The 116,475-nt window shown below is 46.9% G+C and overlaps 2 protein-coding genes and 1 non-coding gene across 8 annotated transcripts; 1 reads left to right on the top strand and 2 right to left on the bottom strand.

The window, feature by feature from the left end:
* Nucleotides 1-50,546: 50,546 nt before the first annotated feature.
* On the bottom strand, nucleotides 50,547-68,047 carry Il10rb (interleukin 10 receptor subunit beta). Of its 2 annotated transcripts, none has more exons than XM_052741163.1 (7): nucleotides 67,848-68,047; nucleotides 66,498-66,621; nucleotides 63,021-63,178; nucleotides 60,277-60,443; nucleotides 57,910-58,057; nucleotides 54,400-54,557; nucleotides 50,547-51,485 (listed from the first exon to the last, which is right to left on the bottom strand). In XM_052741163.1, the coding sequence occupies exons 1-7, from the start codon at nucleotides 67,903-67,905 to the stop codon at nucleotides 51,240-51,242; spliced, it is 1,059 nt and encodes a 352-aa protein (XP_052597123.1). In that variant the 5' UTR covers nucleotides 67,906-68,047; the 3' UTR covers nucleotides 50,547-51,239. The 2 variants fall into 2 exon arrangements, with proteins under 2 accessions (XP_052597123.1, XP_052597124.1); XM_052741164.1 differs by lacking the exon at nucleotides 67,848-68,047 and adding an exon at nucleotides 67,602-67,776.
* On the top strand, nucleotides 58,277-58,410 carry LOC128112346 (small nucleolar RNA SNORA70). Its single transcript, XR_008218964.1, has one exon. It is a non-coding gene; the product is annotated as a small nucleolar RNA SNORA70 (small nucleolar RNA).
* A 667-nt stretch (nucleotides 68,048-68,714) lies between the features above and the next one.
* Nucleotides 68,715-107,760, bottom strand: Ifnar2 (interferon alpha and beta receptor subunit 2). 5 transcript variants are annotated; one of them, XM_052741161.1, is made up of 10 exons: nucleotides 89,769-89,829; nucleotides 89,419-89,494; nucleotides 89,148-89,287; nucleotides 88,639-88,680; nucleotides 87,708-87,831; nucleotides 85,461-85,630; nucleotides 82,028-82,194; nucleotides 79,729-79,906; nucleotides 73,282-73,406; nucleotides 68,715-70,965 (listed from the first exon to the last, which is right to left on the bottom strand). In XM_052741161.1, the coding sequence occupies exons 5-10, from the start codon at nucleotides 87,710-87,712 to the stop codon at nucleotides 70,243-70,245; spliced, it is 1,368 nt and encodes a 455-aa protein (XP_052597121.1). In that variant the 5' UTR covers nucleotides 87,713-87,831; nucleotides 88,639-88,680; nucleotides 89,148-89,287; nucleotides 89,419-89,494; nucleotides 89,769-89,829; the 3' UTR covers nucleotides 68,715-70,242. The 5 variants fall into 5 exon arrangements, with proteins under 5 accessions (XP_052597121.1, XP_052597119.1, XP_052597118.1 ...); XM_052741159.1 differs by lacking the exons at nucleotides 89,148-89,287; nucleotides 89,419-89,494 and adding an exon at nucleotides 107,636-107,760 and having other exon boundaries at nucleotides 89,769-89,860; XM_052741158.1 differs by lacking the exons at nucleotides 89,148-89,287; nucleotides 89,419-89,494 and adding an exon at nucleotides 102,997-103,302 and having other exon boundaries at nucleotides 89,769-89,860.
* Nucleotides 107,761-116,475: the final 8,715 nt, after the last annotated feature.

The following is a 116,475-nucleotide window of genomic DNA, read 5'->3' as shown; positions in this document are numbered from 1 at the left end:
AAGAGAAACAGCTTAAAATAAGAGCTAAGACTAGGCCGAGCATTCATAACTAGTATTAAGTCTCTGTGTCTTGATGTGGGAGCTGATTGGTGGCCAAAAAGAAAAGGCCTGGTATACATTCATTTTTTTTTTCAATTTTTGGTAAATTTTGAGATTTTATTTTTCTTTGGGGCTGAATAATATTTTATTTTTTATATGTAACCGGATTTACAGTATCCATTCATCTGCTGATGGACAACTAGGTTGGATCCATTTCTGTTCCATAGTGAATAAAGCAGCAGTAAACGCAAAGGTGGAGATAATCTCTGATAGGGTGTGGTGTGAATGCACATGAGTGAAGTAGCTGGATCGTATGGTAGTTCTATTTTTGAGGAACCTCCACAATGCTTTCCCCAATGACTATTAATTTCCATCCCCATCAGCAGTAAGAGTTTCTTTTTCTCTGCATCCTCTCCAACATCCTTGTCTCAGTCCTGATCTTTGAAGAAATGCTCTTACTTGTCTCCATTTAATATTGCTATAGGTTATATATCCTATCCTATTGTGGTATGCTCCATATGTTTCTAACAGTTCCAAGACATTTATCATGAAAGCGTGTTCAAGTTTGTCAAATGCATTTTTGGCATCAATTGAGTGGGTTGTGTGGTTTCCGTCTTCAAGTTTGTTTATATGAGGTATTACATTTATTGACTTACACAGGTTGGGCCAAGTTTGCCTTTCTGGGATGAAGCCCACTGGAATATAATGTATGTTCTGCTTAAGGCGTTCCTGAATTTGGTTTACAAGTATTTTGCCAAGAATTTTTGCATCTATATTCATCCAAAAAAATTTTTTTGGCCTGTAGTTTTCTTTCTTTGTTGTATCTTTACCTGGTTTTTGTAGTCAGACTTTCTTTGGACCACCAGCTTCCAAATAATGACACAGAGACTTCTTATTAAGTATGAAAGGTTGGCCTTAGTTTAGGCTTGCTCCCAACTAGCTCTTACAATGTAAATTAACCCATTTATATTAATCTATGCTCTGCCATGCTGCTCATTACCTCTCCTGGGTACTGTGGGTCACACTTCCTCCACATCTCACTGTTGAATCTCTGCCTCTCTGATTCATTCCCAGAGTTCCTAGCTCTGCCCGGAAGTCCTGCGTATCCTCTCCTGCCTAGCTGTTCAGCTCTCTATTAAACCAATCACAAGGTGTCTTGGCAGACACATCTTCAGTATACAAAAAGATTATCCCACAACAGGTTTTGTTGTTAGATTAATACTGACTTCCTGGAATGACTTTGAAAGTGTTCCTTCACTTTGTATTTTGTGGAACAAGCTAAGAAGAATTAATCACTGAGATCTTTCTTGGACTTTGATAGAATCGCATAGTGATCAGTCTGATCCTGGGCTTTTCTTTGAATGGAGACTTTTTTTTTCTAATTTTAAGTTTTGGAGACTGGGTTTCTCTGTGTAGCCTTGGCTGTTCTGGAACTTGCTCTGTAGACCAGGCTGGCCTCGAACTCACAAAGATCCTCCTGCTTCTGCCTCTTGATTGCTGAAATATGCATGTGCCGGAGGCTGAGAGGAAGCTTTTGATTGCAGCTTCTATCTCATTGTTTGTGATGTGCCTAAGTTATTTGTATCTTTGTCTAAGTTATTTATATCTTCTGGATGTAATTTTGGTAGATAATATACATTTATAAATCTATTTCTATGTCTTCCAGAACTTAAGAGTAGAAGTTTATAGAGCATTCTCTACTAAGGTTCTGTAATTTGTCGGATTCTGTTCTAATGGCAATCTTTTGATCTCTGATTTTAATTTGTTTCTTCTCCTTTTATCAGATTGGTGAAAGGTTTGTCAATCTTTCTAAAAACAAAAACAAAGAAACTTAGAGGCTTTTTGATACATATTGTTTTTTTCCTAATTTCTTTCCTAACATGGGATAAATTCATCATGATATCCAAGATTCTCTGTCTTCTAAGAATCAGTTCTGCCCCCTAGAGTTGCTGCAACAGACCTTGAGAGCTTGGTACAATAGATGCCATGTTGGATGCACCATTCTGACCTTAGAACCCAGCACGTAGGCCCCAACACCTACCAAAAAAACAGGAGCAAACACTTAGTCCACTGAAGACCTAGTCTGTAGATCCAGGGTCTGGGGAAGTGTCGAGGACAGTTTTAAGAGCCATGCCACAGTGCCTGCCTGAGTTAAGTTTCTGTTGTCCAGTACTGAGACACTAACCAGAAACTTTTGACATGCCTGGACAAGTCCTGAGTTATTAGAAAATAACTTCACATTTCCTTATCTTTCTGCTACAGTGACCATTAGTAACAATGTTTTGTGGTTAGGTTGCTTGGTTGGGTTGCTTGGCAACTCAACAGTCCCTTGATCTTTTCCCAAAGAAAGTTTCCTGGTCTGCTTCTATAAAACCCACCTGAGAAAAATAAAAATTTGCGGCTTGATCAGAATACTGTCTTGCTGTCAATTCTTTGTGTCTCTTGTCCCTTTCATTCGCCATTCCCCCTTCTAGGGTCTCTGCTGAAGACCCCGCTGACTGAGACAGGGAAGTCCCTGCAGTGGTTTGATTTAGAATGGCAGACATAGATTTGCATGCTTGGTCACCAGAAAGTGGCACTATTTGAAAGGATTAGGACATGTAGCCTTGCTAGAGGAGGTGTGTTACTGGGGGTGGGATTTTAGGTTTCAAAAGACCAAGCCAGGCTCAGTGTCTCTCTTCCTGTTCCCTGTGGATCTGGATATAGAACTCTCAGCTACTTATCCAGCTCCATGTCTGTTGTATGCTGCCAGGCTCCCCACCATAATGAACTAAACCTCTGAAACTGTAAGTCAGCCCTAATTAAATGCTTTCTCTTATAAGAGTTGCTGTGGTCATGGTGACTCTTCACAGCAACAGAACACTAAGACAGTCCCTAAATATACTAGCTTTGCTTTTTGGCTTCTGTAATTGTGCTTCTCACTAACTGTTCCGGCTAACTGAAGGTGTGTCAACCAGGATGAGTTTTTGTGCATAAAAAGCAAAGATCAGTGAGGCTCAGGGCTGCATGATGTGGGCAAGTTTCTCATGTAGCCACTGGCCAGCAATATAGACTTTTTTAAACTTGGCTTTAAGACTTTCCATGTAAGCCAGGCGGTAGTGGTGCATGCCTTTAATCCCAGCACTTGGGAGGCAGAGGCAGGTGGATCTCTGTGGCCAGCCTGATGTACAGAGGGAGTTCCAGGATAGCCAAGGCTACTCAGAGAAACCCTGTCTTGCAAAACAAAACAAAACAAAAAGCGTGCATGTATTCTCTGGTGGAATTCCTTTGCAACACTGCTACCCGAGGACGTGTGACCATATCTGGAAACACTTTTGGTTGTTGCCACTATGAGGGAGTGCTACTGTCACTTGAGAGAGCCAAATGATGTTAAGAATCCTGTGAGGCAAGGACAGCTTTCTCACAAGGAATTACCTGGACTGAATGTCACTAGTGCAGAGAAACCCTTGCTGAGGTGACAACTTGGGAATCATGTGAATAAGGGTTCTAATTTAGCAACCGTGTCCCCAGGAATTGTTCCAGTTTCATTCTGTTGCTGAGATAAAATGCTCTAGGAGGAAAGAATTTATTTGACTGCTTCCAGGTCACAGGCCACCGTTAAGGGAAGCCATGCAGGAACTTGAAGCAGAAACCATGGAAGAATGCTGCTTGCTGGCTTGCTCTCAGGCTATACTAAGCTAGCTTTTGTATACAGCTCAGAGCCACCTGTCTAGGAAATGGCACCATCTACAGAGGACTTTGCCCTCTGACATCAATTCATGATAAAGACAGTCTGCCAGCGATGCTGCCTTACTTTTGTGAAATGGAACAAACGGGTCACCCTAATTCTATGGAGAAGTGCTCTTTTCGTTTTCTGTTCTTACATGAAACTTTATTTTGATATAAATATTTGTGTTCAGTAAAGAGAAATCACATTCAGTCCCTGTAATATGTTGACACCTAGGCAATTTTAACCAGTTCTCCATCTCTTTTAATTGAGAGAAAAAGAATGAATGAGCTAATGTATATATAGAAGTTTCAAATACATTTTCTATTCACCAATATAGTTAGCTTAAGAATTTATTTCCTTTGGGATCATGTCTTATGAATATTTTCGTGATTACCTTGATTCTTTCATGATACATATGAGCCAAGTTACTAGTTGGACTAATTCATACATTTAGTCAATTTTTAACAGAGTTTTCACTTCAATTTTATGAGTGGTTACATTAGCAGTTCAAGGAAACAGAAACAAATGATCCATGAGACAAAAGCAGATATGGCCGGCCTGGTTCAAGACAACTGTGTGACTTCTGGGAAATGGGCCTGCATCTCTGACTTTAACTTCCTTATTAAAGATTGGAATTGATCTGATGATGATGGCCTTCTGACCCTCTATGAATAGACTGCCTATCCTAGGACAGATCTCAGCACTGTGTGACCCATTCTGACCCTCTATGAGTAGACTGCATATCCTTGGATCAACCTCAGCATTGTGTGGTGTGAGTGTCCTCTGACCTCTTCCAAACCACTTACTCCTCCTGTTTCCTTAATTCTATTACACCATGGAAACAAAACTGTGATATGTCAACATAAACAAATTCCAGGGAAACTGACCCACTGGAAAAGCTTATGTGTCGATATTATTAGTCTTTAAAAGGGAGCATCCCTGTGGAATGGTGACCGCTGTATGTAATCCACGCACTGGGGAGGCTGACACAGGATGAAACCTTGAGGCCCTTGTGGGCTACAATGAGTTGGAGATCACTTTAGCTACATAGTGAGGTCTTATACCAACGGAAATGTGGACTGGTCAAGGCAGGGTTGCTCAGTGACCAGTGCTGGCCTAGCAGGTGTGATATCTTGAGTTCAGTGTCACAAATGACTGACTGCATGATTATAAATTAGCCCCGCTCTCCTTTCAACTCATCATCATTTGTTATCCCTGTCTCCTTTCATGTCCTTGGAGATGTGGTCATCTGCCATTAGACGGCTACGGCACTCAAGGGAGCTTCTTACAGTGGGAGCTAGTTTTACATTTTCTTTAAAAGTTCTTTATCATACACAATAATTACAGCAGAATGCAATTTGAAACATGGCTATTTAACGGATACAAGACTCATTCACAAGCTTGGTCTCACGAAGTAACGTCACGTCCTTTATCGTTTCTGCCCACTGAGGCATTTGAACATTCAGGAGAGTACGTGACAGAAAAGGCTTTCAATATGTGTGAAACAAAGAGTGAATATCACACATTATTTAGATCATAGTCTTTCTGTTTGGTTTCTTTTGAGACAGTGTCTCTGTCTGTATTCCAGAGAGGCTTAGAACACACTACATTGCACAGGACCCTGTACATGGCTATCATTCTACCTCAGCCTCCTGAGTGCTGGGATTATAGGTGTGGGCCACTCTGCCCAGCAAATGTTCATTTTAGATAGCAGTAACACTGATGCTTAGACAGAGTATGTTCTAGATGCACTGAGACTTTTTCATTCATCCCCAGCCCTTCGTCTGTGTCAGAGAAATATCACAAGCCACACATCTGCATGCTCTAACACGACTCACTCTTCAACAATCACTGCGTCAGTTTCCCAAGGGCTTTCATTTTTATTTTTGAAAAGATTTATTTTAGTTTTACTTACATAAAACACCTGTGTGTCTGTGTGGGGGTATGTACACATGACTGTAGGCCATTTTCCTGGACAGTCGGCATGCTCTTAACCTCAGAGCCATCTCTCCTGCACTGTATAAACAATCACTCAGAACAATCTTTAAACTCCTCCTCATCCTCATCAGCGTACCCTGTTCAAACTTGTTGCCCAGCTCATTTAAAACTGTTTCCTTTCCCTCTTTACTGTCTTGATTTGGATGATAATCTACTCACTGTCACACCTGTCACCTCCATTAACAAAAGGGACCGCAGACACACACAGCAGCAGAGGACAGACTCAAGGCAGATTTGCTCAGTCTACACAACACTGCACCGATGCTGTTAGTCACGCACATTTCTGCAAGGGGACTGCTTACAGAACAACAGGGTAAGGGCAATGCACACATGATGCTCCTGCCAGACAGAGGGCACAAGATGATCGTGAACTGAGTCTGGGGTAAGCATGGTGTTTGTGTGAGACTCTGGCTGTCTGCTCTTTGTTACGGGGTAACTTTGAAACATCCCCACTATACCTAAACCAGCTGGTGGATGAAAGAATTCCACCCTAAGGCAAAGAACAAATATATCAACACTCAAAACGGAATGTACAGGAAACTCACTGTGTCCACAGATGGTTAGGAAGCTGTAAGGTCACTCTCTGTTTCAGGGACATGTGGAAACAGTGCACAGTGGCCGACGAAGCACTGGGGTCCTGACCTGGAAAGTCCTGACACCTTCCTCCACTCCATCCTACACAGGGACAAAGGGGTGCAGACGGGGTCCCAACACCTAGCAGGAGATGGAGGGCTGCACCTCCTGAGCTGGACCCTCCTGTAAGCCTGCCTTCTGAGGCTCTCTGCCGATCCTCTTGGCAAACGGGAAGCAGAAAGTCAGTGCTGAGATAGAGGCACCGGCAAAAGCATTCAGTCTATGGAAATGTAGAGTCCAAAACACCGATGAGTATGAACTGTGTCTAAAATGAAAATATGGTGTAGAGTGGAAATATAGGAAAACTTACTACAGAAGGCTTAGGGCCTAGGCTAGACCTTTCTGTGTTCTTCCACATGCTCAAGGCTTTGGCTCAGATGCCGTTATACTTTTCAGGAATATGGAACATACAGGCAGAGAAGTTTTGGGAATGGTTGTCCTCTTTTTTATGACAATTATTTTGTGTGCATGTGTGTACAGATACGTCAAGGTGCATGTGTGGAGGTCAAAGGTCAATTTGCAGGAGTTGGTTCTTTCCTTCCTTGGGTCCTGGGGACCTGTGCAGGGCTGTTAGGTCTGGTGGCAAGTGCTCTGACCTGCCGAGGCGTCTCACCGGCCCTCAGCTCTCTCCTCCGTCTCTTACTGAGATGAAGTTACAAATATTATATGAAGCAGACATAAAGTTTGCCAGAATGGAAACACCAAATGCTTCCTACACATAGTAAGAAATTATGATGGTGAAATTATAAAAATTACTCCTGTCTTTCCATAGGCTAACTAGTCACCTAATTAGTCTGCTGAAAACGTCACATTGCCCACTGACTCTCTGCTGCTCCACTTTAGGGTACAGCTGTCATCTATGATGTAGACGTCTACATCCTCAGGAGGTTCCAGATCTTCTCCACCTACAAAGCCAACAAGCAACAAAATGATTATTTATATGATGTACAGATATTTTATAAATTGTTATTATAGATGACAGGACTCAATATATCTAAATACAGCAATGTCTATAGAAGTCCCATCTGATGTGTGGGGCTGTTATCCAATTCCCCAGTGTATGCCTGGAACAAGATAGAACCCCGTTCTATCCAAACATTTTTGCTACATAAATATGTACACGGTTATAATAAATTTTGATGTGCTGGTATAATAAGATATAATCCAAATGGTACAGTCTTCAACTTTAAACATGAGGTGTGTGGATCTTTATAATTACTGTATCTTGCTATATTGAACTTTTATCAATATATAATGCCTTATCTCTTATAGCCTTACTTGTGTGAATTAGAAACTCCCAAAAAAAAGTATATGACAATAGACCACTCTAAGAAGGACCAGAGTTAGACAGTGTCTTCCTCCAAAAGGAGTTAACGCACAGGCCTGTGTGCAGCCTCATGCACCAGGAGGCTTGGGATAAGGGCTGTTCCAGAACCTTCAGAAACAAGCGTCACTCCTGACCTAACACTTGCAGGACAAGTAGTTACAAGAGCAGACCTCTGAGGTAGACAATCTTCTAAGAACGAAGTAAGGTATCATTTCATTCTGGTGGCTAGAGCCCCTCACTCCCTAACTTGTCTATATAATGTCCTCCCCCCTTCCCACCCTCATATTTACTGAATGTTCTAGAACTTGTTTGCTCTGTGGGTACAGAAAAAAAAAAGACCATGTAACCCTTGAATATGTACTTCTGGGTTTTGGTCACTCATATTTGTTTTAGAATAAAGTATTTCATTTCCCTTCAAAGCAAAGTCACTCTTTTGGGTCAATGATTCAAAGTCCTTTAGTCTGAGACTGATAGATCTTCCCTTGAAGACGCATGCCTTTGGCACACTCCAGAGAGTTCTAAAACCGTTTAAATAGCAGTACAAGTATGTCTAGAGGGAGACACTGACGCACGCTGCCTGCTCCAGTCATATTTCTAGAAGCCTTAAAAAGACATGTTTTAATAACGTGTCTTTGGACAAAATCCCAGCACTGAGAAAGAGAGGGGACAGAAAACCCCACCCCTAACCAAGAAGCTTTCTGCAATTGATACCAGCTAGGAGAGAGAAACAAAAAAATCAGGTTTTTTTTCTAATGGCATCACTGGGTATATTAAGCACACTTCAGGGCAGGCCCCACAAAAAGGACTCTATGATTTTGTGTTTTGGTACTTTTTGTCTTATTATTATTATTATTTTTAGTTTGTTTGGTTTTCCTTTTTTTTTTTAGACACACATGGTGGAGAAAACAAAAAAGAGAAATGGAGTTGGATGGCGAGGGAAGCTCTGGGGGAGGGTTAAGAATATGATCATAATATAGTATATGAAAAAATGTAAATAAAAATTTAAAAAACCAACCAAAACAACAATCACAACAACAAAACACCTAAAACTTGTTCTTTCCTGGGCACAGTGGTGCATGATTGTAATCTTAGCATTTGGGAGGTTGAGTCAGAAGGACAGTAGCTAGAGGCCAGCTTGGGTCTTCAAAAAATAAAAAACAAAATCACAGTAGAACATGCCAACAACAGCCTGCTTCTGTGTGCAGTGAACATCTCAAGCCAGACTGCACATCTTCCTAACCAGCCTCCTATTTCTTTTCTTTCTCCGAGTGCTCAGTATGTTTGATTGAGAAGAATTTTTTAAATATTACAAGTTTCTGTTTATTAATTTGCTGACACACAGAGAGGTGTATATATGTGCATACATACATATACACATCCATATAACATACACGTGCAGACATACAAACTCCCTGTGGTGCTGATGCTTGATCCCAGGGTCTTCCATGGTGTAGACAAGAACTCTGCCACTGAGCTACATCTCCAGTCCTGACAATAATTATTTTTATGTGCATTGGTATGAAGGTGTTAGATCCCCTGGAACTGGAGTTACAGACAGTCTTGAGCTGCCATGTGGGAGCTGGGAACTGAACCCGAGGCCTCTGGAAGAGCAGCCAGTACTCTTAACCACTGAGCCATCTCTCCAGCCCCCTGACAATAATTTTTAAATATCAACTTTTGACTTTATTTCTGATTCTAGCTTTTAAAAGGTATGGTTTAAGATAATCACATCTAAGAGACTATCATATCTTAGAGATAATCATGTTTTACTGACAATCATGTCTCATAGACTATCATGTCTGACAATTATGTCTCATAGACTATCATGTCTCATAGACTATCATGTCTGACAATCATGTCTGGCAGACTATCATGTCTCACATTTATGATATACTGTCCATAATATTCTAATTATTCTAACTCCAGTGATTGTGAGCCTGAGTCAGGAAATGAAAATCTGATGATGTACAGCTGGGGACAGCCTCAGGGATACACACCTTTCTATTGCTAAAAAAAAAAAAAAAAAAGGGTGTCCAAAGTTAGAGGTGTTTTGGCACTTGGGTGACCAACAAATAACTGAAGAGTGAACGGGGCTTTGGTAATGAGTTAATAGGGTGTTAGTTTTCACAAATTTTGCTGTGTCTGTAATAGGAACCTCTTTTAATAATACTTTCTCTCCCTTCTTAGCATGTAGTACTTATAAAAGGGGACTTTTTTATACTGTTGGTTGCTTTCAACTGTTGCAGGATATTCTCTCACACTGTGTGAAGATGTGTCACTGTGATTGGTTTAATAAAAAGCTGAACAGCCAATTGTTAGGGCAGCAGAGGTTAGGTGGGACTTCCAGGCAGAGAGAGGAACTCGGGGTTGAATCTAGGTGTGGGGAGACGCCAGTGAGACATGGAGCAAGTTGGACGTACAGAATGGTAAAAAGCCATAGATGAATAGAAACAGGTTAAGTTGTAAGAGCTAGTTGGGAACAAGCCTAAGCTAAAAGCCAAGCTTTCATAACTAATAAATCTCCGAGTCTCGGTGTCATTTGTGGCCTAGTAGTTTGAAGAAAGTCTGACTACATTTGGCGCTATCTTGATGGTTAGTGGGACATTTGATGTCTAATATAAATGAAAAGACACACATCCATACAATTATGCACTAAAATGTCCTCCTATATGTTGGATAATTTTCTTGGTCTATGGTCTTAGACCCTAATTTGGTTAAAATATGACTATCCTTTTGCAGTTTGAATTATAGACCATCATTAAAACTTCAAATATAGATCAGCATTTCATTTAGTTTGGAACATTACTATCTCTTTGAGGGAAACAAAAGCATTAATCGAAAGATAACTGTTGAGTAGGCCCTTACCCTATATCACTGGATAATCATGGATTTTCACGTTAAATGTTTCCTTTAAGAAAATGTCTCCAACTAGGTGTAGTAGCACATGATGGCAATGTCAGCACGCAGGGGGCATAGAAGGAGATGGCAAGTTCAAGGCCATCTGGGCTACCAAATGGGACCTTGTCTTATACACCAACACAAGCAGTTTGGGGAAATGGCTCAGTTGATAAAGTGCTTGCTGCAGAAGGGTGAGGAGTTAGTGAGCTCCAGGTTCAGTTAGGGAACTGAACTCTATTTCAAAACAAGGAAAGTGGAGAGCAATCGAGGAAGACACCTGACAGTGACCGCTGGCCTCCGAATGCGTGTGCAAAACACACACACACACACACACACACACACACACACACACACACACACACACACACACACGCTTCTGTACTTGGGCACAAAACCAAAACAATATTCCAGCCTAGCCATACAACAAGAAGGCTCTCAACTCAGGATTGCTAAAGGTACGGATTTTCTGCTGCACCAGAAACTGGGTGTGTAGTGTTGGTGAGCTATTTAATTTACTTCAATATCTCAGTTTCCTCCTTTGTAAAATGGTGACAGTAGTTGTACGGAGTGCTAAAAGTTAAATTAGTTTACACTTTTAACGGTTGGCGTAATTTTTACTGGTTGAGAGTAAATTAGTTTATATACTTAATAATCGAGAGGCTAACAAACGCACGTAACAAGCCACTTCCTCATCTTTAACGTAGCTCAAAGTCTTATTTTGTTTTGAGTCAAGCTCTCATTACCCAGGGCGGGGTCTGGTGCTCCTGAGCCCGCTGCCCCAGCAAGCTGAATGTTGGGTGTCACTACATTTGAGAAAATGCACTAAGATTCATTTTTATTTTTAATTATGTGTGTCTGTGCAAGTATGTGCAGAGGCCAGATGATCAGAGCTCCCTGGAGCTGGAGTTAAGTAAGAGGGGCTCCAGAACAGTGGTTCTCAACCAGTGGGTCGAGACTCCTTTGGGGGGTCTCATGTCAGATATTTACATGACGATTCACAACAGTAGCAAAATTACAGTGATGAAGTAGCAACGAAATAATTTTATAGTCGGGGGTCACCACAACATGAGGGACTGTAGTAAAGGGTGGCAGCATTAGAAGATTGAGAACCACTGCTCTAGAGTTGGCTACCAGTCATGGGAGCTGGGACTCCAACACCACTCCTCTACAAGAGCCAGTAGCTCTTTTAACTAGTTAGCCATCTCTCCTGAAAATGAATTTCTTAATGTACATCCTGCTCGAATGTCAGTTTTACATGAAAATAGGGAGGAATTCCCTTTTATATTTAAGTACACACAAACATAAAGTTTTCCAAGAACAAAGGCTTCAAAACTGTCACCACGGGCTGTATCAGGGCACTTGCCCGAGTTTCCAGTGCTGGGTGCTATCTGCAGGTGAGACTTGGGGTATCCGTACCTCCCAGGTGTACCGATTTCTAAGAGGAATCGGAACTTACTAGCAACCCCACAGACCTCCAGGAGACCTGGCTGGCATGCTGGGCTGTGTTCTTCGGGTTCCTTACACCACTATGAGAAGATCGCTGTCTATCACCCTTAGAGTAGTCGCCGTTCTCCTGAGTAACAAACTAGCCGGGTGGTTTCCTGGCTCGCTTGTTATTGTTTTGTTAGCCTGCTCGGACGTGGGCGCGTTAAGGCGACTCTCCTCTCCCTCCTCAGCGAGGCCGGGACAAAGTGCGCTAGGCTGGGGAAGCGCGTTTCTGCGGCTGCGAGCGGCACCCAAGGCGCCCCCGGCCACCAGGACCAGGGCGGCCGGGCTCAGGAGAGCGAGCTTCCTCGCGGGATGTCAGCCTACTTGTAAAGTTCTCTGTCACTTCAAGTGGCGCGCCAAAAAATAGCCGTGGTGCAGGGCCGGCATCCCAGAACACCGCCCCTCCGCCCCGCCCCTTTCCTCCGCCCCGCCCCTTTCCTCCGCCCCGCCCTTCCGTCTCACTAGGCTCCCTCCATGAAAGCTCCTCCCCTTCCGTTCCAACTTGTCCCTCTCCTCCGCCCCGCCCCGCCCCGCCCCTCCGCCAACGCTCCGCCCCCTACGCGGAGTAGGCAGGCGCGGCTGAATTGGACAGTCGCAGCCTTGCTCTCTTAAGTTCCGGCCCTGGCCTGGTTACCGCCCACCCCACTTCCGGAAAGCCTGCCTTTAACCGTCCTATAGGGCAGGGGAACCCAAATGCGCTGATGTGCGCTTGCGTAGAGTTCCCCCTTGGACTTTTTGTTTGTTTGTTTATGCATAGAGCTTTTCTTGTGCTGAGGCTGCGAGCTATTAGCCCAGGAGTTGCTGACTTCGGTTTGGAACCTGTGTGGGGACTCCCGGGAGCGGGGACCCTCGGGTGCTGGGACCAGTGTGCGGAGAGGTGATGGGTGGAGCACGCGTTCTCCGGGCGCCGGCCTCTCAGATTATGGATCCCTGACACGTATCAGTAAACAGTTTGAGCCCGCCTTTCAGACGGTTATTTACCTACATAGCTTAAGACCACGCTATGAAAATATACAAAATGAAATTTAAAGAAGACGTTGTCAGCTGCTGGGCTGTAGGTCATTGGTACAATACTTGACAAGCACGCATGAGGTCCTACGCTCAACACCATGTAGCGGCAAAAATAAAATAATTGAACCAGGCATAGTGGCACATTCTTGTAATCGCAGCACTTGGTTAGCAGAGGGCCCCTAATATATTGGGACTACCAGAGAATCTTTTTTAAAAAAAAATGTAAAGTGGTTGTACCTATTTCCTTTTTAAGGTATTTGGTATAATCTGTCTACCTTGAAATCATGTATTTTAAGGGAACAATAATTTTAGTAACTGATTGTAAGGACTTGCTCTTAAGCACTTTAGATTTCATTTAATGAGTCAACAATCTTGGGGGTTTCATTCGTTTATTTCATGATTCGACAATCTGGGGTTTGAGTGTCATTATCTTGTTTTAACAACGGTTGTCATAGTGTGGGGCATTTATCCACCAACTCCACAGTTCCCCAGAGTTTTCTTGAGTGTGAGCAGCAGGAAATATTAGATAGAAGGATTTATTGTGGAGAATATTGTGGGGATAAATAGATAGAAAATAAAGGACAGCCCCGAGAGGGCCTGGAACCTTTGACTGTCTCTGCCCCAGGGTTTTTATAGAGACGCCAAGGGGTGGAGCAAATGACCTCCTCCCCCAGCACAGCCAAGTGCAGACCATCTCAGACACCTGCACTGAGGCCCGTGGTCCTAATCATCCTCTATGTGGACCTGCTGGGTAAAGCCACGAGGAACCCGAAAGCAGGCTCCCACATCATAGCTAGAAAAAAATTAACCCTAAGAAGATCCGTGGATCCAAAAGGAAGAAAATTTTTGGTAGTGGCTACTAAATCATATTCATTGAAGAACCTTCCCAGTGACACATACTTAAGGTTGTCTTTAAAATTTCCACTTCTCACTGTCCAAGAGTTCTTACAAACTAGTTGGAACAAATGACTCTTTGACAGGGGTTGCCTAAGACCATGGGAAAACAGATATTTACATTATGATTAATAACTAGCAAAATTACAGTTATGAAGTAGCAGCGAAAATAATGTTATGGTTGGCATCACCACCACAACCTGAGGAGCCGTATTAAAGTGTTGCAGCATCAGGGAGGTTGGGAACCACTGAGTTGGGATAATGAATGTAGCAAGAATCTTAAAAGGTCTTATTAATAAAAACAAACCAGGGGCCAGGTATTTGGGGTGAACGCTGGAAGATCAGAGAAGCAGAACAAGCCACAGACACCTCACCTCACCTCGCCAGTTCCTCAGCTGATCCTGTTTCCTCAGACTGGAAGCTTCTGAGTCCTCATCTGAATGGGTCTCAGCTGAACTGCTGCTCAAAAGCCTAAAAGCTTAACCAGCTCTAGTTCCTCATCCTCACGCCTTAAATACCTTTCTGCTTTCTGCCATCACTTCCTGGGATTAAAGGCGTGTGTCACCATGCCTGTCTGTTTCCATTGTGGCCTTGAACTCAGAGGATCTCTGCCTCTGGAATGCTAGGATTAAAGGTGTGAGTGCCACCATTTTCTGGCCTCTATGTCCTGTCTAGTGGCTGTTCTGTTCTTTGACCCCAGATAAATTTAGTAGGGTACTCGATATTTTGGGGAACACGGTATCACCACAAATGAACACAGAGAGCAACAGCTGGACAGTGTGCAGAAAGTGAGAGACTTTGGAATGTGCAGTCCTGAAAGGAATGTCTTCACCACGCCCCTCCCCTCAAGGCTCAAGAGTCTATACCAAAGAGGCGGCTGAGAGATTGCAGGAGTCAGAGGTGACGGATGACTCCAAGGCACAGTGTCTTCCAGATACTGATAGACTACGAACTCAGAAACTGTGGCACCAAGTCCAAGGCCCGCACATGGTCAAGCCACATGGGGTCCTAATACAGCATGAAGTGGACAATGAATAAAACAGAAATAAAAAGAGCACAGGACTGCTCCTAAGAGGTTGAGGTTTTTGTTATAGATAATGAGGGAGAACAGAGACAGAGGTAGAGGAGCATCCAGAGCAGACATAACCAGCAAACTGAACCAGCCATGTGAGGGGAGAGGAAGGGAGGGGAACGTGGAGCATTGGCCAAGAGGCAAGAGGCCAAAAGGCCAAAAAAAAAAAAAATAAATAAATAAAAAAAGGGGGGCCAGTGCAGCCAAAATGGCCGGGTTATATAAGAAAGAGCAACTGGTAGCTTAGTTCCAGGGCTGGAGAAATTTAGCACAGGGGAATGGGGTATGCCAGCCAGGAGGACCCAGTAACAGGTAGGGACTGAGGGATGCTGGGAAAACCTGGTGCTAGGCATTTCAACAGTTGTCTTGGGTTCAAGACTTAAAGGACAATAACCCCTTACCAAGAAGCCATCTGCACTTGATACCTGTTGACAAAGGAAAAATTATTTTTTTGCAATGGAGTTTTACTGGGTTTCTCTTGTATAACAGCCCTGGCTGTCCTGGAACTTACTTTGTAGACCAGGGCTGGCCTCGAACTCACAGAGATCCTCCTATCTCTGCCTCCCAAGCACTGGGATTAAAGGTGTGCACCACTACCGCCCAGCCTCATTGGGTGTATTAACCACACTTCAAAGTAGGCCTTGTGCCCAGAAGTAGTAGTTGACCAACACAAAACAAACTCAATGTAGATTTTTAAAAATTTTTTATTTTATTTTTTTTTTCATGTCAAATGCCTTTTATTAAAGGAGGGAGGAGGTCTTAAATACAGGCTTACAGCACAATGGGAGAACCCTGGAAGGCAGAAGTTTGCTACCGATGTTTTACAATCTAAACTGTTAATGCCCGACATGCATGATACACAGACAAGGAACTTCCCTTAAGCATTCAGGAGGGTGGAACCTGGGAGCGAATTAGCACAGGGAGTATATCAAGGTCAAGGTCAGCAAGCAAGGCAACAGTTACCCAAAACAGGGGCCAGGACCCTACAGGTCCCCCCTTTTACTAAAAAATGAGCTTCTGACTTAGGTTGCATGGGATGTCAGCAGGTCACCTTACCCATCATGGAGACACCTGCCCAGGCCACACAGGTGCTCTGTCTTAGGTTGGTGAGCGCCCCCCTAGTTATTACCCATCTCTGAATACTCATTATCGCTTGAGTTTTGTTTTAGGGTGTAGTTCAGTTACATGGAAATGGCTTAGCCATTTCAAGGCTCACTTTCATTGGGTGGAATTAGAGAAGTGCTCAATGGAAGGCAAACTGCCCCACTCTTGGGGTAACTCCTCTTCAGCACCATACCTGATGATCAGTGAGTTCTGAGTTCTCTACTCAGGCTTAGCCCTGAATGGGCTCCGGGGATGGATCCCTCATTCCTTGATTTGTATGTAGCTAATGTAGTATGAGTTAGTTTTGAAGGCCTTTTCCAGCTCTCCAGCACTTTCTCTTAGTGTATAACTCATTTCTCTCTAGAGCTGGGCCCTGGGTAACCTGTCTAACCCTCCTGGACTCCTAACTCTAGCTCTCAACTCTCCCTCAACACCAATCCAACCTTGCGCTTTCCTTCTTCCCTTGGGTTGTTGCTATGACAGAATGCCACAGCCGACGAAACAAAGGAATTTAGTTTTTAAAAATTGATCTAGTCCAAGATCGAGGCAATGGATTACCCAGTTCCCTGTGAGGCTCTTCTTCCTGGCTTTTAGATGGCTATCCTCTTGCTAATACTCACAGGGTGGAGGGAATACCCTCTCGGAGTCTCTGCTTCCAAGGGTATCACCTTGACCACCTCATTTAACCTCACTTTCCACCATCCCTGTTTTCAAGTGCAGTCACGTTTGGAATTAGGGTTCAGTATACGAATTTGAGAGGGATTCATTTCAGTCAACAGCATTATTCCCCCATGTTTTGTACGGTCCTGGGAATGATACGTGACAGTCATACTTGTAGTTTTGAATGAATGAGTTTGTTAAGAAAGCCAAAATAAAAGAATGGATAGTAAGAGTAAGGGAGGAAGATAGGTAGGTAGGTAGGTAGATAGGTAGGTAAATGTGTATGTATGTGTGTGAGTAGGTAGATACATACGCGCATAAATACATACACAGATAAATAGCAAAACATCATCTTCTCAGCATTGAAAAACATATGCTAGAAATCAATTTGGGAAGTCCCTTGAAGGCTGGAGTTCTAGATAGAGTCCAGGTAGATGAGAGTGTCCTCATGGGTAAGGCTTCCAATTAAAAGAACCAATAGCAACAGGTAGAGATAACATCATCCAATCAGGTGCCCACAACATCCAGCAGAAACTGGGGAGTTGAGGCAGTCATCTGAAATTCTCATGTGAGCTTTTTCTGTGGATGAGCATCCCATGGCTGAACTTCTGGCTTCTCTTTCCACCATAGGTATTTTTATATTGCAGGATAAACAATAGTAACTGCAACTGGAAATGGTTCACCTTCTAGCTGCTCTCAAGGGCACAGTGTTTTCACTCATGGGCTGTTTGTTGTTTCTTCCTCCCTGTCACAAAGCTGGGGGTACCATTCCATCTCCAGGCAAGGGCTTTGGGAGACACTTTGAGCTAAACATGCTTGGATAAAAGGAGAGGCATTTGCTGAGAATCAGCCTTCTCAGGGAGCTGCACATGGCAGTTCCAACGTAATGTACATTCCACCTCCCGAAGTCTACTGCGACACTAACAGGCAGGGCTCGATGAGAGCCGAGCATACAGTAGAGGTGGCAACTCATTTGAAGGGCTTAGACCTGCCCCCACTACCTGTGGATGATTAGTGGGGTACAGAAAGCACACATGAGCAATGCATGAGCAATATTTAGCAAAGTGTAACACTGAAGGGATATGCCTGGCAGTGATGGCCCATAGCTTTAATCCCAGCACTCAGGAGACAGGGGCAGGTGGATCTCTGAGTTCAAAGCCAGCCTGGTCTACAGTGTGAGTTCCAAGACAGCCAAGGCTACACGGTGAAACCCTCGAAAAACCAAACAAACAAAAAACTGAAGGAATATGGTTTTGACCTTGGGTTGGAAGAAGATGACCTGTTTTCATCTGTGTAGGTCAAATGCACTGTTGTCTTTTCATTAGTTCAAAAGGTGCTTCAGATGACGATGGGTATCATAACCAGTGTCGTCTTCGGTAGAACAAGTCATTTCTGCATTGAGAAAACAATGGACCCACCATAGTGTAGGCTCTTTGTGCATCTGCTGAGACCATGGAATTGGGGACCTGAGTCATGGAGGGTGTGCAGGGTCATGTGTACACACTTGTTTTTTACGCTGTTTTAATTACATCTGCAGAATGTCTTTGCTGTTGCTGGAATAAACCAAAACAAACTGTGCTGAGCAGGGCCTGAGTCTGCATTTGCCAATCTGAGGTTCTGGACTGGACAGTTATCCGCCTTTGAATACACCAGTGTGACTGGAGAGCTGTCCGTGATCCATTTGATACCCATTATGTGTGTGTGCATCTGGCTGTAGTTTATTTTTTATTTATTTATTTATTTAATTAATTTTTATTTTTATTTTATGTGCTTTGGTGTTTTGTCTGTATGTATGTCTGTGTGAGGGTGTCAGATCTTGGAGTTTCAGACAGGTGTTAGCTGCCATGTGGAAGAACAGTCAGTGCTCTTAACCACTGAGCCCCCTGGCTGTAGTTCATAATACCCTTTGTTAGGTGCGGGCCAAAAGTTCTTGTAAGCAGTGACCAGTGAATGGAGGGCGGGAAACGCTCTGGCTCCTTCCATTGGCCAGCACGATTGCGCAGTCTTCTCGATGTTCTCCACAGGGTTATGAGTTTCCAGGTTCAAGAGCAGGCTCACTGGAGGAACTCCCTAAGTCATTCCCTCTCTGCTCTGTTGTGGTCCCTTCTCCTGGGGAAACCCAGCACTCAGTCCTCAGGAGGTTTTCTGGAAGGGTGTGTGTGTCATATTAAGAGAAATGGTGTGTGGACCACAAGTGATGGCCTCACCGCTGCTTCCTCACAAAAAGCTCCTCTTTGCCCCTTTGAAGGTCCAAGAAAGGGAATCTGGTGAGAAGACACACACTTCCTCTTCTGCCTTTTCTCTAAGGCACTTTATCCTGTTCAGAATCTGGGTAGCACCAGAGACTTATGATGTGGCAGGTCTGTCTCTAAGACCTCAGACCCCAAACCTGTGAGAGCAGGTGGAACACACACACGTTCCAATTGACATAACTGCTTCTGCCAGTGGTTTCACATCTGCTTATCTCTACCACAACAAGACATTTTTATAGCCACAGTGTCAGGACATATGTCTGTGCTCAGTGACTTCTGCATTCACCAAGGCAGTGATTCTCCAAATTTAACGTGCCCCAGAATCATCCATACCTGTTAAAACACAGACTAAAACACAGACCCAGGGTCTTTAAGCCAGTAGGTCTGAGATGGAGCCAAACAGAGCATTTCTTATACATTTCTGATGGTACTGACTTCCTGGGACCAAGGAACACACTGTGAGAAATGTTAGTTTAAGGAATTCTGATCTTTTTATCACTAGCTTAAACAATTATAGCGTGTATGTGTTTGTGTGTGTGTGTGTGTGTGTGTGTGTGTGTGTGTGTGTGTGTGTGTGTGTGTGCAGGTGTATGTATGCATTCATATGGGTGCATAAGTGTGTGTGGATGTGTGTTTGGAGACCAGAAGATAACCTCAAGAGCCATTTTGCAGGAGGCAATGTCTGCTATAGGCAGAGTTTTTTATCGAGACTGCCAGCCAACTCTGTCCCATCAGCTGGCTCCCAAATAACCACATAGAGACTTAATATTAATTATAAATGCTCAACCGATAGCTCAGGCCTGTTACTAGCCAACTCTTACATTTTAAATTAATCCATATTTCTTATCTACCCTTTGCCATGTGGCAGTACCTTTTTTCATCATGGCATATTTATCTCTTGCTTTCTCTGCATCTCTCTTGACCCTCTGACACTGCCCTTCTCTGCCCCCAAAATCCTGCCTAGCTTTTGGCCAATCAGCTTTTTATTAACAATGAGAGCAACACATTTTCACATGTACAGAAGGATTATTCCACAGCAGTCTGCCTTATTTTTGAGACAGGGTCTCTCATTGGCCTAGGGCTTGTAAGGTAGGGTAGGTGGCCATCCAGTAAGCCAGAGAACTCTGCCTGTCTCCTCTTGCCAGAGCTGAGGTTTCAAACAAGTGCTGCCTCACCTGACCTTTTATTTATTTTCACATGAATTCTGGAGATGGAGCTGAGATCCTCATGCTCGTACAGCAAGCCCTTCACAGACTGAGCCATCTCCTTAGCCCACCCAACTGTAACTCTTCAAGTCACTCTTCCTTTCTTATATTCTTCCCATGTGACACATACCAGTTTTGCTTGTCGTTACATTGTAACTTGTAGACTGTCAAACTTTCTCATTAGTGGGGCCTGGAGTTCAGTTCCCAGTACCCACATGGTAGCTCACAACCATCTGTAACTCCAGTTCCAGGGAATCCAGTGTCCTCTTCTGACCTCCATGCACCATGCACACACATGGTACACATATACACATTAGGCAAACAACTTATACACAATATATATATATATATATATGTATATGTATATATGTGTATATAATTCTTATTAGTGCCGGTAGGAGATTTAGAATTTTCTTCCTAATTAGGTAACCTAACCAATGGCTGTCACATGCACAACTTTTTTTTTTTCTTTTTTCGTTTTTTGAGACAGAGTTTCTCTGTGTAGCTCTGGCTGACATGAGCAACTTCTTTACCTAGTCATAAAATAATTAGCTTTCTTCATTGTAAGCAGAAACAGCCATCCCATTCTTCTCAGAATAAAAACACTTGATGTATCCAAGTATATGGCAAATACAGCGCAGTTCTATCAAAAACTACAAGGCATAGACTCTCATAGGAATGCTTTAGCACTGTTCTTATGGCTGGGATGTGGTTTGTGCTCCCAAAGTTCATGTGTTGGAGGCTTTAGCCTCAGTGTGATATGGGACCTTTAAGAGGTGGGGCCTATTGAGAGGTCCCTGCATCACTAAAGGCGCTGTCCTCAAAAGAGATTAGTTTGTCAGTGTTCTGTGTTCTGTGGGACAACCAAAGAAGGAGGGTCACTCCAAGATGAAGTTAGGCCTGTAGCAGCAGGGAGGTCCAACCTCAATGGACTGAACCCCGGAAACCTTGCAAAGGTGTATTTATTGTTATACAAGATCCTCAACCAACCTTTGATCTACACATTCTATGAAGGAAATCGTCACACCTGCAGCTTCGGTCCTTACTGTGTGCTGTTTGCAGTATCCAGTAATGCAAGACACTCCAGGTAAGCCAGGGTAGTCTTGTGACCAAAGTCATGTAAAGGATGTAACACTCCTTCAGAAAAACAACCCTATAATACATTGTAGAAAACAATCACTGTTCTTCACAAGGATTTCTTCGAGGTCTAAGTACCTCCAACAAACAACTATTAATGTTACCCTGGATACAGAGAAGAACAACTATTTCATTCTAATGTTTACCCTAGATACAATGACTCTATTAGATTCTGCCACAGTAGTTCTCATGGGACCCTGAGTGGCTCTCCCCGGCATGAGGACCTGAGTTTGAATCAGAACCCACATAGAAAGCTAAGCATAGCTGTGTATGGTTATAACCCCAGCACTGGGGAGTGGATATAGACAGATCCCATGAGCTCACTGGCCCAGTCAGCTTCTTGGTCAGTTAAAGACCGTGACTCAAGACAGTAAGACGAAAGAGGAGGACACTCGATGTCTTAGTTGGGGTTTCTATTGCTGCAATGAAACACTGTGACCAAAAGCAAGTTGGGGAATATGGTGGTTTGAAAGAAAATAGCCCCTAAGGGGCGTGGCATAATTAGGAGGTGTGGCCTTGTTAGAGTAGGTGTGGTTTGTTGGAGGAAGTGTGTCACTGTGGAGGCGGGCTTTAAGGTCTTATATGCTCAAGATACCATCCAGTGTTGGAGACCACTTCCTGTTGCCTACAAGATATAGGACTCTCAGCTCCTTCTCCAGCACCATGTCTGCCTGCATGCTGCCATGCTCCCCACCATGATGACAATGGACTGAACCTCTGAACTGTAAGCCACCACCTCAATTAAATGTTTTCCTTTATAAGAGTTGCCATGGTCCCGGTGTCTCTTCACAGCAATAGAACTAACTAAGACAGGGAGGAAAGGGTTTATTCAACTTACATTTCCACATTGCTGTTCATCACCGATCAAAGTCAAGACAGGAACTCAAGCAGCGAAGGAACCTGGAGGCAGGAGCTGATGCAGAGGCCATGGAGGGGTGCTACTTACGACTTTCTCCTCATGGCTTTTCTCACCCTGTCCAGGGATGGCACCCCTCCACACACAATAGGCTGGGCCCTCCTCCGTCAATCACTAATTGAGAAAATGCCTTGCAGCTGGGTCTTATGGAGACATTTTCTCAATTGAGGCTCCTTTCTCACTGATGATTCTAGCTTAGGTCAAGTTGACACACAAAACTAGCCAGTACATCTCATGTCCTGTTCTGGCCTCCTCCTGTAGTTGCCTGGGTGCACACACCCACACAGTCATATGAAAGCAACACATACACATGTACACACATGCACACACATACGTATACCTGCAAACCCACACCCACACTCATATGAAAGCAACATGCACATACATACAGTCATATGAAAGCCACACACACACACACACACACACACACACACAGAGTCATATGAAAGCAAGACACACACACACACACACACACACACACACACACACAGAGTCATATGAAAGCAAGACACACACACACACACACACACACACACACACACACACACACACACACAGAGTCAATATGAAAGCAATGCACACACACCAAATTCGAGTATATGGCTCTCAGGGCAAGGTATACTAGCAGTGTGTAATTTACATTACGCTGGTAAATTGTCAAGTGCTATTTGAGTTCACTGAGAAGGTGGCTTAGGTAGTGAGCTGCCCCTCCCCCCATTTCAGACCGGAGTATGTTGGTCTCCATGTGTCCTTCAAGACCCCTTGTGTGGAGGGGGGCAGCTAACCTTCCCACCCCTCCTTGATGGTGAGCAAAGAGAAGGGCTAGAACAGCTAGACGGTAAACCATTTCCAATAGAGGTCACTATTGTTTGTCCTGTAACACAAAATGTCTGCAGTGAGAGAGACCAGGAGTTCAGCCTCGGAGAGAAAGCTCCCCTGAGAACTCCAGTTGGCTGCCTCAATACCCTCAGCCAGTTTGTGCTGGATGTTGCGGGTGCTTGATTTGGTAGCCATTGGTGGCTAGCTGTTCTCACCTGAGGAGACACCTTGCTCTGCCTGGGGTGCTGGCTGCTTTAATGGGGCTTCTTCAGGCGGCTTCTGAAGGATGTCTTGTAAGCCCCAGCATGATGACATTACCTTCCTGCTGGGTTTTTTGGTTTTTTGTTTGTTTTATTTTTTGAGACATGGTTTCTCTGTGTAGCCCTGGCTGTCCTGGGACTCACTCTGTAGACTACGCTGGCCTTGAACTCAGAGATGGCCTGCCTCTGCCTCCTGAGTGCTGGGATTAAAGGTGTGCGCCACCGCCGCCCAGCATGCCAGGTGTTTTGAACATTGGATTTGATGATGCTTTGCTTTCTCTTGCTTTCTATTCATTTATTTTTAATTTTATTTATTTTTTTTCCCTTGGGACAGCATCTCACTGTGTAGCCCTGGCTGGCCTGGAATTCTCTGTGTAGATCAGGCTGGCCTTGAACTCACAGAGAGTCACCTGCCTCTGCCTCCTGAGTGCTGGAATTAAGGGCACGTGCCAGCACACCTGGCTCTTGTTATTCATTCTTTCACTTTGTCTTGTTGTCTACTTAATAATCTCAGATGTTCAAAACCATGGATGGCTATCAGATTCTTCTCTGGACTGTACAGAACAGGGTAGGTCTCAACCTTGGTTTTGAATGGACTCAGCTGTGTCAGTGGCCTGGGCTGACTCTATTTGTAACTGTGGTAGTGTGGTATGGTTTTCTGGGGGTTGGGCCACCGTGTGCCTGGCAGTTGGACCAGCACAGGTGCCTGTGGGTACCATCAGCTCCTGGCTGTACTGCAGGCTCCGTGGTGGGTGGGGCCGTTATCTGCCTTGCTGTTGGGCTGGGCTTGGGTGTGCCTGGGTGCTGTGGACTGCATGGCTGAGCAGTGGGCTCATGAAGGGTACTGAGCTGCCACCTGGCTGACAGTTGGACTTGGTAAAGGAGTGGCAAGGCTGGCCATTCAGCAAGCTCTCCAAAGAGGAGGGAAGGTTGCCCGTTTTGCAGGCTGTTCGGTCTATTTGAGTGTGGTGGGCATTGTGGTCGGGCCAGATGTGTGATGGTTTCACTGGGTAGGGGGCAGTGACTTCCGGCTAGCTGTTGGGCTGGCCGCAGATACACATGGACATGTCGGGACGCTGTGTGTCAGCGTCACCGCTGTGCGCATCTGCTGAAGGTTAGGAGGACATACTGGCAGAGTCTGGGGTCGCCTTCTTCCTACTGGACTTGAGCTCTGAGCAGCTGACACTGAGGACCTCCGGTCACCTGTATGAACATGGTAGAATAACTGTGGGGTCTCCAGAAAAGAAAACCACTGTGCGATACCAGCCCCCAAGGCAGGACAAATTCTAGCAATGAGTCTGGTTTCAGGATGGCACTGAGCCATAGTGGCTTAGATCCCGGTAGGTAAACGTGGGCTTCAACTCCGAGGCGGGTCAACTGGGGACTCTGGGCAGCTCTTCCAAGTGTGAGGCCTGTGAGGACTTCAGGGGCTCTTTGTAGTTCTCTGAAGTGATAACGGAGACCATTCGGGGATGGCAATGTCTTCAGCCTTCCTTTTTCTTGGAAGAAATTTGTCTTGGTGCTGAGTGATCCGGCAGGAAACGGCACAGTCGAGGCAAGGTGAACTGGCCCCTCTGTGGCGCTGCCCTCGGTTGGGTTTTTGTGTCTTGTGGGGATCCCGCCACCCCCCTGTAACTCTCCAGCTGAGATCCTTTATCTGTGGAGCCGGAATGTCGCTGTTTATGGAATGTTACACTCCCTTCTTGTGCTGGGAAAGATGAATGACTATTCAGACATCTTGATAACCCCACTCCCTTCAATTCCCCCACTGTGTCACGGAAGAGGAAGCTTTATTTCACTTTGCCCCTTGGACTCCTGCCTGGAGTAGGAGGCTCATTCCCTCCGCAGAGCCTTTCTGGGGATCCCAGGCTCTCACAGCTGGCCCCTCCTCAGTTTTCAGGCCTCTCTACTCCAGGGCTGATTTTCAGAACCTGCATGTGTGCTGACGTCTCTCGTCTGTTGCTCTCCCTGTATCACTGCATGTGTGGTTTACATTTTTAACATCACTGTGATGTGAGCTGGGTATTTTTCAATAGGGCCCGAAGTCTCTTGATATGTTAAAGCATTTCCTCAAGACAGCCACCTGGAAGATGAGTCAACTTGAATTTGATTTGAGTGGGAAAAACAGATGAGGAAAAAATAAAAAGGGGAAATTAAGGGAAAATGGGCAGAAAAAGGGCCTGCTTGGCCCAGGATGCTGGCAGAGTCAAGAAACCGGCCCATCTGGCAGGATCAAAACCATGGGGAAGGCTTGGTTTGCACAGAGGCTTTCTGGGCGATGATTCAGACCCGAGTCAGAGAGCCGCGGACCGCGCACAGCGCGGACACCTAGGACCCTTCAGCCTGATCTCAGGGGCTCTGTCTCTCGTCCCTGAAACTGAACGATACTCACACCATCAACCATGTCACAACCTGCTTTAAAAACAAATTGTTTCTGACGAGGCTGCACATTGTGCTGGGCGAGCTGAATGCACAAGCCCGGCTCTGCCTCTTGGTGACTCTCACCTCAGCCCCTCTTTGAGCCTGTTTGTAAATCGCATCCTTTGAACAAGGTAACTTCAAAAGCCACAGCTGTGGTTGAGGTGCTTGGGACTCTTTCTCACACTCCTTCTCCCCCTCCCTCCCTCCTCTCTCTCCCTCCCCAGCCACGCCTAGATCTACACATTTTCACTTGCTTTTCTCTCTCTTAGTAACTCAGCTTTTCTTCCTATGTGTCCTAAAATTCATTTCTGTGGCAAAAGTTAAGATCACAGCCACACTTTAGATGAAGTCCCTATGGCCACATATGCCTGCTTGCCCTGGCTGCTGGCATGGCCTTTATGTCACATGGGGCTTTACACCACAAGAGATCACTTATTTCCAGAGTGTTTTGTAGTCCAGGTTGGTGTTCAAACTTGTCAGGTAGCTGAGACTGGCTTTGAACCCCTGATCCTTCCGCCTCTGCATCTCAAATGCTGGGGATTACAGACATATGCTTCCTTGCCTGCCTCCCCCGCCACCCCCCCCCCCCCCCCCCGCCCCATTTCTTTAAGCATGGCCTAAAGAAACATAAACTAGTCATGAAACAACCGGCTCTTACAGCATGATAGTTAAAGGAGGGAGACGGAGCATCCTGTGGTGGCCCTGAGCCTTAAACAACCACCTGAAGTCAGGTTTGCGCTAGACCAGGGCGAGCTGTTAAGCCGGATTCACACTGATGCTAGAGAGGAGAGCCGTCCACGTGTCCAAGGTTGAGCCCCTCTTCCAGCCCTCCTTCATGGAGGTATTTTGAGAACTGGGAGCCAAGAGGAAACTCTTGACGTGCTGTTTTTGCTTCTGGCTTCCTCTTCAAAGAGACTATTTCAGACAGAACAGTCATGGAGAGTATACCATGCTGGTGGTGAACTCAAAGCCGCCGCGGCATGAGAGAAGGTGGCTGGTGGAAAAAGCCGCCCCTGCCTGGGCCAGAAGACCTGGTAAGACCTGAGAAGGGCGGGCTGCAGACCCCTCAAGAGTCAGGAGGGCCAGAAGAGGGCGCTCTGTCTCATCACCACATCTAACTTGACTCTTGAGGTCTCAGCTGTATTAACCACAACCCAGAGAATAATTTTAAATTAGAGGTGCTGGTGGGAGAGGGAGGTTTGGGTTGAAAAAGCTGCAGAGGACTTTATCAAGCATTTCATAGTTGGAGGATTCTAACATGCCACTCTTTGGATATTTTTTTCTCTGCCTTTTTAAGGAAAATCAGCTCCTCTGTCTGTCTGTCTGTCTCTCTCAGATCTCACACTTAGATACACTCCCAAGTGCTGGGGTAACAGGCGTGACTCACCACACTCAACTGTAGAAGTGTCTAGCTCTTGAATCTGCTGAGTTCAAACCGTGGCAGTCCTCTTCCTGCCCTCTCTCCTCTCCTGTTTCCCCGAGGAAGTCTGGACACAGATACGCCGAGTTTGGATCTGCTACATTTCTCAAAGACCCACATGTCAAAGGCCTGGTTCTAGCTTGCCACTTTCGGGAGTGGTGGGGTGTAGTGACAGGCTTTGAGTCACAGTGAGTTGTTTTCAAAATCGATCAAGTCTCTACATATTCACCTCCCACTCACCCCAGACATGAGGTGAACGTCTTGGTCCACTGTCCGTTTCCACCATGATGCTCTGCTTGCAATGGACCCAAAAGCATTGTGACTAATTGATCATGGGCTGGAGGAACTGAACTCTTCAGAACTGTAAGCCAAAATAAGCCAGCTTTCTCTTTCATGTTAACTGTCCCTGGCACTTGTACAGTCCCTGAAAACTATTTTTTAATCCCCATCTCCCACTGCTCTGCAGGTAAAGATGCAGACCCAGGCAGGGGACTCTTGACAGCCAAAGGCCTGTTAGCCGAGGTGGCTCACTAAAGAAATGGTAAGAGCTTGGCTTGGGCAGGATTATCAGTTTCTCAGGTCTTGACAAGAAATGTTCCTCTACTTTCCAGTGAGCATCTAAATAAATGACAAGTAGACTAAGGAAGAATGAGGAACTTGAAACGGAATCAGTCTCAGCAAACATATCAGCACTGTTGCTTCAAGTTCAAGGAGACCTGGGCAAGACTGCCATGTGAGCTGACTGCCGTGAGAAATAACCGTGGGGGTGAGGGGCTTCAAAAAGTGTTTGACGGGCATAACTGCTCAGTCATCACGAGTCCTACGTTTCACTCCTGGACACATCCTCAAGAGAAATGAAAACGTATCTGCACACAGATCTAGACATGGCATGCTGGGAGTGTAGTTCAGTGGTACAGCATTTGCCTAGCATGGACTGAGACTCCCAGGGTTCTTCCCCAGCTCATCAGGACCTTAACCAACGCCCATCTACTAGTCAGTTGATGAACAAAACGAGGTTCATCTGCAAACTGTAATGATGTGCAGTGATCAAGACAAATCATTTGAGACACATCACAGCGCCAAGTGTCACAAAAGCCAGACGTGAAGGGGCACGTTCTCCTATGCTCCACTTGTGTGAACTTTCCAGAAGAGGCAAAATCATGGATGCAGAAAGCAGCTTGGGGTTGCTGGAGTGGAGAAGGGTTGGGTAGGGTGTATAGAGTGGTTGTTAACAGCCAGGGGCTTCTTCCTGGGGTGGGAAAGCTCTGCAATGGGATATTGCAGTGGTGAAGTCCAAACTTACTAACTAGATGAAGAACTTTGCATGGCTGAGACATAAGGCTTTTGAATGCTTTCCCAGTAAAACAGTGATTTTTTTTTATTTTTAAAAAATAAAAAAACTGCGCCGAGCGGTGGTGGTGCACGCCTTTAATCCCAGCACTCGGGAGGCAGAGCCAGGCGGATCTCTGTGAGTTCAAGGCCAGCCTGGTCTACAGAATGAGATCCAGGAAAGGCTCCAAAACTACACAGAGAAACGCTGTCTAGAAAAACCAATAAATAAATAAATAAATAAATAAATAAATAAATAAGTAAATAAATAAATAAATAAATAGATAGATAGATAAATAGGTAAATAAATAAATAAATAAAAATAAAAAATAAAAATAAAAAACCCCTGTATTTGTCACAGGCTGCACAGGCAGGTCTGAGGAGGGTAACTAATGTAGCTTGAGGGTTTGTTTGTGAGCTTCCTGTGTTCATGGTCTTGTCACCTCGATTCTTTGGGCAGGCTCCTGGAGGCGGTGATGTCTGTCATGTGCAGAGTATGCAGGATGTGACATTGTGATCAGCTTCAAGGCTGGGTCTAGTTTAAGTCAGGAGCCATGCAAAGTTGAGGGTTCCCTCATTTGGTTTAACAAGAGCAATTTGTTGTCGTTATTTTAAACGATGTTTTCTAGCTAGGAGTTATGTGGATCTGGAAGAAGAGATGGAACAGGCTGGTTTTTAAAAACACACGATATTCTGTATGGTTTAATCTACCCATTGTGACTCAGCTCTAGAGCAAGAACTCTGAAAACTGATCTTTGAGCAAAAATCACAGTTATGTACACAGGAACACCTTAATTTTGAAAGATGTGGTCCCAAGAAGTGTAGGCCTACACAGTTGCTGACGGCCCTGAATCTCTGATCTTTCTACCTCTACCTGGGATTTTCGGCATGCACCACCGTGCCCAGAGTATGGGCTCCTAGGGATCAAACCCAGGGCCTCAGACATGGGGGGCGAGCACTCTGCCACTTGAGCTACATTCCCCTTAACTCCTGCATCTGGCTCTGAGGGCAGTCAGATGCTGCAAACTTCTGATCAAACACTGAATCTAGGATGAGTCTGGAGTAATCTGGAGAGCCCAAGTGCTAAGCTTTTACAGTTTATTTGTTGTGAAGCTCCAAGATGGCTTTCGAGGATCAAACAAGGTTTGCCACTAAGGGTGTGATTTTTAAACTATTCTGCTAACTAAAACAAGGACTATATTTTAGCAATATGAAAAGTATTAAAATATTTTTTGTATCTTCACATGTTATATTTCACATTGTTGCTGTAAATTTCTGGGTGACTTGATACACCCAATTGACCAGCTTTAAGTCAGCTTTAAGGGGTCAGGGGTCCATATGTCCAGGCTATTATAACAAAATACCATAGGCTGGGTCATTTTTAAACAACAGAAATGTATTGATCTCAGTTCTGCAGGCCGGGGTTGTCCAAGATGGAGGTGCAAACAGATTGAGTGTCTGATGAGGACCTGTCCTTGGTTGGTTGGAAGAAACAGTCCCCTCTGTTAGAGAGACTGATCCCAGCTCTAGGGCTCCATCCCTGTTGACTTAATCACAGGTAACCACCCCTCCCTACACCGGGACCAGATTTCAACACACACACACTGAAGGTAGAGCAACCCTGAGACCATTGCATCAAGATAACCTGCCCAGACAGACACAGCTCTTTTCTTATCTGGAACCATTCCCACTAGTTTTGTTTTTCTCTTGCTTGCGTGTTTTGGGGAACTATAACTTTTTATTTAATCTGCGTGTATCAGTGACTCTACTCTGCATGTCTGTCTACTTCTTGTGCCAAGAAGGCCCCAGTTCACAAAAACAGACGGACTCATCAGTCGTCCTTCTGAGTACTAACCATACACATTGCGCCATGCCAGGGGCTAGCCCACAGGGACGAGTTGCAACATGGAGAATTGATTCCCAGGAAAAAGCTGGCGGGGCAGAAGGACATTGCTCAGAGGTGATCATAAACCACTGAAATGAAACAGTTAACTTCTGAGTTCCTGAACAAGTACGGAGTCTCCAGTGACTCCAGCTAGCTGAGAATGAAAAGCAAAAGTAACCATTTCCCAGGAAACGCCTGCCCAAGGGTGCAGGCACCAGTCTGGGAGCCACGGAATGACAGACAGAGGCAGTAGTAGGGGTTGTATCCAGTACAGTTTATTGGGGGTGACAACAAGACCAGTGGATTCTCAATTTTGGGTTTTTGGGGTGACCAGAACCGACTTGATCTAAATCAGAATGTGCATGGTTTATCTTAAACCAGGGTCAGTTGGTTGTAAAGCTCTGCCTGTGCTCCCATGGTTTTATCTGTGGCTTGTTGGGGAACTATGCAAGGAAAATTGACTTGAGGTTGCTCTGATGTGGTCATGCTGGAGTTGACTCAAGATGGCTGCGGTCAGATCAAACTTCTGTAGATCCCTTGAAGGCTAAACAATATAGGTCACACTGAAGTCCCCATGACCTACCATATCTGTTGGGTACAGCTATGGGTCTCCCCACGTTGGTTGCCTATTAGAATCACCTAGGGAACTTTAGAAAATCCTGATGTTGAAATGGAAGCCAGCTGTGGTGGCACAGGCTTGGGGAGGCAGAGGCAGGAGAATCAGGAATTCAAGGGCAGCCTCGGCTCTATTAGATCCTGTTTCAGCAAACAAACCACCAACAGTTAAAAACAAAACAAAACACACACACACACAAAAACAAAAAACAAAACCAAAAAAAAAACAAGAGCCGGGGAGATAATCCAGTGGGTGAGAGTGTGTGCAAGCATTGCGAGCTGAGTTAGAATCCCCACTGCCCATATAAAGAGCCAGGTAGGGCTGGGCAACCCTGTGGTACCAGCCCTGGGAGGCAGAGGCAGGCAGATCCCAAGAGCTCACTGACCAGCTGACCTAGCCAAAAGGGCAAGCTTCTGGTTAGGTGAAACACCCTTTCTGGATGCAGGAAGGCAAAGAGTGACAGAAGATGACCTCCAGCATCCAGCCTTCACACAGGTGTGCACAGGTACATATACACACACACTCCAGTGCATATATCACACATACATACAGACCACAAACACACACACACACACACACACACACACACACACACACACACACACACCCCCACCACCACCACCACCACCACCAGTAACAGAACAAAACAGAATAGCGATGCTAGACTCCCACCTCAGAGACCAGAGTGAACTGGTCATGGTAAGGCAGGGAAGTTCCACACCCCGCCCCCCGTGGCTGCAAGGCTGAGACCCATAGCTGCAGAAGAACAGGCACTTTGAAGTTATCCAGTCATAGGAGCAGGGGGCCTGTGAGGAAGCCTGGTGAGAGCCTGTCAGGCCTGGGTTGGCAGGAAGAGTCAGCAAAGGAGGTTGGGGAGGAGAGCGGCAGTTTGTCTCACACTGGTATCTCAGGGGCCTTCTGTGAATAGGACACATGATTTTGGATGTCTTACTGGTGTCCTGGAAGACACCTGCTGAAGCTCCCCAGGCCCTAGGATGTTCAGACAGTCCTTTGCTGGTGGGGTTCTTCCTCCCTTCACTTCCTGTACGCAATTACCAGTTTTGACTCCTGTTTGGCCACATCCTCTTAGCACAGCCTGTACCACACCATCACAGACTCTGTGCGGCTTCAAGGGCCCCCTCGGCTGATTGCCATGATATGTGGGCAACTCTTGTAGAAAGATAAATGAGATAATATATGGAGCATATTTACCCTAAGGCCTGGCAAATAGCAAGCCTTTAGTATAGGCGCTTTTATCTATCATTAAAAAGTATTTGGGTGTGATGGTGCAGGCCTTTTATTCCAGCTCTTGGGAGGCTGAGGCAGGAAGCCGTGAGTTCAAGCCAACCTGTGCTACGTGGCAAGACTCTGCCTTAAAAGGAAAGAGAAGGAAGAAAAAGATCCAAACACACCTGTGAGGAAGACAACAGCTGTCTTCATTCCCCAGACCTTAGGGAGCCTCTTGGTGTGGAAAGAGATCTGAACCTTCCTGGGGGAGAGAAGGTGTCTTGGAAAACCTGAGCAGAGTCAACAAAATCCAAGCAAAGGTGTCCGTGTACCGAGCCAGCTCCAGCTCCCAAAGAGTCCGCTCCGGCTCGGAATCTTCTCCATCTCCCTGGTTCTGTGTGACCCCATTGGCTCACTGTTTCTCCCGAGTCTCTCCCTGTGGGCCACGTGGAGGCCCATCAGGGACTGTGGGCTCAGGCCACCCCATTGGCATTGCAGATATTCCCAGCTGTTCGGGAGCTGCCTCTCAGCACCAAGTGGGTGACACCTGATGGCACCCTTCCTGTCAATCTGGACTGGAAATGTTCCCCATCAGAAAAATACTGAGACAAAGGGATTGCTCAGACCAGACAGCAGCACCAACTGGGAAAGACTAAATATTTATCTGTATTTTATGAGTGTTTGTCTGAAGGTATGTATGAGCACCACATGCAGGCCTGGTGCCCAAGGAACTCAAAAGACATGTCAGATCCCTGGGAAACTGGAGTTACAGCAGTTGTGAGCCACCATGTGGGTGCTGGGAACTCAGCCCAAGTCCTCTGCAAGAGTGGTATTGTGCTCCTAACTATCTCTCCAGCCCCAATAAATCAAATTTTTATCTAAGACAACCATTATCAGATCACACACACACACACACACACACACACACACACACACACACACACACACACACACCAAAACCAAACAAAAACAAATAACAAAAAACTTACTTGCATTTTTGGAATTTGGATTTTGGAATCCATGTAGGAATCAAACACATGTTGGGATGATGATTCAGCAAACATCGTGTTTTAATTACATTTTTAAAAATCTCAACTTTCATTTTGAAAAAAATTAATTTTTAAAAAGGAGACTATCTAGATCAACATTGGCACTCTGACATATTTCTCTGACATATTTGCTTTCTCTCTCTATATATACACCCCCCCCATACACACACACACACCCCCACACCCCCCCCACACACCCCCACACCCCACTTAAATGTCTCTGACATTTACATGTGTTTCCCTGTTGACAGTGAGGAATATCTTAGAGACAGCTCTTTCTTCTCACCCAGCGGTTCAAACACTAGTACCTATTTTATAATTGGTATCTTTTATTCGGTAGACAACAGAGTACTAATGTGCCAGAACAGGGCTAAGCTCATTGTTAGTGCCACACAAGTTTCAGTTATTATTAGCACAGCAATTTATTTTTTCTTATGGTCTTTTACCCCCGCTCCGCCTTTTACTTTCAATTTTTCTGTATCTTTTTGTATTGCGTGGGTCTTTTGAAAATAGTTAAAACTTTACCAACATTTAAAAACCATGGTCTCGCTGGGCATTGGTGGCACATGCCTTTAATTCCAGCACTCAGGAGGTAGAGGTAGGTGGATCTCTGTGAGTCCAAGGTCATCCTGGTCTACAGAGCTAGTTCCAGGACAGCCTGGGCTACACAAAGAAATCCTGTCTTGAAATATGAAACATAAATAAATAAAATAAAAGTAAAAACCATGGTCTCTGGGCTGGAGAGATGGCTCCGTGGTTAAGAGCACTGGTTGCTCTTCGAGAGGACTTGGCTTCAATTCTAGCACCCACATGGTGGACGCTCTCTTTGGAGGCATCTGTAAGGACCATGCATGAAATTGGCGTGCAGACATAGATGCAGGCAAGACACCCAAGCACACTGAGACAAACAAGTGTGGTCTGACAGTTTTGTCTCTTGATGGCTCATATAGCCCTTTTGTTTTTGGATTTATTTACATTGTCTGTGTTTTCCTTTGTCCTGCCTTTTTAAGAAAAAAAAAGTTTTCTTTTTCTCTTTTGTTGGAGTGGTCTCTTCACTGAATAATTATTTTTAGTCCACTTTCCCCTCTAGAACAGAGTTTCAACCTCTACACTATGGCCATCTCGGACCTGGTAACGTGTGTGTGTGTGTGTGTGTGTGTGTGTGTGTGTGTGTGTGTGTGTGTGTGTGTGTGCTGCTTGTATAATTTGGTAACTTGAGTGTGTGGTTTCTTGTATAGTTTGGTGACTTGTAGGGATGCTGCTTGTATAATCTGATACCTGTGTGGGGGAGCTGCTTGTATAATTTGGTAACATGTGTAGGGGGTACTTGTACAATTCTGGGAACTTAGTAACGTTACCGGCTTTACTCATTAGGTGCCAGTAATAGTCTATTCAGCTGAGACAGTCAAATATGTTTCTAGGTGTTGCCAGATGTCCCCTGGGGGACAAAGCCTCCTCCCATTGAGAAGCACTTCTCTGGTAGTGAGATTACTCTAGAAATGTTAGCATATTTAACTCATGTGTGTTTCTCTGTAGAGAGATCACTGAAATTCCTCCTTTCCTCCCAAACAACAAGAACACAAGAGATACTTGGATTTCAAATTTTCCCCTTCTGAAAAAGCCCAGGAGGCCTCCCTCAACCCCACACAAAGAACTAGAGGCAACCAAGGGATGCTGAGATTGGGAGAAACAGTCCTCCCCAGGGAAGAGCACGCCAACTGATTATCCAATACCAATGGTCAGCCCTGAAAACGCACATCACAAGTAACATTGTACAGACTGAGCAGGTTATATTTAGGAACCTATGTATATAAAGATATGTACATACATATATACATGTAACAACGTTTTCTTTTTGAAAAAGAGACCATAAATTTGGAAGAGAGCAAGGAGAGTTAGAGACAGGAAAGGGAAGGGAGAAATGATGTAATTATATTATAATCTCAAAAACAAAAGAAAAAAGGAAATGATGCAATATGTAAACAAAATTTCCTGCTTTAGTTACTTTTAAAAACTATAGTTGTTTAAACTTTTTAAAAATGAACTATTTTTTTTTATAGACAGGTATCATTATGTAGCCCAGGCTGGCCTCAAGCTCACTGTGTAGCTCAGGTTGACCTTACACTTGTCTCGTCTTCCTGAGTGTCTCCTGGGTGGGAACAGGTGTGAGCCACCATGCCTGGCTTTTATTTGTATTTAGTTGCAAAACTAGTCTCCATTGTGGAAAATATGACATGTCGAAATAAGTATGCATTGTGAAATGACTAACCTAATTAACATAAGTGTTACTCCATAGACAAGTGTTTTTTTTTTTTAATGCTGAGATAACTTGAAATTTACTTTCGGTTAACTCAGGTTCCATAGGTTCCCATGGGAACCAATTGGTTCTCACTCCATTGCCACGTACTACAGAGTGCCTGTTTGAACTGCTGCTGTTTGAGATAATAAATCAGTATTTGTTTGATTAACCAGTGTACTTCCCCCACCTTTCTTCATTTAAAAATAGTGCCACTCCCTTTATTAAAGATCTTAGGGATTATTTTAGGAAGAAGGAAACAGTTGGTTTAAAACTTTACCAACATTTAAAAACCGTTTCCTTCTTCCTAAAATAATCCCTAAGATCTTTAATAAAGGTCTTTCAATAACAAACTCTGGCGCTTTTGTTCGTCTGAGTCTTCATTGTATCTCTCTTCCTGATATTTGTGCAGTAATTTTCCAGAAACAGAAATACGTATCAGTGTAAACAAGCCCAGGTATATTAGGTTTTGATGTGCTCAGAAGGCATTCCACCCTCCTGGCATCCGGAAGATTATGTTTCCAGAAAATCTGCCGTCTCTGTTCTGCGTGTCCTATGGTTTCACTCTCATGGGGTTTCTCCATTTTTGGATCTCGAACAAACTGGAGTTTGAGATTTCTAACTTGTAGATGAGAGTCTTTTATTGGCCATTTTCTTTTTAGACATTCAGATCCTGCCTTTGCTGGATTCTCTCTCTCTCCTCCTTCCCGGACTCTGGTTACACATTTAACAGAGCCCTTCTCTCTTCCGTTATTGTGCTGAAACTGCTCATACTTTCCATCCTTTCGTCTTTCTTCTCTACTGTGCTCTGGAAAACCATTTGTCTTAAGAGCAAGATGCTGCTTCTACATACAAGGTCCTTTTGGCCTAGAGCATTCTCAGCATTCTACAATAAAGCTAAACAAGGTTCTTAAGGTACAGTTTCAGGACAACTGTATTTCTCTAAACATACAGTTTAGGAAATGCTGGTCTCTGATACTGCGAAAGTATTTTTTAGGTGAGATTAAAACCAGGAGATCTGGTTAGAGTAGTTTACCCCCTAGAATGTGAGGGGCCAATCTGATCCATTGGAGGTAGTATTAAATGTTTTCTCTCATGCCACAGCAATAAATCCAATTGAGCTGAGTTAAAAAGTAAAAGGCAGGTTTATTTAAGGGATTTTTCACTCCCGGCGTAGTTCAAGGTCCCACAGTAGAAGGGACTAGTGGGAGAGGGCGGGAGGCAGTGAGGTGCTTGATATTGGAGTGCTGCTGGTTTGGGGGTCTATGAGTGATTCATCTCCTGGGTTCCCCTCACACTGCCTGTGCCTTCTTCCAGGGAACTGAACCCAACACTGGCATTGCCAGTTCTTGGAGAACTGCTCACCTTCGGCACCTTGCTGCGTGCGTCCGGCTTAGCAGCTGGCCGTTGCTCTGGCTGGCTGTAGTTAGTTGCAGACCCCCTTCTGGGTGATCTCTAGGGGTTGACCCTGAAGCCTTGTTTGAGCACCTAGATAGGGTGATTTGGGACTTTGACCCACCACGAGGACCACTGTGAGGTTAGAACTTCTCAGGAAAGCTAGAGTTTGGTTTCGTCACTCAGAAACCAAGCTAAACCCCAAAGCAAACCAAAATGGTTTCCTTGCAGTTAAGGCAGGTGTGTAATGACCCTGAGTAATGATCCCAAAGGTCATCAGACCCTTGTACTTGGTACTTGTGACTGTTGTCGGGGTGCTCTTTGAAAATGTGACTAAGAATATTGAAATGGGGGATTGTCCTGGATTACAAAAACCAGACTTCAGTAGTAATGAAGCCCTTAGAAGAGATAAGTGATAGGAGATACAGAGGGAAGAGAAGAGGCAGATGTGGAGGCAGGGGGAGGATGGGTGTGGCCACCAAGGCCCCTCAGGGACTTCGATTTCATCCCCATGATGCTGGAGTCTCAAACTCTGAAAATTAATTCTGCCGTTTTAGATTACCGAGAGTGTAGACATTTATTCCACAAGTCACAGGAAACGGGCACGGGGAAAAGAACTCATTCACCCCAGTTCACCCTTTACAAAGGGTCTCAATCTGTGGGGTCTCCTTTAGGCTCCATCCAGGTGATCTGGGGCTTGCCTTCTACTCTGAGAGCTTTTATGAGAGGCTAAAACCTGAAATGCCTTTGAGGTGGAAGGTGGCATAAACAACCTCTTTGGGTTTTGTTGCCTTCTGAGTTTTCTTTCTACTCTTGCTAAGAAACATTTTTAAAAGGTGTTTGTGGGGCTGGGGAGGTAGCTCAGTTGGTAAATTGCTTGCCTTGCTCGCACAAGGGACCTGAGTGCCCGGGACCCACATAAAAATGCCGGGTGTGGTGGTGTATGCTTGCAATCCCACTACGGAGGAGTAGAGATAGGAGCCCTAGGGCTCACTGGCTAGCCTACTTGGCCAGATCCGGGCCACTGAGACTCTGTCGTCTGTCTGTCTGTCTGTCTGTCTGTCTGTCTCTCTCTCTCTCTCTCTCTCTCTCTCTCTCTCTCACACACACACACACACACACACACACACACACACACACACACACACACACACGGTGAATGGAGCCTAAAGAATGATGCCCTAGGTTGACATTTAGCTTCTGTGTGTGCATGTACACACCACATGCCTCCCCTCACACCCATACAAAGTATACTTGTGTGCACACAGATACACAAATGAATGTTTTTAAACATTACGCCAGAATTGTAGTGGATTTCATGTGCCAGTCAGGGAGTAACCCCATCACTCATATCTTGGGAAATGGAAGTCTGTGCATTTCTGTTGCTTACATTACTGGAATCTTGTAGGTCACATGATCCCAGTATCCTCTTACCCCTCAACACACTGTCAGAATGGGCAGGTTCTCGGGCTGGTGCAGAGGCTGGCTGCTATGGCTTGGATGAGCTTGGTCCCCAGTATGGCATTGGAGTGGGGGACCATTAAGAAGTGGGGGTCTAGTGGAAGCAAGTTAGGTCACCGGGGCTCTACTCTGCTTATAAATTGCTTAATGTTTTCTGGAAATGGGTCAAGCTTTGGGGGACTAGATTACACTAGGGTGGGTTGTTTAAATCCTTCCCCAAGTCTCTCCTGACTTCCCCCAGACATTTGATCCCACCCACCCCACCATCCTCATCAGAGCCAAGAAGATGGGGGAACCATGACTTCAGAACGTCAGGCTAAATAAACTTCTTTCCTTGTGAAGTGCCCAGCCTTGAGCGTTTTCTTATAGGAAGACAGGGCATATTAAGACAGATGGTGAACATATGTCTCCAGCACTATGCACATGCCCATCCATGCTGGGAGGTGGGTGTAAATGCAGAACAGAGGCGAATGGAGATGGACCAGGCTGCCTCTGTGTGGGCAGCTCGCATTTTACTCACCATCCTCCTCCTCCACACCATCATATCTCCTATTCTCGATGGGGAGGCTGTTTGTTCCTAGCCTAAGCTAACCCATCTCCTAGGCCTTTCCATCCTCCCCACACCGCAACCCCCAGTGAAAGGAAGATACTCACTCACACCTGGTGAACTCCTGCACTAGGCTGGATGGAGTTTTAGGGACGGGAAACACATACCCCCCTCTAGACTTCCTCTGAGACCGTCTCAGCTGAAAACACAGAAACCAGCTTTAGCTGCCAGAAGCAAATGCTCAGATTCTTACTTTAAAATGCATTTCGCCAGGCGGTGGTGGCGCACGCCTTTAATCCCAGCACTCGGGAGGCAGAGTCAGGCAGATCTCTGAGTTCCAGGCCAGCCTGGTCTACAGAGCGAGTTCCAGGACAGGCCCAAAGCTACACAGAGAAACCCTGTCTCGAAAAACAAAAACAAAAACAAAAACAAAGTATTATTTCTATTTTAGGTGTATGGCTATTTGCCTGCATACAACGTGCATGTAATACAGATAGAGGCCAGAAGAGGGCGTCAGGTTCCCTCCGGAACTGAGTTATGGCCATGAACTGTCTGTCATGGGGGTGCTGGGAACCAAACCTGGGTTATCTGCAGGAACGAGTACTCCTAACAGCTGAGCCCTCTCTCCAGGCCTTGAAGCAGGTTGTTGATTTGATGGTGGGGTACTCCCAGAGGCTCTGGATGGGTTGGAGAAATAATCTTGGGTGTCAAGAGTATTTCTGGATGGTCAGTTCTGATGCAGTTGCTCAGTCCCCCGGCGGCTTCCTTTTCCTCCCTGAAGCTGGAACAGAGCCTGGGCATGGGCCTACAGCCTGGCAGCCAAGGGGCTGGGAAAATGAGCATGTGGCTTTCCAGGCTACTCAAGTTCTCACACACGGGGGAGGGAGCCTCCACACATGTGAGAGGGTTCTCTCTCTCTCTTCTCTCAGACTGTATGCTTCCTGAGTGGATACAGCTGGAGAAAGATCTGGGCAGCCCCACACGCAGGCTGGAGGAGACTAACAAGAAAGAAAATGATTTTCTTCTGTTCTTAGCCCAGCCCCAGCTGCAGTGAGCCCTTTAAGGTGATGTGATACTAATGTTTATTGCAGTGACCAAATACCCAGTAGAAAGTACTTATAGGAAGGAGGTTTATTTTGGATCATGGTTTTAAAGGAGTTTCAGTCTATCAAGGGGGAGAAGCCAGGCATCAGGAATATCTTTGTCCACAGCAGGTCCTCAAATGGCAGAGATCAGCAGGCAGACACTTCAAGGTCAGTTAGGGCTCACTCCTAACGATCTACCTCTGACAGCTAGGCTCATGTCTTCCAGTTCTCCAGCCTCCCAAAGTGCACTGCCATCTGGGGACCCAAGTGTTGAAACACATGAGGCTTGGGGACATTACACACTCAAAACATACCGAGCACTAGAAACTAAAAGCAGTGACTGATCCTTCTCATTTTGGTTGAAGATAACTTAAAAATACTAACCTGGCTCTGGGGAGAGGGCTGGGTGAGTAAGAGTGCTTTCTGCAGAAGCATGAGGCCCTGTGGTCGCATTCCCCAGACCCACATAAAGAAACCCATGTATGGCTGCACAGGCATGTATCCTCAATGCTGTGGGGGGTGGAGACAGGAGGATCACAGGCCTTGCTGGCTGCAAGCCCAGCTGCAGGTTCAGTGAGCGATTCTGTCCCAAGGGAATACGGCAGAGGGTGACAGAGTAGGAGTGTAGACATCCTCCTCTGGCCTCCACGTGTGCTCACAAGTGAGTTCCCTCTCTTCTGCACACACCACACGCGGTCACTCACAAAATCGTTTTTTGAAAATCCACCAAACAGTCTAATAAAGATGAGAAAGTCCAATAAATTCTGACTCCCTGCTCTCCACTCCCACGAGGCATTATTTTGGTCTCTAAGAAACAGATGGGCGTGAAAAGCGTCTCCCTGCTGGACAAGAATGGGGAAGTGATCAGTGAGGCCGTGTGGAGATCTGTATGGCTTCTGTGAAGGCTGTTCTTGGTTGTCAACTTGACTATGAAGGGTCCAGGAATATGGGAATAAGATGGGAATATAGGAATAAGATAAGAATATGGGAATAAAATAGAAATATAGGAAGAATATAGGAATATAAGGTTATTGCTTAAGAGATGGGAACTGACAGCTATCAGCTGTGCTAGCGAAAAGGGATTAACCTTTAACTAGGCCTATCTTTGCTTTATGATGGGCAGCTCTGTAAGCAACCCAAATATTATTATTATTGTTTTACAATGGCTTTCTGCAGTTTGGGGTCAGCTACCACTTACAACTGCCATAGATCAAAGTTAACCTTTAAAGAGTTCTATGTGACACCCTGCTTTGCATTGTCCCTGATGTGGGGAACCAGATGTGTCAAGAAGGCTTAACAGACTACTGTGAATTACGTCAGGAAGGACGGCAGGGTTATACAGACATCAGTTAGCTGGAACCCTCTCAAACCTTGTTAGCCAGAAACTGTAAATCCCCAAATGCAATATGTCTCTAAAAAAGTTTAACTTTGAAATTATAAAAATTCCTCATCCATGCCTCATGCTTGCCTCTTACTATAAAAGGGGCTCATGACCCACCCCCAGGGGCCACAGCTTCAGAATCTCAACTCTGACTGTGGTCTCAGCTAGCTGATAAGCTTTTTGTGCCCCAAGGTGATTTTTTTGGAATAAAGTTTTGCTTCTGGTTTTAGACTGTACTTTGCACCCCATTATTTTGCACGTCCCCCTGTACCTAACAACTACATCTGGAGTTAACTAAGATCCAAGCGGCTAGGTACACCTGTGAGATTTTTTTTCTTAATGAAATCGTTTGAAGTGGGAAGTCCCACCCTTAATCCAGATCTTTTGAGGTGGGAAGATCCACCCCCTCTTTCTGTTTATCTACTCATTATATAAGTTCTGTTCCTCCAGAGAACCCTAACTAACACAGCTTTTTAGTCACCTGGAGCCACTAAGAGATAGCATCCAGGAGCTGTATGTAGGTCTGGACAAGACGAAAATCCCATCAACAAGAACTGGCCACTTCTCGTGGGATTCGGGTTTTAGTGACCTTACTGGAGCCATTGCCTTGAGCCCCTCAGACTGTAAAGACTTTGTGATCCAAACGGGTGCCCTTGTGCCCTCATGCCCTCCAGAGTTGTCTGTCACTCTATTCATCCTGAGAGCCCATTGTCACTGGGAGTCTGGGCAAGAGGGAGGAAGGAAAGGCCTCTGCCAGCCGACCCACACCCAGGACCAAGGGAAGTGGTGTTCCTCTCTTCAACTGTGATGGAGGCTGGGGACAAAAGTGTGGGGAAACTGTGACCTCAAAGCTGACTGACTGGCTAGAATTTCAGTGATGTGGAGAGGTTAGGAAGCTACAGGTCCTTCTACAGCTGTTTATTGCTCACCTCAGCATCCCTCTGACTAGCAGGTCAATCCTTTGGAAAGTAAGAGCAGACCCCTAGCTTCTACAAATCCCAAAGTCAGGAATGCCAGCAGCATCTGGGGCCTGTAACAAACTTCCCAGCTTTTCTGCCAATGCCTACCTGACCTTTCCGACAATGTGTTTGAAAAGTATGCTTTCATTTTCCTTGTTCTGTTTGTTGACAAGGAGGTGTGATGGCTAATCTTGGTTGTCAGTTTGACTACATCTGAAATCAACTAAAATCCAAGCAGCTAGGAACACCTGTGAGGGATTTTCTTGATTAGAATGGTTGAGGTGGGACCATCCTCTCTAAATCTGGATCATCTGAGGTAGGGAGACCCATGCTAAATCTGGGCCACGCCTTTTAGAAGACCTTTAATCATGTCCTACAAGTGGCCTTCTCTATCAGAGGCTTTCTTAGGAGAGCCATTGGGGGCTTAGGATCATTGAGGGCCTTTTCTGGAAGACCATCAGTCGGGTACCTCTCCAAGAGGTTAAGGAATGGGAAGGAAATATAACTTCAGACAAACGTGCAGCCTGATGTGGTATGGACTTTCATGTTTGTAGCTCCATGGCTACAACGCCCTTGAGGACCTCATATGGCTACAGGGTTCTCCAGGGCTTGTTGGAAATCCCATGGTGAACACACATGGTCTTAGGGAGGGCCAGATTAGAATCTGGATTCAAGTCACAGTTCAGATCCTGTCGTGAGTAAGTGTTGCCGAAGCTCCTGCATGGGACAGGGCAGAGAGTGAGTGTTTCCTTCCTCAGAGGACACACCCCTTCTTTCTACGTCTTTGCCCAACAGCACGGGGAGGTGGTTAGAAGCACTGGTGCATTCTGAGGGTAGATTCTGAAGGTGGCAGAGACTTCTCTGCTGTGGTACTCAGGGAAAGTGTTCCCTGAGGAGGTTAGCTGCCTGTCCCCTCAGACTCTCAGGATGACTCACTCACTGTGGGATCTCTGTTGCCTCTAAAGCCTGCAGGGCCGAGCGGCTGGCTCATTCTTTCTCTTTGAATATTTTATTTTTTTTAAAATATGTTTTTTAGATCTATTTATTTTTTTTTTTATGTATATGAGTATTTTGCCTGCCTGTATGTGTGTGCACCATGTGTGTGCCTAGTGCCCTCTGAGGTCAGAAGAGGTCCATGGATCTCCTGGAACTGGAGTAACAGATGGCTGTGGTCTACTGTGTGGGTGCAGAGAACTGAACCCTGGTCCTTTGTGAGAGCAACAAGTGCTCTTGACCACTGAGCTCCCTCTCCAGCCCCCGAAAAATACATTTTAAAATTGAAATAGAATTACATCACTTCCTTCCCGTAACCCCTCCCACCCCATTCTCAAGTCTTCTTCTTTGATTATTATTGTTGTGTGTATTTGCATGTACACAAACATATAACACAGCCTGCTGTGTCAGTTCACTTTGGGGTGTGTGTGTGTGTGTGTGTGTGTGTGTGTGTGTGTGTGGCTTCAGGGCTGGCCACTCTTCGTTGGATAACCAATAAGAGGGCTCCTCCCTGGGAGGGTCTAATGCTCTTCCTCCCCACAGTCATTACTTACCCGCAGTTCTTTGTCTAGGGACTCTGTGAAGCTTTCCCCTTCCACGTTAACACGTCCATCCGTTGATATGACCCACATTCCAGTCTTGATTATGAGACAGCCATTTCTAAGAGTGGCTGTCTCACTGCAGACTTCCTGGTATTCTGGATCTTACACTCTGTATTCCCTTGTCCTTGACAGTCCCTGGGTCATAGATGATGCAGGGTCTATGATGTAGGTGTATCTACGGGGCTGGCTCCTTCCATCCATTGATCTCTGCAGTGTGTCCAGTTGTGGGTTCTGGGATATAGTTCTTGAGCAGTCCCAGGGACCACATTCCTCAGACATTATACTTAACCAGATAAGATGTTATTTAACAATGAGTTTTCACTGGTAATTCTCTTCCTGACGAGGAAAACACCACCTAGATATAGGACATCATCACTTTGTATCAATTCAACCTTGCAGTGCCTACCTGTAGCCAAGAAAGTGGGGCTCTCACGGTAATTTTGGTTGCTCCAGTAAAGTGAGGACATGACCACTTCAAGATATGGTTGAGGGGAAGGTTTTTAGTGTAGATACAAGGACGAGTGTAGCCAGGGGCGTCCAGCAGAGTCCAGAGCATGGAGAGAAAGTAGTAGACTAAACATGGCCAGCGGCCCTGCGGGGAGGGGGAGGGGGAGAGACGAGAACCAAGAGAGAGGGGCAAGACCGAGGGGACCAAGAGGGCGCACGGATGAAATGGCAATGGCGGGGTTCTATAGGGATGAGAAGGGGGGAAGGGAAGCCCACGAGCTGGAGAAGTTTAGGGTAGGTGGTGGGTGAGAAGAGCTGAGAGGAGCCCCAGGTACTGAGTGAGCTGGAGGCCAGCAGACGCTTTGGTATGCTAAGAGACACTACAGTTAGCCTTTGTCCCGAGTTTCTTTTGGACCTGGCAAGTCCCACTGCTGTTAAAGTTGAAGGTGTCCCCCTCTGGGTTTGCCACACTCCAGCCAGAAGGCAAAACAGCCAGAAGAGTAAGAAGAGACTTGGCCCGCTAGAGCCCTCCCCAAACAATGTCTGTGGTCACGCTCACAGGCGGGCCTTGCTCCAGCCACACCTGCAGCTGTTGGTCTGCCCAAGCAGAGGCTTGAGGAATTCTTCACACCCACTCCTGTTACAGACCTGGGGGCTAACCTGAGGAATTCAATGGAGGACTCATGGAAATGGGGGTCACCGTGTCCCCATGGTCCACTGAGAATTATGGTAATGTTGGCCTCATTGCTGTCTGTAGGACAGAATTAGAGCCTTGCACAGAGAATTCTCTTGGCTGTGCTCTGCATAGGACTGACAGGTTTGCCAGCAAGGTATTGGATCTTCCAGTCCCTTCTTGTAACTGCCAGTCCTACATTCTGGACGGAATACGCTGTCAAAACTCTTGTGTTGGCCAGAGTCCTAAACTCGGCGGGCGGGCGATGTATAAGTCTTTATATAACAGAACACAATCTAACTGCTGCTTGTCACTCAGTAGACTCCTGCAGAAGATGCACCTGCTTCATAAAAAATCAGGTGACTCCCCAGGGGCCCAAATGGGGGGACTTCGTGCATTTTATAAGGCAATTACTAAAACAGGACAGCATGGTTTGTGTCCTTGGCGGGGCCTCTCCTCCAATTACTCTTCCATCTGTTATTTGGACTTTGTGTCTTGCATTGTGTGGCTTGACTCATGTATAGAGGCTGTAAGGCTACAGGGGGCCCTAACTGCTGAACCCTCACCTCAGACAATTGGACAGAAACATCCCATGTGCTCAGCTCCGGCTGAGGCCAAGCTTTCAAAGCTGAAGGCTTTGATATAATGAACAGGTTTTGATAAGGAGGTGACGCAAACACACATTTTACTCTTTACATCTGCATGTAATACAGTATGCTATGACAGAATGATAAAAACCTGTGCCTAAAACTACGGTTTCACAGGAGCAGGGTGAGCCACTGCTTCACTCAAGTAAGCCCAGTTTTGCTTTTAAAGACTCTACCCCTTGTCTGGAAAGCACAGACCCAAAGGCAAGACTGTCACAGCTATTGTGGTGGTTTGAAAGAAAATGGCCCCCCAAGGGAGAGGCACTATTCGGAGGTGTGGCCTTGTTAGAGCAGGTGTGGTCTTGTTGGAGGAAGATGCTCAAGACACGCCCAGTGAGACAGGTCACTTCCTGTTGCCTGTGAGTCAAGATGTAAGGACTCTCAGCTCCTTCTCTAGCACCATGTCTGCCTGCATGCTGCCATGCTTCCCATCATAGCCACCCCAATTAAATGTTTTCCTTTGTAAGAGTTGCTGTGGTCATGGTGTCTCTTCACAGCAATCAAACCCTAACTAAGACATCCTGCTGCAAACCCTGTTTCTGTTTGCTAAGAACAAATCCTTGTACCTGCCAAAAGTTTGTTATTTTCAAATGCCTGTATATTGGTGTCCACCAAATGTTTGCACATTGGAATTGCTACCTGAAAAGTATCTACCTACAAAACTGTTTGTTCTCACAGTTTCTGTTCCTACAGCTATACCTAACTAAACTCCCTTGAGTGACTAAGGGACTCAGAGGCCACTCCAAGATGATCACACAAACGAATATGGCATTGCCTGACCTCTGAAAGGCTGTGAGAAATTGTAGGGCCCGCTGGAACTTTCAAAGTATCATCTTGGTTTCAAGCCCACATATGATGTAGTTTCTCCTGCCTCTGAGTGCGTGGTTGAATTCTTGCCAGTTTGAATTTTTCCACAACACTGTCATGATACAACAACCTTTATCAGGGTGCTGCCACATTGGAATACAGTTCCGGTGCAAAACTGAATCTGATAGGTCAGGTCATATTTGGCTCCAGAATAAATCGTTTGCTTATTTCCTTTGATGTAAGAACTGTGTTTTTATACCTGTAGTCTTTGGCCACCAAATGTGAGGCCCCTAAAAGACAATCAGCTTCTCATTGTCAGAATCAGCTGGATTAGGACCGGGTGCCAGCATTGTCCTGCACATCATCCTGCACAACATCATCCTGCACTTCCTCATCACGCCCGGATGTTGCTGAGTTCTTTCTCAGATTTGCCCCGCCCCCTTCAGATTTGGTTTGTGCTATTTTGGTTTATTCTGACTATTTTGAAAGTCCTCTTCATTTGATTTGTTTATTGTTTGATTTTGAAGTGTTTGGTTTAAGGTATCAGTTTTGTTGGTTTGCCTTAGAATGTAGGTTTCTGACTGTTCAGTTGGGGTTGGTTGCTTTCATAACATTCAGTTTATTAATTTGCTAGGGTTCAGACTTTGTCTCTTGAAAATCCTGAAGCGTCTAAATCTATATTTGGCTTCTCTTGTTCGTTGCAACCCTTGAGGATGTTAATAAAGTGGATACTGATGCTAAAAAAGCCTGTCATGAGTTAGGAAACAGCCTGTGTGCTGTGATACCAATGTTATCCCCACAAATTAACTGGGCCAAAATACAGCCATGTAAGCTAAGGCCGGAGGAAACTACACCTAACTTCTATGTGAGATTTGCAAAAGCACTGAGTCATCATGTAGGAACTCCCACGCCCAGAATGTTGAGGGTCATGGATGTGATGTCTTGTTAAAGTATTCATTTCTGTAAGAGCTGGAAAAATATTTGGCTATGCTGGTCAAAAATAATCCAGCATGGGCCTCGCTTCTCATGATGCCCCCGTGACCTTAATGACCAACTTTTAAGACCTGTTGCTAGCACTACTTGTGAGGTCCAGTCCTCTTCTTCTTGATAGTGTCTCATGTAGCCCAGGCTGGCCTTGAACACCTGATGTGTAGTCCAGGGTGGCCTTGAACACCTGATGTGTAGTTAAGGCTGGCCTTGAACTTGACCTTCACTTCTACCTTCCCAGTGCTGGGATTACAGACATGTGCTACTATGCCCATCGGACATTTCTGGGGCTTTCATTTTGTGTATTTGTTGGAGGCAAAGTCTTTCTATGTAGCCCAGGCTTGCCAATTTTCCTGCCTCTGTCTCTCAAGTGCTGAAATCACAGGCACGAAATACCATTCCCAGCTCCCCACTGGACCTTTCTGAAAATGAAAATGTCTCTCAGGCAAAGTCAGGAACTTGGCCAAGTGTTACATCCACAGCCTTTAGGGCTGTAGGTGAGCTTGGACAGGGCTGCTGACCCCCACCCTTGCCCTAGTGGATGAGAGTTCCTGAAAGGAAGCTCCCTACAAAGGCTGATTAAAACTTCAATGACTGTGGCATCTTCAAGGTTGAGAGTCTAATTATAACTTCTCTCCAGCTATTTTAGCCTGGGATAGCCTCCTTGTCCACATGTGTGTAGACCTAAAGTCCTGGTGAGCAGGAATGCAGCATCTTAACGAAACCCTATCCTCCACCAACCGAAGGGCTAGGAATAATATCAGATAGCGTCTGTGGCCCACAGTTGAGATCCCCTTATACATTCTAAGTGCTCCGATTTATAACTTTCTTTGTTCTGTTACATTAAAATCTCCACAAAACCACTCCTACGTTGGAACATCATATTTGAGGGGAACCCAACTCTATGTTCTGAGTCCTGGTTACTCATATTTTAGCTCCAGAATAAACTCTTTTATACCCTTTGAGTTGAATGTTGTGGTTTTGTGTGGACTCCCTTACAGCTTTGGCTTCTTGAAAGAGAGAGCAAGAGGCAGACTGTTTGCTGGCGAATCAGCAGAGTGAGGTTGTTCCAGTCAAGAACTGGAATTGACTGATTCGTGAGGGAGTGTTTGGTTCAGAAACCATGTTCTCTTTCTATTTTTGTTTTTAAAACGGGGTGTGTGTGTGTGTGGTGTGTGTGTGTGTGTGTTTGTGGTGTGTGGTGTGTGTGTGGTGTGTGTATATGTGTGTGTGTATATGTGTGTGTGGTGTATGTGTATGTGTATGTGGTGTGTGTATATGTGTGTGTGTATGGTGTGTGTGTGTGGTGTGTGTGTATGGTGTGTGTGTGTGTGGTGTGTGTGTATGTGTATATGTGTGTGTGGTGTGTGTGGTATATGTGTGTGTGTGTATGTGTGTGTGGTGTGTGTTAGCTTTTTGTCAACTTGATGCTAACTAGAGTTGTCTGAGAAAAGAGAATCTTATTGAGAAAATGCCCCCATCACATTGGCCTGTGGACAACCTATTGGGCATTTTCTTGATTGACGTGGGAGGGTCTAGCTCACTGCGGGAGGTGCTGGTGTCTATGAAACAGCAAACCGAGCAAGCCGGCAGGCAGCATTCCTCCATGGTCGCGGCTTCAGTTCCTGCCCTCAGGTTCCTGCCCTGGCTTCCCCCAGTGACGGACAGTTAATCTGTAAGACAAACTCTTTGCTCTCCAAGTTGCTTTTGGTTGTGGCACAGCAGTAGAAAGCTAACTAATATGGGGGTGGTGGTGGTCAGGGTTTTGCTCATGCTAGACAAGGGTCCCACCACTGAGCTACATCCACAGCCCCGTCTCAAACAAATTCAAAGTTTTTTTCCTGTTTGGGGGCCCTTGATGGTTCTGCTCTATTGGTCAATCCAGCACAGATTGGGGGACATTTGTTACTGGTCTCTATTTATGGAGGTGGTCACACCTACTGGATGATATAGTTGGTTAAGAACTGAGGCCATCTATTAAGTGACTATTTATGTGCTGGCCCTGGGTAGCAAGGGTGGGGGTCAGCAGCCCTGTCCAAGCTCACCTACAGCCCTAAAGGCTGTGGATGTAACACTTGGCCAAGTTCCTGACTTTGCCTGAGAGACATTTTCATTTTCAGAAAGGTCCAGTGGGGAGCTGGGAATGGTATTTCGTGCCTGTGATTTCAGCACTTGAGAGACAGAGGCAGGAAAATTGGCAAGCCTGGGCTACATAGAAAGACTTTGCCTCCAACAAATACACAAAATGAAAGCCCCAGAAATGTCCGATGGGCATAGTAACACATGTCTGTAATCCCAGCACTGGGAAGGTTTTTACATTTTATCTTTAATCACTATGCCTTTTCAACCCCACAGACAGGTCACATGGAGAGGTCACAGGCTAGTCAATGTCAGAGGGGACAAAGCCCAGGGCTTTTCTGTTTTTGGAGGCATCCCAAATAGAGCTACCGAATAAGATCAGGAGCTCAGCCTCAACACGTGCTTGCTGTTGGGACAGGGACAAAGTGGAACCTCACTCATGCACAGTTTAACAACTACACGGATGTGGTCTCATTAATTCCCCCATGGCTCAGATCTTCAGTCTCCCCAAATCCCATATGCTAAACAATGAGATCTGAGGACAGTGGTGGCCAGCTTGTGGTACCGTTGGGAGGTGGCACAATCTTTAAGAAGTAGAGCCTAGGAGGAGTAGGTGAGATCATTGGAAGAGTGCCCTTAAGGAGGGATCCTAGGACCCCGACCTTTCCCATACCTTTTCTTTTCCTGGCTACCATGAGATGAACAGTGTCGAGCTTGCATTCCCGAGATGTAATGTGCCAGTACAGCCCCAAAACAAAGGGGTGAAGGGACCATGAACAGCAGCCTCTGAAGCTATGACACCACATTAAAAAAACACCTTTCTGCCCTTTGAACTGTTTACGTCATGTATTTTGTTACAGCAGCGGAAAGCTAGGAAACACAAATAATATACAAATATAGACTATTTACAGAACACCAGCAATATACAAAACATACAGGTAGGAAAGGAAATCTCTCTGATTCTTGAGAATCCAAAACAGCCATGTCTGCCCAGCATGGGGCCGACCACTTTTGAGATGAGGGCGGTCTACAGACGTCCTTAGGACTTGATAGAGTTTCCACTTCCGTCCCTTATTTCTGTTTCTCATAGTTTCAATGTGGTCCCACTTTAGTGAGCACCAAGGGCTCAAATTACATTCAGTGGTCATTAAAAAATAATCATTAAAGTCTCTCTCTCTTTTATAGACAGGGTCTCGGTCCAGCTTGGCCTTGAAGTCCTGCTTCTCCTCCTCCACCTCCCAAGGGTTGTGCTTATAGGCAGACACTGCCGTTCCTGGCTTGTATGGTGTTGGGGATTGAAGCTAGGACTTCACGTGTGTTGGGTAAACATTATATCAGCTGAGCTACACTCTCAGCCCCTAAACTATTGAACTCTTTATAAAGCCGTAAACTCCAAACACATGGAGTGTTTTTTTGTCACTGGACCTTTTAAAACCTGGCTCTTTGGTAGTCTGTACAAGTCCAGCATCAGAAAGTTCTCGAGTTGGAGTTTTCTCAACTGGCCCTTCTGATCACAGTTCCGAGGCAGATGTGAGAAGTAAGGGGTCACAATGTGCCGGTGAGGGGGTTTCATCCTTGGACCCCAGCTCTTGAGGTTCCGGCTCGCACGGGGTCCCCAGGGCACAGCTGTCGCTGAGATTCTGCTTGCTGCCGCTAGACTCTTGGGTGACGATGCTCAGTTTGTCGAACACCTCGGTCTTGTCCGAGACGGGCAAGGAGAGCAGCAGAAAGGTGCTGGGGTGGGGGTGGCCCAGAAACTGCAGAAAAGTTAAAGCCATTACTTAAGAACCAAATCCTCCCACCCCACCCCCACTCTTAAAGGCCGTTACCTAAGAATCAAATCACCCCGACCCCACCCCGTTCTGCTTCCTTTTTTCTGGGCTGACAAGGGTTTTATGCAAAACTTTAGGGCTAGAAAGATGCACCTTTAAAATGCGACAGTAATACGGTGGTGGTTCCTTGAAACAAAAATGATCACACGACCTAGCAATTCTACTCACGGGTATGTTCTCAAGGGAAATGAAAGCTGAGGAGACCCATTTAACGGCGGACAGTTACCCAACAGCAGAACAAAGGCAAGCGTCCCCCAGGGATGAGCACACAGATGCTGCGCTGGCCCTTCAGTGGACCATCGTTCTGTTTTTAGAAAGAGGAGCTTCTGGGCCCTGAGATGGCTCAGCAGGAAAAGGGGCTTCCCACGCACACCCGTGGCCTGAGTGTGATTTCCCCCACTCCACGGCGGGAAAAGAGAACCAGCTCCCGAAAGTTGTCCTCTAGCCTACGCTAGATGCGGCTCAGTTAGCAGAGTGACTGCCCAGCACAGCAGACAACTGGACGTGGTGGTGCACATCCATGACCCCAGCACTTGGGAGGTGGGCGCAGGGGGATCAGAGGTTCAAAGTCATTCCTGGCTGCATCGTGAGTTTGAGGTCAGCCTGGGCTACATGAGACCCTGTCTTTAAAAAAAAAAAAAAAGGAAGACAGGCAGCTAACGAGTCTGTGTGATTGCACTTATGTGAGGGATCTAGAGAGACAGAGGTCAGCATGGTGTCTGTCGGGAAGGAACACCAGGGCGTGTTTAGGAGGATGAGTTTCTGCCACGCATGCGCAAAGGGCTCTGGGGGGAGTGCTTGGTGGCGATGGTGGCTTCACGCCACGGAGCTCCATCCTGAGATGGGATTAAGGTGGGGACGCTGCGTGTGTTTTAGCACAGTTAAGAGGCGGGACGAGAACTGGTAGCGTATCCACAGGATGCTCACCTGTCACCCTCTAACAGTTCTTCCTGGAAAACAAGGTGGCCTCTGAGCCTGATCCCGAGGCTGTGAGCAAGCGGGGCGTTGGGGGTGAGACCAGGGAGCAGAAGGTATACAGGCCACGGATAAATGTGTCATGGATGGGCACACGGTGCATCTCGTGTGTCCTGGGCCAAGTTCACCAGGGTCCTCGGTGCCACTCCATTTTGACCTTTAACCCGGTAATGTCCAGTACAGTAGCCGAGAACCCCAGGTAGCTACTAGTCACTTGACAGGTGCCCGGTTTGAACTGAGGTGTGTGAGTGTGAAACAGACATGAGATGCTGAAGATTTCATATAAAAAAAGTAAAATATTTTAATAACTTAAAAACGTATTGGATGAATTGAAATGATATTATTTTAGATTTCTCATGTGTCATAAAATACTGCAGTATGGAAACAGCTGCGGATTCCGAAATGCCTCATGGGAGGCCTCCATCCAGCTTCCCCGGTTCCGTCTCCCTGAACTTGAACACGCCAGGTTAACATGGACTGTGTGCATCCTGAGGTGAACTAGAGAGCGGTGATGTGGGGGATGTTAGTTCTCCGCAGTTTCCTTTGCCTTCACTGTCTAGCTCTTCTCCACACCCCCACTTCCCTCACAGCTACTGTGAGGCCTGCTCGCCTTGGAGGACCAGTCGACTGGTCCCTGGAATGCACTTGCTCAGCTTTGATCCACCCATCTCTTTTTTTCCCGTCTGACCAGTGTGTTTGTGATGGCGAAGCCAGGCAGTAACAATACCAGGGGGAGATTAGCTCCTTCCTGGTTCTCAGGTAATGAAACATCTTCCACCCAGAGCCAAGGTCTGCCCTTCTTTGCTCTTCACAGAAATTCTCAACTGTGGTGCTGCGGGACTTGCCCACACTGCTTTTAGAAAATTCTCTCTGCTGGGAAACTCTATGGTCCCAGGTCTTGCTTCCTAGACGTGGTGGGTGCTGTCCTGCGGTGCCCACAGCCCCTTCATCGTGTCCCCGGTGTCTAGGAATTCTGGCATCTGGAATTGCTCATAGCTGGGTCCCTTTCTGGGAGCAACACTCATTGCATAAGCCCTGTGTCCTCCTCGGCACTCATTCACATCAATTTTTGGTGTGTGAACAAGGGCTATCACAGTACATTAAGGGACCGGTAGTACACGTGGCATCATTAAAGCTGGGATGAGTAGGGGATCTTCTTAGGAAGAACTGGAGACCTGGTACATCAGACAAGTTTGAGGGTCCCCACAGAAAATGTATACCAAAGAAGGGGAATGACAGCCCGTCCATCCCATACCGAAGGAAGCACTCCTGGGTGCTTGGACAGCGGATTCCACAGTGGGAATATGGCACGCCACGTTCCAGAGGCAGAGGCTGCTGGCACCAGGAGGAACATAGAACAGAAAAGGGCCCTGCAGTATGTATGAGCTGTGGAGCAGGCAGCCTTCCTCAGGCCTTCAGACTGGCATGTGACTCAGTGACTACATGCTAACTGAGCCTGACACGTGAGACCCGGCGGATCTGTAAAGTGTGTGATGGAAAAAACTGGGAGAACTTCACAGTCAATTGCTGTGGGATGGCCTTTCAGTATGTGGTGAATATGTGTTGCTACCATTAGTTAATGAAGAAGCTGCTCTGGCCTATGGCAAGACAGGTTATAGTCAGGCAGGAAGTCCAAGCAAGATACAGGGAGAAGAAAGGCAGGGTCAGGGGAGACAATGAGAGCTTCCGGGGAGGTGGGTGGTATGTGGGAGGGTGGAGTGGGTGGGGGGTGAGAGGGTGGAGTGGGTGGGGCATGGGGGGTGCAAGATGTAATGGAACACAGGTAAAGCCATGAGACATGTGTCAATACATAGATTGGGCAGTCTCGACCTTAGAGAAGTGTCCCTCATTCCATCCCACCTACCTCCTTCAGGTGCTGTGGAATAGATGTCCTACAGCGGAAGGTGTACTTGGCCTTCTTGTAAATGAACCACAGCAAGCCAAAGCAGCCGAGGAGGAGGAGGAAGACCACAAAGACGGAGGTCACCAGGAGGATGGCCACTATCCAGGAAGGGGTCGTTTCTGTTGGGGACAGAGGAGCTGGTTAGACTCTTGGCACATGGACAGGTTGAGTCACAGGGGTTACACACCCATTCCAAGCCTTGTGATCCAAAACATTCCCTCAAAACAGGCCCATCTGGCTGGGTGGTGGTGGCATACCTTTAATCCCAGCATTCGGGAGTCAGAGGCAGGTGGATCTCTAAGTTCGAGGCCACTCTGGTCTACAGAGCAAGTTCCAGAACAGCCAAGATTACACAGAGAAACCCTGTCTTGAAAAACCAGAAAAACAAAACAAACAAACACAAAAAACAGGCCCATCTGGTCATAATGGCCCAGAAACACAGCAGTTGGCTGGAAGTTCTTGGTGTTTTCTGTGAGTTTCACCTCTTTCCTGAGCCCTCTTCACAGTGAGGTTTCTGGTATGATCGACGGCACACAGAACAATAAGCAAGGATCCTGGTCTACTTTCCTGTTTGTAGAGAGGCTAGGAGCCCACCTGCTCTGGGTATTCTGCTCTGACTCCCACACAGGGCCTGAGGGAGGCAGAGGCCCCGTGCTTGGAATTGAGAGGAGGAAACAGCTCTACACAGAGGAACACACACAAACCCGAGTGACCACACTGACGCCTTGTCCCTGGGGCCATCCATTCTCCCCGGAGTTCCAGACCAGAGCCGACACATCATGTGCGTGTTATTGTCAGCACGTGACCACATGCCTCTGATTATTTGCAGTGAGCTTTTCTAGAAAGGCCTTCCTACCTGAGACCTTCTCTGCCTATCTGGAACATACTCATGGTGCTACGACCCAGCAGCGTCTCCCTCAATGGCTGATAACCACTTCCGTGACGCCAACAGGAAGGATGTCTCTACAAGATCAGCAGGGTTTTGATAAATGCCAGTTGGCAGACCCAGACAGCGAATGGCAATGGCACTGAACTCAGTCGTTCAGTCATTTTTTTACTCCTCTGCTTGTCTGGCTCCCTCTCCCTCTCCTTTCTCCCTTTCGGACACTTCTCTGTACAGGTGAAGCTCAGCTCCTTCCCCTATTGTGGTTAGTAGTAACTGAATAAAATTTAGCATTTCTGCTTCAACCAATCCTGCCTGGTTTATGTGTCAGCAGCATCCAGGAGGTCACCCCGGTCGGCTGTGGTCCCGGCTTCCACCACTCACACCAGTCCCTTCTCCAGCTGACCTGGCTAATTGGCTTCCCCCTACCAGCACCATCTTCATGAACAAGGACATGTGCATCTGGTAGCTAGTGGGCTGAGAGAACAAACCCCGCCTGGTAAGAGCAAGTCACTTGAAAGGGACTGTCTATGTGGAGAATGCCAACTGCCACTTAGACACAGAAGACCAGAGAACTCTGGCCAGTATGGTGGTCCCGGTATTCCATTGACTCGAGGCATCTGCTGGTGTTTGAGTAAACTGCTCTTGAAATGTCCATGGGTAAATGGATGGATGGATGGATGGATGGATGGATGGATGGATGGATGGATGGAGGGAGGGACAGATGGACAGACAGACCGATGGGTGGATGGGGAATTTGTATGGGTGAGAGGCTGGGAGGAAACTGTCACATCTTCTGCCCCCCTCCCCCGCTCCCTTGACCCCTTGTTTTTTGCGTTTCCACACACACCAACCCCCTGACTGTCCCGTCCCACCTTACACCTTGCCAGACTGGAAGGACTATATCCCAGTGCCAGGGTCTTGTTCACACTGCACAGCCCCTTTCCTGCTTGATCTTGTCCTGATAAAGGGAGGGTCCAGAGGGCTGGCTGGAGTGGCCCCTCGGAGGACTCGGACAGTGTGAGGTCATCCCACCTCAGACACTTTCCTGAGAGAGTTTCAGGTTCTACTTACTCATCCATGCAGGCTTCCACCCCGGCGTGGCAGGGCGAGTCAGTGCTGCCAAGCTCTCTCAGGTGGGGTGGTGGATGTTAACAGCTGGGTCCCTGGTATTTTAGATAAGGACACACCTGGCTGATGGTGACATGTATGCTATTTCTCAGGAAGAGGGCAGAGGTTGAGGGTGGGAGGGGGGGTGCTATCTAAAGGGTGTGAATTGCAGGGCAACTTACCTAGGTGCACTCTCGGCCAGGCGGTTCTTCCCCTGGCTGCAAATCTATTTGACTATACTATTGGCAGACCACGTTTCTTGGTTTTATTTTAAGGGTCAGGGTGCCTCAGTCTACCTTTGGAATTAGTCTGTAGGCAGTGGGTTAAAGAGAATGCAGGGCCTGTGCTCAGCTCTGTCTTTGTCCTTCACTAGCTGAGTGACTTTGGGTAACAGAAGGAACCTGGGAGCCTCCTTTTCTAAGATGCTCACACTGAAAACCTTCTATAGCATTTAAATGAAATTAAAAAAAAAAAAACAAAACTCTGTAAAATGGATATTTGCCAAACAGGTTTCCTATTTCTCTTTAAAAAATGTTTGGATCCTGTCAGGAGACAAAGTCTTATTCTGTGGCCTAGGTTGGCCTGCAACTCACTACATAGTCCAACCAGACCTCATGGTGACACTTATGTCTCAGCTTCTTAAGTATTGGAATTACAGGCTTGGGCCACCACACCAGACAAGTCTTTGGCTGCTACAGATGCTGGGCCTTATATTCTCACCTGGTGGTAGTCACAATGTATCTGTGTGTAGGCAGTGCCTGCCCCGGGATAAGCAGCACATCGTTCTCTTCCCCAACTTCCTCTCTCTGTCTGTTTAGTTTCAGCCCTCTCCTCTCCTCTCCTCTTCCCTCCCCTCCTCTCCTCTCCTCTTCTCTCCCCACCCCTACCCAGCACATATGTGTGTGTGTTTGTGCTGGGGTAGAATCCAGGACCACAGATGCTAGATTAGACCTTTATCACTGAACGCCCCCCCATTGCTCTGTTAATAAACAGTGTGGAGAGCACCCTGCTAGATGCCACTATACCCTGGCTCCATATTTTACAGGGGGCCTCAAAACATAATGGCACTAGCTGAGACACTGGTATGTGTTCCAAGTTCCCCTTCCCGGTCATTATATGTCCCCAAAGCCAGAGATGCAGGAAAGGCAAGGCAAGGTGTGGCAGGGCTCAGTCTCCGCCGGGTGGTTGTATGAGGACCACAGAGAGCAGAAAGGGCCACAGAGCATAGTAAAGGTGGATTCATTGAGGCAGACCTCAGCCCACCGGCCTGGCGAGAGACAGCCAGGTTCCTCATAATGGGGCATCTCGTTTACAGCATGAAGCAGAGGCACCAGGGTCTGGGGACCAGGCAGATGATGGGGAGGCTGATCTCTGACCTGTGGGAGAGTGTGAGCCGACTGCCGTGGTGTCTAGGACCTATGGGTGGGGTCCACGTAGCCCCGAGGAGGCAGTTCCAGGCTGTGCATGTGTCCACTCACCATCATTGGTTGTCTGCTCACAGACAGGTTCGCTCCATTCTCCAGTTCTGTTCTGATCAGGAAGAAATACTTGAACTTGAATGCAGTAAGTTGTCCATGGCTCCAGGTTTCTGATGACCTCGGAGTCATATGGAGAAGTGACTTGAAACTATAAGGGAGACACACAGCAGTGAAGGGACACCATCTCTCTTTCATTTCCCTTTCTCTCGCGCGATAAACTGAGCCCCCGCCGGAACTCCTTCCAGCTCCTGACATGTTGCATCCTAAAGAACGTGACAAGACTAACTGCGAGGCCGCAAACCATCCCATTGCCTCAATTCTGTAGCTTATGTGGCATCTCAACCATCACACTTCCCTTAAAAAAATACTGCAGCCCATTAAGGCAACCAGGTTTCTTTCCTCATGGGGGCCCAGTGTGTGACACCAACAAACGGCAGTCTCCTTGGGAGTGTGGCAACCTGTGGCTTGTATAGAATGCTCAAAGGGACCTTGGAGAATTTCCTGGTAGATTCACACCCTTGCTATCATGCTATCTCTACTCTGGGCTCCAGACAGGTATGAGGTGCCTTTGGGATGCCCCCATGCACACTGGCCAGGATTTTCACACACACACACACACACACAAATGAAAAAAAAATTAAATTAAATCTTTAAAAAACTTTTTAAAGTTATGGTCTTCAGGAGGTGGTTGGCAGGAGCCCCTGTGAATACCATTCACGATCTTACAAAAGAGGTACCAGGGAGATGTTCACGCCTCTGTCCTCCATCTTAGTCATCAAAGAATGCAGCATCAAGCATTCCCTTGGGAACAAAGTGAGCTAGTCTGTGTCAAAGTGAACAAGGTCAGCCACTGTGTCTTGACCTTGGACTCCTCTGCCTCTAGAACTATCATTCATAAACTACCCACTTTATTATAGCAGCAGGAAACAGACCACAACACAGCTCCATTCAGCAGGAACAGACTACAGCACAGGTCTAGTCCGTGGAAGATATTTTGGGTGAAAAAATTAACTTGAGATTTATGTTTGGCTTGTGTGTGTGTGTGTGTGTGTGTGTGTGTGTGTGTGTGTGTGTGTGTGTTTAATTATATCAACGTTTAATGTAATTAATTTGTACAGCACATATGTCTGTTTAGGACCGCAAATAGTATTTAGCTCAGAAGCACCGAGTTTGACCAACAATGAAGAAATGTGTCGACATGAAGAGAAGAGAGCCTCCTACTGTGGCAGACAATGGCAAAAGTCGGGCTTTTGTCAGCAAATCCCACGACAGTTCTAGGAATAGGGCTTTTCTTCTGCTTTGTGAGTGAAGTGGGTTGCCGTGTCCATTCTTAGAACTGGGAAAGCTGAGGTCATGAGTGTGACCAGAGCAACATGGTGACAGAGGCAATGTTCCAACCAGACTTCTGAGGCTTCAACCTTTATTTGGAAAGAACTGTCACTTGAGCTGGTGAAATGACTCAGCCTGTGAAGGCCTGATGACTTGATCTCCAGGACTCTGGCATGCCCTTCAGCATGAAGAAATACATACACTAATAACACTAATATTTCTTTTAAAAGAATGCTCCCTAAAGAAGACAGCAGTGGGGAAACACTGGATAGGAAGGGTTAAAAGTGACACTCTTCTTAAAGGCGTTGGGAGGTGTGAGGTGTTCTAACCATGAAGTGACTGGTTTGTGGTATGTGGGGGGTTAGGGGGTGGGAAGCTGGTCATTTGGTTGATCACATGGTAGCTGACTCCAACTTCCCCCAGGCAAACGCTGACTATGCCCTGTTTCTCCTGCAACTTCCTCTTAAGGGAAGGGAAGGGAAGTCTGCTGTGTGGACGTCATCAAGTCTGCCCCATGTGTGCTCCTTGACAGACAGAGTCCAGAAGCTTGGAGCTTGTCGAGGACCAGGCATTAGACTCTTTGGACACTACTAGGTGCTGCCACTTTGCAAGACTCTACCTGGTCACGTGTCTGTGTGCATGCATAGATGTGTGCACACACCAGTATGTGTGTGTGTATGGAAGCCAGAGGTTGGCATCAGGCATCTTCCTCTGTCACTGCCCACCTTATTTTTGAGACAGGATCTCTCCCTAAATCTGGAGCTCAGCGATGGACTAAAGCAGCACGCCAGTGAGTCCCCAGGATTTTCCTGTCTGCGTCTCTCAACACGGTGATTACAGCTGTGCATCGTCATGCCTGGCTTTTCACTTGGGCGTTGGGGAATCCAAATTCTGGTGCTCATGTCTGCACAGCAAGCATGTTACCCACTGAGCCGTCACCCCAGCCCCCGATGGCCTTTCCTCTCCATTGTCACGGCCTACCGAACTGAGCGGAATGTGGATCCCTACATCTGGAAGGCACGTGACAGCCAAACTTACCTTCTCATTAGTCCCGTTTTTCCAATATTGAACCCTATAAGCCCATGAGCTATAAAGGTTGTTCATGGTCCATGTCTCAGGTTCATTTTCAATTTTGGGGGCCGAGAAACGCATATGCAAAGAATCAGCAAGAGATTCTATCTGCATCTCAGGAGGTCCGATAATGGCTAAATGTAAGAACACAATAAAATGACAATTAAAAATAATCACATTTTAAACATGTCACTTGAACATGAATTCTTCATATATACGTGCAACAATCTATTAGAGGATAACACCGATTCCTTACAGACCACTGTTACAACACTGAATGATGTTGCTTAAGGAAGGTGGATGGATTTTTTTTTTGCCTAAAAAGATCCGATAACCTTTGTCTTTATTAATCCAATTTAACCATTTATGTTCACAGTGATACCTAATATATTTAGGATTTTTCAACTATATTGTTTGTATTGTTTGTAAAACCTGCTTGGGGGTGGGGTGTGCCCCTGTACATAGCTCCCATTAGCTCAAACGTGTGCTCATTCTGCCTAAGCCCCGGCGGTTCTGTTACAGGGCTTGTACCACCACACTTGACAAAAAGCCTATTTAAAAATTTTTACTTTTACTAGCTTCTTCTCTTTTTCATTGTTTTCTGCCTCCCACTGGCTTGCAGTTTCTTTTGTTTTCTGGTCTTAAGGCTACAAATGAGGTTTCTATTACCTGTAGAGATTACTCATAATATTTATCATCTATAACTATAATTATATATATATATATATATATTACAGCTTTTCTTTGATGTAGCCAGGCTCTTCACTCCATATGGATTGCCATCCAAACTTCTCTTCTCGGGGAGCCTGAATATTGCGGCCCTATGGACAAGCGTGGCATCCCTCTCTTCCTGAGGCTTTCCACTTTGAGGGCCATAGTCACTCTGGGTCACGAAATATCTACACACCAGTCTTCCTATCGTCTGTCATACTCCACGAGGGCAAAGCTTTGTCCTTGTCTGTCACTGTAGCTTTAATGCTGAGAGCACGCCTAGCACACAGTAGGTGCTCACAAACAACCACAGAAGGAATACCAGGAGACTCCGGGAGAGCACTGAGTCATGTCCCATGCTCCTCTCTCTGACCACTTTTTTTGGGGGGGGCTCTGCTAATAAGCCAGGGGGGCCTGTGTCAGCATCTCCGCTCTCTCACTTTTACATGCCTGACCTCGGGTCACGCTCCTTGACCTGTGTCTACGGGGAACTGGCCTCGAGGGGACTTAGTGTAGGATTTAGAACCAGCCAGTCCCAACTAAAAATCATCGGCGCAGAAGCCTGTATATCAAATGGTCCCTGGTGTACAATGGCTTGGCTTATGGTTTGAAAGGGACTGATATAAAAAAGAGGTGGTACTCCAACCTCCGAATTGTAGCAGCCCTCAAGCTAAGGACCTGTGGCTCCATTTTCTTTACAATGCAGGCGGAGGGCTGTGAGCCACCACCTCCCTGTCGGTCCTGGGATCCGGAGGGAGAAGCAGCAACCCTCCACTGCGGGCCGCGCTGCCCAGCTAGGGTGTAGTAGGTGAGGCCTGTCAAATGCATGTTTGATTTATGACGTCTTCAGCTTATGATGGGTTGGCAGGAACCTAACATCAGTGAAGAGAGTTTAATTTTGGGGCCTGGCGACCAATGGACTGTATTCTTTAATGTTCGTCTCCTTTCTTTGTTTTTAGAAAGGAACACTTAGAAAAGAAAATGAACTCTGAGCATTTCCGGCTGCAGAAATATGAGTTGTGTGCTTGTCCTTGGATAGAACTGGAATAGACTTCAGTCTCTTCCTGTCTGAGGGAGGATCTAACTGTGGAAGCTGTGGAGCCCACTTGTAAGGACCTGCTTACGGACAACCCCACAGACAGGGTTCCTCCCTCTGATGAGCCTGTGAGGGCCTCATGTGAGCTTTGTTCCTGACACTCTTGTGACCTCTGTCTGCTCTATTCTCCTAGCTGCTGTCTGGTGATTTAATTCATTTTCAGTTCCCGATACTCTAAACATGTTTGTCCCCACAGCCCTCCACTTCTAACGGGGCATATTCTTTCTGAGGCTTAGCAGCCAGCCTCCGCCATCTTGCACCCTTCTCCAGGCAAGAGCGCTCTCTGAGCTGGGCCCTTCTCACTCCACAGCTACCTCTATCCTCTTGTCTTTTGCCACACTTTAAAAATGATTTTTTATTTAATTTTAATTTTATGTGTGCACTGTTTAGCCTGTAGGTATCCTCTGTGGACCAGGTGCCCAGGAGGCCAGGACTGCTGTTGGATCCCATGGGACTAGAATTTCACTCTGTTCTGAGCTGACGTGTGGGTGCTGGGAACTGAACCTGAGCTCTCTGAAAGAGCGGCCAGTGCTCTTAGCCACTGAGTCACCTCTCCAGGCCCATAGTTCTTAGTTTAACTCATAACTCCACACTGACTTCCATCCGGAAAACTGTCACAGCTTCCTATTTCCTCTCAATAGCAGGCCTGGCCCTTACTCCTTCTCATCTGTGAGGTAGTGAAGCCAACAAGTTTATATTCATTTATTTTATTGGTGACATGTATACTTTTTCCTGCTTCACCTATGAATTTCTTTGAGGGCACAGCTTCTGTGCTGTGTTAATTTTCCTGGGCCCAGGCCATTCGTCTGCAGGCATGCTAACAGTTCCTACTGACAGATCACCGATGTGGACAAAAGCCAGGCAAGATGGTTGCATACAACAAAGTGAAAAACAAATGGCTTACTGTCTTCCACAGGGCAGAAGGTGACGCTCACCCACTCCGAATGTTCGTCTGCGAACTCAGCCCTGACTCTCACGGTGTGGTCGCCGTACTTGGAAAGATTTGAGAAGTCACACTGGGTAGACGCAGTGTTCTTGCAGTGATCTTGGAAATACAAGTAACTATAGAACCAGAGAGAGAGAAGCAGGAGAGTTTAGTCTCTGGGCTGACGGTTGTGTTATTCCCTGTGATACCGAAGTCAAATGTAGGACGATGAGGACAAAAGAAGTCATTCGTCTTTGGTTTTGTTTTTAGAGACTCTCCTTCTGTTGCCCAGGCTGACCTCTCTAACTTACAATCCTCCTGCCTCAACACCCCAAATGCCAGGGTTTCAGGCGTGCACCACCATGCCTGGAAAATTCTTAATCACTAACTTGGATAAATGGTATGCCCAAGGCAATTAATACTTTTCAAACTGTGTGTTTCCCGAGATCTCAACGATCCCTGAGAATCACAAGGCATTTAAACATAGTCCGATAGCCAAGACATTTGCGGGAAAATCGAGTTAAACAAAAATTGGCATCTTGGCAGGAGAGGTTTCAACTTCCCAATAAGCATTTATGGCTCCACTCCCCAGGTTGAGTATTCAACACACTTGACCGAGAAAGCTTCCTTCCTGGATTGTGCATTTCTGAAAGCATTGGGCTATGATTTGTGAGAGGCTGACACACGCAGGCTAACTAGGAAATAATAAGATAACTTCGAATAATGTCCCAAGGCTGACTCACACGGCGATGCTTCTGAAAAGATTATAAAACAACTCATCCATCCTCAGAACACAGCAACAATGGCAGCCACAGCGGGAGGGTGGCAGACATGGCAAGTGCCACTCAGCCTGAGGAGGGGTAATTCGCTGCCCCCCACCTAAGAAAATATGAGCTCCCTTCCTGGATGCGCCTAGCTGCCTGACTGGTTCCCACCACGCCTCCCGTCTAGGTGTGAGAGCCAACCTGGCCACTCTTATTGTCTGTTTTGATGTCTTTTCCTGTTGTTATGATAAGATATTCTGACAACATCAATTTAAAGCAGGAAGTTTATCTTAGCTCACAGATCCAGAATTCAGTCCATCACAGCAAGGCGGTCAAGGCATCTGGAGCCCAAAGCAAATGGTTAGAAGCGAGCAGAGAACACATGTGTGTGAGCGTTTGGCTCACTTTCATTTTTAGTTAGGTGTATGCGTGTGTGCATATACTCTTGGAGGCCAGAAAAGGACATTGAATCCCCTGGAGCTAGAGTGAGGTGCCTGGGAGCTACCCCACACAGGCAAGGGGGAACTGAACTCTGGTCCTCTGCAAGATCAGCAAGCGCCCTTCATATACTCAGTTCTGTTGATTTTAGGGTTCTAGGGACCACATCATGGCTCACTGTGTTATGATGGATGCCCAGAGCTTTGCAAAAAGTAGGTAGGGAGGACTGAGATCACAGTGTTCGGCAACCTGCCTTTCCCACTTAACATATTACAAACATTTTGCCAACCAACCAGCTCTTCATGGCTGGCAACCTTGCATTCTACTACTGGGAAGTCCAGGGGTCATTTCATTAAGGGGTTTTCTCTTACTCGGCTACTCCGTTCACTTAATACATCAGTTTAATACATCATGGCTGACACATGTATTTCAAAAGACATTTTGAAGCAACTCCTCTTTCCTGTTTTTCACTGATGAGTACTTTTGCTGGTAAATACGTAATATGATTAAATGCTGGTGGCTTTATTTATTTATTTTTTTTAAAAAGCAGTACCAGCATATACATATGCATGCTTTCTGTCACTCACCTGTGACACCCTCCTGGCACTGTTTTGTGACTCGGCCATCAAGGCCGTCAATAGCTAGATACCTGTGGCCCCGCCTCAGGTAATCATTACGGCAGCAACAACTGATAGAAGAAAGAAGTTCATTTTCCACAGTGAAATTGCTATGTCTTTCCAGACCAAGTGGAGAAAACATGGAGACAAAACGTCAACACCTGCCTCACTAGAGATGCTGCAGAACAACCTTTTGTCACCCACCGGACTCTGGACTATAGATAGCTGCATCGAGGTGTAAAAGAGCGCCCTGTTTTTATGCAACGCACACTGAAACGTACGTGCATGGTGGTGGCTTTTCACGGTCAGCCTGTTGTAAACACCCTCTGAGCCGGTCTACCAGAGCGTGTCCAGGAAGGTTTGACATAATCCTGGATGCCTGGATGTGAGCAGCACTTTCTTACGAACTGAGGCCTCAGACTGACTTTAAAAAAGGAGGGAGCGAGCCGAGAAGCAGCTTTCTCTCTGCTTCCTGACTGGATGCGCCGTGTATGACAGGCTCCCCACAGTGATGGGCTGTACCCTCAAACCAAGCCTCCCCCTAAAACCTTTCCTTCCTCACTTTGTCGCTTTGTCAGATGTTGTCATAGCAATGAGGGAAGAAATTAATGCAGTAAGGCAGAGAGGCCAGGGAGGAGAAAATAGAGTAAATATTAAAAATTGGTAAATCTCAATGTAGATGCCCTAGCTTTTATTACTATTCTTAAAATGTTGAAATGTTCGGTTTGTATGAAATTATTTCAAACTAAGAAAAAACATTAAATACCCAGCACGTAGGCAAGGATCACTTTATTCTACTTTCTATTCCTTTTTGAACTTTGTCACCCTTGAGAGAGAGAGAGAGAGAGAGAGAGAGAGAGAGAGTGTGTGTGTGTGTGTGTGTGTGTGTGTGTGTGTGTGTGTGTGTAAAATGACAGCTGCATGGAAAAGAGGGCAGGGTTACTGAGACCTGGAAGGGAATGCTCTCCTGTCTGGCTGAAGGGCCTGTCTGTCTTCCTACGTTTCTGAGTCACAGGTGTTGGCTGATAGGCCTTGGGCCTCCTGCAGCCAAATGGCTGACGCCTGCCATCCAGCCTACAGCCAATGATGACAGGCAGGCGGGGAAGGCTGGCCTGCACTTCCTTCACCAGGTGCAGGGACTTGCAGACAGGCAGGACAAGCAGAGGCCCCTGCAGTGGTGGAGGCTGATGCTAGAATGTTCTAGGAGGCCTGCCGAGGAGGGTAGGTGGCAGGGAGCGAGCGTCTTCCTGGCTGTTCGGCACACCTGGGCTGTTCAGGCAGCATCCGCTTGTACACTGATGACTTTTCACAACGCTGGCTGAGTAACTCGAAATGACAGCATTTGTTTTTCCTCTTCAGATACATCAGTGTGCGGACAGCCTGGGCTACACAGTGACGTCTATACTACCCTGGACTGCACGCAAGCAGAGCAAGGCCTGGAGACGGAGGGGCCTGGAGGGGGCTGTAGAGGGCGCTGACTGCAGTATTGTCCTTTAGGGAAAGGACAGGGCTACCAGGATGGTTCCCCAGGACTGTCACAGTCCCACAGGTGGACGTAGTTAGACTCTGTGCCGCCTGAGGCCCAGCCCAGGGTCACCATTCTCTGGTACCTTCCTGTAAACAGCCACCAGACCTACCTTTCGTACTGAGCTGTGAAAGTCAGATTCTCTTTGGGGAAAGCAGGTGACTCCCATTGTAGAATGTTCTTGAAATTAACCGAGTTCATCTTAACATTCTTAGGAGGTGGAATCATTCCTAGAGCTGAAAAAAAGGGGGGGAGGGTGGCAGAGACTGAAATGTTTTCCCCAAAAAGAAGACCAAGAAAATGACTACATCCAATATGGGTCCCCGGGATCCACATCTTCAAATGTTGTGTGTTGGGGGTGGGGGTATTAGCTACAATGAGGAGGCTAGGTTTTGTTTGAAGAAACAATGAGAAGAAATTTGGGGGTGGACAATAGTTGGGGACAGATGAAGGTGACTGGAATTTGAGCGGTAGAGATGGATATGGGGTCAGGGGGATTTCAGACCAATTTTAATAAATTCTACACTCCATAGAGACTTGATGGGGACCGGTCAAGGTTAAGGACCCCTTCTGGCAGAAGGCCCGGGAGCCCTGGTTGGAGCTTGGGGGGGGGGGGCGGTGCAGGGAACCCAGGATTCTCAAATCAGCTGCACCTGACTGGATCTTCCATGGAGACTCAAGAAGGGTTATCAGGGAGTGGGTCTGAGGTTGCAAAGAGGGCAGCCTTGGGCTATGGACAGAATTAATTTTTTTTAAGTGTTTACGTAGAAAATTCTAAACCACTTATCCTGGACCCAACAGAGACTAAGCATGGCAGTAATTATTCAACACCAGGCTGCCTGGGACTCTCTCAAAGTCCCGTGATAAGGACTGAGAGAGGAAAGGATCTCAAGCAGAACTAACTCATCTGAGAGGTGGGGAATCCCGTGAGCGCAGCACAGGGGGCACACGCTGCTGAGAGTCTCTGGAAGCTATTTGGGGAGCTGAGGAGCCCGACTCAGATTTCAGGGTGTGGACGTGTGAAGAGGAAGGCGTGGGGAAGGGGAGCCGGCCCTGCAGAGGAGGGGGCAGAGGAAGGGAGCTGCGGCTGGGGAGGCGTGTCCCCGAGGGTCGGGACGGCCACCGCGGGGTGCCCGGGTCTTTCAGAAAATCTGGCTTCTGTTAGAACTCCCGGGGTGAGGGGGGGGTCTGTCAGCAGCACCCCGCTTCAGTTTACCGTCTAGGCAACCCCGCCGCGGGCTGGGGGTGGGAGGGTGGTGGTCCGTCCACCCAGGATCCAGGCAGCGCGACGCCGCCTGTGAGCAGCCCACCGTGGCGACAGGTTCCCGGTCCGGTGCTCGCCTCCGCACACGGTCCCTTTCGGGGCACCCCCGGGACCGAGCCTTGGGGACGCCCCGCCTCCGAGTTCCCAGGCCGGGAAGCCTGCCCGCCCCGGGCCCCTGCCCGCCGCCGCCGAGCTCACCTGGCAGCAGCAGGAAGCCGCCCAGCCAGCCCGCCGCCACGCTCCGCGCCCTGGCCATGGCCCCGCGCCCGCCGCAGCCCCGCAGCCGCCGGCGCCCTTCCGGGAACCTCCGCCGGGCGGCAGGCCACTCCCCTCCGGCTCCCTCCGGCTCCCTCCGCCCGCGGGGACCGGGGCTGCGAGGGCGGCCAGTGCACTGAAAAGTCTGTCCTGGGTTACAGCGTCGTCCCCTTAACACCCCCGCCCCCGCCTTCATCCTGCTTCTCTCTTTCTCTCTCTGAGTTTCTTTCTCTTTTCCTAGCGGGGGGTGGATGTTGAGACAGTGTCTTTCTATGGAGCCCAGACTGGCCCGGAATTCGAAGTGATCCTCCTGCCTCCACTTCCCTGGCGCTGGGCAGTTCCTTTTCTTAGTATCGCTTAGTGTTCTCTGTTTTTTCCTCCACTGAAGCATTACTTCTGAAAAGTCCTGTTCCCCAAATAAAAGGTGAATCAGAGCACCCCTCAGCATAGTTTCGAAGGTTTTAGTGCCCCTCCCCACCCCCAAAGCTATGGCACAATGCCAGTTTGTTCACTTCGAGGTAACTTGTTTCTTGCTCAAGACTGCTGATAAAGCTTTAATTTCCTCTTCTTAAACAGACCAGGTGGTGAGGTGGGAAAATCCACAGTAGTCCGGCTGACTACATGTTGAGAAATGTCTAAAATAAAATAGGCCACGTGAGTGGGGGAGGCGGGGAAACCCAGCAGGCCACTGCAGATTTAGAGAAAGGAGGTAGGTACAGTCTTGAAATGCCAGCAGGACCACAAATATGCTAAAGAAATACATTCTAGTGAGAAACATTCTATTGAGAAATGACTCAAAAGACCACAGGCTTGTATGAAAAAGTATTTTTGTATTATCCTCTGACAACCTTCAAACATACAAAATTAAAAAAAATTGCAAGCGTTAAAAACTATTTTCTAGCAATTATGCAAAACTTAAAAGAAACAGTGAATGAGCCTGGATAGATGATCGATGAATTCGGAGGGCAGAGAGATGGCTTGTGTAGGGTCTCTTTCCTGTGGGGTTTTATTAGGTCTCTTCCTCAGAGGCCTTCTGAATTGCTCTGGAGGAGTTACATGAAGAACCCACCAGAAACCTCTGAGGCAGGACCCATGTAGCTTTCCCTTTCTGAATAGAAGAAAGGCGTGAGAAACTGGCTTTTGGGGAGAGGAGCAAGATGGGAGGGTCCTATACCCTTCATCCATCCCTGGTGCCTCTGGGGCTCAGCACCTCCACTTGGGTCTTGATCCCCCTTTCTAGCATTGGTCCCAGGCCTCTAGGGTGGTGCAGGTGACTCGACCCACTCCCTTTATTTCATAAACGAGGTAACGGAAGCTCAAAGAGGTGAGAAAATAACAGGGGGCTGGTGGAGTGCTCTCCTGGCAGGCGTGAAGCCCTGGGTCCAATCTTATGACAATGCACTCCTGTAATCACAGTGCTAGAGACGTGGAAGATCGAAGGGTCATCAAGTATCAATAAATAAAAACCGTACAAGAACCACAAAGTCACCCGTTAACCGTCAGATGTCTGGCTCCCCTTCCGTGACACCTGAGAACTTCCCTCTCCCAGACTCACAGCGAGTGTGATCCAAATCTGTACAAAGAGCGTTTTAAAAATTGTGAAGTGGGACTCGAAGGCTCGTATCCCCTGTTTATTCTGAAGACCTTGAAATGCTCGCTTTTGCTCTTTAAAAACAAAAACCAAAACCTCAAAATACGGTAGGCACTGAGATTTTGCACCTTCACCCTCCACCACGCCAGTGTCCTCTCTCTGAGTCGCCTGTCGGATCCTAGAATTACTCATATGGCTTCTCCCACCCCCACTTTACTGTGGAGAGTTTTATGGATGGGCGAGAATGACCGTCTCTGAGTGGAGGAAATGGGCCGTGGCACCTGATTTGTGCGTGCACCTCCTTCTTCCCCTGTATGGCATGCCCTTCCTCCCCATGTACGGCATGCCCTTCCTCTTCCCTTTTGCCTGCCTTCAGGCTCACTCCCTGAGCCCTGCTAAACACTGCTTGACCAGCTTTTCTGTCCTTTTCTTCAATTTAATCATTTCCTAGATATAACCAGAGGACGTGGCTGCCTCTGAAAGCCCCGCTGAACACTGTTCCCGGGGAAACATAACACCCTTAGTGCATTAGTGGAAAGGGGATGAGCAGCGCATGCTCATGACCCATGTAAACAAGATGGATTCCCCAAACTGGGGATCTGCAGAGAGAAGGCAAGAACCGTGAGGGCTCTACAGTTCCCTAGTCCGTCCCTCACAGACACCTGCAGGCCACCAGGGATCGATCGAGTCAGGCTGTGAAGAGAACCCTGTAGGTGCTCAGCTCGAGCTAATGAATTGCTTCTGGAATCATCTCATAATGTAGCCATCCCCTGTGTCAGCATCAGAGTCTGAGGTGTCCGTTTTTTCAGATGACTCGTCCTCAGTCCACAGGCTCTGGGAAGAGAAGCCGGGATGGGGCAGTTGTGTCCCGTCCCCACCGGCCATCAGGAGGCCTGACTCTGTCCTGTGGGGACCCTCGTCTAGGGGGACCATGTCTTCTGCAAGAGATAGCACCTCTGAGGCTTCTTCGGAGTCATCGTGGAGAGCTCTCAAAAACACAGAGTTTAAGTTTACATTGAAGATAACTTTGTCCTCCGGCCCATTCACGGAGCTGCTGTCATCCCCGGGGAAGGAGTCCTGGAGCATACTCTCTCTCCTCTCATAGGGGCCACTCGGGTCTTCTGAAGGCCTGAGGCCCGGCCACACTGCAGCCTCTGTGCAGAGCTCTGGCTCAGCCCCAGCCTCTGCTGCAGCTGCGTCAGATTCCTCAGCAGCGGAGTCTTCCTCCAGGTGGGACTCCTGGGGGTTGGCTGAGGAGTCAGAGGCCTGGTTCAGAAGCTTGCCCATCAGTCCGTGCATGGTGTAACCAGTGGCACTTGCTTTGGGGACTTCATCATCGCTGTCACTTTCGTCTCCATAATCGTAATTCCACACTTTCTTCTTTTTGTTCGTAGGAATGACCTCCACCTTGTCGACCGCCTCTGAGGGTGGCAGTTCAGGGAATATCCACGATAAAAAGTTATGGAAATTCTAGGGAGAGAAAGAGGGAGAGAGGGAGGGAGGATGGAAGGAGGGAGGGGGAGAGAGAGAAAGTCTTTCACTCGTATTAGCTCTTTGACATAAAACTTAGTATGCCCTGTGAGGCGATGTGGATGTGCTCACATTAATAACAGATGGTTGTGTGGCACTTGCCAGTTGCCGGGCACTGCTCCTGTATTTCCAAAGCCAAGGATGCTAAGGTCCTCCATATAAAATGTCACAGCATTTGCATGCCATCTCTGCACTCCCTCTGGTACACTTTCAATCGTTCTAGATTGTTTACAGAACTCAGTACAACACAAATGCTGTGTGAATAGAACACTTCATCACTTAGAAAACACCGCCAAGGAAGAGTTCATTTAGATGCATTTCGATGCCCTGTCTATGGCTGCATGAAGCCCGTGGACGCAAGCCATTTTCTAAGTCCCTTTGCCTTCCCAAGTGCTCTATGAAGCAGGCCTCTCTCTCTCTCTCTCTCTCTCTCTCTCTCTCTCTCTCTGTGTCTCTCTCTGTGTCTTTCTCTCTCTCTCTCTCTCTCTCTCTCTCTCTCTCTCTCTCTCTCTGTGTCTTTGTCTCTCTCTCTCTGTCTCTCTCTCTCTCTCTCTCTGTCTCTCTCTCTCTGTCTCTCTCTGTCTTTGTCTCTCTGTCTCTGTCTCTGTCTCTCTGTGAGTGTGTGCTGGCTGGGAATTGAATTCAGGGCCCTTTGCCTGCTAAGCATACTCCATGCCTCGGGATTCCACACCCAGGCTCTAGACTTATTATGCATTTAGCTGTGTGTGGCATGAGGTGGAGAGGGATCCCATATAATCCCTCTAGTACAGACAACCCCGTCACCAGCCACGGTTACCCCACCAGACTGTACAGCCACTGTTACACATCAGGCGTCTAATGCCTGGACCCGTGTTTCTGGGCTTCTCCTTTGACAGTTAACCTTTTCAGTAAGACTGGATCCTTTCCTATGTGATGGGCATGCATGTTATTAGATTTACTCCTTAAATTAAAAAAAGTAATTCGCTGCTTCTGTAATTGTATGGATTTTGGGGCTACTGAAAATCCATTCCTATAAATATGAAAACCAGGCAAATAACCTATGCCACTAGTAATCTGGACTAATCTTGTGAGCATTGGTGCTTTGGAAGGTGGCAAGAGAGAATTCTGGGAGAGCTGGCTCTGTGTGTGTGTGTGTGTATATGTATGTGTGTGTGTGTGTGTGTGTGTGTGTGTGTGTGTGTGTGTGTGTGTGTTTTCTTGATCTAGGCATAAATTACATGGTTGTTTGGGTTGGGGAAAATTCAGTGGGCTTTACACAGTGGTGTGTGCACTTAATTTCTTGGAGGCTGGAAACAGCTTCATTCTTATTCTCTGATTAAACACAGCCACTTTAAGTATACAGTGGCTTTGTCAAACCTTTTGGTTTTAGTCTCCCTGTCTAGCCTTGCTGGACCAGTACTCACAATGTAGGGCAGATTACTGACATACAAATTTAGCTTCAGAGTAATGTAAACTTTTGAGCTTAATAGTCTCATTTATAAATTATCACTGTCTGCCCTACACTTCAAACTAAGGCCCATGGGCGGGGCTTTTGTTTGCCTTGTTCCACACACGAACACTTGGAATACAACATCATTCAGTAGAGCGTCAACAAGGATTTGTCAAATTCAAAACAGTAACCATTTAAAATTTTTACTAGCATGTTCAAGACTCTGAGTTTGATTCCTCCATCTGGCAAAATGAGCTTTCTGGTAAAAATGCATCTGCAAACACACTAGGCCTAGAGTGTCATATTTTCCTATTTCCAGAGGATTTGCTTAATGGAGAGTGACAGCAGACAGACCCAAGGTAACGCTAGAACCAAGTGACTAGAACTATGAGCTGTGGAGAGGCAGTGGCTGCCGGAGAACAGAATAAGGCAGATGAGCTACATCAGGAGAAAACACGGGGTTTCTACTTGAAATGTTACAAAAAATGCAAAAGGGGGGGGGGATATGATAGGAGAAATAAGTGGTCGGAAAGGCAGTTGAGTGGAAACATAGGAGGTTTAGAAAGACGGAGAGGGAGAGGAAGAGAGAGTAGGTAGAAAACACAGAAAAGAGCAAAGAAGGGAGAGAAAGGGAGGGGAGAATGGGTAGAAAACACAGAAAACAGGAAATGCCCAAACGCATTTGAGACTTGCAGGGATAACAAAGAATCTAGACTGACCAAGATGACTGATGCTTTCGGAAAATGAGACTCTTTCCTGCAAGCATGTGACATCTATAATAAAAATTATTAAGTTAAAATAAGAAAAAAGATAGAAAAACTACATACCAAGACTTTGGGGAAATTGTTTTTTAAGCATATATAACCAATCCGTTTCAGCATGATGGTGATTATGAAGACCACCATTATCAGACACCCAATAATTATTCCTACTTTGGCAAAGTCTGACGATCCTGTTGATGAAAAGATATATGACTTTATTCAAAAGAAATTCAATGCATGGTCACATTGGTCTGGTGTCAGAAGTTAACGCAGGGGAAGCAAAAGTTTGAAAAAAAAATTATATTGCTAAATACCAAAGAATGGAAGCTAATCTAAGTGGACATATTAAACTTTGAAGATCAAAACTGGGCAGAAACAGATGGGCAGTGGTGGCCCACGCCTTTAATCCCAGCACTCAGAGGCAGAGGCAGGTGGATCTCTCTGAGTTCGAGGCCAGCCTGGTCTACAGAGTGAGATCCAGGACAGGCACCAAAACTACACAGAGAAACCCTGTCTCAAAAAACCAAAAGAAAAGAAAAGAAACAAAACAAAACAAAACAACTGGGCAGAACTAGAAACCTTCGTTCTCTGTCACATCTCAAATGCCTGTGCATGCTCATCCCTATGGCCCCTGCTGGAAGAGTTGGAGGATGGAACACCAGTCTGGAAAACCAACTGGGCCATTTGGAGGCTCAGCCTCGACCACAGCAGGAACCCAAACGCCGCACTTGCTTTGCCTGTGAAGAGCTTCCCTTAACTCCTTGGCTTGCTTCCTTTTGGAAGATTTCTACCTCTGAGTTGAAAGCAGATGTTTCCCTTTAGTAAAATGGCCTGAGGTGCAGTGAGTTGCCTCATGCACAGTTCTCTTAAATTTCCAGAAAGGATCTAAATTAGCAGGAACCCTGTATCCAGAGCTTCAGGGAAAACAGACATAGAGAAAGGTACTGAAAATGGATTGCATACTTCAAGCCTTCTAAAAAGTGAATTAATGAGAGCCTTGGTGGTTAACACTGACTTCCGAACCCAGTTTCGGCCCGTGGAGAGTGAATGTGGAGCATCCCCAGGCCTAGGCTCAGAGGCACAGCTTTCAGACACACTACATCTTTACACACTTCCTAAGAAGGGAGAGCTAAACCCGAATAACCCCCAGGGGCGAGGCCTTGGCATGACATGAGGATTCTGACTCACAGATGACTCACAGGCCTACCCGACTTTCTAAAGAGTCTACAGGAGAGCAGTGCAGTCAGCTCAGAGGACACCCTACAAAGTGCAGTCAGCTCAGAGGACACCCCACAAAGCGCATCGTGCAAACAGCAGTCAGCAGCAAGCCAGAGCAACGCTTCCCACAGGGCGGTTTGTCATCTGTCTCAGACGTCTTCGTCACTGGAAGATCTTGTGTTTGGTTTTAGCTTAGTGGTAACACAAAATAAATCTCTCTCGGGTGGTGGCCGATTACTCGGGTATCATTTGTAGATCTGCTTCCTAAGAGAGGGTTGGATCAGCTCCTTCTGGGAAGCGGAGGCCAGATTTGTATCTTCAAATCTCGGCCTTGGATGTGTCTTGTCTTTCCGCAAGGACGGTGATTTAAGACTGCTGTTCTCTGCAGTGGACCGATGATGGCTAACGCTTCTCGGAGCTCCTCCCCGCTGGTCTCTCTGGATGAGAACCACTCAGACTATTGCAATGACTGCCAGGGAGCCGCCTGGATCCCTCACTTGGTGGTATACCATTGCTCCCCCTACATCCTAAGTTAGATCTGCTCCTAATGACTTGTCAAGACCTACATCATCTGGAGTCTCCCACCCTCTCTGACCTAAACCGGGCGGGTACTGTTCCTCCTTTGCTCACTTCACCGCAAGTCAGCGCTGCTCCAGGCGCTTAGCACTCGCTGGACCCATTTTCCGGAATTCCCTCCTTGCTATGTCTCTGAGACGCATTTGCTTTGCTCCTATGGTCTTGCCTACAGAAGCAAGGTGGCAAAGCCCAGCTCAACTCAGATTGGCGTACAATTCCGATGCTAGACATCCAAAATGAGTTTCACTGGAATCAAGGTCACGGTGTTTGTGGGATGGCATCAGAGGGATGAGCATGCACATTTCTGTGCCTTTTTCTGCTTTGGAGAGCCCCTCCTTCATTCTCCTCAGAGCCAGCTGACAGGTGACTCCCAGTCTCTCACTGTCCTCTGTCTCCTTTCCTTGTAAGGTCCTCTGTGTCCCCAGGAGGCCCACATGGGTGGCCTGGGATAATCTATCTCCATTCTGAATTTATTAGGAACCACCAAGCCTCTTTGGCCACAGGAGGAAGCATGTTGACATATCTAGGGTCAAGATACAGATATCTTTATATGACTGTTCCTCTGCCCACCACACCTCCCTTGGGCCCTCATCCAAGAAGTACTCCCTTTAGCCATTGGTGGCGGATGCTGTCGGTGTCCCACCCACACCCCTTTACCCATCAGCGAGCCATGGATGCTTTCGCTGCATGCTAACAGCTAAGTGTGAGTTGCTTCCAAAGGACTTGACCTTGGCCAAGGCAAAGTTGCTCCCACCTGGAGATCACACCACCCAGAACGACTCACCACCCCCGTGACGGAGGGTGTGACAAGTTCCCGAGAAGCCCTTGGGATCGGGCTGCTGAGCCAAGGGCACCCATGCTGAGGGCACCTACAAGTTCTTGCTGGTCTACACTTGCTCCCGCATCTGAGGTTGGCCCACCTCCACACAAATCACAATTGAACAGGAATTGAAGGGGATGTGTGCCAAGATGGCCATATTTAAAATAGTGGCTGCCCACCCCTCCCCAGACACTCCCTCACCTACTGTCTTGCTTTCCCTGCCCCCCACCCCGCCATGGTTCTTACTGTCATTTTATTTCTATCTTTTAATCTCAAGATTTTGCCTCCTTCTGTGGTGGGAGTCCCACAATGTCGGAGATTGCGATTTCTGCCACTGCTGTGTTTGTCAAGTGACTAGATCCTCAGGGTTTGCTAAGAGACCACCGATGAATTTAGGAATCAACAAGGGGTTGACGTCTCACCATATCTCTGGGCTAAAATCCTCCGGTGGCTGTTACCCTAAGAGTAAGCCCTGGTCTCAGCCGTCCATCAAGCTGCATCCGCTGGACCACTGGTTTTGCTGGTTGAGAGCAGCTCAGATGGCAGCTGGTCAGTGGGAGGGGTCATATTATCTGAATCTGTGTGATTGCTGAGGGCCAGACAAGAAAACACACCTGTCTGGATAGTTGTGGTTCCTTGCCCTTTAACTGTCTCAGTTAATGACAGAAGGGAGGCCGAAGACACATAACATGATGTCTTAACACCGGATGATGGTGGGATGGCCCCACAGCATGCTATTGCAAGCCCATGTCTTAGCAGGTGGAGCATGGTGGGGTGAGGGAGAGTAGGTCAGCCTCCAGAGAATGGCCAGCTGCTGAGTTAGCAACTCATCACAGTAAACCTTCCTCTGCAGTTCTGCTAACTTGAATTTATTTTTTATTTTGTGCGTGTGTGTGTGTGCGTGTGTGTGTGCGTGTGTGTGTGTGTGTGTGTGTGTATGTGTGTATGTGTGTGTGTGTGTGTGTGTGTGTGTGTGTGCGCGCATGCACATGCCACAGTGTGCTTGTGGAGGTTACAAGACAACCTTCTGGAGTTCATTCTTTTCTCCCACTGTGTGTGCTCTGGGGATCAGACGTGGCAGCAAGCACCTTTCCCTACTGAGCCATTTCATCGACCCTAACTTGAATTATTATTGCTTGTGAGAGTTTTTATCTGTATATAAGATCATGATGTTTTATGTACAAGTATATATACGTATGCATATGTTCAAATACACCTCTCTCTCTCTCCCTCCTGTTCCCGGTTCTAGGCACAGGGCTTCAAACCTCCTGAAATTCCCTTAGTAAAAGCTGCTGTTTTTAACAGGCACCACTTGGGGTCTGCTACGGCTGCAAAGTCTCCTGTGCAGTTAGTGCCCACTGAGAAGGTACAGGGAGGTGGAGTGTTTAGGAAGTGCTTGGGTCACCAGGCTCTGCCCTCATGTATGGAGTCATTATGGGAATGGGTGAGATGCTGCCGATGTGACTTTGGCATAAAACAGCTTGCTACTTCCCCTCCATGGCATGTGACTTCTCCTACAATGCTATGACTCAGAAAGGAAGCCTTCCCAGTTTGGATTTCACAGCCCATAGGATAAATTCTCTCTCTCTCTGTCTCTGTCTCTGTTTCTGTCTGTCTGTCTGTCTGTCTGTCTCTTTCTCTCTCTCTGTCTGTCCCAGATTTATTTACTTATTTTATGTATATAAGTGTTCTATCTGCATGTAGGAGTTTATGCCAGAAGAGGGCATCAGATCCCACTATAGATGGTTGTGAGCCACCGTGTGGTTGCTGGGAATTGAACTCAGGACCTCTGGAAGAGCAGCCAGTGCTTTTAACTACTGAGCCATCTCTCCACTCCCCTAAATATCCCTTCTTTATATAAAGTTATCCACTTGGGTTATTTCATTATAGCAGCAGAAAAAAGACGAAGGTAGCAACTACATCTAAGTTGATGCTAATGAAGTCACCCCTGGAGCGAGACAGCTTCAGGATGGGGGCTGATTGGTAGAGAAAGTAACCAGTGTGACAGTGCAATCCCTTCTAGTCTGGCCCTCCTTTAGGAGATTAAGTCTCATGCTGTGGCCAGTGCCTTAGACCCAGCTAAATGCCTGAACATGGGACTTGGTGTTCTTCTGGGTCAGTGAACAATATTGACGTTCAGGGAGGCTGACCGCACAGAAGAAGCCCCGTGTCCAGACCCTCCATCACTTTGTCCCATGAAGCTCTTCACTGGACTCATGTAGGACCTTGACCCTGAATAGCCAAATACATTCTGGGAGGCACATCATACAATTATTGTATCTGAGAGGAATTTTGGGGACTTCGATTTTATAGCCAAGTTGGGCAGGAGCCCATGTGGCCTGAAGACCTTGAACTTGTGGCTGGCATCTGAAGTGGGGGATGTCCTGTGGAAATAGGTCCTTATCCTGCCTGCTCTGCTCTGACTGGGTAATGGGTCAGAAATGGACTGAAGTATTGGCTATGGTGGAGTTAAGAGGCCTGGTGTCAGACACGAATATGCTGACTTGTTTGGGGTGGATGTTGATAGATTTGTCGGACCTGTATGCTACAGAGACTGGAATACAACTCAAGGTAAAGGTTGGCCTTTCGCCTTTAATATCAGTCTGTGCATCCTTTGGCTTGGAGGAGGTCAGTGAGACCATGAAGTCACCCTGCTATCAGACCTCTCTAGAGCCAGGCTGTGCAGCTTGCTGGATCCCCCAAGTAGCTAAGTCAGTTGTAACAGTTACTTTGGCAACATTATAGCAGTCTGCCCGAGAGAAGAAATGACAAGATTTGCTTTGGCTCAAGGTTTCAGAGAGTTTGTCCATCCTGGCAGGGAAGGAGGGGCAGAGGAGCTCGGCTTGATGGCAGGAGTGTGCACGGGAAGCCACTCAAGGGGTGGATGAGAAACAGAACACGCCACACAGCAGGAACCAGGGGTGGGTATGGCCTTCAAAGGTTAGATCCAACCCCCCAAAGTTTCCAGAAAGACTCAAAATAGTGCCATCAGCTGGAGGTCAAGAGCTCCAATTATGTGCCCATCTGTGGGGGACATTTACGGTTCAAACCATCTCTCCATTCCCTTGCAAATACAATCTTCATTTTACTCTGATGCATGACAATGTTTAGGAGGCTGTCTTCGGGGCTCAGGGATTTAGAAAGCCGTCTCTGAGGGGGCTTTTCAGAACCTTTTTCTTTTAGTGAGGTCCCTGGAGAGCTAGCGACTGTCTGAGAAAATCGGGAGGGCGCCTAAACTCAACTGCTCTTCTTTCCGTGTCTTTTCTTTTTTGAGACAGGCTCTCGCTATATAACCCAGGCTGGCTTGAAACTCCTACGCAGCACAGGGTGGCCTCTTATCATCCTGCCTCACCTCCCGAAGGCTGAGTGCTCCACCACACCTGTGCTCCCTGCCGGTGCTCCCTTGTTCTGGCCACTCGGCTTCTCAGATAAAGAAAGGTTGGGGTGTTTCAGGGTCTGTGAGAGAAAGGCTTCTTGGCTTCACCAGGGGCTGTCTCCTCTCTGTTCAGAAGGCTCCTGCCCTCTACATGCTTAGCCAGTATTCTTAGGACTCACACCCAAGGCCCCAGTTCCCATCCTGCACCTTCCCAGGCTTTTAATGCCAGGACTTCAAGCAACTTCGAGTCTTCTAGCACTACACACAAACAATGGCCAAAGGGTACACAGTGCTTGATTTAACCCAGATTTCCTAAACGAAAGTGCCAGGGATCTGACCTTCTCAGGCAGATATTTGGTTATTCTTACGGCAGGACAGACATTAGAGACGGACCAGTAGGAACAGCTCCGTGACATGCATTTATTGGAAGAAGTAGCATACTAGAACTTGAGCTTCTTTTTTTCTTTCATTCAGCAGATTTTCCATCAAAATAAAAGTGCAAATTTTAAAAACCTAACCATACCTGATTCCTGGTCAGGCTGAAGGAGGGTGCATTTAAGGGGAGACGTTAGAGGGGCTTCCAGGTCTTTACTGGGGTTCTCAGCTTCAAAATAAACAGATACACAGTAGTTTGTCTTTGGAAGTAAGTCCCGAAGGACATAGGTGAAGTTCCCAGTGGCATTATTCATTTTGGGCTTGTGCTGTAAAAAGAAACATAGACACACACAGACGGACACACACAGAGACAGACACAGACAGACACACAGACACAGACAGACACACACACATACAGAGAGAGAGAGGGAGAGAGAGATCAGTTGAGACCTTGGTGAGAAGTGAGGCCCAAAGGCTCCATTTTCAAATCATAAACAGGTTTGAAAACATCATAGAATTAACTAGTGAAAAGGGTTATAAATCTCTAGAAGCAAGCAATTTATCACCAAACCACATGTTTATACATATGCACATATTTCAAAACCATGACATCTGGCCTATCAGCTCCATTTTATGGATGAGAAGAAAAAGTCCTAAAGGGAATGAAGGTTTCCATGACGTCATTTCTACTATATCATGGTGTTTCCTCAGCCCCACCTCTACCCTAAACAGTAACTTGGTAAAAACGTCTTATTTTACAGTATCTCAAGTGCATTCTCTGCAGCAATTCCTAACGTTGGGACTTCTAGCCATACAAGGCTTTGGTAAGACCGTGTCTACCAGCTTCTCTTTGAGGAGGGGGCCACTAATCAAACAGGCAGACGCTCAACAAACCACAAGCTCATGCATGGAGGGAAGTAACGGAGAAGGGAAGTGGGACAGGGTGGAGATGGGGCAGCAGCAAGGCTGGCGCCTCCCAGAGGAAGGGTGTGAAGTCGGCTCCCAGCAGCCTGAGCATGCCTATGACGGACGGTACCTGGCGGTTTCACCAGCACAGGCTCCCGCCAAGCAGGTGACCTCTTCTGTTTGGACACGGTTGAGTGTGCCCTCCAGAGGTTCCTATGTTGAAACAGAATCCTGACTGGGGGCTGAACCCTAACTGACAATAGCGTTCGGAGGCGCGGCCTTTGGGAGGTGATGAGGACTAGTTTGGGTCATTCAAGCCGAGCCCCATGACTAAACCCTGGTGGCTCCAAAAGAAAAGTACCCCTGAACACACACATGCATACTCCCTGTTCTCTTCAGGTGATGGTCTATTAGTGGGAGGGCCATCATCAAACACCATCTCTCAACCTTAACTCCAAAAGCAAGAGTCAAAATAAACCTCCTTCTCGATAAAGCATATAGCCACAGGTATTTCCTTACAGGAACAGAAACGGACTGAGCCGCGCTCTTCTTTCTGGGTCTGTGCTGTGTGCTCCACGGTCTCTGTTCCCGGCCTCAGGCACTCTTTACTTTGCTCGGAACATTCCACTAACTCCCTAGGACATTCCACGGAGATTCCACGATCACCTTCTCTAGGACATTCTAGCTGCGCGTGGACATGCTGTCGTCACGTCTCCCACTTAGAAACTCTCCTCTCAGACTCGCCTTCTACAGCCGCTGCTGCAGAGCATTCCTTCCCTTTAAAAGAAAGGCTCGGGAGGAGACCATGCCCTGGAAGGCTTTCCTGGAGCCCATTCTAACCAGGCTCTGCCCCACGACTCACCAAAGGCGCTCTTACCAAAGGACGCTCCCTTTATCTCCAGACACGGGCCTGCAATGTCTGCCACAGTCTCCTTCTGAACGCCATATTGACATCTCACACTTAACACATCCTACCTGAGCTTCGTCCAGGGTCCTCGTATTTCAGCTAATGGCAACTGTAACATGCTGTGGCTTTAACTTTTCTCTACCACACTGTAGAGTCCATTTATAAAACACATGTAGCACTGGAAGATGACATCACCAACAACTGGTCCAGGCTACTCCCACCTGTTGCCTGGGTTACACCAATGGCCTTTTTTTATTTCACAATTGAATTTGATTTAAAGGCCGATTTTCTTTAATAAAGAAGAGGCCTGCTGTCTATAGCTTTCATCCTACAGTGCTGTTATTATCCTGGTAAACACACCTCATTTCTGAAATAGTCTAAAATGCTGCAATTCATGGTTTGAACATGAAGAAGCGTGGCTGAAATGTGACAGTAGATGATACAAGTCCTCTCCCCTTTTCTTACCCCCTCCCCATCTCTCTCTCTCTCTCTCTGCAATGCTGAGTGTTGGACATGACAGAAGACACTGAGCTACCTCCTCTAAGGCAGCCCTTCCCTGACTTTACACAGTTCTTGAAAAGATGGACACAGCCAGCTCGGCACTGTTTTGATCTGAACACGAGGATCCACTTACCATCTTAATGCTTTTCCCCGCCTGCTCTTTGATGACAAGTGGTGTGTAACCTAGTATTTTCCATATGCTCTCCCCGTATATCTTCGGAGTCACAGGTGGAAGTTTCACTATCACATTTATGTGATCCGTAAAGCCCACAACCTCGAACTCTGGCGGCTCAACTGTAACTGTGCGGGAAATAGAATGAGAAATGAGTACGAGTCAGTGCTTAGATATGTAACGATAGCTTCTCATGTTGTCGGACACAATGCCATTTCTTCTAAAGACAGGCTAATTCTGTCTGAATGGGCTTCTAATTCTGGCTGTAGAGCATTGCTTGGATTTACTCGTGAAAAACAGAATAAAAAAGTGATTCATTATGGCACATTGTAGACAGATTTGAGATGGAGGGCAACAGTGTCCCAATTCTCAAGCTGTATTCTAGATACAAAATTTAAAATGATTTGTTTTCATAATTCAACATGAATATAATAATAACAACATACAATTATAGAAAATACAGGTGGGAATTTTCTTTGAGTATAATCAGTTTTTCTACAATGTATGTATATAAATATATATGTACTCACAAGTATTAACTGGGGTATAAATAAATGGCTATACATGCATATGCATGCTTACAAACACACACACTGAAATTAAGTCCTTCTAACCCACAATTTTTTTTTTTATAATTTCACTTTACTTAAAACAAACAAACAAAACAACCCAGAGTTTTCCTACACAGCCCAGGATGGCCTTGAACTCACAATTCCCTCCCTCTGGTTCTTCAGTACTGAGGTTACAAGCATGAGCCACCATGCCTGGCTCACCTAATTATATTTCATACACATTTTAATACCTATTTATCTACCCCAAAGGTTAGAAAACCATGTCTCGTGGGTTAGACTTTGGCACGACCTGCAATTTCAGATTTTTTTCTTTTGGATGATTTTGTTGTCTTTTAGGGATCTTAAAGGAAAACACGAAGAACAACCCAAGGCAGAGACTGTATGTGGCCTGCAAAGTCTAAAGTTTTCTTCTCTGGCCTTTATGGGGTATCACTGACCCCCAGCTCACCTTATAACTTTCCAGGTTGAATGTAAATCCTTGTGTTCTAGACCCCAGCTGATTCACTATTTTGAACAAATGGATTATCCTTAATATTTATGAAAAGAATCAATGTGTTATTCAGTGTTCTTGGAACTAAATCTTCGCATTTGTCCTTAGTCATTTCTCTCTCTCTGGTTTTTCTGAGAAAGGGTTTCTCTGTGTAACAGCTCTGGCTGTCTTGAAACTCACTTTGTAGACCAGGCTGGCCTCAATTCACAGAGATCCACCTGCCTCTGCTTCCTGAGTGATGGGATTACAGATGTGTGCCACCACTGCCTGGCTTTTTTTCCTTTTAAACGTTTGGGGGTTTTCTTTTTTGTTTGTTTGTTTTAATTTTAAATGATGTGTATGTGTGCATGTTTGTGGGGAATGTGCACACAAGTGCAGTTGCCTGCAGAGGCCGGAAGAGGGCAGCAGATCCCTGAAGCTGGAGTTAGAGGTGGTTGTGAGCCACCCTGTGGATGCTGGGAACTGAAGTCAGCAGCTCTGCAGAACACTATCGTACTCTTAACTGAAGAGCCATTGCTCCAATCCTCTCGGTCATTTCTTTATAACAAATTATTAAGGAGGAATTCTTGGTTAGAGTGGTCACATGTTAAGGCTTTTTATTCTATTTATTCTCTCCATATTTGATAGAAATAAATACATCTACTATTTTAAGGTGTTTTTTTTTTAAAGTTTTTATTTTATTTGTGTGTGGGCACATGTATCACAGCACATGTGTAGAGGTCAGAGGACAACTTTTGGGAGTCAGCTTGCTCTCTACCATGTGGGCTCCAGAGATTGAACAGGTCGGTGACAAGTGCCCTTACTCACTGAGCCGTCTTGCTGGCTTTTGTCACTTTATGTACACACACACACACACATATATATATGTATATGTATACACACACACATGTTCAGAAGAATGGTGTCAAAACATGGTGTCTGTGTTGTTTTTCTAATCCTGGGGGTTTTGTTTGTTTGTTTGACACAGGGTCTTACTATGTAGCCTCGGCTGGCTTCCTACGTTCTATGTAGCCCTGGCTGACCTCAAACCTGCAGTAATCCTCCTGTCTCAGGCTCACCAGTGCTGGGATTACAGGGGTGTGTGCACCACCACACCTGGTGATCTTAGGTTTTAGTATCTTTTTCATCTTTATCGTTTCAATCAAGAAAAACACCCATTACTTTAATACATATTCCTTATCATGATCTATACATGGTTCTTCAATTTCTTTTCTGTGAGTGTATGCACAGATAGGAAGGTCGATCCAAAGACTGCATACCACTGCAGTGACCTCGGAAGATCTGAGCCACGGGTCATGGTTCAGCCACCGTTACCACTTTGCCAAGTATGTGTGCGTGCACACACCTGTGAAGGCAACACAGATCCCACCTTAGGGGAGGGCCACCATCTCAGACCACCTGCTGTCCTCAGTTCCAGGAAGGACTTCAGGAAAGTGCCATGACAACTCGAACAGACACAGGGCAGTTTGCTCCTGCAGACATTCTGTCTGTGGTTTACGGCCTTTGAAGATGTCCAGATACCCAATCCCAAGATGCCAACTCCAGGCTTGCGAGTTTTCTCTATAAAAACTCTCCACACCTGGGCCTGTGGCCACCGCCGCATTTCCTTTCTGCCTGGTGGTGGCCCGGGTTGGACCTGACAATAAAAGGACCCTTATGTACTTGCACAGGAAACCAGCTCCTTGGTGGTCTCGAGGGGGGGTGTGTTCTCGAAACGGGTACAACACGCCTACTTGGTCTGTAACAGCGTGCTTAAACCAAATCATTACCTTGGAAACCTGTTATAAATCTAGAAATTGACAAGGTAATGGAACTGGAGCCACGAACACAAGTGCCCAGGGAGTGGCCTTCAGACACAGGGAAAGAGAGAAAGGGATCACCCAACTCCTGACTCCACTCACCTGTGAGCTGGCCCAAGGTGTTCACATACGCAGTTTTATTGGGTCTCAGACAGGTTGTGGTAGTCAGGAAGACACTGGCCTAAACTGATGTGACAGCTAAGGAAGAGCCATGCAAACCTTCCTCCCCATTTCCCATCAGGCTCCTCCCCACTTCCTGTCAGGCTCCTCCCCACTTCCTGTCAGGATGTAAAGAGAACCAGAAAACAGTGGCAATTACTGAAAACCTGCCTTATACAGGTACTGCACAATAATGTGAGAAGTCCGGGTTATGGACCCACTTTTCAGATTGCAAAGCTGAGGCTCTGAGCAACCAAATGACCACACAAGGTAGGGCCAGAAGTCAGCCCCGCTCTCACGCCAAACCCCTTTGCCAACCTTCCTCTTTTGTGTCAAACCACTGATGACATTGAGAGACACAGAGACCCACTCACTGTCTGTGGCTAAGATGGAGTCTCCACAATGGCTCTTCCCAGAGTCTCTTCTGTAAATCTCAATGATGGGAACATAGTTCTCATTCATGTCACCCCACTCATCGGTCACGTCACAAGATGATTCCGTGATGTTTGTACAGTTCTCCAAAACCTTCAGAGCTTCTGGTTTGCTTTGGGGGGTGGGGGAGACATGAAAAAGGAAAGCTGAGCATATGTGGTCTGAGAGGCCATTTTTGGGCACCTCGTTCTTTTCCCTTAGGGCTCTGCCCACATGTCCCACGCTTACATTATTTTAAAACTGAACATGGTAAACTCTCCTGTCCCCACACTTTTAATCTCTTCTGGATTTTTCCCCCTAAGGGTTCATTTCCATTGCTACATTATAGCTTTATTTGTTTAGTGATGTTCCCAGCTTCTTTCTGAAGACCTGGGCCTAGAGGGAAGGGTTTTGGTTCCATGGATGCTCAGTCTTGAGTCAGAACTGTGTTAGTTCAGGGACAACATGGACATCGGATCCACCAAGCTTGAGGAAGAAAGAGAAAGAGCCGGGTAGCTTTGACTGCCAGTGTTAACACTGGCAGGGAAGAGAACCTAGGGTCGAAGAACTATCTGGATCGAGTTTGCCTGTGGACATGTCTGTAGATGACTGTCTTGATCGTGAATTGAGGCTGGAAGCCCCACCCTGAAGGTGGGTGGCCCTGCTTCCTGGGCTGGGTGCTGAACTGCGTGAGTAGAGTTCACGGAGCAAGCTAGCTGGGGGTTAGAGTAAATGACCCTGGCAAGCAAGAACCCACGCATTGGTTCTCTGTCTGCTCAGGACGGTGATGAGATGCTTGAAGTCCCTGCCTTGACTTCCCTCAACAATGGACTGTAACCTGGAATTGTAATCCAAATAAATCCCTTTCTTCCCCAAGTTCCTTTCAGCCAGGGTATTTTATCACAGGAACAGAAATGAAACTAGAATGGGTGGGTTACGACATGTGTGATCAACAAGCAGATAAAAACCAAGACTCGGCAGGAGAAAGGGAAATTCACAAGAGACCTTGCTCTCTCCTGGCCAGTTTAACAGCTGGAAGGCAGATACAGAAACAGGAAAAGGATATGTTGGGCCAGGGGACAGTGCTTACACATATACACGCTCTCTCTCCAAAGAGCTACTTGGTCAAAGCAAGGATGTAGGAAAGTGGCCACTGAATGTGAGAACAAGAGGGCCAAGGTAGTCTCCATCAGTTCCATCTTTTCCCCTTGTAGCCACCCTTAAGCAGAGACAAAAACTCTGGGCTAAATATTAAGCTGGTCAGTGACCAAATGACTTTGGACCCAAGCTTGTCCACCAGGGCTTTCTGGAGTCTAACTTGTCTCCATGAGTAAAGAAACATGGACGTAAACCATCAATTTGGTCAACAGACCTTTGAGCCCCATGGGAAGTGAGACCTTTCAACGTCAGAGAGACTGAAGAGGGATCACCGTGAAAAGTGTAAACTGCAAGAGTCTGGCTTTGGTTATGAACACAAGCTTTGCCCCCATATAGCTTGGGGTTATTAAAGAATTCAAATTAATTAAGAAAGGATCGGTGTTTTGAATCTGGCCTTTTTTTTTTTTTTAATTTATTTATTTATTATGTATACAGTGTTCTGCCTGCGTGTATGCCTGCACACCAGAAGAGGGCACCAGATCTCATTACAGATGGTTGTGAGCCACCATGTGGTTGCTGGGAATTGAACTCAGGACCTTTGGGAGAGTAGCCAGTGCTCTTAACCTCTGAGCCATCTCTCCAGCCCTTGAATCTGGCCTTTTAAGGTCCTGAATTTTAAAAAAAATCCAAGACAGAGAGTCGGGGAGACGACTGAGTCAGTGAAGTGCCGTCCGGCAAGCTTGAGGACCTGAGTTCAATCGCCAGCATCACACGGAAAGAAGGTCATGGAGGCAGCACCTGTAATCCTTGGCCTGGGGAGACAGAGACTGTAGGATCCTCGGGACTTGCTGGCCAGCCAACCTACCAAAATCCTCAAGCCCAGTGAGAGAGGCTGTCTCACAAACCAAGGAAGAGAGTGAGTGAGAGGCAGAGAGCTAACATCAACCTCTGCCCTCAGCAACCACAGGCACACGCACCCCTTCCCCCACACACTCATACAAATTAACTTAAAAAAATCTGGGACAGGAAGTATGTATATTGAGGGGAGAAATCGCGTAATAGAAAGAAAGAGAACATGTTCAGGAAGAGAAGAAAATGAAATGTCAACCAACCTCATGATTGTGTACTGAAAGGTATAGTGAGTTGGTGGAATGGATTTGTTTTTTAATTCCCATGATAAAACTAGCCGGAAGTTTCGTAATGTCAGGTTTAGAGTGCAGGATTCATCTGGAGACTCTGGAGGGAAGAGGAGATGACAAGAAAAAAAAAAAATGAAATTTGGAACTCAGGATTGCTCTCCTGCTTAGGAGCTCAGACCTAGAGTCCCGCAGAGAAGCCCCTGTGGAAGCCTCCTGGCATCGGGAAAGTGCAGGAAGTCTACTGGACACGGGAACTGAAGCAATTCAGTTGATTGTGACAGTGTTGTCAGAGCAGGAGGGCTCACCAACACGGACTCAGCCCCCTAAACGGACTGGGACGAAGGCTTCTCCAGCTCAGCAACTGCACGGTCTGGGGACCCCAAATCACCAAGCTCATTCTGGACCAAGGGTGGGCTTCCACACTCCCTCCCTCCCTCTCCCTCTCTCTATCTTTCTATCTCTCTCCATCCCTTCCTTTCTCCAACTCAATTCCCCATTGAACTTTTATTCCCCTGGTCACAAAAACAGAGGAGGAATTTTAGTTTAAAAAACTTATTTTCCTTTATCTGAAACCAATATGTAGAAGACTTGAAATTAAAGAGAAATTATGTCTGGATTATATTTCGTTTCTTCATTCTTTTAATAACAAGAGATGAAAAACTTCAGTGTCCCTGTAAGAGGTCTTCTTAATGACCTCTAGTGTTTCTTTTTTTTTTTTTCTTTTATGATAGTTTTAGGAGACAAATAATGACAACTGCAGTTAGACAATCTTAGCTCCTCTTAGGGACAAAGGATTCCAATAAACTTGTCAGCATATCTGAGATCAAACTTCTCTTTTCTCTGTCTGTAAGCCTGACACTTTGACCCTTGCATTAAATTTAGTCAAACTCAGGATAATTCTTACCCTCAAAAGCAGATGATGAAGCAAGTTGTAGGCTCACATACACTAGGAAGAAAAACAAGTTACAGTGGGGTTTATTCTGGGCTCAGATTATAAGCATCGCTGTAAATTTCAGAGTCTTTGACATACATGCGCCAGTTAACACTGAGATTTGCTTGTGCTAACAAAAATACTGTGGAGAACAGAAATGTCCCTGGCCAACGTTGGTACCACTGACACTTGTATGATCTGAGGATGGCATTCAGGGCAGATGTAAAGTGAGGTCTCTGGGACCGGACATAATAGTAAGGGTTGGGTAGGAAGAGGGAATATCTGAGGAGCAGCTGTCTATATGGAATATATCTCAGAATATAAATAAGCATGCTGGTAATTAATACACTTTAAAGGTAAAGATGTTTACCAAGGGTGACAGAAGATGAGAGGGTATTTGTGATGGGAATTAGTAAGTGTTGTCCCCTGGAGTGGGTACAGGTAAGGGGGGACGTCTATTTCCAGATCTTGCAGTGACTTACGGGCAGTGTGGTTCCTGGCATTTTACAGAGGGTGGAGATCATGGGTGCTACACATTATCCACGGATGCCTACACTGAGACAATTGTCACACTCATGGATTCCCTAAGGACAAACGATGGGACACGCAACACTGTGGTCATCTGTCAGGTGAAACAGTGAAGAGGAAAGAAGAGAAAGGGTGTGAGAAAATAGAACTGTAGAGAAGAAAAGGACAAAAAAATAAATGAAATGCATAAAGCCAAGCTCAGGGCTGGATTTTCAGTTTGTGTACCTGGAAAGAGATGAAGGGGTTGTCCTCTTCCAAACTCCACTGTGGATTAGGCTTAAGGGTATGGAGAGCAATCACCCTTCGATTACAAAAAACAAGGACATTTTCCTAATACGAGTGTACCTTACATTATTCTGACTTAAATACAGGGACACAGCCTTGCTCCTCTAACAGCTGTGTAGTGACATGGACACAGGCTTGCTCCTCTAACAGCTGTGTAGTGACAGGGACACAGCCTTGCTCCTCTAACAGCTGTGTAGTGACAGGGACACAGGCTTGCTCCTCTAACAGCTGTGTAGTGACAGGGACACAGGCTTGCTCCTCTAACAGCTGTGATGAAAGGTAGCACCTACCCACAAGACACAGGTTGAGTACACTGATGGCGGAGAAGGGGCGGTTTGAAAGCATCCTGGTGAGTTTGGAAGTCCTTTCCTTGCTCTCACATCTGAAAGAAATGAATATCGAGGTGATCAAAACTCAGAAGTACCCGATTAAATTGTAATATATGTATATATATCACACACACAGAGGAATATGATAATAAAGGGTGAGGAAGAATTAGCCGAATTCGAGCTGCAGATGTGGTTCTCTTGGTAGCCTCGGGCTGGTCTCCAGCCTCGCATAAACTCAGTGTGGTGGTGCACATCTGCCATCTAAGCACTCAGAAGTTCAAGGTCACCCTCAGCTGCATAGGGAGTTTGAAGCCAGCATGAACAAAAAGGCAGCCACATGCTTGGTTTCATCTTCCCCAGTTCCTTGGGATTGGACCATTGATTTACTCAGTTCTTCATCCAGCTTGTGGTACCAATCCCTAGTTAAGGAGACTTTGTAAAAGTTTAAATGCTTGAACAGGAAATAGGCACTTGGTTAATTTATTTTTAATTATTAAAAAAAATATATAAATATCTAACTACGTATCCGTGTGTGGGTATGTGTGTGTGAGCAGTGGTGCCTATGGAAGCCTAAGTAGTTGGAAGAGTTACAGGCGGTTATGAGGCACCCTTCATGGGTTCTGGGGATCAGAATGTGAATCTTGTGTATACCCTTAACTGCTGAGCCGTTTCTCCAGCACTATTGGTGAAATTATTAAGGCCACTCCACGCTATATTATTATTATGTGACACAGGCTGGCTTGAACTTAAGCAAGCCTCCTGCCTCAGCCGCCCAAGTGCTAGGTTTACAGACAGGCACCACCATCCTGGCCAAATGTATTTCCCTTTCTTTCAGACAAGAGGTAGAACATTTTCTCCTAAAAATAAATTTGAGAAAATGCTCTTGTTTTTTTAATACAGTTGCACAGTATGCCTCTGTGGACACACTGTCCCGTGAAATTGCTCCACCCACCACTGACTCGGCCATGTCCTCCGTGCCGTGGTGGATTAGACCCTCTCAAGCCGTGAGCCAAGGCAACCTCCTTTGAGTTGCTTTGGTTCAGGTATTTGGTTACAGCGGTGGGAAAAGTAACTAATACAGAATACTGGTAACAAGTGTAGCCATTGCTGTTACAACCTTGACCAAGTGGTTCCTAAGCTTTTGGAATGGTTTTCCGGAGGAATGTGGAAGATTTTGCAGCTGTTGGCTACAGCAGCATTTAAGTGCCTAAAAAGTGCTTCAAGCTTTAAGTAGGAATACAGAAGACCAAAATGCTCTCAGATATACAAGCAGTAAAGACTGTACCCAGATGGTTTCAGAGAGACAAGGACTCTACAGGGAAGTTGGCTAAAGGTCATTTGTGCCGTAGTCTGGCAAAGAATCTGCCTGTGTCCTGAGAACCTGAGTAGGCTGAGTTGGAAGTAATGGACTGATTTGTTTGAGGGAGGACATCTTAACTAAAGACAGGATGCTCACGCAGGCTGTCATGGTTACTGCTCATCACTCTTAGCCATCTGTGTGGTGAAGGAGAGCAACAGGTGAGGTCGAAATGCACAGAAAATCATGCAGTCTGGCGAGGAAGGGAATGTTTAAAGTTGTGGGCAAGGTGGGTGTGGATGACACACTGGCGACTTTAAAGATGTTAGCGCCACTAAAGAGACACCAGAGAGTTTGCACTCAACGAGGATCGTAAGAACGTTATCTTGAAGGCAAGATGGCACCCATTGAGAGCTCCGGGCTATAACAAGGCATTTCACGTGAAAAGAAAGCAGCTGAAGAGATAGATAGACTACAATGGTATCCCCTTCCCTACTGGAAAGCTGCCGCTGGACAGCGGGTGTGGTCCAGGGAGGCCAGCCTACATCTCAAGGTGGCAGCAGATCTTGGTGTTCTGTGTGGTGCTGTTTTTTTTTTTTTTTTTTTTTTTTTTTTTTTTTTTTTTTGTAGGAGTGCAAGACCCAAGAGTGAGTAGATTAATGGAGTCTTACACCAATGTTTCAGAAAGTTCCTGAGGGGGGCGTAGCATGCACTTCTTGCATGCATCTCCTGAACAGGCTGTGTGTGAGGCTGTGCAGGTTAAGCCCATGTTGCAGTGGAGACCCTAGGTTACCAGAGATGTCAAGAATGTGGGATGTCCACCAAGGAAAGCTGCAGGTGGCGAGTTGGAGCTGGTCCAAGGAGAAGGCCATATGCACCACAGGCAGAACCGGAGGGGCAGGGCTGCCCAAGATGGTTAGAGCTCCGATGATATCACCAAGGACGTAGATGGCGGATATGGGACTGTAGGATTTGGTGTTGGGATTGAGTCTCCCTTTGGTCCAGTCATTCCTGCTGTGGTTGTGAGCTTGGATTTCCCAGTGTCCAGAATTGTAAGCCAAATAAGTCTCTGTTTATTTAAAATTACCCAATCTGTGCTGTTCTATTATTGTAGCACAAAATGAGTGAAGACAGTGTGTATATGGCCGTTAGGTTATTCCAGTGCACAGCACAGGCCAGTTAGCACATTTTAAGGAAGACTTGAATAAGGTCTAGCTTTAAACATGTGAATGAGATGTATGTCCACCAGCAGGGAACGTTTACCACCTCCTGCTAGCAACAGGTGGCATTCTACTCTGGCCTCGAAGAGAAACATCAAAAGCCAACACGAGTTTGTAAGGAGAAAATCTTAGGTGAAGAGTTACGACGGGAAACTAAGTGGCACTTCCAGGCCACCGTGGCTTCGGGGTGGGAACAAAGGACACATACATAGCTCTCATTATGTCCATAGTTCATTATGTCTAAACTCTACTAGGGTGGTGGTGTGTGCCTGGAAGACAGGAGCCTCGGAGAAGACGGTGAAGGTGGGTCTGGAGGGACTGACAGTAGAGCCTTGGCGAGGGGGCTAAACATTCTAACTTGGATAGACGTGGTCTCGCTGCCAGCCTTTCCGGCTGTACCAATTCACAGAGGTGTTTGCCCTCCACACCCTCTCTGCATCATCCAACGCTTTTTTTAAAAATCAAATTTATAAATAATTTTTTTCTAATATTAATTTCTCTTATTCTGGGTGGGAGTTGAGTATCTTTCCACACACTCAATGGTTATGTCTAATTTTTTTTTTTTTTTTTTTTTTTGGTTTTTCAAGACAAGGTTTCTCTGTGTAGTTTTGGAGCCTGTCCTGGATCTCGCTCTGTAGACCAGGCTGGCCTTGAACTCACACAGATCCGCCTGGCTCTGCCTCCCGAGTGCTGGGATTAAAGGTGTGTGCCACCACCGCCCGGCTGTGTCTAATTCTTCTTCTGTCAGCATTTTGTTCCACCTCTATGGTTCTTTTCCTGTTTTTGGCAGGGACTCTTTCTAAGTATGAGAACCTGGCCCCTCGTGATGTGAGTCACATTCTTTTTTAAACTTCTCTAGAGAGCTCTCTGCCTGCCTTTTGATGACTTGTGTACGCGTGCACGTGTGTGTGTGTGTGTGTGTGTGTGTGTGTGTGTGTGTGTGTGTGTGTGTAAACCATTTGGAAGTTTCTGATTTTTATGCTTTCATATGGAAAGGTACAATTGTCCTTGCTTATCTGTGGATGCAGCATCAGTGGATTTGACCAGGTGTGGATCAAAAATACCAGAAAAAGAATTGTGTCTGTATTGAACTGGTATAGGTAATTGCTTTTCTTTTCATTATTCCCTAAACAATACAATGTAACTGTTCCTATATCATTTGAACTGCACTAGATATTCTGTGCAATTTAGACATGATGTAAGCATGCAACTGGACAGTATAAATTGGGTAACAATTCTTCTCTCTCTCTCTCTCTCTCTCTCTCTCTCTCTCTCTCTCTCTCTCTTTATTTTTGGCACAGGGTATTCTACGTGTATTCTATGCTAACCTTGAATTTGCTTTGTAACAGAGAATGACATTGAATTTTTGGTCTTCCTCCTTTTGCTTCATATATGTTGGGATTATAAGGAGTTGCCATCACATCTGGTTTTACATGGTGCTGGGATCCAATCCACACCCAAGTATGCTAAGACAGGCATTCTACCAATCCATACCACATCAACAGCCCTTGTCTTCACATTTTTAATTTTTGGTCTTCTGGGACAAGATCTCACCATGTAAATCAGGCTGGCTTTGAGTTTGGAATGACCCTCTTGCCTTCCTACTTCCTGAGTGTTGGGATTACAGCTCACACCACTGTGCCCGGTGAGGATGGGTGTCACGCTATGTGACGGCATCTCACACAGGGGTTTGAACATCTTTGGAATTGACTCCTGAGGTTATCAAGGAATGACTACATTTATTTTCTCAGCTTCTGGGGTTTGAGTCTTAGAAAGCATTCCCCACTCCGAGATGAGACAGGGGCTCTTAAGTGTTTAAAGGAGCCCCATTTGATCTTATTCCTTCTCTCTCACTGAGGTCTCAGAGGTCACAGAGAGATTCTTTGGTCCCCTACCCCCAAACAAAACCTTTTGAGACTGAAATCAAAAGTAAAAAAGCAAAAGTGTCTGACTTGGCTGAAACTACAAACAACTCAATTTTAAAAGTCCCCTTGGTGGCAGGTCTCACCCACAGCATCTTCTAGAGAAATTTAGGAGATTCCGGGTTAAAATTCACATTCCTTCTGCAGAGCTATCCGATCACCCTCCCCACAACTTATGTCATAACCCTGCTTTCCTTGTGATGAGTCATCACCTCCCACCACAACTAATGGAGGAGAGGATGCATGGCCAGGAGCATTCCTGGATGCAGAGCATGCTTGCACGATCTTATCTGAGATGACTCACTTGCATCTGAACATCTGCCTCTACCCATGATCCTCTGCTTTCTGATGGTGATGGATCTTTGTTTCCATGAGGTATATGAAGCAAGACTCAGTTGCTTCAGTAGTGAGAGCACACACACACACACACACACACTGTACACACACACACACACTGTATACACACACACACACACACACACACACACACACACACACACACACGCCCTTCTTCTCCCTCTGGGCCAAGAAATATCTTCTCCCCTTGCCTTGTTCAGGGCAAATCAGGCTCCATTTCATACCAGATGTCTTCTAACTAAATTCTTGTTTGCTGACTCTAGTTTCCAGTTTTGGAGTCCTGCCTGAATTCTTAACAAAGCCCCTTAAAACTCTCCCTGACCCCAAACAGCTTGGTCTTCCTAAAACAGAGCTCTTATTGTCTCAATCTGGAGTTAGCCCCTCTCAGCCTCGGGGGCTTGTTTGTAGAAGGACCCACACTTGATTTCACATTCTCCTGTCTTAAGATTCCTAAGTTATCTTTGACTCTGGTTTTTTAGCACCCTATGATGGGGCATTCTGGGTTCAAAGCCCCAGTTCATATTTGAGCTACTCTCTCTTCCCCAGCAGGATTAACCAGGACTCAGGAATGCTCTTGCTCCATGGTTGGGTACCAACTAGGTCACACCAGCAGAATCCCACGGTTCCACTGAAGCCCTCCTGGTGCAGGTGCTGGGACATCGGGGTGCTTCAGTCCAGACACAGACTGGGACCACTGGTTCTTTTACTAATGGGAAACTGGCTGGAGTTTGGGTGGGAACTAGCAGACTTACAACAGAGGTCTGCAGACACCTCGATATAGCCGGTATGCTACAGGATGATGCGTCCTTAGAAAAGGGAATGAGGAGCTAACAGGAGATGGAGCACAGTGCGTCAGCCCTCCATTTATTCATGCCAAGAGTCCTCACCAAGGCAGAGCCCACACTTTACACCGGTGAGGATCTGCACTTCCCAGGATCCTCTTTGAACCCTTTGATATGGAAAAAACAAACAAACAAACCAAACATGGAAAAAATAAAAGCGGCTACAAACATGGTCACAAAAATACATCCTTTTCTGAACCTTGGAGATATATCCCACAGAGGTAAGTGGCTGCTCGGGTCCAGATATTATGAGGTCAGTAACTTAATCTTCCCAACAAGCCGTTTTCAGGAGTCTAATGATGCCTTTTAAGGTCTGAGAAATACTGGAGGGACTGGTTTTTGCTCTCCTTCCCCCTGGTTTTCCGGTTTGAGTGCAGGTGTGATCTGGTTTGTGTGAGCAGGCATGCAGAAGCCAGCGGTCGGTCGGTCGGTCGGTCCGATGTGGGGTGTCTTTCTCTACCACTCGTCCACCTTGTTTGTTTATTTTTGGCAAAGCAGCCAGAAGCTTTATTTAAAGACACAGATACACTCCACAGGAGCCGCGGGCTCCTTCAGCTACAGTGTCCAAGGGCAGCCTCACCTTGTTTTTGGAGGCAGAGTCTCTTACTGAGACCCCGGAACCCACAGATTGGACTGGACTGGCTGCCCAGCACATACGTCCAGGAATCCTCCTGTATCGTTCATTGCAGAGCTGGGATTACAGGCGTGCTCTCGGGGACTGAACACCCGACCTCCTGATCACCCTGTGAGCTCTTTACCCGGAACCGTCTCCCAGCCTGAACTTTTGCTTTCTGACCTGAACACTCTGGCTGAGGACCGTCTGGGTTTGTGTCATCTTCCAACTGCCAGACCTGATCCTGCTTACTATCCCCCACCTCCATGCGTGGCCACAAAAGCCTCAGTGACCCTCGGCCACGTAAAGCACTCACCTGGCTTCTAACCCATATGTTCTGCACCGAGTTGAAGCTGCCCAGGCTTCCATTCTAACCTTGTTTATGATAATTTGTTGTTTCCAGGATTTCATTTTCCAGGTCCTCTAAACCCCCCCCCCCCTTCATATTTGAGAAAGTCTGAACCGACTTTCAACTGGAGCGGCACGCTGGGCAGACAAAGCTCCCTCTTGTGTGTCCTTCAGAATCACTGGTTCCGGCCAGTCTGGCGGCAGCTGGCAGCTCGGTTCTTGGGTTGGTTGGTTTGCTTATGTTTCCTTCCCTTGCCTTTTCTCCCCAGATCCCTAGCTAGTTCTTTTTCACTGAACCGAAATCGCTTCAGACCTCTTGGGGCTGAGCAGTCACGCTTTCTAGAACATGGCCAGTTGGTTTTTCTAGGCTGCCAGCCCTTCTCCTGTGCCTCACTGGTATTTCTTTTGTCTCGTTTTGGCGTACGTTTTCTGTCGTACTTGTCGCTTTTGCTATACGAAGGATTCCAACTATGCTAAACACTTGACTGTACTTTGTCTGCCTTCTAGGAGATTCTGCTAATCGATTTAATCTTTGTGTCTTTCCTCTGCTTTTGCTTGGGCTTCCATCAAGGCTTTCTGCTGTTAAAGTATTTTTATTTGGGGGCTGGAGAGATGGCTCAGTGGCTGAGAGGCCTTGTTGTTCTTGCAGAGGACCCAGGTTCTAATCCCAGTGCCCACATGGCAGCTCACAACCATCTGTAACGCCAGTTCTAGGGGATCTGATGCCCTCTTCTGACCTCTGTGGGCATTAACCATGCACACAGAGCAATGCATGCATGTAGACATAAAGCTCAGAAAGGAAAATGAATAAATCTAATTAAAAATTAAATATGTATATTTATTTTGTCACTATTTTGTACTCATTCTTTCCTTTAACTCACGGCTTCTGTGACTGTATTCTTGTGGTCTTTCATTTCCATATTCTCTTATATCCACAATCTCTCTTGTCATGTCCATTTTCTCACCTTTGAGTTTGTTTTAGTGATTTAAAACGTTGATAGAGTATTTTTATTGAAAACTTTATATAAGCATATAGTGCATTTTGATTAATATGAAACTGATCTCTCAGACCTCTACTAATCTCATGACTTCTTTTCCTGTTTTGTTTTGTTTTTTAAATAACTTTCGGGGTCCAGTTTGTGTTCCCCATACAAGAACGGCTGTGGGGCCGTCTACTGGAGCATGGCCAACCTACCTGAGACCACTCCCATGAAGAGAACGGTCTCTTCCCTAGCAGGGATGGAACGACAACTATCATTCTGCTAAGTGGACACACTATCGAACCTTCTCTCTAGCCACAGATGAGCGCAGCCTCGGTCCTCATGGGGAGCATCTCTGTGCAGTGGCCTGGAGTGGATGACAGTTGATATACACTCACAGCTGGTCAAATTCAGACAAGAGTCTGTGGAGTGCTCACTCACGAGTGGGACATTTAGATCACGCTTCCTCCTCCCAAGGCTCAGGGAATAGCATGGAAGAGAGGGTAAAAGACAGTTGGAGGTCAGGAGGACCAGGGAAAACACTGTCTTCTGCACAGGACAGGGACCAGGGAAAACACTGTCTTCTGCACAGGACAGGGACCAGGGAAAACACTGTCTTCTGCACAGCACAGGGACAAGGGAAAACACTGTCTTCTGCACAGCACAGGGACCAGGGAAAACACTGTCTTCTGCACAGGACAGGCCTGCTGCACTCCAGAGCTCACTGTGGTGGCCTGCACAAGACCAGGCTAGTCAATATTCCAGCATGAATTCCATTTTATCAACCTGCAGGGTATAAGGAAATTCTTTGGCTCCAAGATATAAATATATATCAGCCAAAAGCTATCTTATATATAGTATTTAAACATGAAACCTATGCATATTTACTTGAGATAAGGTCTCAAATGCCATGATATGGTCAAGGATGACCCTGAGTTTCTGATCCTACCGCCTCCACCTCCCAGGATGCTGAGGTGATAGGCGTGTGTGGCTCAAACTTAGCAGGCCCCATGCGTACTAGGCCAGCACTCTCCTAAGGGAGCTACAGCCCAGCCTCATATAGATATAATGAGATTAATCCATGGAGTCTATTTAATGATCAAAGGAATTTATCTGGGGGTAAACCACTGGAGATTTATCGTAGGGTCTGGGAAAGCTGAGTTATGTCTCACGCCAAACGGCTTGGTCCAAGATCTCAGCATCCAAAACCACGTGGTAGCCAAGGGAGAGGGCGTGTGTGCATTCCAGGCCTTAAGGGTCCCTGGTGGCCACGCCCCAGGGGCGGGTACCTCAAGATCGCAGGCAGCTGTAACTGCGACAGCTGCCTCCCTAGGGGCGGTGCTTCAGGGCATGGCTCAAACAGCTACCCACTGCATAGATATTTTAAAGTAAGACTCCTGGCGAGCCTTCTGCCCTTCCTCCCGCCCTCTCCGCTGCACTTGGATGGTTTCCATCACCGAGACTGTGCGGGAGTGCACCGCCATCTTTTCATATACCTCAGTCTCATTCCGCTTTGACAGGAAGAGAGCAAGGGCAGCTTCTTGTCCCTGAAGGAGGAGCTCGGACTGGAGTTGGGGGAGAAGGCACACAAGAGAGCATAGTCTGCCCCAGAACTCTGGGCTTGCTTTCTCCGCAGAGACTCTGGTGTCTGGTACGCTCGCTGCTCGCTGCCAGTAAGGGAGAGGCAAGCGGGGTCAACCATTCATCCTGGGTTTTCCTCCAACTGGGGCAGCTAGACCCCTCTAGCTGGTCTCCGCTCACACAAAGCCTGCTGCTCCCTTTTGAGGAAAAAGAAAAAAGCCACGCGTGGCCACTTGCTTCTTTACTGATGATTATAAAAGAGATGTTCGAGATTTTTGTTGACGTGTAGAACAGTTTCTAGTGCTTGGAGCACAGTTAAATTTTAAAGGCGTTTTTAAGAACCTCAGAAATAAAAATGAACAGATGAAAACTAAGATAAAGCTTAAGGATGTCCAGTTTATAAACTGGCTTCTAGGCTAACTAGTGTGTTCATCTTCCTGTGGGCTCCAGAAAAAGTTTCCAGGGACTTCCACCCCTTCCTGCACCCCCAACCCCACCCCGATTCTTTACCCCTTGATCGAATTACTTCTTTTCTCTGCCTCCCACTGTTCTTAAGTCAGTCAGCCGCCTCTCATAAGTAAATGCTTTTCATTTGTTCTTTCCTGGATTGCACACCAGTAGTTTAATTCTTTTTGTTTGTTTGTTTCTTTTGAGATAGCTAGCTTCTTACTGTGTAGCCCAGGATGGCATGGGACTCACTAGATAGCCCAGGTTGGCCTTGAACTCATATAAATCCCCTTTCCTCAGGTACCTGAGTGCAGCGATTAAGAGCGTAATTCTTTGAGAATGACTATACCCAGTTTTTTCTAGTTTCATTCTTTCTGTGTATGTGTGTGAGTGTGGGTGTGGGTGTGGGCGTGTGTCCCCCTATGCACAAGGAAGCTGAGGCCAGACGGCAGGAGACATTATCACTTCCTCTACTCCTCTCCATCCTTTTTTGAGACAAGGACTCTCACTGAGCCTGAAGCTTACTGTTAAGGTTAGGCTAGCTAGCTAGGACGTTTCTGGGGTCCACCTGTTTTCATTCTCCAGTGCTAGGGTGACAGGCACGCATGGCTATGGCTTTTTTGTGGGTGCTGGGGATTCAAACTCAGGTCCTCCTGCTTCCACAACAAAGGCCCTTACTCACTGAGCTATCTCCCCAACCCTGCTAGTTTCATCTTTTAGGACTCAGAAGGATACCTCAGGGAAATGGACAGCGGTCACCGAATATCCCTTGGGGGTTGGTGCCAGGAGCCCTACCCCCAGAATCAAGGGTCCTCAAGTCCTTTATATAAATGCCATGGTATCCGCACAGAACATGCATCCTCCCATGCACATTAGCACATCACCACTATATTGCTTAGGGTACCTCATACAATGCAACTTGCTGATGTACTGTGTCTTGGTCAGTGTTCTATTGCTGTGAAAAGACACCGTGACCAAGGCAACTCTTATAAGAGGAAGCATTTAATTGGGGGCTGGCTTACAGTTTCGGAGGTTACTATCTCTGAAAGGTTACTATACAGTTCGTTACTATCATGACGGGGAGCACAGCAGCATGCAGGCAGGCACTGGGACAGGAGCTGAGAGCTACATCACCACCCACAGGCAGAGAGGCGCGAGAGAGGGAGACTCCGGGTCTGGAGTGGGCTTCTGAAACCTCCAAGCCCATCCCCAGTGACACACTTCCTCCAACAACGACATTCCTCCTAACTCTTCTCTGGCAGTTTATCAACTGGGGACTAAGCATGAAAATATACGGGCCAGTCTCATTCAAGCCACCACACACTGTTCTGTGTAAGGGATCATGACATGGAGACAGGTCCCACATGAGTATGGACCCTGGCTCAACCTGCAGCCAGGATAGAGGGGCTGACCACAACCAGGCAGCGGTGGCGCACGCCTTTAATCCCAGCACTCAGGAGGCAGAGGCAGGAGGATCTCTGTGAGTCCAGCCTGGTCTACAGAGCGAGTTCCAGGACAGCCAGGGCTGACAAACACAGGCTGCGTCACCACACTGCTGATTTCATGAATGACAGAACACTTTGGACATTTCTGGAATGAGGCATGGTAGTATGCATGAGTCTTCTTACTTAGTTACATACCTCTAAGGTGCATCTTAAAATCAATGGCATTTTAATTTGGGTGGTAGGGTAGATAACATATGAAGACCAATAATCAAAGAATGTATTTGTATCACTGATTCTTCAATGGTTTCAAGGTTTCGAGATGTAGCAGGACAATGAGTCCAGTGAGGCTTTATGTGGGCAGGAGGGAGTGACAATCCCCACTCCCTTCTCTCTCTCTTTGAGCTAAGATCTCACCATACAGCCTACACTGGTCTCTAATACAAAATCTTTTTGCCTTAGCCTCTTGAGTTTTGAATGAGATTACATGATTACATGGTTGAACTGCCATGTCTGGATACTGAAATGTGTGTGTGTGTGTGTGTATGTGTGTAGACGTAGGTGTGTGTGTAGATGTAGGTGTAGGGGTGTGTGTGTGTGTGTGTGCAGATGTAGGTCTGTATGTGTGTTTTATTTCTGGGCTGGGGATGTAGTTCAGCACTAGAGAGCCTATCATTTATTTCATATGGTTTCAGTCCCCACTACCACCTAACAAACCAAGAAACCAACAAAAAATAAAAAAAGAAAAAGTAGTTTCATGTCGAAAACAGTACCTCTTCTGGTTTTCTATCAGCCAGGTTATCACACTCTGTTAAGTCACCCACACCAAACCCCAGAGAGCTCTTCTTTACCTCAACATTAATTAAATAATGCATTCAAATGTGCAGCCCTGGGAATCCAAGCCAGGGCTTTCAAGAATACAAGGAAAGAACTCTATCACTAACTTAATCTTCAGCTCCTTTTTAATGTTTAAATAAACACAGGAAAAAAACAGACTTTAAAGTCATATCCGGGTTTTTCTTTTTATGACTGAAAATTGAAAAACCACTTGTGAAGGAGCAGCCATTTCCGGAGACAAACGCACGGCCTCGTCAGATGCGCCCAAACCTCTAGTGCGTTGGTGAATTCGATGAAGACATTTTTGGTGTGACCTCTATTACACCCCCACCCCCCCACCTCAGTAGCCTCCTAAGGCTACACAGGACTGATAGGCAAGGGGCGGGACAATGGGGCCGACTCAGCTTCTGGTGCTAACCCCAGCACCCTTCCTAGATGACACTCAGGCCATTTCCTAAGACCTCGTGCCAAACAAAACAAGGACATCAAACAAACACCAAAACGCAAAAGTTCGTAGCTTATCAAAAGTTTTCCAATAAAGACCTGCTAACCAAATAAATGGGTCAATGGAGCCAACTGCTTACCGCATGCAGCTATTGGCCTGCTTGGAATAGAAAGGCGAGCTACCAATAATCCCAGTATTCTTCACCCAGTGCCTTTCCAATGTCCCATCCCTGTCCACCTTCTGCCTCTGTGGCCGTGACCCCTCGTCCCCAACCCTCACTTTCCTAGGGGTGCCTCAGTCAGGATGCAGGACACTCCAAGGCCTGCTGCCGTGGCCTGGTGGGCTCCTGAACAAACGATCCTGGGGCTTCCGATGCAGGGCTCGGGGTCAGGCCGCAGACCTGGACCCAGGGGCTGGGAGGGTAACCGAGTCTGGCAAGGCAGAGTGGATCCTGAGGAACGTCCACCCTCTAGGATCTGGTAGTGGCTAGTGCTGAGGATTCCCATGCACTCTCGGGGAGGCGACGCGGGTTGGGTGAAGGCAGATGGGGAGCCCACAAACACCCGGGGTTCACCGCAGGAGCGACGAAAGAAAGGCGCCCGTGTAGGGCGAGCCGTTGCGTGGAGACCGCCCTCGAGACTACACCGGGGCCGCGGGGGACCCCGGGTCTCAGCCCGTGGGGTGCGGGGTTGTAGGAGCCAGAGTCCCCAGAACCTCCAGGGAAGAGAGGCAGGAAGAGGCGGAGTCCCGAGGAGAAATGAAAAGGGGATTCCGGGAACGGGCTGCGGGGAGGCGGCCTTTGCCCTCCCGTGGCGATGCCGGAGGTCCCCACCCACGTTCCCGCGGTCCCCGCAGTACCTGGACCGCTGCGGCTCGCAGATCCCCGCCGAGATGTCCCTGGGGCCACCTCGGAGCTGCTCGGGGCACCGGGCGCTGGTGCGCACGGCACGGGAGCCGACCCAGGCCGAAAGCCGGAGGGACGGCGGGGTGGTGGCCGGTGCTCGGCAACCCGCACGATCTCGGCTAGCCGCAAGGCTCCCCCGGGTCCGGAGTTAGACCAGGGCGGCTCTAGGACACCTCAGGTTCCGAGCCGCTTGACCAGCGGCGAGCTGGGAAGGAGACCAGAGACGCGAGGCGGAGCCGGGGGCGGAGAGAGGCCGGGACAAGGCCACCAGATTGGGCACTTTCTTATCCATTAGGGTGCCGCAACCCCACCCACTTCAAGTACTGTCTAAGGAGCCAGAGATAACGGATTTGGGGGGCTGTTTTGTTATCTTGGCCTCCTCAGGGTGCGAGGTTAGCGCCTAGAGCTAACGCGAATGTGTTGGGTGCCGGATGTGGTGGTGCCAGTGTGTGCTCCCAGCTCCTAGCAAGGCCAAGACAACAGGGTCTGGAATTCAGTGCCCACCTGGGATACAGAGCAAAATCAAGGGCAGCCTGGTCAATATAAGGAGACCCTGTCTCAAAATACAAAGGAAAAAGGGGCTGGGCGTGTGGCTGAGTGTCAAGGCCTGGACGAATGGTCTCTCTCTCTCTGCTGGGTCTCCTGCTTACTTGCTCATAAGCTCCTCTGATCATAATTTTCCACTCAGGGCATAAGCAAAAATTATAAATACCATAACCCACCCCCTGCTTCTCCTTGGGTCTTTGCTTAATATTCCCCACCCCCACCCCCCAAGAAAAAGATATTTTAAGAGTAAGGAGAACAATTCTTCCTTACCTACTTAGGCGACATTCTTTGTCTTCCAAAATGACGTGTGGGGCAGCTTTCAGTAGGGTGTGAGTAGTCTAAACATGAATGTTACCAATGTGGAAATGTTCACGGAAATCTATAAGACCAGGTGTGAGGAGGGCTGACTATACTCGGCCTGTTTTGAGCACTGAATCTCACTTTCAGGTCTCTTGAGGAAAGCGACAGGGAGCATAGGTAGTTCATGGTTTTTGTGCAGGGATTTTTTCCCCCCATCTGTGTCCAACTGGCCTGAAACTTGAGCTCTCCCTGTCCCACCCACCAAGTGTTGGCACAACTACAGAGAGCCACCACAGGCAGCTTAAAGGAACATTTTCACCCGGGAAGTCTGATGTTTGTGGAGCCCCTCTTCGTGGGCTGGTCATGAAGAGGTGTCACAGCCTGACCTCTGATGTTACCCTGGGCAGAATTCCTACCAGTCCCATAAATTCGGAAGACTCTCATCTGGGATCCTGGTTCTCAACAAAAGACATCTGGCATTGACAATATTTTCAGCCACAGTGTCAAAGAAGTTGCAGAAATAGCTCCAGCAAGTGGGGTAAAGCTGATACAAAACTGTGTGCTGCATGCCCCCATTCGTGCATTAAAAATAGAAACATTGCAGAAAAAGGGTGGGACTGGAGACCATAATGTTCACCAAAATAAACCAAACTCAGAGCAATAATATATTTCCCTCATCTATGGAATGTAGATTTAAATACATGTAAATATGCAAATCACAATATATAGGTGATGGAAAGAGAAAGAAGTCTAAGAGAGTGGAGGAAGAGGTCTGAAGGGAGGGAGGGGGTGGAGACCAGGGAGGATGATGAATATTCATGTCATATTTGCATGTTATTAAGTTGACTACCTGGGATATTTGTTACAGTAGCAGAATGCTGCCCAACACAACTAAATAAGCAAAATGTGACACTAGACACAGATTTTACACTTTTTACAAAAACTAGCTCGAAAGTAGATGATAAGCCTCCGTGTAAAACGCAAACCTTGAAGGGATAATGTCATTACCAGACAATGTCTGAGAAAGTCTAGATGACCTTGGGTTTGGTAAAGACTTATTAGACGCACCCACACTATGATACTTGGAAGAAAAAAGTATGGACTTTTAAGTGAAAAACATCTATTTAATTGCTTTTCGATTTATTTACTCTATCTTGTCAGTGTATTTTGCCTGCATGCGTATGTGCACACCACCTGTGAGAAATAACAGAAATCAGAAGAGATCATTAGGTCCTCTGGAACTGGAGTTAGGGAGGATTCGGAGCCACCATGTGGGTTCTAGGACCCCAAGCTAGGTCCTCTCAAGAGCACTAAGTGCTCTTAACCACTGAGCCCATCCTCAAGCCTCTGGATATGAGTTTTTAATTCATTTAAGCATACTTGAAAGATCATATGGCACAACATAGTCAGTTTTATAGGAAACTACCAAGCTGTCTCCTAAAGGGGCTGTGTTGTTTTGTGTTCCCACCAGCAATGAATGAAAGTCCTATTCTCCCAGATCCTTGCCAGCCCTTGTTACTGGTGTCAGATTTTAGCCATTGTTGTGTGGCAGTGTCCTTCTAGATTGAAACACGCCACCCTTCAGGGAGGCTCCTTAAGACAGAAAGTGAACAACCTAAAATTGTTCAGGAAGTTCCTGAAGCTGACAAGATTCACTAGGCTCCTCCCTCCCAAGAGTAAACAGTAAAGACCGCTGAGAATTCCTCTCAGGTGAGCTGAGCTGCAAAGAAACTCTGAGACCAGCTGAGCAGCCTGGAACAAGCAGGAACTAGTCAAGCTTCCTAAAAGAGGCTTTGATCAACTGAGCCACCTGGAAAGGACACTCTCCAACCTGTTGAGCTGCCTGCAAGCTGTGCAGTGTGCTCCAGGTTCCCAGCTTTGGGGAACTGTCACCATGCTGGGGTGGGCTTTGGTGTTGTGTTAGTCACTTCTGCTCCTGTAAGTGACTCCTCACCCAGGATCCTGTAAGTGACCCCTCACCCACAATCCTGTAAGTGACCCCTCACCCAGGATCCTGTAAGTGACCCCTCACCCAGGGATCCTGTAAGTGACCCTCACCCACGCTCCTGTAAGTGACCCCTCACCCAGGATCCTGTAAATGACCCCTCACCCACGCTCCTGTAAAGCAACCCCAATAAAACTCACTGGTTCACCAAGCTGGGCTTTGGTGGTATTTATACTTTGCTTTGTTATGAGTGAACACGTGTGTTGTGTCTCCCCAGGAAAAGCCTGCCACACAGCAACCCCCTCTAAAAGGTGTGCCATTGTCTGTCTAAAGTGGTGTTTTGAAGGTGGAGAGTTGTTGGGCGTGATCATGTGATCATGGTCTATTGAGAATGACCCTAGAGAGAGGGATACATTGATAAAGGAGAGAAAAACGAGACTGGACTGGTTGAACTGGGATGAGAGAGTCCAGGGACACAGAAGGGCTGACTCTCCATAGAAGCAGGCATTTGGTTGGCATCCTTTGTAATGGAGGAAGTGAAGGTAGACTATATGTGTAGTCGGAGGAAGAAGGTCAGAGTCCCCAGTGACAACTTCTGCTTTTTACAGGAAGTATGTGGCAGTGTTTTCTTGCAGAGAGGAAGGCCTGCAGCAAGAGCCGTGAAAGAGATTTGTGGAGAAAGAAGATTCTAGATATGGAATGCATGTGTATGTCAGAGCTTTCACGGAAGGAGAGAATTCGTGAATTCTCTGAGCTGCAGCAACGAAGGTCTGGTGCTTCTGTTCCTAGAACTTCATACCCAGCAATCTCCTGTTCTTCCAGGGCAGTGGAGAGAGCCCCAGACAACGTGCTGGAGAACTGGAGCTGGTCCTGCATCTAGTGTGAACGCTAGTTCAAGTTCACATTTGAAGCCAAATTCTGGACTCTAGCATTCTCTTGGCAGGTCCTGGCTGACGTGCCAGATGGTTGTGCCCCTTGGCGGGCCATGAACTTCCCTCAAACCTGCACGTGTGAGGCGTGTGAGAGCCACAGAGGCTGAGAATCCCAAACCCCACTTGGCCACGTGCGGCCTCAGCCCAGCAGATGGAGGAAGTGGAGCTGGAGCTGCAGAGATCTGCTCACAGGGTGTTGTTGAGACTGTGGTGAGCAGGACGCTCTGCCTTGCCTGACAGAATAAGAGGCAGCTGTCACCGCTGCCCCAACCTCAACCTGAGTACTTGGCTACAATGCACATGACCTTTCCCCACCTCAGAGTCTTAAAATGACTCATTTCCTTCTTGAGCTGTTTTTCAAGGTCGGCTCCATTCTCTGAGGTCTGATCCTCACCTGCCAGCCACCTGCTTGGCACCGAGACAGCACTCCTCTAGCTGAGCAGATTGACATGCAAGCTTAACGGTGTTGTCCCCACGTTTAGAGACTATATCTACACAGTGTCTTTCCAGAAGGACAATGGCTCAGTTTCCCCTGGGAGGTACTTCTCCTTCCTCTTCTCCTCTAATCTGCTACACCCCACCTTTTACACAGCACTCTAAATTCTCTTAAAGTTATCTACTTGTTTATTTGCGTATGTGTGAATGCACACATGTATATATGTATGTGAACATGTGAGTGGAGGCCAGAGGAGAACCCTGAGTGTCATCCTCTGCCACCCACGTCCTCTGAGACAAGGTCTTGGTCTCTCATTGGCCTGGCAGTCACCAACTAGGCTAGAATGGCTGGCCAGCAGCCCCAGGGATCCTCCTCTGTCTACTTCCCTGTGTTGGGTGGGACTAAGGGTGTGCACCACCACAGCCACATTTTACCTGGCTTCTAGGATTTCACTCGGGTCTTTATGTTCGCAAGGCAGGCGCTGGACTGATGGAGCCTTCTCCTCAGAACAGTGTTCTAAAGTCGAAAGAAAGACATCAAGATGCTCAGAGAGATTTCAGGTCCGGATGGTGGGGTAGCCACGGCAGTGTTAGTTCAGCAGTGGTGTCTCGTGGAGAGTCCTTACCTGGAAGGAGCCATGAAGCAGAGAGCTTGATCACTTTGAAGGCGTTTGAAGGCCCATCCCTGGTGATCTGGGGAGCCAATTCGGGTCCTAATGCTTTCCTAGCAAATGCGTTATCCACTGTCCTGTCTCCCCAGTCACCTCTGAATATTTTAAATATAAGACTGGTTGAGTCTGTGGATTCAGAACCTGCAGAAGCAGAAGGCTTTGGGGGAGTTCCTGCAAAACTGTAAAGCTAGAGCTTTGGCTCTGGACCCAAAGGAACTGCAGTACTAGCAAAGAAAGAACCTAGCTCTGTGCTCCCAGTCATTTCTCTGAGTAGGAGGGCAGCACCAGGATAATCTCCAGGATTATTTTGTTGTCTAGCTCCTTTCTGTCTCTCTCTTGAGCAGTATGGCCAGGAAAAGTGAGGATTACATTTGTTTGCCAACAATCCGTTTTGGGGTTCAGTGTCCTGATTAATTGATCAGAGAGTGAGAAGGACTTCCCCCTGGGGCTGGGAGGTAGGAAGGAGAGAATGGTGAGATATTAAAGCTAGAAAAAGAACGGGTGTCTGTAATAAACGGCTGTGGCAGACTTGATGTGGTAACAACATGGGAGGGAGTCTTGGCCAAGGCAATGAGGTAGGTGACTGGGGTGGGGTGGGGTGGGGTGGGGGGAGTGTCTGTCATCAGTTAGTGTTGAAGTTAGACATGGAAGTAAGTCCAGTGGTGGAGTGTGAACTTCAGAACAGAGTTCCTCCTTAGGGAAAATCACATTCAGGTGTTGATAAAGAGACATGTGAATTTGGATATATCTATACATTGTCTACATTGGTATATGACCATATAGTCAAGTAGCAAAAAACATATATATATAGTTAATGTAAAACAGAAATAGGTTCTGAGCTTGAATGACTACAAACAGGGATTTCCCTTCATAGATCCAGCCGGCTTCATCATGGAAGATGGCTGTGGAGATTGCACAGTGGTCATCCTCCTCAGCCTCTGCCCATCAAATGCTGGTAGCCCTCACCCCATCATCATGTGACCAGTGTTGCCCTTCTAACTTTCTACAATGTCCCTTGGGAATGACGGCTCCTAGGCAGAACCTCTGCCCATCCAGGACGATAGTAGTAGTACGGGTGGGCTAGACATGGGTAGGCCGATGATTTCTAGAATGCTGTGCTAGGTGGCCATGCAGCAAGGTAACGTAAGAAAACGAACTTAACTCCCAGCACCCCGAGTTAGGTGTCTACTAGTAACAGATAAGGCGTCAAGTTAGATGGTGGTACTATTTCCTACGGTGGTGTGCTGGTTAGCTTCAACTGTTGAATCACCTGGGATGAGAGTCTTAATGAGGAATTATCGAGTTCAGGTTGGTCTGTGGGCATGTCTGGGGCAGTTGTCTAGATTGTTAATTGACATAGGAGAATCTGGCCCACTGTGGGTAGCACCATTCCCTAGGCTGGGGCCATGACTTGTGTAAGAATGAAGAAAGCTAGCAAGCAAAAAAAAAAGTAGAGTGTGGGTGCATCCTTCTCTCTCTGCTCTTGACTGTGGGTGTGATAGGACTGGTCGCTTGAGTCCCTGCCTTGACGTCTCTAAAATGATGAAGTTGGGAGTCAAATAAACCCTTTCCTCCCCATGTTGCTTTCTGTTGGTGTATTTCCTCACAGTCCTAGGAACGAAACTAAGGTAGCATGGATGATGGGTCATTTCACCTGTCAGCTTGGCTAGGACGTGCTTGGACAAGCACCAGTCTAGACGTTTCTGTGGAGATAATGTTAAGACGAGTGAACATACATGCCAGTAATCCTTGAGTAAAGCCGACTGTATTCTGTGGTGGGTGTGGGAATTCTGCCTCCAACTGCCTTCAGACTCCAGTTGCTGCTGCTGCTTACCCTGGCTCTTCAGCCCGCAAAGCCGTGACTTCCCATCCAGACAGGGACATGAACCAAATCCCTTAAGAGAGAAAACCACCCATGGCTGAGGCATGGCCCCAGCTCTATGCCAAGAAGCGGACTTGTTTGCAACAGGAAGGATGGTCATCTGGCTGGATACTACTAGCCAGGAAAAACAATGATCGAGATGATTCAATTCCTTGGCTCGGCGGGGGTCAGCCAATGGCTGTGGGCGTCCGACTTCCTTTTTTCCTTTTTTAACTGGTAACTTGCGGGGTTGCTCCATTCTGTACTTCTGTGTCTGCATCGTGAACACGACCTTTTCTCTCTGCCTTCTATTTACCGCTTCATCTATGTAGTAGCTTGCTTGACAGCTGCAGAAAATTTAAAATCCAATACACATCGACCCCTATGATATCCGTACTTACCCTTACTGCGTGCTCTGTTCTACTCAGCTCTGTCCCAGCCCAGCACACCTCTCTTATTTTGTTTCTTTTTCTTTTAAAGCTGTCTGAATTCACTACAATCTCCTAAAGAACTGTCTCCAGGGCTCTTGTCTCTATACCCGGCTCCACAGATGCCCAAGTTCTTGATACAAAGTGGCAGATTATTCACACACAACACCCGCCCCTCTTCTGTGTATTAAACCGCCTCTAGAGTACTCCTAGTACCCAACCCCACGGAAATGCTCCCTCAGTACTTGCTCTACCGTGCTGTGGAGGAAGCAATGGCAAAGGGACATCTGTTGATGTTTAGAACAGACCCAGTGATTTCCTGAATATCCGCTATCTGGGATTGGTTAAGTCTGAGGATTTGGAACCTGTGGACGCAGAGAGCTGACTACAGTTTATGACTCAGCTGCAGTTTAGAAAACAATGGTTTAGGAAATAATAAGGAAACACACAGGGTATTGTGAAATGAAAAGATAATACAGAAATAACGAGGGTGCTTCCCAGATAGGAAGCTGGGCATACTTTTGAGGGTCCCTCCTGCAGGCTCACTGGCAGGCTGCCCGACTCAGCCTCTCTCATACTTGGCAGCTGCCAGTGTGAGGAAGCCTTCAGCCTTAGCTGGTCCCTCAGGCCAGGACTCCACCCAGGAACAGTCACTCTGTTCGTGGTCAAGGGCAGACCCCAGACCAGAGATCCCTTTCACAGAGGCCCGTCCGTGGATTTCCTCTGTCTCCCTCGAAGTCTGTGTTTTCCAAACTTCTGCTCAAGATCATGAAATTAATTTCGTGAGCCTCAGATGCAGAGGAGGGGTCAAGAACAGAACAGTGTTAGACACATGTGGACTTGCCTTGCATGTGTGCCGTGTGTATGGCGTACGTGGAATGTAGGATCTGAGTCTGTCTGTTTTGTGGTATGTAGTATATACGTTTGTCGTGGGGAGAATGTATCGATGGAGTATTGTATGGAGTATTAGCGTAGGGTGTGGGTGTAAGACAGGGTAGAGAGGAAAATCGAGGGGACTCAGGAAGGACCAGAAGTCCCTCACTTCCGTACATTTCTTGCTGGCTGAGCCTGGAGGGCATCAATGCCACCAACACTCGGAAACTGTGAAGCTTGTCTGCGGAAAGCCAGCACGTGCCTTTCTAAGGGACTTTCAACGGGAGAGTAAAAGCACCAAGCGAAACAAGCTTGCCTGAGACTGAGCGGGTTGGAGGTCTGTGACCTTTGACGTTCACCTTGTCAGTCCCCCCATCCCTAGATGTGAGCAATAACTTTTGTAAACTACCTCGCTATTTCATTTACAAAAGGAAATTATTTAAGGTAAGACAGCTCATATTTATTACTTAATTTTAAAACTTGGCTTAACTTCTGAAGATATCTTCTGGGAGAGTGTAGTTTTAAAAACCACAAAATATCACTAAGACATGTAGACACCACCATCCTTGCTTAAATCTAAAGCATAGACTAACTATTTCCCTTTCTCTACTTGATAACCTGACTTTGTTTCAACTGACTCATGCTGGAATTAAGGTCTGTGGCAAAAGATCTCAGCCATATCTCAGTTTCCTCAGTGGGATACACCTCAGACTTCAGTTGACAGCTCTGTCTCCTGGGGCTGCTGGCAGGTGTGTGTGTGTGTGTGTGTATATGTGTATGTATGTGTTTGTATATGTGTGTGTATGTATGTGTGTGTATGTGTGTGTATGTGTGTATTTGTGTGTGTATGTATGTGTATGTGTGTATATGCATGTGTGTGTATGTGTGTGTATGTGTGTATGTGTGTGTATGTGTGTGTATGTATGTGTGTGTGTGTGTGTGTGTGTGTGTGTGTGTGTGTGTGTGTGTGTGTATGTGTGTTATGGTGTGTGGAGGTAGGCAGTTCCTACCTCCAGTGCTGTGATGAGAAGGCTCTTACTCTGAGGCTAGTGGAGCATCAGCTCCAGGATCCTAGCTCACTCTTTGTAAATCTCTGTACCTAATCTGGAATATTTCTTGAAGATTTATTTTACTTTTATTGATATGTCTCTCTGTATATGTGCACATGTGTGTAAGTGCCCTCTGAGGCCGGAAGAGAGTGTTGGATTTCCTGGAGCTAGAGTTGTAGGTGGTTGTGAGCTGTCACGTGGGTGCTGGGAACTGAACCTGGGTCCCCTCAAGAGCAGCCAGTGTGTTTAACTGTGGAGTCATCTCTCCAGCCTCCTAATTTGGTTTTTGAATATTACCTTACTGTATTCCTTTTCTTAAAGAAGGGATGGATATAGTGTTAGTTTTCCGTCACTAGCATGAAGTGGCAGTGATAAGCAGCTGACAATGAGAACAGGTGCTTTGGGGCTCAGGATTCTGGAACCCAGTGGCTTTGGAGCTCTGGTGAGGGTAGCACGTCATGGTAAGGGTGTGCGGCCAAGCCGAATCCACTCCAGAAGCAAGGGGGAGGGGAGACTAGCATCCCATAGTCCCTTTGGGGGCATGCCCAATGACCAAAGACCCTCTCACAGGGCACACCCCCTGCAGTTCTACCACCTCCAAGAGCTCCATCCTAAGGGCGGAGCCCTCACCATGGCAACTGGCCAGGGCCGACCCTCATGCAAGCCACAGCAATGGGTAAGCTTCTTTCTGCTTAGAATGTGGGCCTGTGTTTGTTTGTGCTGGACTGTGCTTTGTTTCCTGTGGGTCACACCCACGCATGGGGAGCCTTGAAACCCCGTGATTTTACCCATTTTTCACATACCCGGCAGGCCAGCTTCCTAATGCAAATGAACGGTCTTGCTCAAACCTCCCCAGGCTCCACAGTGCTCAGGACAACATGCGATTCCCACTAAGACCACCGACCACTGGGCTACCTGCTCTTACACAAGCTTCCGGCCTTACCCCTCTTTATTTAGACTCACGCCGCAGCATCTCTGCAGACCATCTCCGCCCTGGGATATTTGCTCTGCACACAAACCCTGTGCCCTTCTCCCTCTTTCTTGGCTCCTCCTTTCCCTCCTGGAATCAGCTTCACTGTCCCCGAGGTGGTCATCTCTTGGGCAGATGCAAGCCAGCCACCTTGAAGGACGGCCCTGCCTGTGTGTGTGACGTCCTTGGGAAGAGATTCTGTGAAGCTGCTATCGAGGCCTGTTGTGACACGCCATTCGGTTCTCCACACCTTCCAACTCCCCCGTTTGGTGTCTCAAGAACCTTTGGGCCTCTGCAGAGGGTTGCCAGCCACCTGTTTCTGTCCTGTTTAGCCTCCTTTCTGTGTCTTTAGGTAGGCCACCTCACAAGGTCTTCCAATGGGGGAGAGGCAGGCAGATCTCACTTCAATCCCTCTGAACACACACCAATGAAAATCATTAGGAAAATCACTGTGAGACTCAAAACCATGTGGATAATAGAATTCTAGAAAAACAGGGCTTGTGATAACTCAGCCTAGAAAGTTCTTACTTTGCAAGCACGAGAATTCAATGTCAGACCTCAGAACCCACATTAAAAGAAAAAAAAGAAAAAGCTGGATGTGGTCATATGCACAGGTAACGTTGGCACTGTGGGGATGGAGATGGGCAGATGGAGCTGGGCTTGCCCAACCAGACTAAACTAATTAGAGAACCTCAGGCCAGCAGAAGACGCTGTCTCAAAACAAACCAACCAATCAACTAACTAAAAAGACCAAAAAACCAACAAACAAGATTGAACTCTGGGCTCCACACAAACCAGTATCTACACGAACACTCATCACACATGCACACACATACACGCACACCCACACCCACGCACACACCCACATGTACACATGCACATGCACACACATACCCCGACATGCACACACCCACCCACCCACACACCCACACACCCACACACACATGCACACATGCACATGCACACACCCCCACATGCACACCCACACACCTACCCACACACCCCCCCACACACACATCCCCCGCCCACACCATACAAAAAGGAAAGAATACTTTGACATGCAGATGTTTCTTGCTCATTTCACTCTGTGTTGAAAATGCAGGAAAGAGCAATGAAATGTGCTGGCTGCAGCTAACCCACCGGACACCTCAGCTTTGCCCCGGGCGGACTCAGTGGCTCCCCTCTTGACCACCGGGCCCACTGGGAGCTGTGGTCACTGATGCTGTCCAGGACCATGGAGAGAACTGATAGCCTAGGCAAAGAGTCACATTCAAGATCCGCAGTACAGTCTCTCAGGCTCGATTCCTTGCAACGCCAGACCAACCCGAATCAGACCACTGCAACTTAGGGATGGATGTCTGTCCGTGTCTTTAAAAAAGTTAACAACCCTGAAAACAGAGAAGCTTGTAAGTGTTGAGTCACACCCCAACCCCCATTCATATGTTGATGTTGCAACATTATCTGATGTTGCAACCGTGATCTTAGAAATATGACTGCATTTGGACATATAATCTTTAAAGAGGTTAAATGAGGTTATTAGTTTGGGCTCTAATTAACAGGACTAAAAAAAAAAAGAGAGAGAGAGAGAGAGAGAGAGATTTGTTTATTTTGATGGTACTTGCCCTGCCTGTCTATGTGTACCATGACCATGCCTGGTACCCAAGGAGGCTGGAAGAGGGTGTTGGGTCCTCTAGAACCAGTTACAGAATGTTTAACCCCTATATGGATGCTGAGAATTGAGCCAGAGTCTTTTGCAAGACTTGTAACCACTGAGACATCTTTCCAAATCAGGATGCATGCCCAGGAGAAGGACCACGTGAAGATTCAGGAAGATTCCATCCACTAGGATAAGAAAACAACCCTGTGCATACATTAATTCTAGAGTTTCAGTCTCCAGATTGTGAGCAAAAATGCTTTTGTTGTGTGAGCCATCCAGGCTGTGGCTCTTTGTTAGGGCAGTCCTAGGAAAATCATTCAGCGGCCATCTTTTGGGTACCATAGCTCCTTTTCTATTAGGGAACAGTGACCTCTGCTGGCTCTTTCTGTTATTGACTCAAAACTAATGACTTCCATGAGCGAACTGTGGCGAATTAAGAAGGGGTCTTTAGATGTTCTTTACAAAACTCTTTATGGGACACGCATAAACGATATAGAATTTTATGGAATTTTTTTTTATTTATTTCTGTTTTGGAGACAGGGTCTCACTATGTAGCCTTGGCTGGCCTGGAGCTTACTACATAGACCAGGCTGGCCTCCAGCTCGGCTATCTCCCCGAAGGCACACGCCACCAGACTCATCTGTTTGTTCATCTCTAATCAGGTGTTAAAATATGATTGTTCCTCCTCCCTTGGGTTCTGCATTGACCAGTTTAACAAATCACAGACAGAAGATACTGGAAAAGAAACTAATCTGGGCTGGGGAGATGGACAGTGTAAGGCACCTGCTGTGCAAGCCTTAGGACCCGAGTTCAGGACCCCAGCACCCTCTGAAAGCATGGCTTGACAAAGCCAGAGTCCAAACTCTAGTGCATTTAGGTTAGAGTGTTAAACTGTCCTCCAGCTTCAGCCTCAGTGCCGCTGGTGTGAGCGGGAGCAACCAAAGCAATCGATTTTCCCAAGGCTGGTGGTGGAAAAGGAGGGCTTAGTCTCTTTAGTGCTAGGCATGGCCCACATAGCCTTCTGGGTTTGTTTGTTTGTTAAACAGTGCTAAAACAAAATGAAAGAGAAACACTCACAGCTGGGTTCCAGATGTGGATGTCATTCAACGGTTCCAAGAACCTTTACAAAGTGCCTGTTTCTGTCTCCCCGTGTGGGTTAGGTGTGGCACATTTTTGTAGAGAGCCAAGAATGCCCTTTTCTGGATGCACAAGAGAAATCTGATTGAAGCAATGAGGAGCTTAGTCTGTCTAGCCTTGGTCTCCAGGAGTCTGTCTGAGCAGGGACTGCATTTATGCATTTATACAAGGAATGTCTTGGCTCGCCCAGCTGCTCGGAGGGAGGCACTGTGTTCACCATCCCTTTAGGAGAATAAGGCAGCTCCCGGTGGCTGCTGACTTGAACTTCTCATGAACTCCAAGACTGTGATACTGTGACAAATTTGAGGAGGCCATCTTGGGGACACGTCACATGCAGGGATTCAACAATGAACTGGAAGTTACAGGCCCTGCTCAACTCTGCATTTCCTTGCACACCTACCATGCGCTCCACCTGGACAGAGTGATGGCCATGGCTAAGGTCTTGGTGGGCTGAAAGCGTGCATGAATTTTTAAATCCTTTGGATCCAGTGAAATACCTCTGCCTCCCCGGAGATGTGTAGCTGGATGAGTCTATGTTCTGAAATGTGGGAGCCTTTCCTGAGAACACCCCACCAAGAGTGAGCCCGAGCAGTTTCGGAGAGCAGAGCATGGCGGACTTTGCTTTTGAC

Source organism: Peromyscus californicus, unplaced genomic scaffold (assembly GCF_007827085.1).
Source record: "Peromyscus californicus insignis strain IS unplaced genomic scaffold, ASM782708v3 Scaffold_16__1_contigs__length_79575227, whole genome shotgun sequence".
Classification (NCBI taxonomy): domain Eukaryota; kingdom Metazoa; phylum Chordata; class Mammalia; order Rodentia; family Cricetidae; genus Peromyscus; species Peromyscus californicus.
This window is presented reverse-complemented; position numbering and strand designations above follow the sequence as displayed.

Coding starts and splice junctions, on each gene's coding strand:
- Il10rb (XM_052741163.1), bottom strand. CDS start 67,905: ATGGCCAGGGCGCGGAGCGTGGCGGCGGGCTGGCTGGGCGGCTTCCTG. Junction 66,622..67,847: donor CGGCTTCCTGCTGCTGCCAG/GTGAGCTCGGCG, acceptor CCTTTTTTTCAG/CTCTAGGAATGATTCCACCT. Junction 60,444..63,020: donor CTTCTGCCCTGTGGAAGACA/GTAAGCCATTTG, acceptor TCTTACATTTAG/CCATTATCGGACCTCCTGAG.
- Ifnar2 (XM_052741159.1), bottom strand. CDS start 89,823: ATGCTTTCAAACCGCCCCTTCTCCGCCATCAGTGTACTCAACCTGTGT. Junction 87,832..88,638: donor TTCATCATCTGCTTTTGAGG/GTAAGAATTATC, acceptor TCTTCCCTCCAG/AGTCTCCAGATGAATCCTGC. Junction 79,907..82,027: donor CGGGGAAAAGCATTAAGATG/GTAAGTGGATCC, acceptor TTCTTTTTACAG/CACAAGCCCAAAATGAATAA.